The sequence below is a fragment of the Pituophis catenifer genome, unplaced genomic scaffold (genome assembly GCF_029215685.1).
Source record: "Pituophis catenifer annectens isolate HBS135680 unplaced genomic scaffold, rPitCat1.0.hap2 SCAF_2, whole genome shotgun sequence".
Classification (NCBI taxonomy): domain Eukaryota; kingdom Metazoa; phylum Chordata; class Lepidosauria; order Squamata; family Colubridae; genus Pituophis; species Pituophis catenifer.
The window spans coordinates 57,002,655-57,146,833 of NW_027256882.1; the positions used below are offsets into that span (position 1 = coordinate 57,002,655).

A 144,179-nucleotide genomic window follows, 5' to 3' on the forward strand; every position below is an offset into this window, starting at 1 on the left:
TACAACCCATCCTGCCTAATTGACTCTGGCTGGTTTCCAATAAAACATAAAAAATAGTATAGAAATACATACTACGATACCATACTTTCACTATTTCAAAAATCATCATTTATAAACCTCCGTGAATAACTTGGTGCATTGCACAAGCCAATATGAAACAAATTACATTATTGTTTAACAAGTTTTGTAAGCCTAAAGAATGTATTTTGGAGGAGTTTCACCATAATCACATAGCTAAATAGTTCCCTCACATTAAAAGATGACAACCCTACGGGTAGGGGAAAAAAATGATTATATATAAAGAAAATAGTTCTGGGTTTAGCTTCTTCTAATGGGCCTTTTTGTTTTCTGAGTATTTTTTTTTAATCCAGTAGAGTACCTAATCCTAGACCCATAAATTGAATCAGGATAGCCCTTAGAAGCTCTACGCTGTTGTTATTCTGAATATGTACGGGTGCCCTCATGTTATGATCAAAGCCAATTGTCTTGAGTCTCATAGTTTTGCCTTTGTCTGAAAAACATCCAGATGATTTGGTTTCTCAACCATCTATTCTAGTAATCTAGTTTATTCTTATTAAGTTATTCATCATATATTTTGGCAGAGCTCTCGGGCTCTTGCTGGTACCTGATTGCCTCCGATTATATAATCGGTTTTGTTCATCTTATTACATCCGCATACAATTTTCAAGCAACGGGAAATTCCATGGGCTACATGACTAGGTTTAATTTGCTTCCACTGACAGTACACAGGGGACTTATGCTGTTTTATTTATGCATAAGCAAAGCAGGGAGAAATAAATAGTGATGCTTTCTCCCACCTTTGTCTCTGTTTATAATCACTCCTCTCATAAAAATTAAGCTCTTGCCCTCTTCGTTGTCAATTAGTTGACTCTCTTCTTTAGGCTAAAAAAAAGGAACTGCCATTCCCATTCCCATTTAAGTATCTCCTACAGGTGAAACATCTATCAAAAGCTGTAGCCATGAAACAGTTTACAAGTCATAATAGTAATCATCATCATCATCATCATCATCATCATCATCATCATCATCATCAGACTTTCAAATACAGACAGATTGTCATTTGGAACACAACACACCAGATATTACAGTTGTCGAGGGCCGAAGTGTACAATTTATTGATATCGCTGTACCAGGAGATGCCAGTCGAAGAAAAAGAACTGGAAAAAATCATGAAATATCATGACCTGGCCATTGAAACTACACGGTTATGGATGAAACATGTAACAGTGATACCCATTGTCATCGGGACACTTGGTACCATGTCTAAGAATTTTACAAAACACGTCAAAAAATTGCAGCTTCCTGCAATAACACCAGCGGAACTGCAAAAAACTGCACTACTCAGAACATCGTATATTTTAAGAAGATACTTGGTTGATACCTAGGACGCTGGTAGCAACCCGTATCAACCATTAGTACCAATCAGTGGTATTTATGATACATTTTTAAATGTTCAGTTGACTGAGTTTCATGTTTAATGAATAAAAGAGATAGTAATATAAAAGCACCATAGTACTATGTGTCAAACAGAGCATATAGATCTGAACTACTCATAGGTGGATAATGGATAATGTGGATGGACAGGATCAGAGATGTTACTGGATAATGAGATAGGCAGCATATAAATGTGATAAATAAACACATACATATATAAAAATAGATAATATAGGAACTGCTTCATGTCTGTGGAGATTCTCAGTCATCTAGGTCATAGTTGTCCCAAAGGGCTAAGAACTGCTTTGGGATAAGTACTGCTTATTTAGAGGAGCCTGCTATCTACAGTCAATTTATAGAAAATTTGGCGAACAGTATTTTTAAAAATTCATTAAAAAAAAATCCCATAGCAAGAACAAAATAATGAAAATGCTTCTTACAGCCTAGCCTTCCTACACAAATAGCTACAGAACGGAATTCCACAAGAAATAAGAGCTGGATTTAATGAATACATGGGTGGATTTACTTCAACACAACCCATGAACAAAGGAACAACTCAGATATATTATTCTGAATCTTGGATTAATTCTTCTTCACAACTCTATATAACAACTCTAACTTTCCCATGGGAAGGCTTTAAAAGCCTTAAAGCTTAAAAGCCTGGATAGTTCAACAGACAGAAGCACTGTAATTTAACACCAGTTGTCTGCAATTAAAGTAAGATCGAATCTTGCCAGGCTCAAGGTTGACTCAGCCTTCCATCCTTTCTAAGGTAGGTAAATTGAGGACCCGGTTTGTGGGGGCAATAAGCTGACTTTGTATAAATATACAAAAGTATGAAGGCTATTGCTTAACGCACTGTAAGCTGCCCTGAGTCTCCGGAGAAGGGCGGCATATAAATCAAATTAAAAAAAAAAAAAAGCAGCAGGAAATCTTTTTATTAGAAGATGGCAATCATTTTCTTACTCCAAAATTGTCCTCAATGAGAATATGTTCAAATGACTTATCTTCTCTCCCATCCCACTGTCCCCTCATCTACTGACAGTCTACGTTGGAATTAAAGTTTCAAGCAATATGGGTTGCAATACTGAATTTTATTTGGAGCTGACGAAAAATTTGAAATCTTTATGTTAACCTCAAAACATCAAGCTGGATATTGCGGATTTGAAATATATATGCTCTAGCTTGATATCCAATTGTGATTAATTCAATTTCATTCAGGTATACCAGGGATGTCAAACTCAAGTTCCGCAGGCCGGATCCAGCCTGTGGGGTGCTTTGATCTGGCCCTCAGGGTCGCCCTGGAAACAGCGGCCCACGGTGCCTCTGCCAGCAAAAACAGAGCTTTGGAGGGCTGCAGGCTGCTCTCCTGAGCTCCGTTTTTGCTGGCAGAGGGTTGCAGGAGACTGTTGCAGCTGAAAACGGAGGTCAGGAGCCCATTTTTGCTGGCAGAGTGCTCGGGCCACCACAGGTGCCCCCGACATGAGTGACATTGAGCTGGCCATGCCCACCCCGGCCCCCCGTAGTCAAACACAATCCTCATGCAGCCCCCAAAGAATTCAAGTTTGATACCCCTAATGTATACCTAGAAGTATTAGCTAGAATTAAAGAGAGCAATATCAGACACATATGTTCTTGTTTAACTCTGCTCTGCTTTTTAATATAGAGGGTTGTTTCAAATTTTAGTGAAAAATTAAAAATCTACAGTCCAGCTTGAGATTATATGCAGTTATATCAGTGCATGTAGTCAAAATCAATGGGCTTAGTTAGGCTATATAATAAAGCAAATAGTAATTGAAATGTTGTCTTCTAAAATTGGAAGGTCTGAACCTGAAGAACAAAATAAATTTTCAGGGAACTTCCAAAACATGCTTTTATTGTAATTATTGTTGCAGCAGGAGAGTTTCAGGATCGACCTACCCAGTAAAAGTACATGACTAGCTACTTGAGGAAAGTGGGTTGATGAAAAATATTGCAACAAGGAGATGATACAGATACAGATCTAGGTTGTGTTAAGGAGCTATAATATAATTCATTAAACTCTCCTGCCCATATAACATATAAAGTTTCAAATATCTATAAATATTCTTGGCTTGACTAATAGTCATCAGTCATGCTAGCTGGGAACTCTGGAAGTTGTAGTCCAACACATCTACAGAGAAGGCTGCAATAAAAGTGGAACCACTCATAGCACTGTTTCTCTCATCAGCATATCTAAGAATCATATGGTAGGAAGAGACCTTGTAAGTCCAACCCCTGCCCAAGGCAGGAGTCCTCAAACCATCTCATATAAATGGTTGTCCAATCTTTTCTGAGAACCTCCAGCAACAGAGCATCCACAACTCTAGGAGGCAATCTGTTCCACTGCTTAATAGTTCTCATTGTCAGGAAATTTCTCCATATTTCTAGGTTGGACAGGGGACAAGCTTCCTCGTGTTGCTTCTTGTCCTAGCCTCAGCTGCTATGGCACAGCAATTAAATAGACAACCTCTTCTTTCTGGCAAACTTCAAGCATCTCCCTTCAGTCTTCTCTTTCTTAAACTGAGCACAACTGATTTCTTTAGCCTTCAGATCCCATATCATCTTTGAATTGCACTCTTTTTATGGTCGCAGCATTTTTCTTTTTTGGGGGGGGGATTGTGATAACCAGAACTGGATGCAGTATTCCAATTATGGCTTCACCAGTGCGATATAGAGTAGTTCTATTGCTTCTTTTGATATTGATACTATCCATCCATTGATGCAGCCCAGCGCATTGCCTTTTTTGGCAGCTGCAGCACACTGCTCATTCATACTTAAGTGGTGCTTAACTAGGACACTTACTGTACATCCTTCTTATAGGCTGTACTGCCTATTCTGTGCATCTGGTTTTCCCTGCCTACGTATAGGACCTTATTTTGTATCTCACATCCCTTCCATTCTCTCATCTACGTGATTTATGAAGATATAGAAGAGCAGACAGAACCTTAAGAAACCCTACTGCATATTTCCTTCAACATAGCTGTAGATATAGTTCAATCATGAAAGACCATAAGCTAAGTGTGGTTGGTCAGCCAACTGAAAATACATGTGGTGCAGTAGTGGGTTGCTACTGGTTCGCACTGGATCGGGTGAACTGGTAGCGGTGGTGGTGGGAGACTCCGCCCACCTGCCCGGATGCTTCTGCACATGCACAGAAGTGCCGTGCCCGTGCTAGAGCACACACACACATGAGCGAACCGGTAGTGATGGGATTTGGAACCCGCTCCTGATGTGGTAGTGTCACTGTCTATCTCACACTTTTCTATCTTATCAAGAAGGTGGCCTGGTCTATTTTATCAAATGTCTTACTGAATTTTAAGTATGCTATATCCACAGCATTTCCTGGATCCAGGAAATTAGTCATTTTATCAAAGAAATTTGTTTGGGATAACCTGTTCTTAATAAACCCATGCTGGCTTTTATTAATAACTTGTTTATTTCTAGGCACTCACAAACCCACTGCTTGATTACTTTTTCCAGGATTTCCCAGTATTGATGTGTAGCTGATTGGTTTATAGTTTCCTGGATCCATCCTCCTCACCTTTTTAAAAAAAGATCAGAATCACGTGAACTCTTTTCCAGTCCAGTTCTTTGGCAATTTCCCTGTGCTCCAAGACTTCTCAAAGATTTCATTCAGGGGTAACTCACTAATTTGCTGATTGTTTTCAGAACCATCTTTTAGAGGAAACAAACCACACTCTTCATTTACTTAACATACTTCTTTCTTTTTCAGCTTAGTAGTTCTTGAAAAATCCTGTCTTATATTAAGTATTATCCACATATTTTGCTAGGAGAGTTGAATAGTGGAGGCTGTTCCTTGGTTCTCTTGAATCCCAGAAAGTTCAGAATCATTCACAGGCAAAAGATGAAAAAAAAAGAGTTGGTGGTAGTGATGCTGCATAAAAAGTAATCATACAGAGTAGTGCAATCCTGTGTGTCCCAGCTCACAGAAATAAATCCCCTTGAGTTCAGCAGGGCTTGTTCCCAAACAAGGAGATGGAAAATCACAGTCAAAATCGATGGCTCTGCTGAAAAGGTTGGAAAGGAGCAGCTGGCTGTTGACTATGAAATTTCGAGCTGTGGTCCACCCCCAGGGACAATATTTCCCACTATAGCACAACTGTGCATTTTCCTGTTCATACTAGTTGAAAAATTACATGATTTACGGGAGCTTTGCAGGTAACATCAAAGTTACAGTACATGACTGCTGCATTCTTCGTCTTTGCCCTGGAGTTTTACAATCAAATAAAAATGTAGTGAATTTCTTAACAAGAAGTAACATTCTAACTTCAGTGGCTGACAGCCTTTGAAAATAATTCAGAAGGAATGGTTTCAGCCTTCTTCAAAAAAACAAAAAAAAAAAAAAAAAAAACCAACAACCCAGAAACGTCACACTTCTCTAATGTTTGTTAAAGGAGCTGCTTCTTTCATGAAACTGAAGAGGGAAAAATGCAGTTGCTTGAAGTGTTACATCAAGTTTACTATTTTCCTAAATCCATGGCATTTTTATTTAGACTTAAATGAAGAAAAGAAGACTGACAGCTTTAATAAACAATAGATGTCCAAAGTATATTTAAGCATACATTTTCCTACTACCCATTTTCAATGAAACTCTGGAACGTCCATGAGAAGATATGAAGAACAGAATGAAAATAATAAATTATTATAATGAAAAGTACAAACTAATTGCCCCTTTATTGGGTATCACTTCTTCCATGTGGTTTCCTTTAAATTATTGCGGTGTCTTATTTCTTCATATCTGAACCGTTTCTCTCATCCCTTGATATAGATTTTAATTCCACAAACTTGCACCTTTCCCATTTCTAAAATTCAGTCAATCTGACTAATTATGGCTGCTTAATACTTTCTTAACGTTATTGGCTCTGCAACACAGAAATGTATATTACGCAGGGAGTGTCTATGGAGGTTCTCATTCATTCACTCTTCTCATTCATGTGTATTATGCAGGGAATTTCACAGTACTTAAGTGAAATCTGTCAGCATTACATGCTTCAGATACTTCCAAGTCACCAGCTTACTAGAAGGCCAAGAAGCAGTGATGAGAATTTTCTGTTCTAAAGAGCAATGTTGAGCAGACAGTTTTATTAAATCTCAGGAGAACTTCATTTCAAACAGGCAACAGGAATGGCCTTCAAAATCCAAACGGGATGTAGCAATATTTGCCATTTCTAAATCAGTGCTTCCCAAAACTGGGTAAAATACCCCAAACTGGATAAAGTGTTTCCCCCGCACACACTTTGGATAACAACACAGGAATCCATTAATCATTTTGTAGGATAAATGATTGAGCTTTTGTCAAACAGTCAGAGCAAAATGCTACTAGAAGAAAAGACAGACTATTTCAAGTCCTTCTGGTTAACAATTCACAATGAAAATCCTGTGGTATCTGGGAAGCCATGATGTGAGTATTGCCATTTCCAACCATCTATATGCACAAAGTAAGATTTTTCTAGCCTTCACAAAGAGCACAAAATAAAAATGGTTTTGTGGTAACAAAGGAGAAAGTTTTGGAATCACTTTAAAGGAGTCAGGTGCAATAGCTCAATGTTTAAAGATGCTGAATTTGTCAGCTGGAACACCATGTAACTGGGTGAGCTCCCGTTACTTGTCCCAACTCTTGCCTACCTAGCAGTTCAAAAGCATGCAAGTGAGAGTAGATAAATAGGTACCCCTTTGGTGGAAGGCAATGCGTTCCATGCGCTTTGGTCAGTGGTGGGTTTCTACCGGTTTGGACCGGTTCGGGCGAAATGTTAGCATTATCAGCCATGAGCGAACTGGTTCGCTCCAATTTTGAAGTGAGCCTGTTGTACTCACCTATATTTTCGTTTCCGAAGCCCAGCTGATCAGCGCAGCAGAGTGAGTTTTCTCCAAACTGCGCACGCGTGCTTAGTGAACCGGTTGTTAAACCGGTAGGATCCCACCCCTGGCTTTGGTGTATAGTCATGCTGGCCACATGAACATGGAAGTGTCTTCAGACAATGCTGGCTCCCTTGGCTAAGAAATGGAAATGAGCACCTTTCCCTAGAGTCGGATACTACTAGACAGGGGAAAACCTTTATCTTTATCTGCTATAAAGAAAAAGATGCTCCAAGAGACTTGGGATGTTTTTAGGATATAAAATAAGTTCAATTTTATTTCTGGCCACAAAGTATTTAATTTTAATTTACTTTCAGCTCTAGGTGTCATTAGAAATGGGGGATATGATAACAATAATTCACACTTGAACCTGCAGTATTTCCTTAAAATTGCAAATTTATACAGTACATATTATTTTTCAATTCACTTAATGATAAGAAGGTTAGGATTGTCTACTCCTGCTCTTCAGTTTCAGGTGTTTTTCAGTACTGAAATGTTCAGACTCCCTTTTCTTGATATCTTGGTAAAAATGCCTCATAATGTGAAAAAACAACACCAATATGTATTTCTTACTATTTTTCTTTTGTCTCTGCTTATAAGTACAAGACCTTTTTTAAAAAAAGAACAACAATCTGATGAAGTAGATTGGGCCAAGGGATCATTATTGGCTCAATGTTTCCCAGTGAGTTTCTGTGACTGAATGTAGAGTAGAAGAATTTGATCTCCCTAATCCTAGTCCAATACTTTAATCCTGGGCTGTACTACCTCACTAATTTGTGCAGATGCAGTGCAAGAGGGAAAGGAAGCACTCTGTGTTGTCTCCAGTGTAGCAGAGTAATAATTCAAGTAGTTCAAATGGTCTTCAGAGGGATTTCATTTCATCCTAGATCTGATCTATGCTGACAATTCTTCTACTTGTGTTATGGCAAGCCATTTCTCTATTTCTTAGCAAATTAAAGGGTTGCTATAGTCCTATAGGTGTGTTATGGTAAGAGGGTACTTGGAGAGATAATGTCAACCTTGGAAGTTCACTGTGTAGTCAACTGTGCACTAGGGCATTGACAGAACTATTGAAAGATATTGGAGTGATTTCTCAAGCACTTTCAGGAAGACTATCTATCTATCTTGAATCTATCCAGTACTGGATGGGGATTATTTTAATGGTCCTTCGCCTCTGCAGAGGTTTATGCCTACTATCATTCTGAAACCGGGTAAAGAATTACCTTCCTGTTATTCAGGATACTGCTTATGAGTGCTACAGTATGTGCTTAGAACTCAAAGCATTTTTAGAGACCCCACACACCCACTTTACGATCTGTTTCTGTTTCTCCCCTCTGGGAGGAGATTTCGAAGTATGTCTAGCAGGACTATCAGATTCTGCAACAGCTTTGTTCCCAATGCCAGTGGTCACCAACCAGTGGTCCGTGAACCACTGGTGGTCCGCGGAGAAATTTTCGTATTTTTGCATTTTTTATATTGCACTCATCCTCAAGTTATGGTCCCTGGGAAGGATATGGCCCCTGAGAGCAATTAATCCAGCCTGCACGCAGGAACACACGGCTGCACCGCCCACATTACCCCATCCACACACCAGCCCTCACATAAGACCCAGCGCAAACCTCACTTTGAGTAGAGTGGTGCGAGCCACACAAATTGGATCTGGAAGGTAAGAACAAGATCTCGCTACGCTCAGCCAAATGGCTGCCTGCGGGGGGGGGGGGGAGGAGAAGGTTCAGCCGCCTTTCAGGCCTCTCCTTCTGCAAGGCCTCTAGATGGGACTGTAGTAGTCACAGGACTGGCCAGTTGGTCATCCTGAAGCAGCTCCTCCACCCGGATGCACTAGCCTGTCGGGGAGCTGCCTGCCACCTGGGTGGAGGAGCTGCTCTGGGATGACCAACCGGCCAGTCCTGTGAGTGAGACTACTACAGCTCTGGAATATGGGACTGGCCATGGCAGGGCTGGAAATCTCTGCCCTGGGGTGGCATGTGCAATGGGCAACTTTGCAGGTGGTGCAATACAGAAAAAGGAGCGCAGCCCTCGCTGTCCGGAATGAAATAATGGTGCTGTTGTGGCGGGACGGGGCAGTGCAAGTGGGCAGAAGTGGCAGTTGCGATGGCTGGAAGCTGTGGGAGCGAAGCACTACTTTCATTTGCACGGCAACAGCATTCCGCCTCCTTATATTTGCGCCAGCCGGTGGCGCAAGGCAGCCCTCATCTTATCGAGAGCTTGCAGGGGGCCAATCTGGCATCTGCAATGGAGAGCAAAATCTGGCTTCTTCTCTCTGCTGTAGTGTGGCATCAGGATTCCGCCTTGGTATATTTGAGGCGCAAAGCAGCCCTCGTTTCCTGCTGCTTGGGACTCAGAGCGGTAAGCAGCGTCTGTTCCGGGGAGCAGCTGGATTTTGCTCTCCATTGTAGACACCAGATGGGCCCCCTGCAAGCTCTCTTCTCTTGAAGAGCCCAACCAAAGTTTCCTGCACCACTTCAGGGAGCGCTCCTTGAGAGACAAGAGGTTGCAGGGGGCCGATCTGGCGTCCGCAATGGAAAGCAAAATCCGGCTGCTCCAGGACCAGTCACCATTTACTGCTCTGAGTTCCAAGCGGCAGGAGATGAGGGCTGCTTTGCGCCACCAGCTGGCGCAAATATACCAAGGTGAATGCTGATGCTGTGCAAGTTCAAGTAGTGTTTTGCTCCCTCACTTCTTCTTGCCCTTGTTAGTGCTCCGCGCACCTCGGTCTCTCAGGGAGATGATTGACTTCCTCTCAGCCGCAAGACACTGGCTGGCCCATGAGATGAGAGAGAGAGAGAATCAGAGAGAGAATGAGAGAGAATCAGAATGAAAGGGAGAGAGAGACATAGAGAGAAAGAAAGAGATACGAGAGAATCAGAGAGAGAGTGAGAATGAGAAACAGAATGAAAGAGAGAATGAGAGAGAGAGAATCAGAATGAGAGAGAGAGTGGGGAGAGAGAAAAAGAGGGGGAGAAAGAGAAAGAGAGAATGAGAGAGAAAGACTGGGAGAGAGAGGGAAGAGAGAGAGAAAGAGAGAAAGAGGAGGGAGAGTGCCTGAAGGACCCCATCCTGTCACCGGGAGTCCAGGCGCTTCAGCAAGTGGCGCACTGGATTCGTATTAGTGGTCCACAGGATTTAAAATTATGAACTTGGTGGTCCCTGGGGTCTAAAAGGTTGGGGACCCCTGTCCTATGCCATCCATCTGGTAAACTTGCAAGATTCATTTTTCTCGCCATGTACATGTAGACATCCGAACTAGACTGTGTTGTTTCTCTGTGTCATACAATATATGTGGGTATATGCATAATTTTGTATTTATTTATTTATTTATTTATTTATTTATTTATTATTTATTTATTTATTTATTTATTTATTTTTTATTTATTTATTTATTTATTGTCATGTTTATGTAGTGTATATTGGAGGTGGGGATCCTTTGAGAATGAGCGTTGGTACCTACCTGATACGCTCCTTCTCTGGCTGGTGGGCACGGCAGTCAGGATGGGAGGCGACACGGGTGTGAGCTGTTTAGGACCGAGTCTGCAGAGGAAACGAAGCCCTGCCTCCCTGCTCCAGGAGTCAGTTTTGAGACGAGGAATTCCATGCAGACTGGCGTGTCTAGAGGAAACAAATGGAGAAATAGAGGTAAGTGTAACCCACCCCTCCCCAAGTAATTCCCCAGACCGGGGACGGCCGGAAAGGGTGGGGCTGACTGCCGTGCCCACCAGCCAGAGAAGGAGCGTATCAGGTAGGTACCAACGCTCATTCTCCTGTCAGGGTGGTCACGGCAGTCAGGATGGGACATACCCAAGCTCTGTGTCCTGTCAGGAGGGACCTTGCCGTCCCCGGACTTAGGAAGCCTTGCCGTCCCCGGACTTAGGAAGCCTGTTGGAGAACCCTCCTGCCAAACGCTGCATCCTCAGAGGCATAAGAGTCCAGACGATAGTGCCTGATGAAGGAGTTAGCAGAGGCCCATGTGGCCGCTCGACAGATTTCCTCCACCGGAGCCCTAGTCGACCAGGCCGCTGAAGTCGAGGCGCTTCTCGTGGAGTGAGCGGTGATGCCCCAAGGGACCGGTAGAGACAGAGAGACGTAAGCCGCTGAGATGCAGGCCCGAAGCCATCTGCCTAAGGTTGCGGAAGAAATCTTGAGCCCCAAGGACGAGGGAAGAAAGGACACAAAGAAGGCATCCGTTTGTCTAATGGCCGAAGTACGAGCGAGATAAATCTTGACCGCCCGTCGCACATCTAAAGTGTGCCAGTCCTGTTCCAAACGGTGTCGTGGTTGGGGACAGAAGTTCGGTAAAACCACCTCCTGGGATCTGTGGAATAACGAGTTTACCTTCGGGACGAAGGAAGGGTCCAGCCTGAGGACAACTCTGTCCGGAAAAAAGGTGCATAGCTCTTTGCGGACCGATAGTGAGTTCATCTCTGAGATTCTTCGAGCGGAAGAGACCGCTACTAAGAGGGCCACTTTCAGAGAGAGAAACCGGAGAGATACCTCCCTCAAGGGTTCGAACGGAGATTTAGTAAGAGCCGAAAGGACCTTCGGAAGGTCCCAGGTCGGGAAATGATGAACTGGAGGAGGGCGTACGTTAGAGTGAATAGGGAGCTCAGCGCTTTCCGATCAAGAGGGAAGCTTTGCGGTCGCGAAGGCCAAATTCCTTTTGGCGCGCTGAAAGCGGCGTGGAATGGCCGACGTGTATCCCGGCTGCAGGGCAGAGCCCGAGTTGCAGCCTCAGCCTAAAATCGGCGAAATTGCTGTAGCGCGGAAGAGCAGGCTCGTGCGCGCCGAGGGCTCAGCCAGCCGGCTGCCCCCACAGTCTAGCGGTCTTCAGCGGATTCCGATGTAGTTCACGCTGGAATTTCTGCTGATAGAACCGGGTCTAAGAGGATAAAGTTGAAGACACGCCTGTCCTACTCCACCGAGTCGAAAAAACTGACTCCTGGAGCAGGGAGGCGGGGCTTCGTTTCCTCTGCAGACTCGGTCCTAAACAGCTCACACCCGTGTCGCCTCCCATCCTGACTGCCGTGACCACCCTGACAGGAGAACTGTATGCAACAGAATTTCATTTTAATGTATACCGATTAGTGTACATTCAAAGTGACAATAAAGTTATTCTAAGTTATAATTATCTGTCTATATCACAGAGGAGTCCTCCATTTTCAAATCAACAGCTCTACTCATGTAAAAATGATGTCTTGCATATCTGAAGGAATACACAGGTAAGGACATTTTCTTCATAGACATCAGAAGAATATAAAATCCTGAACAATTCATGAATGAGCAATGGATGTGAAATCCTTCAAGACAAGGAACCCAAGACAATCCAACACCAAGCCCAAGATTACCTGCCTTGTCTCAAGAAGCAGAATGGTTATGTAGATTTTACATTTACAGTATCCACCTAAGGCCCTGGTTCCAAATGCAACAGCAAGAATTTAAAAATGGCAGATTTCCAAATGATCAATAAAATAAAATTCCTACAACTAATAATTAATCTCCTGATCTCCAATCCTAGGCTACTGTAACATGAAGGAGATGGGTGAACATGAAGCATGGGGTGGGGTGGGGTGGGGTGGACAATACAGTTATTTTCTGTTGGTCAGGTCAACATTCTCATCCAAGATTCAATCCTAGATAATAGATGTTTTGTCAGCAACCAGACGAACAGTGAACATAACCAGCACCCTGCTGGATCAGATCCTGACCCATCTAGTCCAGTAGTCTACTCTCACAATGGCCATCCCACTTCACAAGGAAGCCCACCAGTCTCCCAGTAGGAGATTTTTCTTTGTCCCTTCTCACAAAGTTCTTCAAAACATAAAACTAGCCTGTTTTGTAAATCTAATGTAGGGGCGTTACCCAGGTTACTCTTTTGGTTTGTTATTTGTATATCCATTTTAATTATTAAGATATTAAGGTTTCATTTGTGTGCCCAGGACAGCATCTTTTCCCTCTTGTAGACTTCTTGTAGCCTGTTGCTTTTAAATCCACTTTTGGATCTGTCCAGTAAAACCTGTTCCTCTTCCATAACATCTTTTAAACACAATTGATCTATAGGGATAAACATTCTTAAAATTAACTTCTGGCTCCATTGTTCAAAAATATTCTCCAATATGTCCAATGTTAAAATATTTTGCACCATTCTGTACTGCTAAGTTAAATTTAAGTGTTTTTTTTCTTTGAAATAAAATATTTACTTCCTTCTTGTTCCCTTTAATGTTCAACCTTCAGTCCTATTATATTTAAAATAAAGCATTTTTCCATGAAAAGGATTCTTATAATTAATTCCAAAACCTTACTTCAAATCCATCTAGACCCTTAGTCTGTTTGTAACTTTCCAAAATCAAAGTTCTAATAACCCTTTTTATGTTTATTCTAAAGAATAAACAAATTAAGTTTTAAGATTGTATTTAAAACTTTCACTAATGGTTGAAGGTGCTGTAATGTTTTACACCTGGTGCTGTAAAACGTATGTATCCAAAGGTTCCTAATAGCTGAAAAGCAGTTAACAAGCGATTTCCAAACGTGATTAGAAAAAAGAAGTATGCAAACCCAGGGCCCTTTTTGAAGGTGCTGCCTAGAATTTGAGAAAAAAGATGGCTATTTTGTAATCTCCCAGAACTCTAAACTCACCAGATACTGCTTTCTGACAGCTTCTTTATGAGAATCAATTACATAGTGCACTTGTGGGCCTTGAGCCTCCTCCTTACCCAAAGAGGAAATATAAAGAGCCAGTCTGTTTGCCAGCTCTTCATTCCACCATCATTCACTCTACTTTTAGTGGATCTGTCTTGTTTGCCATTTGTTTGTTCTAAAAGAAGAAAGAGGGGGAGGAGGAGGGAGAAGGAAGGAGGAGAAGGAGGAAGAGGAAAAGGAAGAAGGGGAAGGAGGAGGAGGAGGAGGAGGAGGAGGAGGAGGAGGAGGAGGAGGAGAAGAAGAAGAAGAAGAAGAAGAAGAAGAAGAAGAAGAAGAAGAAGAAGAAGAAGAAGAAGAAGAAGAAGAAGAAGAAGAAGAAGAAGAAGAAGAAGAAGAAGAAGAAGAAGAAGAAGAAGAAGAAGAAGAAGACTTTATTAGGGGCTTTTCAGAAAACTGTTCCTTTTGAATGGCAAATTAAGATGTTCTTGCAATCATATATTGAGATCCTCTGTCAGGAACTCATAATCAAAGTCCTTATTTTATAAGGGAGAAGGTTTCCATAAGTTTTCCATGAAGGTGACACAGCATACTTCCCCACTTTCTTTTTAGGCCAGCTGATGTTCTTCCTCTCACCTTCCATTCACGGAGTCCATGTTGAATTTCTATATGTATAAGCTACCTGGCTATTGGATTATGCTTATATAGCATAACCCCCAAATGGACTAATTTTCTCATGTAAGGGGGCAATCTGAATGATTCTATCTTGAATTTTCCATACAAAGTGCATAGCTAGGGAGGAGAGGAAAGAAGCTGTAAAGTTTGTATTGTTTGGTTTCAATTTGCAGAATTGCCCTACAAGAATTACCAATGATCTTGGTGGCCAAGAATTCTGGAAGTTGTAGTTTTCACATATCTAGATGGCCCAAATTGATGAAAAATGCTCCAAGCAGTGTAATTCTCTCTGTATAAGTATAATTAAGCAATCAATTCTGCTCAAAGTAAAATTAAATACCAAAAGTTATTAGCAACAAATATTAACTTCATAAAAGAATGTTAATATGTACAAGCCTTGAGATATATAATCATATTTTACACTTTACTTAAGACAGAAATAATATTCTACTTTGATGCTGTATTAAATGCAACTATACTAATATTAATTAAGAAAAATGCAAAATGAAAGAAAAGAAAAAAGCCAAAAATGACTTCCCTTCCCCTTCAGAGAAGGGAAACTTCAGTAACTTAACACCTTCTCTAGTATGAAAGGTAAAAAAAAAAATCCCATCTCATCTCTTTATCAATAAACATATTGTGAAAATTCAACATTCAGTTTTAATCAGCACAAATCCATTATTAGAAGTAGTAGCATATGTTGCAGGATCCAATCTGGGTTGGTCATTGGGGCTAGAGGTTTAGTTTAAAAACCGGTGATCGACCCAGACTGACTCCTGCAACATTATCATGGTACATGTATATTTGCCTTCATTTGTGAGTAACATATACATTTTAATTTTAAATAATTTTGGTATTCAAATTTACCACTTTCTTTGAAAAATAAAGCAAAAGAGCTCTTTCCCCATTTATAAACAAATCTTCAAAACCTCATCATTCAGTCCTGTTTTTTTTTTTTTAAATGTTAATGCCTATCAGAAATCACAACAGTTGAATTTTAACCTTGGTTGAATAAATCGATTTTATATTCCTGCCATTTACTTTTACAAAGCTTAATCTTTAATCTAGTCAAAAAATGCTCCACAAGTTGGTTTCTTAATATTTTCTCTTTGCTTCCTCTAAGGACAGCTTCAGTTGTTTAATACATCCCTTTTGTAAATCCAAGATAAGAAAACTTTCCAAGTCATTCTTGTGATTTATTATTTGTATGTCCTCTTTAGTTATGAATGCATCAGTCGATGTTATAAATCCATTGTGGCATCTTTTTCAATGTCACTTTGGTAGTCTACCATTTTAAAATCCATTTCAAGTCCACGACACCTTTTTTCTTGTCACTCTTGTAGTCTGGCATTTTTTCAAAATCCGTTTTCAAATCCACATGTGCTTCAGTCTCTATTATATCCAGTAAAATCTGTTCTTCTTCTATAGTCTTTGTTAAATACATTTTATGATGTCAGAGATTCTTGAAAGTAATTTCTGAGTACATTGTTCCCAAACAGCCTTAAATTCCACTGCAGCCAATAATATTGCCCCATAATGTTAACAGGTGTCTCCTTCTTTAATTGTAATCCTTGGTTTTCTTTGGTTCCCTCTAGTCAAACTACCTTCTTATCCTATGCTTATTTTTCAATCAATAAAACTTTTCCAAGGGAAAATTTCTTATAATTTCAAAATATTCATATATGCTTTTATAGAATTTTAAACAACCCATAGTAATTATTCTTTCAATTTCACTTGGTCTCTTAGCTTCCCAAAATCAACATTCTATTCTCCTTTTCTAATTTCCAGAGATAAAAACTTTATTAAAGCTTTCATGAAAGTTTTTTCATTCAGGATCGAAGGAAACTATCCAAGTGAGACGATATTTGCTTTTCAGGAGGTTCTCAACATCCAAAGATTCAATAACAAGCAATTCCTAAGTGAAGTGGGTGAACCAGTGTCCAAATAAAGGCCCTGAACCGCCAACTGGGATGAAATTCCTCTGGATCCCAGAGTGTCAAACCAGTTGGGAGTTTTATGATCTCTTCATGAGTAGCCTCTGTATTGAGCAAACTTGTGGGTAATCCTAGTCGTCTCCTTGATCTGGAGAGGAGTTCCAAAGAGTCCATCCATTCACTAGCTCTTTTTTCCACCACAGTTGTCAGCTCTGGGAAAGAGCCATCTTCAGTTTGCTATTGCTTCTCCAGAAGACCGGAGGAAAAAAATAATCTTTTATGATCAGCATTATGAGTTTGCTGCTCTTTTTAATCAAGGATTCTCTTGTTGCCCTGTAAGGAACCAACACATAGCAATAGCATGTAGACTTATATAACTGCTTCGTAGTGCTTTACAGCCCTCTCTAAACAAATTACAGAGTTAGCATATTGCCCCCAATAATCTGGGCCATCATTTTACTGACCTCAAAAAGATGGAAGGCTGAGTTAACCTTGAACCTATGAGACTCAAATTGCCGAACTGTTGGCAGTTGGCAGTCAGCAGAATTAGCCTGCAATACTGCATTCTAACCACTGCGCCACATACTATTCATTAAGGTTAAAACTTATAACACTCGTATGAATTTCATTCATTACTTTACCATCTTTTCTTTACTAGTGGTTGCTCAAGGGAAATGGCTACAGCAGAATATTTATTATATTCAGTGGTCTCTGATAAAATATATTTTGTATCATTTATTAAATGGCACTTTAGATATACACAACTTGTTTTCCTCCCCCATTTCACCTTGATTTTTTCATGCATACTTTTTCGCACTAACTTTAGTGAATAGTGAATATTTTAAAGTTTTTAAAATGTTTGTATTCCTGCTTTTCATTCTTTTCACTTACACTTGAGTTACTTACACTTCAGTCATATTTTTTCTACACTATTTAATTTCAACTTAGCTTTGTTCACTAATTTATCTAAAAAAATAGCTAGTCAATTTGACTTTGTCAGCTTTATTCATATTTTATAATTCATCTGCCAGACATCATTATAAACTTTTAAACTGGACATTTATTTCTTTACTAGATTTGTGTGCCACCCATCTCATCTAAATTATTTGCAAGCTTCCTTTCTCTATAGAATTTATATCTGAGAAAACTAACAATACGGCTAAACAGCCTCCCATTATATATCAAGTTTCTATGCATTAAAAAATATTCATCAGATTTGAAGGTATTGAACTGTGAGCATCCCCAAAATAAAAAAAAAATGCACAACTCTGCTTAATGCGATCATTGAAAATCTGCTGGATTTTGCTTCAGCACATACTGTACCAGATTTCTTGCTTCATAAAATAACACCCATTTATATAGTTGACACTAATATTAATGTAAACTATGGATTGTGAAAGAGCAATCAAGCATTGCATGGTATAAAAATATTGATTTGGAAAATATTGTTCTTGGGAAGGGAGGCTACATAGAAGAGAAAATCTGTAGCTCAGGGTTGGACTGTGGAGTTCTTGGTGCTTTTGGAGCCTGGTTGTTTGCTGGCAGAATTGTGTTACATGACCAGATAACACCTTCAGTGCTACCGGTAGAGAGGAATGGATTTGCTCGTAGTTTATATATGGTGGCTTGCCCTGTCAGTGTTGGTGGTTGAGGTATTGTTTTTTCCTTGGTAGTTCCTTGATTAGGTTGTTGTTTACTACTAGTCTGGTGTAAATTGTGGTATTAAACCCTGCTTACCTGGGTGTTGAATGCTTGAAAGGAGATGTTCTGGTCTTTTTTGTTGCTAGCTTTTTTATTGTTTCTTTTGAATCTATGTGTCTCATGATGGTTGATATGTCTGAGTGCCAAGCTTCCAGGATTTCCCTATCATTTTTTGATTGAGCTTGGTCTAGGATGCTCACATTTCTCAGTTAAAATTATGATTAAATCTGTCCATGTGTTAGGAAGTTAAGGTGAGCATAAATGTACTGCAGTAACTCAAGTAACAGACTGTCTATACAACGTCAACAAAATGAATACTCACACAACTTTATTCCCCCCCCCCAAAAGCCTGACCAGTTAACCACTGTAGCACAATCAACATAAGTTATAAAAAACAACATTAGGAGCCCCGAGGGCAGTGCACACCGTTGGAAGCGGCTGACTCGATAAGATCTCATCCCCATACTGTCCATTGCCTTGGTTCTAGTTTTTATATAGTTTTTAACATTTTAATTGGTTTCCTATTTTATTCTTTTTACTCTTTGTAAGCCACCCAGAGCCACCTTATCAAACAGATGGATAGCATATCAATTTGATAAATAAATAAACAGTTCCATCCATGAAAAACATCTCAGAAACAACCAACAGACAATTACAAGCACACAGCATCATGGTAGCACATAAACCATATATATATATATATATATATAGCATTGCCTCAATAGATAAACCAGCTAAAAACCTCTAAAACATCTTAAATAAATCAAAAGACCAAGGAGAAAAAAAAAACCCCAGGAATCATCTAAAACATACAGTCTAAGGGCTGTAACAGCCACTATGTAGAACAGGCAGACTGCATCCAGAAACACCAACTAACAGTGAGAAGACCCAATGGAAACCTTAATTTTGCAATACATAGACAGACTTAACCATAATTTCAACCAAGGAAACCGTAGACTAAGCAAAATAAAAAAATACTAGGGAATTCCTGAAAGCTTGGAACTGAGACAAATCAGCCATCAATAGGCAAACAGGGATAAACCACCTTTACCCATCATTTAAGAGTCATGCACACACACACACGAGAAACTAACTGCCCCCAAACACCAGATTGCCTCCTCTCCAGTCATCAACACCAAGATAAACAGGGATTAACACCAGATAAACAAGCAGTAAACAATATTGTAATTGAGGAACAACCAACTCAACCAGTAAACAATAGCCTAATCAAGGAACCAAATGAGGAAGCAACACTCCCACCAACAATGTCAGGGCAAGATACTATATATAAGCAGAAAGCAAATCCTACTCCCTTCTGGCACTCAAGATGTCAGGTAACAAAATTTCTGCAAGCAAACAATCAAGCTCAGAATTACATAAATTTCCACAAATTACTTTAATAGCTGAAAACCATTATGCACATTGGAACAGTTCAATAGAAACAAACTTTAGATTCCCAATGATGCTTCTACATGATAAATTCATTGTGTTTAATGATTTATACTTTATAAAATTCTGGCCCTGTAAAAAGAGTAATTCCCTGAGAGTTGAAACTCTGAATTGGCAGCTTTGACAGGATATACAGTAGAAACAGTGGTCAAATCAATTTAGACCAAGGGTGTCAAACTCACAGTGCCATATTGTTGTCACGTGACATATTGCGACGTTTTCCCCTTTGCAGAGCTGGGGTGGGCGTGGCCTGTGCATGACACATCTGGCCTGCGGGCTGCCAGATTAACACTCCTGATCTAGATTGTCTGTAGCTTCGTTCTTATAGTCTACTGTTTGAACTAACTAGATACAATATAGCAAAAAAACAGTGTTTCAGAGAACAAAAATTTAAATTTATCAGTGTTCCTCACATACATTTAAACATTTGAACATGTAAGGGCCTCATGACCTTTTCATTCTAGGTACAGTGTTTCACAAATCTTTTACAGTAGTGATTTTTTTCTATATAACTTGACAAGGATATCCAATAGAAACTTGTGGCTATTAATAATCTGATAGAACATTAGATCCAACAAGGAACATGTTCGGTTAATACATGTCCCCAACATATTAGTATTAGTAAAAGATATTCTTTTGCTGGAAAGAATGAAAAGGTACACATTTCCAAGCTTGGCACTTCATGGATATGATCAAGTGCAAGAAACAAAAGTATTAATATAAATGGCTTATTTAGATCATCAGTACCCTAAAATATGTATACTGTTCATATACAAATGTCATATTAAACATGTAAAATAAAATCAAAAGTTTACCTAGAAAGATATAAGCAAAGCAAATTGACTTGGTCCTTTCCTCAACACCAAAAAATAGAAATTCAGATTTAATTAAATGTTACTATTTTATTTGTGAAAAAACTACAAGCAGAATTCATAAATAGACATTTCTATTTAAAGCAAGAAAATGATAAAGTGGCTTCTAATAACAGTCGTGCACATGCCGGTAACAGGAATATATTAACATCTTTTATTTGCTAGACAAAGAGCAGTGTCCAATATAAATTTCCCAAAAACATTTAAGACCTGTGAATTTTTCTGACCAGTTCACAAAATCACCATTGACACTTTTAGCATGAAGATTAAAAACAAATCTAACAGGACTGTCAGCTCTAAAGACTTTACAGAGCAGAAAACTTCCAAAGCGTTATACAAGCTGTCTTTCTGGGCAAATGAAAAATATAGCTCGTATAATACATTAACATAAAAATTCACAAGATAAAATTATGTTTTGACATACTTAAACAAGCATTCTCTATTTGTCTCCAAACAAACAAAGCTAAAGAAATAATGTAACCATCTTTACACAGTAAATTAAGGTTACAAGTCATACACAAGAACAGAACTGCTTGCGCATTAAAAACTGTTCAGCTCCATTGTCGTATTGTAAATGTTGGCTCTCAAATCATTTTTTTCAGTTACATACAAGCAAAGGTTATATAGTCAGCAAGTAATAACTTCAATAATTTATGGTAACAGTTTTTAAAAAGTAGACTGGAAATGGTACTGGTAAGGCAGATGTATTTCTATGAATATAACCACTGCCCAGTTTTAAAATAGAAACTGATTTTGAAGAAGAAAAATGCTTTCAATTAAAACTGCCCATCTTAAACATTTTTGCTTTTCATTGTTCTCTTTGCATGACATATTTAAAATATTCAAACAGAGGAAGTCAAGCAACCTGTTGTGTGTATGGATGTGTATGGGTGTGCATGTGTGTGTGTAAAAATTTAACTTTGAAAATGTAACACTGTGCTTATTCCTTACCTGCTTTCTGCGCCACTGGCTACAAAGCGTTTCTGGCCCTTCTTATACACTAATATTTTAAAGCATGCTCTCCAACTACTGAATAGTTAAATGAAATGCAGGAAGTTCAGATAATCCAATTTTTAAATCTCATGCTTTTTTTTTTTTTTAAAAAAAAAGGGTGTTTGCTTGGTTACAACATAACAGTAAAAAATGCGGCCCAAGAAAGTTTGAATGCTTAGCTGACAATTTCAGCCAAATGCAGTTTCAATCACTCCGCTTGTGCCAAAGATGGATTTGCATACTTTATTCTAACAAGATAATATAGCACAGAGGTACGCATAGGGGGAAAAAGGAAAAAGAAAACCCAAAGAGGATTTCACTGAATTGGTAAACCAATGAGCAGCTCATTGCGGTTAAAGCTTTTATTCCCTAACCTAAGGGACAGATTTCATAAGGAAGAACCTATCAACCCCTGCTGCTTACCCATTGGAATGACAGCCCACAAGAAGCCACCTTAGAAATGAATGGAGCAGCAATGATTGGAGGGTGGTATCTGCTGTAACTGGTTTTCTTAAACACGCACACTGCTTCCCCCTCCAACCAAGGCCATATTCTAGCAAGCCACAGGAGGAATCACACCACTTGTATATACTGGTGAACTTCCAGCAGACATGCTCAGAGATTGGGTCTTTGCTGGGAAGGAGCTAAATGCATACAGGCCTAATTCATTTAGATGTAAGTTTCTTTTTTAAAAAATCTGTGCAAATCACACACATCTGGGACTAAGTTGAAAACATCTCTAAAAATTATTTTTTTTTCTCCAAAAATAAATTATGGCTGACCAATTTACCCTCCCTGAGATCCTTTAAAGGAATAGTCAAACTTGTAAAAGGAATGTTTACCAATGCTAAAATGTGGATTGATGTGGACTATTAAAAACTACGATAATATTGTATTATCAGAGCTTAAGAAACATCTGTTTTTCCTTTGGTTCTTTTTTATTTTTTAATAAATACTTTAAAAATAAGTTTTCAAAAAAAAAAAAAAGAGAGAGAAAAGAATAGATATAAGAACAACTGAATGAGAAACCCATCAAAATAGATGCAGCTGCAAAGGCACTGCTCTGCTATTTTACCTCCTTGAGCAGAATTACTTTATTCAGTTAAGCATAGGTTAAAATTTTCAGAGTGATATAAAATGAATTTGTGGTTGTGGTTTTAAACTGATAAAATGCAACCATTTCATGCCTCTCTAGAACAGAAATAATTTATATTATTCAAACAAGAAATGAGTACAGTAATTGTCTAGCACCAAGTTCTGCTGAGTGGCCCTTTGAGAAAACCTACATGGAAATCATTCTGATAAAACTAAAAAATGGTTACTGAAATTATAGCAAAGCACTCTGGGTCGCCTAAAAAGCACACAATAAGAGTTTGAAGATTTTTTTTTAAGTGTTCCATCTTCTTTCTAGTGTTTTAAGCAGAAAAACATACGGGCTAGATAAAACTAATAGAATTTGGATCTGCAAGTAAACGTTCTCAGAATAGCTTTCAAAGCAAAAATTGAAGTTATTTGCCATTCTGATGCTCCCTTATTAATATAAAAATGTCTTCACAACTTTTGCTCTCATACCAAGTTATGGTAGAGAGATATGTCTAAGCACTGATAATCCTAAGGAAATGGAATTAAATGAATTAAATTACTAACAAAAAAGCAGAGTCACATATAGAAGATTTGAACTGAAAACAAGTCGTGTGACAATAGATCTCGGTTCATGTTATTATAAGGGGAGCACTTATTATTAGGGCCTTGGACTGCCTTCTATTATAAAAGCTGTCTGACATTTCCCCACTGATATTCAAAAATCTTTTCCCCATCACCAATATAAATCTGGACAATAAGAGAATGAGATTTGTTATTCAAAATAGGCAGTGTTAATGTGCAGTCATCAGGGACATTAATACTAAGCATTTTGAAATTGGTGTTGTTCATTGTTTTTAAAATTTGTACACTGTGGTAGGAAAGGGCTAGAAATTTATTGTTTTCCGATACTCTAACTGGAAATGCAATGACTTGGAGCACCTTTTGGATTTCAAAAAGAACAGAAAATAAGAAAATAGATATCTATTTTTGTCCAGTACTCTTCAGCCAAAGCACAAGAGAAAAACTAGGTCCTGTTTCTGGTAGAACCTCTGGGAACACTTTGTTGATCTAAGACTGGTTCCAGTTGGGTTTCAGCACTCGCCAAACGGCACTTGCTGTCCCAGATCTTAAATTGCTTAGCTTCACAGTGTTTCAAGCACCAGCGTTTCCATGTATTGGTTTCAAATAACCCTATATATACTTTATTTATATATATATTTATATATTTATATATATATAATTTATATCAAAACTGATAGTACACAGTATAACTGGAAGAGGGAGATTTGAACTCAAAAAATATGCTGAAAAAACAAGAGAGAATGAAGTTTGTGAATACAATAAATAAAAACCCTCCTATAAGCCCGCCCTTCCCCTTACATCACATTCCCTCACCCAAAACAAAAATAAAATTGGTGGTAAGATTCATGGAAAAACTGTGCACAGCGTATTTATAAAAAAGTAAGAGTCAGGAGCACATCCAATTATAAATGATTGTTAGGAAAATCATATAAAACAATGGAATACATAAACATCAGAAAGTAATTCTCAGGGTGCGAAATTCCTTGGTAGCCAGATGCCCACAGTCAGACCAAAGCGTCCAGGTGTCATCAATTAAGGGAAGGATATCCAAAAAGCATGTTGGAGCACAAGGAGAAAAGGAAGAGGAAGTGGCACTGGCAGCTTTCTCAGGTTGTCCTGGTGGACAGGTGGAATATTTGAATTTCATACCCTGATTTCATAAGTTTCCCACAACTCCATGTGCAATTCTTAGAAAGATTCATCGTTGACTGCTGACATGTCGCCCTTTGGCGTAGAAGAGCGGGATGAGCCCTTGTCTGTGCTCTCGGAGCCCGAACTACTCTGATTTTGCTGTTCAGATCCAGCACTGGAGGTCACTGTGGATGAAGATGTGGAGGAAGAGCGAGTCTTTTCTTTAAAGTCTGTGATAATTACTGTGACATTCCCTACTGTGACTGCCAGCTGCTGAGCGGTACTTCTGTCCACATTTTTCAGTCTGGGTCTACAATAACAACAGTAAAAGAGTAGTAATAGCAGCAGCAACAATGATAACAACAGCAACAACATAGAATATAAATAATAGATGAACCTTCTGCTAAGACACTTTTATTCAGCTTATACATAAGAATTCTAAAAACTGCAGATGTTCTACATTAAAAAAAAACAAAAGAAACACTGTTTACCCCTCCCAGTCCTTGCAGTATCTGATCTTTTGCTGTCTTTAAATGTTTAGTCTAAAAAGTCTGTAGTAGCAGCATTTTCAATTCCCAGTGGGTAAATGTACTTTGGGAATCAATTTTTGAGCTTTAGAGTCGTAGGAAATTATTCTCTGTTGCATTCAGCCAGAAGTATAGCAATATGCTAAAGATACAAAGGTATCAAGGAAGCTTTTGAGAGTCCCTTTTGGAATACAAAAATTCTGTGCTTGGAATCCTTCAGCCTCTTACGCCCCTGAAAGCTGCAATTTTGTAGGACAAAAAAAGCATCTGCACGTGACAATGTAAAGGGTCAGGATCTAAACTGTTGCAAATGTATGAATGCCAGTAAAATTTGGCATCTTTCCCAATTGCTGGAATGCATAGGAGAAAAACTCCACATAACCTTATAAAAATGGCTTATAAAGTCTTTTCTGAATGCACTGCTGAATACAAGCTACGGAATATAAATATTGCCCAACAGAACTGTACAATTTGTTTAAAAAGGACTTAGAATAATGTAAGTCTTACTATAATCTTAGATTTGTGCCATGATGTTAAGCAATTAAACCATTTATTTATTTATTTATTTATTTATTTATTTATTTATTTATTTATTTATTTAGTCGCATTTCTATGCCGCCCAACTCCCGAGGGACTCACAGAGAATAAAAATTAATAAAGTACTGGCTCACATTCACATAAGGTAAAATTTTCAGTTCACAACTTTAATAGAAATACAAAGTAATATTGTTCATTATTTGGGAAACTAAACAAAATCTCCATTATCATGTCAGAAAGGGAAAAAAAAAACAAGGAAGGTTTTGAACAAACATGAATGGCTCCTTTTAACAGCCAAAATAAGAGACAATAAAGACTTATTTCAGAAACAAAACTTTAAAAATTAAAATGCTCAAAGTATTATTTATTCAGATAGTTGCAAAAGTATTTTTACAGAGTTGACAGAGTGAGATACAACTCATGATCCACTTGAGCTAGCAAAAGGCCAAGCTCAATATTCTTTTGCCAGGAAGCAAGGAATGTGGACATTAGTTCTCATTATCCACATTAATAAAGTAACATGTGAAATAATTTGGTAGGCACTGAAATTGGAGGTGAAAACTAGCACTGTCAACTATCAGATGAATTTTGATATTTCAGCTTCTTTCACTGCTTACTGCTAGTTTATAATATAACAAATTGGATGAATGGAAAACTTAGAAGACAGTCCACCGCATGTTAGCTGCATACGCCAATCACAATGTTTTATTTTTTTTCAGAGAAAATGTTACTGTACTTAGAAAGGTTCGAAGGTTACGGGTTAAACAAGTAAATAAATGTTTAGAAGAAACTGGCAACCAGTTGAACAATTGATTGATATAATTATATAATAAATTGTCAAGTGTATATACTTTATATGCTGCTGTCATCAAATATGTACGGTAACATTTCAAATTGTGATTCAAAAAACTTTGTGCAGGTTCTATTGACTATTAGTCCAATACAGACAAAATTAATGAACCAACAAAGGTAAATCTTGGGAGTACACAGAACCATGAGGCATTTATTTCAGGGATGCTTAACCCAATCCATGGCAAAACATTCACCAATGATTTAATGAAATCTGAGAATTCTCTATGCTGCTGAAAGAGCAAAGCTAATCAAAGAAATCAAAGTCCTACAGAGCCTCTCTTGACAGAAGCAAACAGGTGGTTTCATTGTTAAAAATCAGCCTTCAATCTAGATTGAAAGTGGTTTATATTCCACCAATCGTTCTGTCATATAACCTGGATCTCACCAGAAAGAAAAGTGCTTGAAAACAAAGTGGGATTCAGAGGCCATTGTGAACGAATGCAGTTACATTCTTACAGCCAAAGCAGAGATCCAAACAAAAATTCATAATAATCAATTGCAATATTAATGCACAAGGGGATATTATAATTTAGAAATATTTCTATATAACCGTGATGGCAAACCTATGGCATGCGTGCCACCATATCGGAGGGTACGTGAGCTCAGCTCTGGCACTCATGTGTGCGCCAGCCAGCTGATTTTCAGGCCTTCTGGGCCCACTGGAAGTAGGGAGACAGGCTGTTTCCTGCCTCTGGAAGGCCTGGGGTTGTGATGGGGAAGGCCCGTTTTTCTCTCCCCAGCCTCCAGAGCCCTTCTAGGAGCTTGGGGAGGGTGAAAACGGCCCTTTCCCCGCTCTCCTGGAGGCCCTCCGGAGGCAGGAAACAGTCTGTTTCCCTACTTCCTGTGGGCCCAAAAGGCCTGAAAATCAGCTGGCTGGCGCGCACATGAGTACTGAAGCTGAGCTCACATACCCTCTGATATGGAGGCCTTCCAGAGGTAGGAAATGGCCTGTTTGCCAACTTCTGGTGGGACCGGAAGGCCCATTTTTTGCTTTTCCCAGCCTCCAGACCCCTTCTAGGAGCCTGGTGAGGGTGAAAATGGCCTCCCCCCCCAGAGGCGGGAGGCCGTTTTCGCCTTCCCCAAGCTCCTAGAAAGGCTCTGGAGCTTGGGGAGAGAGAAAAACGGGCCATCGCGTGTCAGAAGCGGGAGGGGGCTCATGCCCCCCAGAATAAGTGCCTATTCCAAACTATTTGAAAAGAACAAGAGCACCTCCAAGGCACTGTGATAAACTGTCCAGGAGGATGAAGCAATAACCTACTAGCATAATTCAGGAAAATTCTGAAACTGGGATAATATTCATAAGTAGAAATAAAACTTACTTAACAGGAATGGGACAAACAAAAAGAGAGTAGGAGTGACATTACATATGTAAGAAATGCACACATGTACCGAGAGCCAGGAATTGGAGCATAAGGTTCCTGACAAAAGCATTTGAGTAAGAACCGAAGGAAGGGAAAATAAAAAGTATTATTGTGATGGTGTGCTACAGATTATCAAGGAGGAACATCACAATTATGCCATCCTGGGAAAGTTACAGAATCTCAAAAGGAGAGACACAATAATAATGTGAAATTTAAACTACCCAATATTCTGTTAGAAAAACAACTGTGCCAAGAAGAGGAACATCTTGAAATTACTCTGTATCTTGCTGACTGTTTCATGTTCCAGAAAGCTAAAGAAGAGACAAGATTTTCCTAATTCTGTTTGGACAATAGGGAAGAGCTGGTTGAAGAGATAAAAGCAGTTTGAGAAGAAGTCACTTTGAGAAGAAGTTGTGGCAACATCTTAAGGTTTAAGATACCATAGAAATAGAAACTGGAAGACAGCTGTTTGTGCACTGTAGATTTCAGACAGCTAATTTCAACAAGCTAGAGAAATATGATTTCTCAGGGAATACATGGACACTGAAAAGGAGATTAAATGTCTAGACAAGATTAATTACATATGAGAGTCATCTCAGAACTCTTTTTTGTGATTTTTGAATAATATGGAGATCAGGCTAAGCACCAGAGAACTGGAGAAGGGCAAATATTGTTACTATCTTCACAAAAGGAAAAAATAAGAATTAGTCAACAACTGTGATATTGGGCAGTACACATAAACTTCAGCTAGAACCATTCATTTAACAATAATTTGAATTATGACCATCTTGAAATAACTGCTTACAACCTTTATTTGCATTATGCCTATCTCATGTAATCGAGCTTGGGTGACTGCCAAGACCCTGGTTGCATTAACTATGGTTGCACTGCTCTGTGCTCATGTGATTGCTATTTGTGATTGTTCATTAGGGAAGTTCAATTTGCTTAATGACCACATGCTTTGCTTAATGGTCGTCATAAAAATGGTCATAAAATCAGATTTAATCATGTGATGACTCAACTTATGACCGCACTGGTTTACAACTGCAATTCCAATATCTTTCCTCCTATTTATCTTACAACAACAATCCAGTGTGGTGGGTTAAACTGAGAGGAAGTGACTGGCTCAAGGTCACCCAGTTGGCTTTCATGCTTAAGGTAGGACTAGAACTCCTGGTTTCTAGGCCAGGACCTTAACCACTACACTGAACTAGCTTTGTTTTGGGTTGATCAAATTAATTTAAATTAAATCAAATCAGCCCAGATCTGCAAAAAGCCACAGAATCATTGGATTAAGAGTCATGGTGGCGCCGACTCTTCTGCCGACTCTTCAATTCTCACTGGCTCAAGATTGAATCAGCTTTCCATCCTTCTGAGGTCCGAAAAATGAGGACCCAGATTGTTGAGGGACATATGTTGACTCTGTAAACTGCTTAGAGAGGGCTGTAAAGCACTGTGAAGAGGTATATAAGTCTAAGTTCTATAAAGTGCTGCTATTAATTGGAGGCAACTGATGATTTGATTCAAAGGGTTAGTCTGTCAAATCCCATCTTGCTCTTCTGAGCAAGTAATCCTAAGTGAATATTATTAGATAGTTCTTCTCAAAATATTCACTTAGCTCTCAAACAAAATATTTTAAATTAACCAAGTCCTTCATATTAAACTGTGACTGAAGAACGTTTCATTTTTAATCATTCTAGCAGTAACACTAGAGCAGACTACAAGTTGACAGGGCAATCTAAAAATATCCCAAGCTTATCTATATATTTGTTGTCATGATCTTTAACTGGGCAAAATGGTACATCATAGGGCAACAATTTTTGAACCAAAGCAGTTCAAATGGGCTAACTTACAAAATGCATCCAAAACATGGGACCAATGACTCCTGAGGAAATTAAATTTGGGAAAGTTATGGCTGTTTCAATGCTACCGGCTCATACTGCACCTGTATATGCACCCTCATACTGATCACGTGATCTTCATTTTCAACATTCTGGAACAGTTTCCCAGCCACCCATGCACTTTCTTGGTCCCTTCCCTAAACAGCAGCAGCCATTTATACCTGTCTGCTGGAAGGGAAGGGAAGGGAAGGGAATGGAATGTACTCCCTATCAGATTCCCACAAGGAAATACAAAGAGAAACCTGGCAGGAAGGCAGAGATCTTTCATGCTTCCACTGCTTTTTTGCTTGCCCGTGGTCATTCTGTTCCTCTATTTAGGTAAGGATGTATCTCTGAAAGAATTACCCAACAAGACCCAGGTTGTCTAGTAACTTTTAAAGGTAACAAAATGGCAGCAAAGAAAACAATTCTGTTTTTATTGTTCTAAACCTTGCTTGCCTTATTTCTCTTATTTCAACTACGATCTCTTGCCAAAACATTTATGGATTTTGTATTCTCAAATCTTCTATCATCCATTTTTGTTTTCAGAGTCGTTACAGCAGAGTTGTGATACTTCAGAAAATCCAAATAGCTGTATCTTATTTGTTCTGATTTTGAGAAATTTAGATCTGATGGAAATGCTGGCTGAAGAAAGTCAGCTTTCATTTTATGGATGAGATAGAATTTCAAGCCAGGGCTTGAATAGTTCAGTATCAGCCTCTAAACTGTCTAGGTAATTTAGCAGCAGTCCTTAAGCCAACAAGGAGAGCTAGAGGAGGGGTGCATTTTCTGCAGGTTTATTATAGCTTAAGTAGATAGAATATCTAAAAAATATGTCACAAAGGCAGAAAAATGACAGAGAAAGAATGCAGAGACTATTCCACCTCTCTTTAAACTGAATAAAGCTTTGCAGTACTTGATGAGTTACAAAGAACTGAATTAAAAGATTAAAAACAAAAGGAACATCCAGTCCTGCATAATGCTAAAATATTTTCATTCTGTGACTGTACAATATTTAGTGCAGGGGTTTCCCATGAAAGGCAAACTGCAATGGCAGTTCTTCCTGAAGAAATTAGGTACTGGAAAATTTAGTTTATCAACTGAAAGAAGCCTTTAAATTAAGCAAGATGTTACCATTTTTGGTGGGCATACTATATACTTTTTTCATAATGTATTTAGATAGTATTTAAATGACACTCATACAAAATCTTTGTAACACGTAGTTCATAGCTTCTCTTCCAAATTAAATTATGATGCAATTGCCTTTATTTTCTTTCTCTATTTTCCATATAAGAACAAGTAAGAAAACGATTGCACTGTTCTTTTTTGTAGTAAGCAAAAGTAATGTTTTATATATATAACGATTTACAATTGAGACCAAACTTTCTGTTGTTAAGTGAGACATTTGTTAAGTGAGTTTTCCTCACCTTTCTTGTCACAGTTGTTAAAAATGAATATTGCAATCGTTAAGTTAGTAACACGGTTAAGTGAATCTGGCTTCCCCACTTTGCTTGTCAGAAACTCACAAAAGGTGATCACATGACCCAGGACAGTGCAACCATCATAAATATGGGTCAGTTGCCAAGTATCTGAATTTTGATCATGTGACCATGGGGATGCTGCAATGGTCGTTAAGTGTGAAAAACAGTCGTAAATCACTTTTTTCAGTGCTATTTTAACTTTGAAAGGTCACTAATGGAACTGTTGTAAATTGAGGACTACCTGTATTACAGTGAATAATGGATTTTGTTTCTTTATCAAAGATGTAATACTAGAATAAGAGTCTTTAGCCACCTCAGCCTACAGTGGATTAGCTCCTCCTCTAAATTACTAAAGAAGGAAAGGAATTAAACAAATATATGAACCTTATTTGCATACCATGTTTATATATAGGCATTCAACCCAAATTTAAAATATAGGGGCTACCCTTTCTCATTATGCTAAGAAACCAATAAATATCCAATAGGATATGTATCAAAGAACTCAACATTTATAGGTTGGCTGATCTTGTAATAGCAAAGTTATTATTAATCTGGCTAGCAATCTCTAAATCCCAGGAAATACAAATTAGGTATTAACTTAGCCTTTGAAGTGGATCAACAATGTAGACTTGGACAGGTTATCCAATTAATGCTCTAAAAGGTAATCTGGTTTATTGCAATTGAAAGTTCAGGTCATCCCTGATGATTATACAATAGTTACAAAATGCTCACTTATGATTAGCACAAGTTAATATTTCACATTTTAATTTATTATATATTCTAAGTGTGAATGAATGAAACAGAATGAAACAGAAACACTGATAAGATTTGAAGTATTATCACAAATTTTAACACAAGCCTCAAAGTGGTAAATTAAAGGACGGGCTGCAGGGGAAAAAAAACTAAAGAAAAGTTCCTATACTTCCATAACCTTATAATCGGACAATTCTTTATAGTAAAAAGTTACCTTGAGGTGTGATTTGAGTCACTGGTCTTTGTTGTATTTCCAGATTGTATACTATTTGCTTCACTAGGAGGATCTTTCACAATATCTGACTTTGGCCTGAAAAAAAAAGAATGCCGGAAGAAAAGTTAACAATACATTATAAATATACTGGTATTCTGGGAATATCATTCCTGAAACTGGGATAATTAGTAACCTAAAGGTAAACCTTCTCTCATACATATACAAACATACATACATACGTTTATGTATATCTATATGTCTCTATATGTATGTGTATATGTATGTGTGTGTATATATATGTATGTATGTATGTATGTACACACACACACACACATATATATACAAGGAAGGACTCACTGGAGAAGACCCTAATGCTGGGAATGATTGAGGGCAAAAGAAGAAGGAGACAGCAGAGAATGAGGTGGCTGGATGGAGTCCCTAAAGCAGTCGTTGTGAGCTTAAATGGTCTCCAGGGGATGGTAGAGGACAGGAAGGCCTGGAAGAACGTTGTCCATGGGGTCATGATGGGTCGGACACGACTTCGCAACTAACAACACACACACACACACACACACACACAGATACATCATTATATAATTAATGCAGGTTTTCTGCACTATTCATCTATGAAATCAATGAGAGTAGCTCAATAAAGTCATGTGGAGAACAAAATAAAATAAATTCATGCTAATGTTTTTAACAAGAATTATATTTCTTTCTATTGTGGGAAAATTTAAAATGGCATGTAATTTATAAAATGAGGACAGCATTCAGGAAAAAGTCATGTAACTTAAATTAAGTGGTAGAGTTGACATAGAGAAGGAGAGAATTACTGTGGGATCACAATTTAGAAATCATTGCCAATTAGGATTAAGAATTCTTCAAAAAATATCAAGCTGTCTGGAATTTCAAGACTGGGGAAAACAGGTATGCACATGCATAAGAGTTACAGATACAATAGTTTGTCCGCATAACTTTTAATGGGTGATACAGAAACATACTTAGTCTTCTTGTTGGTATTCTTCTTTATAACACTTTGACTAACTTCTTTTTCTTTGTCTGTTTTTTTCTCTTCTTGCTTTTCCACCTTTTCTTTCTTCTCCTTTTTAGGAGGTGGTGGGGTAGCATATTGCTGAGCAACTTGTTGTGCTACAAGCTGAGAATTTATCCTAGGTTTCCTATAAGATGGGAGGAAATAGAAAAGGAATACGCATTGTCAGTGACTTTATTAAAATAAATGGGCAACTGGTGAAAAAATATCAATAAAAGAAGTGTTTTATCGAAGTAAGCAATGCTTAATCTTAACAAAAATGTAATGTCTAAAATTTTTAAACACTATGTTCACCAAAATATTGAACATCCCTTATATTTAAAATAGAATTCTAGCCTATGCTTGTTTTGAAGAACACTCATATATTTCTCAAAAATATATGAATGTAATAATTTTGTTTAAAATATGAAGATATGAAGATGTACTCTGTGGGCCACTGCATATTCTGTACACCATGACGTTTTCAAAGTCATTTCATTATTTCATTACATGGACACTGCTATTTTGTTGAACAACTACGAATAGAGTTAGTAATGTCTCATTTAACTATTATCAATCAGAATAAATCCTTCTTCCTTAAATTTAAAAGCTGAGAGTCTGTCAATCAAAGCAAAGTTAAAAACAAACAATACATTCAGAGTGTCATAATTAGAAGTCATGTCTCTACCAGCCTCCAACTGGTACTGATTCTGAACGCTACTTTCTGTAATTTTCTATAATTGTTATAACATACTGACACTTAAAGCTGAGAGCAACTAGAAAACTACAATTTGGAAAGGCTTTTTTAGAATTTCTTCAAACAAAAGACATAACATTGGCCAGTCATCATCACTAAGAAGTAACTGCTATGTGGCAGCTAGTAACCTATAATCCAAGAGTAGGAAAATGAGATTCATAAAGTCTTTGATTCAGGTCATGGTTTCTTTCTTGGCTACATTCTGATCACCAGATTTTTAAGGATATAACAGAACTGGAAAAGTGCAGAAGTGATCTACTAAAATGACCAAAGGCTCAAAAATCTTTCTTTCAGGAAAATACTGTTTGGAACTTTTTAGTTTGGAAAAAGATTTGACAGCAGATATTATTATTATTATTTTTAAAATTTGATTTATATGCCGCCCTTCTCCGGAGACTCAGGGCGGCTTACAATGCGTTAAGCAATAGCCTTCATACTTTTGTATATTTTATACAAAGTCAGTTTATTGCCCCCACAATCTGGGTCCTCATTTTACCTACCTTAGAAAGGATGGAAGGCTGAGTCAACCTTGAGCCTGGTGAAATTTGAACTTGCAGTAATTGCAGGCAGCTGGTGTTAATTACAGTGCTTTAGTCTGCTGCGCCACCAGGGCTCTATCTTACTGAAGTGCATACAATCACACATGACTTCTTGAAGACTTGTAGTGAAGGAGAACTTGCAACTCATGTAACAGCTTTTCCCCTGGTTGGCAGTTTGTATAGACAAGACACTCCTCCTAATATCAACCCAGAAGTTCCTTCCTTTAGTTTTAACCCAATCTATTGCTAACTGGAGCAATAGGGAATAAGTTAATTTCGTCTCCTGTGTGACATCTCTTCAGATAATCATTCCTCAAAGGGTTAGGTTTCAAACCTTTCACTATCTTATTAGTTTTCAGCTCCATTAGATATATCAGACCATGAAATCAACCCCGCAGGATGTCTACAGCAACTTTTATTTGAGATTGGCTATAACAGTCTTGCAAGTTTAATTTTGCTATACTTTCTGTATTTTCTTTTTATAATTCAATGAATTAGAGAAATATATGTCTGAGCTGCTTCCAAACATTATCTGAAAATTCTGGACTAAAAAAAAAATTGTAGTCCCATTGCCTTACCAACAGTCAGCTTATCTTTGCAATGTTATCCTTCTTAGTGTCTACATTAGTACTGCTCTGAATTTGCTCCAATGTTACTGTCCTTTTTGAATGTGGTGACCAGAATTAAACACAGTACTTCAAACAGAATCTAACCAGGACAGGGTAGAATGGAACAATTACTTCCTGTGATCTGGATCTTATGCTCCTGTTGCTATTATCTTGTACCCCAATATAATATTTGCCCTTTAACAACTGCATTAGACTACTGACTTGTTTAATTTGTGTTCTACAAGGGCACCCATATACTTTTCATAAAGGCTTAGGTTCCCCTGTCCAGTTGTGTCTCACTCTAGGGGGCAGTGCTCATCTCCCGTTTCTTAGCCAGGGAAAACAGTGTTGTCTAAAGACATTTCAGTGGTCATGTGGCCAGCATGACTATACACCGAGGCATATAGAACTCATGTTTATTGTCAAACCAGAATACATCTGGTAGAAGAGCTAGTTGATTTCTAACAGAAATCCCGATTAATATTTAAAACAATTCCTTACACGGACAGGTTTTTGTAAAATGAAGCAAAGATTTGTTAACCAACTACAGGTAGTCTTCAAGTTACAACCAGTCATTTAGTAACTGTTTGATGTTCTGACAGCCTGGATGCAAAACTTCCAATGATAGTTCCCTATGACATGATCACACTTGATCATGAGCACTCAGCAACTGGGACGTATTGATGGCCATTTGTAGCACCCCATAGCTATATAACCATGTTTTATGATGGTTTTCCTGAAAATTTGCATTTACTTCCAGTTTTTGGCAAAACTGCATCCATAGCAAACTATTGGTTCACTTAATGAGTCCCACAAAAAGGTCATAAGACTTGGTTAGTCATATGACCAATCCACTTTATGACCATGATGGAGAGACTCCATTACAGTGGGAACTCAAAGGCTACTTATAACTGTACTGACAGATGGGAAATTGAGGTATTTGCAATTATTAATTGGGGGATAAAAATCAATCAATATTCAAAAAGGTTTATTTTCTTCACAAGGTAGATGAGGTTATGCCTCTTCATTTTCTACTTGTTATACAAACTGTACTGCCAACAATCATTTCAAGGATAAATTAAAAGTTCTAAAATTCTAAAGTTAGAAACAGCAGATGCCTGGAGGAACTGTCCCATGGAGGAGATGTCTTTCAAGCGAAAGTACTGTTCCTAAGGGATTGGAACCAATGTGCGGAACAGATACAATGTACTTCAGGAGCCTGATATAAATCACTGAGATATAATCTTTGCTTTTACTTTCAAACTACTTCATATTGATAGCAGTGTCCACAGCAACCTCATTGTTATGAGGTTAACTGCACATTAATTACAATAAAGAACTGTGTATGTGAGAGCAGTAATTCAAAAACTCAGGATTAATCAATGGGTTATTTGTTAACTTCCCACGCACAGCCCAAGTGTTGCCCACTCGACATTGATGTTATGTTGATGGCACCTGACTAAACATAAGGTAAAGGTAAAAGTTCCCCTCTCACATATGTGCTACTCATTCCCGACTCTAGGGAGCGGTGCTCATCTCCATTTGAAAGCCAAAGAGCCAGCGCTGTCCGAAGTTGCCTCAGTGGTCATGTGGCCGGCATGACTAAACGCCAAAGGCACACGGAACACTGTTACCTTCCCACCAAAGGTGGTCCCTATTTTTCTACTTGCATTTTTAGATACTTTCGAACTGCTAGGTTGGCAGAAGCTGGCACAAGTAACGGAAGCTCGCTCCATTACACGGTGCTAGGGATTTGAACCGCCAATCGACAAGCTCAGCATCTTAGCCACTACGTCCCTTAACTAAACATAAATTTAAATAAATATAGTTATAGCTTTAAATTGAATTCCTAATTGAGCAGGATGAAATGGCACTTTTCACTTTTTAAAATTTTTACTTTTTTAAATTCTTACTTTCCCTTAAATTGATAAAAGTATTGTTGAGAAACCACCTAGCCCACTTTTGTTTTCTTCTCCCAATGCTTCATCCTCCAAATACCTTCTTCAATCTATTGCCTATTCCACATTTCATTTAATTTTCTTCAATTAAATGGGCTCTCTATCCCATTACTTTAGAACAATCAGGATCTTTGTCTTGAATTAAATCACATTGGTAGGACAAAGTAACAACTTGGTTTTCCTTCACAAAAGCTGAATTGCAAACTGTTTCATATGCTGAGCAAATAAACATTTTGTGCTTTTATACTACTCATCAATCATTACCAAAGACTTCATACTTCAAGTCAATAAAATACAGATGTCTTCAACAGAACTTCACAGTTTGTGCAATTATAGGCTAAGAATTAGATATATATTTTGCAGTATTATTGTATTTATATCCAAAATATCAGAATCACAATTTTAACTGAAAGAATACAAGAATGCTATCTGAATTAAAAAAAAGAAAATGTACAAGACATAATATCATAAGCTTGAAAGTACAAGAATTTTTAAAACTTTTATTGCTTCAATATACAAAAGAAAAGGTAACAGACATTTTGAAACAGAAAAAAGGAAAAGTCTTTATATTTGTGTTTTTAAAAATATAGAACATTTTTTAATACATAATTAAAACTGGGGACTTTGGTTGTTGCAGTTTCATTGCCCAACTAGGTAACGTTGTCAGTGCTTGAAGGAAGTTTGGGTTTGCTCAGACAAACAATCAAACAGCAAACAACAATTTAATGAAATAACAGGTACAGGTGCATCTAAAGTCAGAGGCATCAAAATGGATTGTGCAACTAGGCAATAAGCCCATCCCTTTTAACACGTAACATACATTGCACGCATATGAAACGGATGGTTTGCTTGGTCATGCATGTTATTCTATAGCTTATGTTTTTCACTGTGGGTTCCCTGAGACAGTGACAAGTGTGTGAGATGGTCTTTAGAAGTTATATCTTACCCATTTTAAATTTCCAACAAAACAAAATTGACTACAAACTTTTTAAATATTCTCTTGCATGCCCAATAAATGTAAAAAAAAAAAATCCCTTCAGCTGAGTAAGTTTCATCTTCATAAAAGTCATTAGGCATCTGCAGAATGTTATATGAATACCTAGAGCTGTGATGGCGAACCTGTGGCAAGCGAGCGTTGTCCTAGCTCAGCTCCAGCATGCATGCGCGCTCTGGCCAGCTGATTTTCGGGTCTTCTGGGCCCACCGGAAGTCGGCAAATGGGCTGTTTCTGGCCTCCGGAGGGCCTCTGGGTGGGTGGGGAATGCTGTTTTCGCCCTTCCCAGGCTCCTAGAAAGCCTCTGGAGCCTGGGGAGGGCGAAAAACAGGCCTACCGGGTTCACTGTGCCAACACATGCTAAAAGCGGAGGGAGCACAGGGGGCCGCACGCGCATGTGCGGGGTGCAGGGCACATAGAATTATGGGTGTGGGCACGCACACTCGCGACCACCCTGCACTCCTCCCGCTTTTCGCACGCGATGGCAAAAAGGTTAGCCATCGCTGACCTAGAGGGATATGCATGCATGTCATAGATAAAAGGGATGGGGGCTTGTATCATGATGATGCTGTTATGTTATTTAATGTGGGATATTGTAATTTTTTAATTCAGGGGTTTTGCAAATAACTAATATCCATCTTAACAAATATAAGTGACTTAAGAGTCAAATCACCTGTAGGCGACATGGGCAACTTTTAAGTTTAGTAAATAAATAATACTCTTTGCTTTATTAAAAATACACTATTGTTGGAATAATTCAAATCTCATTTTAAAACTAAAATAATTTAGGAATTTGGCACCTGGGCCAAACTGTAAAACCAGGATATATTTTAATGAATTCACTGCCATGTTGCAATTATAGGCAATCCAAATTTCTCTTGTAATAACTAAATGCTTGGCAATTAGACTGATCTAATATTTTAATATGTCAATCTGCCTTTGACTATAATCAATCAGAAAGATTTACTGCAATTTTCAAATACGAATTATCCCAAGGTGTAACTCATATGAATAATGACTGAAATTATACTTTCATCCTAATAGCTCCAAATATCATGTGCAGCCTTTCATGAAGTAAATTCAAGAGAACTACTAATAAAAATGAAACCAAGCCCCTGCCATTATGTTTTAAGGAGTAATTCTGTTCCTAGTGATTTATGACTTGGTTTCTTATGTTCCATAGAGAAATTGAAGTCAAAATACATGTTAGTGATAAAATTGAAAGTCAGAAAGTTACCACCCCCACCCCATCATATGATAAACAGAATTTGGAAGAAAAAAACCTAGAGTGTTGTTTTTCACATTTAAAAAAAAATAGCCATCTGCTAAAAATAGCTTACAGATATTAGCATATGAATCCTTTTAAATCAATATATCAATCTGGAAATGATATTCATTTTAATATTTACTTTTCCCCGCAAACCTGATAGGATTTTTAAATATCAGTTTATGTTAATTTTTATCTGAAAAAGTTGATATATTTTCACCCCAAAATAAAGTTTTTGGTGTCATTTTTCCAACTTATTTAGCTTTTAATACTACTATTGCAGTCATGGGACCATCTAAGTGCTTCTGGGATGAAAAGATTGAATGGTGACATCACCATTACCTAGAGGGATGCCCAGTTGAGAGCTCCTTTCATGTCACCATTAAGTTGCCTACTTAAGTTGTACCCATTTATCTACTCGTGGTTGCCCACTTTCAAACTGTTGGGTCAGCAGGAGTTGGAGTGATGGGAACTCACCCCATTCCACCACACCAACCAGGTATCAAACATGAGCCAGTGCAATGTCCTAACCTCATGAGCCACCACACTCCTTTTATTTGAATTGTTCAAAGCAACAGATAAAATCCCATTTTTATGGATTTACATATGATGCTTACTCTAATTAATTGAATAACATTATAAATTAATAAATTGTTGCACAATATTAATTTTGTATGAAATACGTATTATGCAAACAGTTATATTCATATTTAGACAAAACATATTTAAAAAATGACTACTGTACCATATCAAATGCTTTTTTCATATCTGAGATCACTAATACAGATCTTAATTTTTCTGAATGTACATCCAAAATGTCAATTGGTATACTAATATCAGATACCTAGCAGGATAAATAATCAAAAGTAACAATCCTCTATTATCTAAATACAAGAGTTACTATTAATATTTCTACATCAACATTTTATCAAGAAAATCAGATGATAGTCAGCAGCTCTCAAATTTACATGAATATAATCTTAACTGAAGGAGCCTGGGAAAACTATGTAAGATATATCATTATATGTCTCTGATAATATTGTGTTAGCAAAGAAGTCAATATGACTTAGACCACTCAACAGAGAAATAATTCGTTAGGAACTTTTTCTAAATCCTATTACTGGTATCTGTAATTTGAGGGGAGATAAAAATGTATTATCAAGTTAAAAAGGCAGCTTGATAAGTGTAATCTTAGAATTATATTATACAGAAACTGATTAATTTCTTTGTCAGTTAAAGCTAATTAAGTATTATTCTGAGTTACAATCATCATTTTATATAGGATATTCTTAACAGAAGAGGCAATATTACATCGTTGCAACTTTTTCAACTGAGAAGCTGATAAGCACCAAGTCTTTACAAATATTTTGGCTTTATATACAGGTAATTCAATGAATATTCTGTTTCAAGTTAATAAAAAGAATTAAGATCCTATTTAGCCCTTCTAAAAGTTCTACATAATTCTGGTATAGATTATCTTATATGCGTGATTATAAATTTCTTAACATTTTTGTTCCTAAATTATTTTTTCTGAAATTATTTCTGTACATGATGCTTAGAATACTTTCTGGAACTGCTCTGTTTCAAGTTTTAAAAATTCAAGTTAAGATAAGAGTTCTAAGAGCTACAGCATTGTGTATTCATGATCATGATTCAGGCTCTGGAGTTTTGTTTTAAAAAAAACTTTAGTCATTCATGCCAAAGAATTCGCATTTACAAATTAGAATATGGTACCTACAGTTTCTTCAACAGTGTGACCCTGTATTCTAAGAGGCTCTGAAGGACCTAGAGTGGCCAGGAAGAAAGTTTGAAGCAGGAAGGGGTGGGTGGGTTCAGGGATAGTAGCATCTTGTCTTATTTATCATTTCTGTAAATGAACTCCCATGGCTACGGGTTAAGTGGTGAATAGCTGTTTCCAAGCCGTCTGGCTTCTCTCCATGAATTCACAGCTGCTTTAATACATCCAATCTTGCATGTGCACAGTAGGCTCTGACAGCAGCCTGCCAAACTTCTTCCCTCTGCTCCCTCAGCATTCATCACAGTCTTCACAACACAGGCAACCCTGCCCAGACTACCACCGACACAAACACTGGCAGTTCTCTGCAACAGTACAGGAAGTGACTGTTTAAGATCTAGGACAGTATAAGCATAAGAAACAAGAAAGAAAAAAAAGCAGAATATTGTCATCTAGAACAAGACATAATGTGTTATCTTTTAAAGAAGGCACTTCTCTTACTTAATTTTTTGTTCCTCAAATTCATTATTCTGAGGAACGGTACTTTTGAATGTCTTTCTCATAGAAATGATGGAGGAGGTGTCAGGAGTTCAAGTCAGTCGTCTTGACAATTAGCATCTCCCTAGACTAGTACCTGCAGTTTTCTTGGCAAGATTTTCAGTGGTTTGCCACTGCTTTCTTCCTAGAGTGACTGGTCCAAAGTCAACCAGCTTGATTTGCACCTAAGGCAGGAGTTTTCCACTTTTTAGAGCTTGTGCCTTAAATCACTATACCAAACTGACTCTCACTTAATGAAATAATACAAACATAAGAGAACCCTGCACAAGTATCCTTTGAAGGTTTATATTAAGGGATTATGGTTCAATTGGTACATCTTCTTAAATTGAACTGCCATAAAAATGTTTTATTTCATTGTTGCCAAATGTCAGGTGAGCAGGGAAAAGAATGCAGTACCCCATATGGACCACTCTCAGCCTTTATTAGCCTGTTTAAGCAAAAACATAACCTGGACAAAATATTCATGAATCCATATCCTAAACTGCTTTCCTTTTATAACTTATCCCTTTTAAAAACATGTAATTGGATATATATCTGATCATGGCATCTAAACAACTAACTAGTCAGATTCATTCTTCATTTTTGAAAGAAAGATTTAAGGTTCAAAATGACTGCTTTAAGCTTAACGCTATATTCAGAGTCAGTCTTGTCACATATACTTTAAAAGTGCACTGGTTGCCACCCACCTCCAAACATTTCCATGTATACATTTGAAGTTTTTTCACCAGGCTCACATTGCCATTTCTATTCTTGCACACCTGGCATTCCTGCCCATTTTCTCCACCAAGTGCTAGCTGAAAGTATCCAGGAAATGGTTTTTTTCCCCCTGGTTAAGAGAATCTCCTATTTTAGATTGATGGTTTGTCCACACAGGGCAAAGTATGACATCTATTTTATCTTTTAGTAAAGTAGTTTGCTTAATGACCCTAATTTTAGTTTGCTTAGCAACCCTAATTGGCACTGGAATTTCTGTCATTAAGCAATGCAGTTGTTAGGCAAAACCTAACATGACCTGACTGTTTAGGGCAGTTTTGTTAGTCCTGATTGCTGTCCATGCACACCATCCTTAGTCAAGGACCCTATACTTCCTTTGTTCTGTCACACTCACCTCTGTTTTAACGCCTCCGCCTATCTGCCCTATTACATATAAGCTATTTAAATGCCCTTTCAACATCAGCCATGGAGGGCAACTATAAAAGTTCTACACGTTCCTCTTTATGGTCAACTCTTTATAGCTACTTAATCTCTCTCTCTTATATCACTGTTATTAAGAATGATTTTACTGTTCAAAGTTATTTTATTTAAAACGTTTACCCTCTGCTAAAAATCCATCTATCTTATCTCTCTAAATATGGCAAAGTTTTGTTCTACTGTTTGCAAATTATGGCAAGGCCTAACAAATTGATATCCAAATAAATGCTTGTGCTTCAGACACTGAATTCTCTTTTTTACTTTTTTCTGTTATATTACATGTTTTAGTTTTTTAAAATCATAGCCGATGACATAAGCCTATATAAAAGCAAAAACTTTTCATTCTCCGTTGTAGTGCGAACAGCATCCAGGAATTGGTTGTCCTCGTCTGATAGCCAATAGGACTGAGTCTGCCAAAGTTGCGAGGACATGCCAACATCAACGGTCCCCAGCTTTTGACTCAGTCCTTACTAAAGACAGACATGTTTTTTGCTTAGGTTTTCTAATTCCTGGATACTGATCCTAACTTTAACAGTTTTACTACCAATGTGGCAGCTATATCACCAACTGACAGCTGTACCACCAACAATTCCAGCAAGAAGAGCTTTCAGGTCGAGCCCACTGAGGGCTGCACAGTGGCGTGTCAGATCACCTGACGGTGATTCTGTCTGGGCAGCCAGATTGAGCCTTGCTTGCAGTGCTGACCCAAGGGCTTCGTTTGGAGCAGGATCGAGACTCTGGCGCATTCTGGCTTGTCGAGAGGCTTCGTGCTCCACATCTAGCCAAAGGGCGACCAGGCTGTCAGGTAAGCCTGGGACTGTCGCTTAAACAGCTCCTTTAGTGAGTCCCTGCCTGATTGCGGGCACACTCGAGAGCCAATGACAGCCGGCGCCGCCAATCATGTCCCCAATTCCCGAGCCTCTGCCCGATTGCAGGTATACTCGGAAGCAAGAGACTGCCGCCACCACGCATCGCGGCCTGACTCCTGAACCTCTGCCAGAGTGCGGGCTTGCTCCCGAGTAGCCAGCAGCCACCACTTTTGGTGGAAGGGCTCTTGAGTTGGTCTGCGTGCCAGAACCACCACCAGACACATCGCGACCCATAAGCTCGCTGTTTTCTGAGCCGATGGCAGAGGCTGAGGTAGTCCCTTCGCCACAATTATTTCTGGATGTTGTGCAAAGGCAGTGGGCGGCTCCTAGGGTGAGGGCAAATCCCAACACCATGGACAAGAGATTCTATAGTATGGGCCCAGACTTGTCCAAGGCACTCCAAGTGACCATAGTAGATGGGCCAGTGGTGGCATTAACTGCACCATCCGTACTGGCGGACTCACCTGAGGATGCCCTCTGACCTGAGGACAGACGGGCAGAGCAGTCCCTCAGGAAGGGCCACCAAGCAGCAATGTGGGCTGTGAAAGTATCCACAACAGCATCATTTTTTAATAGGGCCTCCTTGATGTGGCTTAGACAATTGCAGGACAGAATCCCTGTGACAAATGTACAGTCTCATCAAGATCTTAAAAAGCTGTCAGCTCCCTTGGAATTCTTTGCGATCGCCACGCTCAACGCGGCACGGTTCGCTTCAAAGGCCATCACCTCTATAATGGCTTCCAGACAACTCCTGTGGCTCTGCCAGTGGCAGGCGGATACCAAACACAAGTGGAGACTGGCCTCCACCCCGTTCTCAGGGGAGTGGCTCTTTGGAGAATCCCTTGATCCGATCCTGGTGGAATCACATGATAAACGTAAGATCCTCCCATCTCTCTCCGGTGGGTAGATTCCCGCCCGCAGCTGTACTTCTGCTGCCAGACCTTCAGGAGGTCAGTCAGTGGTTTTGGGCCCTTGCCCACAACGCCACTTCCAACAGCGGCAGGACCAACAGCAGGATAGGGTGGGGAGGTACAAGCAATTTCCCCCTAGATGGCCCTTTTGAGGGGGAAGAAGCCGTTCTTTCAGACGCCAGAAGTAATAACAGCGCCAGCTGTCTCATTGGGGGATGCCTGGCCAATGGGAGAACATCACTACAGATACATGGGTTCTGGGGACGGTCTGATCGAGCCTCTCCTTAGAATTCCTGTCCACACCCCCGAGGTTTTTCATTCACTGCACTATTTCAGGGAACAGGATCAAGCGGAACCTCATGGAAACCACTATTCAACATCTGTTGGATATTCAAGTGATCCAACCGGTTCCAGAGGACCAGCAGGGGATGCAATTTTATTCCATCCTTCTGTAATTGCAAAACCCTCGGGGGAGGGGTACAGGGCAATTTTGGACCTCAAAAGACTGAACCGCTGCATAATCTACATGCGGTGCATTCACTTCAGTCCATCTTGGACGGCATCAGAGAGGGCGACTTCCTCACTTCTATTAATCTCACTGAGACTTTTCATGTCCCCATTTTTCCGGGACATAGGCAGTTTGTTCGCTTTTATTATGAAGGCTGACACTATCAGTACAGGGCCTTGCCCTTCAGCCTGTCATCAGCGCCCAGGGCATTCACAAAATTGTTGGCTGCCTTGATGGTGGACCTCCGGACTCTTCCTGTGCATGTCCAATTCTACCTGGACGACATCCTGATCCAGTCCACCTCTGAACCCCAGGCATATGAGGATCTCAGAATCACCATCCAGGTGCTTCAGGAGCATGGATTTTCAATAAATACCAACAAGAGCCATTTGACACCAACTAAGCTGTTGCTGCATTTAGGAGCGGAGATAGACACCATTGCGTGCAAGGTACATCTCTCCCAGGAGCAGCAGGCAAGTATAAGGGATTTGGTGGGTCTGATCAGATGGGACTGTTCAGTGCCCCTGGCCACACTTTGGCAATTCCTGGGCAAGATGGTGTCCTGCATTTCGATTGTGCCTTCCCCACGCTTGCACGCCAGGGCTCTCCAGTGGTTCCTCTTTCCTTACCAGAGGAGAGACAGAAGCACTTCCCTGTCCAAGGTTAGGTTGCCACCGGGGGTAATCCGTTTGCAGGGGCCACCAAGTACAGTACAGACTCCCTGGCTCAACACCTGACCGTCCGCAGATTCATTAGGGGGTGCAACAAACCTATGGCCTCCAGTGGTTCACTGATACCCTATTTGGGACCTCACTAAGGTACTGCAGGCGCTGACCGAGGCCCCATTCGAACCCCTGAGATCAGCCACATTGCGCTTCCTAACCTGCAAGGTGGCCTTCCTGGTAGCCATTACATCGGCTAGATGGATATCCGAGTTGGCGGCACTCTCCATCAGGAGTGATCTCTGTGTCTTCCACCCTAACAGAGTGACTCCTCTCCTGCGCGAGCTGCATTGGCTTCCGGTGGACTTCCGGGTGCACTTCAAGGTGTTGGTGATCACCTTTAAAGCGCTCCATGGCTTAGGGCCAGGGTACTTACGGGACCGCCTTCTGCCACCAATAGCCTCCCACCGGCCGGTTCGCTCCCACAGAGAGGGCCTCCTCAGGGTGCTGAGGAGTCATTTTAAAATATGAAATGTATATGAGATAGATGAATAGGTCACAGAAAGACTGGCACTACTGTAGTGAAATAAAGTCACATAGAAATGTCTGCTTTGCTGGATTATATTATTTGAGCCATGAAAAAAACTTAAAGGTACTGTTTACTGAATAAAGCTAAAATTTATTCTGTTAAATTATCCTTTTACTGATTGTATATGCAGGCTCTTCATTATATTGATTTAAAATAGGAGACTTGCAATTACAACTAGGAAGTTGGCCTAACAACCATATAACTTGTTCTAAGTCTACGATTTACAACAGTTCATTTAATGACTGTTCAAAGTTACATCACTGAAAAAAGTGACTTAAGACCATTTTTCACACTTACAACCATTGCAGCATCCCCAGGGTCATATGATCAAAATTCAGACAGTTGGCAACTTATTCACATTTATGATGGTAGCAGTATCTCGGAGTCATATGATTCCCCTTTTGTGACCTTCTGACCAGCAAAATCAATGAAGAAGCCATATTCACTTAATATCCGTGTCACTAAATTAACAGCTGCAGTAATTCCCTTAACAATTGTGGTAAGAAAGGTCATAAAATGGAGCAAAGTTCACTTAACAACTGTCTCACTTAGCAACATTAATTTAGGGCTTAATTGTGGTTGTAAGTCGAGGACTTACAATCACAATTACTGTATTGTAATTACTGTATTAGAAAGATGAGATATGAATTCACATTAAAATGTTATTTTAATTCACATTAAAATAAAAATGACCATTCAGCACAGCATTTTTTTTTTCTGGCAGTGGCCTCAGAAATATTCCTTATAGTTTTTTCTTTTTTTAATAACTGTTGTATTATTACTTTTAATCATTTGAACATTTGAGTATATTTTAAAATCTTCTACTGCAACTTTTATCGTCATAACATTTTATTTATTTTTTATATTTTATCTTTTACCAAATATTCAGAGAAGCAAGAAGCAATAGTTGCACTTTGGTGTTGCATCAGATTCCTGGAAATACAATAGACAGCCAAGAAAACAAACACATGGCTTATCAAACAAACCAATTCAGAGTTTTCATTCTGGGCATGAATGTCCAGATTCAAATTATCCTACTTTGGACACATTATGTAAAGACCTAGGTCTCTGATAAAGCCTCTAATACTGGGAAAAATGGAAGGAAAGAGAAGACGATGACCAGTAGCAATGTGGATGGATTTAGTTGAAAGTCTCACTGAAAGTCCAGGCTACGGATAGATTGTAATAGATAAAATTTGTCTAAGCGATCACTAAGAGCTGAAAACAACTGGCTAGCACATAATCAATCGTTTAAATATAGCTCTACTCCAAGTTTATATTTTAACTACGTCATTATATATAGTAAAATCAAACAATAAAAATGATCAAAGTATCAGACTGATAAAATTGTTTGATTTAATGCTCTGCTAACACTTTGTGCATTTCTTCAGAAGTGCTTTACTCAAAAAAAATGCACTTTTTTTTTCTTATGAAGATGAGCTAGCAGACTTTCATGTTGAATGATTTCTAGTGAAAACCCTCTATTAATATATGTGAGTAACTTGTCCCCATCTATTCAAAAAAGGGCCATTGGTCTTACCTGATACGCTCCTTCTCGGTGTCCTGAGAGAGAATCCAGGAACGGATTAACTCTGTCTCGTAGCTCATTAGACTGAGTCTGTCAAAGTTATGTGGACATGCCTCCGCTGCCTGCGATCCCCAGCTTTGGACAAAGCCAGAGTGACAGACTTGACATGTTTCTCTTCTAATGGTGCCCACTCCTGGAACTCAGGACCAGACGGTCTCCAGGGTGGGGCTGGATTCTCTCTCAGCACACTGAGGAGTGTATCAGGTAAGATCAATCCCCTTCTCCAGTGTACTGACGAGAGAATCCGGGAATGGGATATACCAAAGCTGGCTTGTCCTATGGTTGGGCAACAGTCCGGTCTGGAGTTCCTGGTTCTGTATGCACCCTCTTGAGGACTCGCCTGCCGAAGGTCGCTTTGGCCGAAGCAAAGGCATCCAGTTTGTAGTGCCTTATGGAGGACCATGTTGCTGCTCGACAGACCTCCTTAATAGAGGCCTGTGTTGCCCACGCAGCTGTCGTGGCCACACTTCTGGTGGACTGGGCTCCCAAGGCAATGGAAAAGCCTGGAGTTTGTAAGCCTTGGCGATGCATGACCATATCCACCGGCCCACAGTCGATGTGTGTCCTTGTTGCCCAGTGTAAAGGGCTGGAAGGATACAAACATGGACTCTGTCTTCCTGACAAAGTCCTCTTAATGTGGAGGGCCCTCCTGACGTCCAAGATGTGCCACTACTTCTCCAAGACGTGGGTCAGTCTGGGGCAGTAGTCTGGCAGTATTAGTTCCTGAGCCCTATGTAACCAGGAATTCACCTTGGGAAAAAAGGAGGGGTCCAACTGCGAGACCACCTATTGGGATGAAATATACACAGGTCCTTTCTTACAGAGAGGGTCGCCAGTTCAGAAATTCATCAGGCTGATGTGGTGGTTACAGGGAAGGTGAGGTAGAGCAGGCTGGCCGATCTTAGTGGCTCGAAGGGGTCTTGGTAAGAGATAATAAGACCTTGGGCAGGTCCCATGTAGGGTTCCTCTGCACCACTGGAGGCCTTAAGTTCATTGCGCCCCTAATAAACTGGTGCACAGTAGGGTGCTGGGCGAGAGATCCCAGATCCCTGCATGATAAAACCGAGGACAGGGCTGCCACCTGTCTACGGATGGTATTGGGGGACAGACCTTGTCTAGCCCTTCCTGGAGGAACTCCAGAATCCTGGGCTACTGACATGTGATGTGGGGTTAATGTCTGCCTTGGAACACCAGCTGCAAAAGGCTTTCCAAGTTGCATTGTATATCCTATTGGTAGAAGGCCTCCTAGAGGCCCGTATGGTTCGAATCACTCTGGAGGAAAAATCATCCTGGCTCAGAACTCTCCACTCAAATGCCAGGATGGTCAACTGGAGCTGTTGCGTGTCCAGGTGGACTAAGACCTCCTGGCTGAGAAGGGATCCCCCTTCTGTCCGGAGGGATTCATCATGGCCTGGCTACCGACAGGTTGACTAGGCCGGCAAACCATGGTCTTCCAAGCCAGTTGTGGGGGGGGGAGAGCAGAAGTAGGATCTTGGCTTTCTCCACCAGCACCTTCTGGATTACACCTGGAATGAGCGGGAGAGGCATATAGTAGCCCTTGGGGTCACAGACCGAGGAGTGCATTGACCCCCTCCGCCCCTGGTGTCATAAACCTGGTATAGAACCTGGGTAACTGGCTGTTGGATGGAGTAGCGAACAGGTCCACGACCGGGAGGCCGAAGCATTCAATCAGTTCCTCAAATAGTGTCGGATGCAGGCACCACTCTGAGTGGTCGACTGTGACTCTGCTGAGCCAGTCCGCCTGCACGTTCTTTACCCCGGAAATGTTTTCTGCCCTGAGGGACAGACGATGTCTATTCACCCAGAGACCTAATTGTTCGGCCTCTTGCATGAGGGTTCTAGAATGGTTGATATGGGCCTTGGTGGCTATGTTGTCCATCAAGATGAGGACAAGATTATTTATGTCCTGGTGAGTGCGGGTGTCCCCAGCCGGAACTCTCTTTTGCATCTGCCAGAGCAAGGAGGCCTTGTTAAAAAAGGAGGCAGTCATAGGCACTTTGACAGCCCAGGCAGCCACCTGGTGAGCCTTCCTAAGTGTCAGCTCTGCCCTCTTGTCCTCTGCCCTTAGGGCATCCTCCGGTTCAGTAGGCATGATGGAAGAGGATGCCAAGGCTGCCACAGGCCCATCTACGACTGGCAATTGGAGAGCTGTAGCAAGCTCCAGGGCCACGTTATAGAATTTTCTGTCAGTGTTACTCAGGTTGGGCCCTGCTCCTAATGAGGCCCATTGTTGTTGGATCACATCCAGAAACAACTTGGGTGAAGAAATCTTCAGTTTCTGTGGCCGGCTCTGAGAAAATGGATTCGCTTGGATCAGCTAATTCCAGGGCCAGATCTGGGGCCGCAGAGTTTGTCCTCATATGGGCCGTGTTCTTGGCCTTGAAGAGGAGGCATTTGAATAGGAAAGGGCGAAAGAGCACTGTGAAGGCCAGGTAGTTAGATGCTAGTCCTTTGTCCTCCGAAAGTTCCAGGTCTGTCTGTCCTCCTTGGAGAGCGATGATCGGCTCTGTATGGAGGGAGTGGGAGAATAGGACCCCGGGAGGACAGAAAAATCCTTTGGGATCTGGATTATCTGATGCTGCCCTGGATGCAGGGAGAGCTCAGACACCACAAAGGCTGCTTGCGGGCTTTGCCGCATGCCTGCAATTCCTTGCTTAATAGCTTCTGAAATCAAAAACCTCATGCTAGAGGGGATTTCAGATTCTGTAATATCCCCTGGGCAGAGCCCCACTGCTGTAGGGGTAAATGTGGCTTCTGTGCCAGGCCTCATCCTTCCCAAAGTCTGTTCCCAATTTCCTGCTGTTGGAAGCAGGTTTGATGGGTAATTCAAACAGGCCTCGTTGCTGTAAGGCAATGTGAGGTATTGCTGAGAAGCTTGCTCTCCAGTGCCATCTGGTGACCAGGCCTGGGAGCACAGCTTGTTTATTTGGCTTGCCTCACACTTTGAATCTCCAACGGCTGTGGATAAAACTGGTGGGAAATGGTAAGTTCTCCCCTGGGAGATACTATCTGACTCCGCCATTCAGCGTCTTTTTGCCCTTTAGCGATCTGCCAATCTAGGGCCTTCCAACGACTCTTGGCATCCTTTTCTTCGGCCTTAGAGGCCTTCCCTGAGGCAACAGTCCTTGCTTTAAGCTGTATTTTTGCAGCTGCAAGAAGCTGCAGTCTCCTCCATATTAAAATTGGCCGGTCAATGCAGACTTGTTCCATCTGGAACCCTGCTGCTGGCACGGAAAAATGCCTTGGCGCTGAGGAGTGTGCCTGGGGACTGGGCAGGGACTCAAATTGCCTCAGCCGGTGGTGGGAAGTCAATGAGGCTTCGGGCTGTTGAGCCAGGTGGTCCAGGAGCCAGGCCGCCCGTTCACATCTTTCGTGAAAGCTCGGGTTTGTCTCCTGACAGCTGTGCGTTCCCTCGGCTTTCAGCGGAATCAAGCCATGCTCTTCATGCTAAGCCAGCCAACAAGGAGCAAAAGAGTGCTCCTATCAAATTCACTGAGCCCCTAGTCATTAGCGGCACTGAGCAATGCTGTTTCACGCTAAACCGGCCAATTCGAAAGAGTACCTCCTTTCGGTTAAGCTGAATCCTCGGCCTTCAGCGGGCTTGAGCCAAGGCTCTTCATGCTGGAACAAGGCACGGCAGCTCCACCTGCCAGGCCGGGAGCCAGCCAGTCGGGAGTTGAATACCTCCCAGGAACGTCTCCTGTCTGCTGAGAAGAATCCAGGAATATTATTTGCTTGAGTAAAGGTTAAAAGTTGGATTTGAATTCTGACACGCCTATATGAGCGAACGACTGAGTCAAAAGCTGGGGATCGCAAGCAGCAGAGGTGTATCCACACAACTTTGACAGACACAGTCTGTCTAATGAGCTATGAGACAGAGTTAACCCATTCCTGGATTCTCTCATCAGCACACTGGAGAACATGGGGTATCCTAAACTTTGTATATGCTACAACTCATTTCTAACAAAAGACTTACCGTATTGTATCTTATTAAAGAGAATGTTGAAAGTATAAGAAGTCATTGCTCCTGGCTCCACCTGGAAATTTAATTTTTCAGGACCAATCAACTATTTGGTTTTGCTACAATGTACAACTCTATAGAAAGAACTTAGTTTCTTTGGCACAAATATCCATTATTTCACCTGCATGTTACTATATTGTACTTGGACAGAAATAGGAGAAGGCGCTGATATTCCCCTCTTTCTTCCATCATCCATTTCTTGGTCTGCTTTCACATTTTTAACGGTCACGTTTTCTTTCCTCATCTTTGAAAAGCCAAAGTAAAGCAGACTGAAGCTGAATCTTTGTTTACTTCTTTCTTAAAAAGGGATTTAATAATTAATTATTAAATTATTATGTAGTTATTTTTCAGTAAAATATATTTAACAAACTGATAATTTGGTCAAATTAATAGTTTATAGATTGGAGCTATCATAAAGAAAAAGGATATGTTTCCTATATAAACATAGCTGGATTACAGCCATTCATCTTACTTATGGTTAAAAATAAAGAAGCAACTTCCAGTGTAGTTTACAATTTCTCCCTTGCCATTTTCATCCACTGTACTCTAAACATATTTAGAAATGTGCAATTTAAGCACCTGAGGTAATTTTATGGAACTAAGAATGAAATATTTAAGTAAAAATGTTGAACGCAAAATGTTATTGGCTGGTCAAAAAGACACTTTTCATGCATCGTTGTGCCGACATTCCTCAGTTATGGGAACCTTCACTCCTTTGATTTGTTTTACTGAGTGCTTGTCAAATATTTATCTCCCTCTGCAGTGTGGTTCCGCCCCTTCCTTCTGCGCATGCTCAGTCTTTTTCACTCAGTTGACTCAATAGGTCTAGAGTGCTTTTTGTCCTACAGATAATCTGTCTAATTCATCATTATTATTATAACTTATTAGAGGGCTGCGTTAATGGCTTCTGTCTTGACAGCTTTACAATTGTTTAAAAAAAAAAAAAGTTCGCTATTTAAATTGCGGCGTTAAGGGGCTGCTAGCCGCCTTGCCGTTCAATCAACAATTGTTAAAAAATGAATATAGTGATATACAACAATCCTCTCCCTTCAGCTTTAGAAACATATTGGATTAAATAAAACTTTGAAAGTTCTTTCAAAATTCAATGCATTAACTGTTGCTAGATTTATAGTGATATAATGATAAAATTACTTTTTATTGTTTAAAGCCATTCAACTAAATTTGTATGCCGCCTGACTCCCTATGTACATGTATAGGTTGTGTGTATCAGACTGATTTAAGCATTATACACTACATCCACTACATTCCACTACTGACCAGTAGCAATAGTGTTTTGTTGATTGGTTACAACCCCATGTCATAATATAAGAGATTAACAAAACCACCCACAACAGAATAACTCAAAACAAAAATTCAGCTTATACAGTATATTCTTATTAGCCTTACAATTTACGCTAATTAGATCTATATATGTGGCTCTCAACTGTAATGTTTTATTAAAAAATGAGGCTGTTTTATATGTGATGCTTGAATTTTGACACACATAAAATATGTTCTGAGATGTGGGTCCCAGTGAGAGATTCATCTTCTATATGGTTCAAGATAATGATCTCTTTCTGTGCTCTTATCACTGGCACTTAAATGATACATTAGCTATGTCCGTAATCTCTGGTTCACCACAGATATAAATCTGTTGGTCTACTATTTTTTAATACTACTTAATTGCTGATCACATGAGTAAACACCTCCCCCCAACATCTTGGGAATTTTAGTAATGAAATAGTTTTTAAAAATTTAAAATTAACATTTATAGTAATTCATCCATTTCAGGGTACCTGTCTTGCTGAGAGTACCGGTATCTATTTGAACTTCTATCTCAAGGTTTCTTTGAGCAACAATTTTCATCGAGTACTGCTAAAAAAAAGACACAGAAAGCTTACAACTCCTCTAATGTAATTTGTAGTCACTCTGAGCATATTTACACAAGCTATATTTTTAGAAGACTTAACAGCTTGTAGTGCTTGTCTATCTTTAACAGAGGACAAGCACAGAAATTAGTACTGAGATTGCATTGATTGTGCCTGACAATCTACTGTATGGTAGAGCTGGGATGGATGTAGTACAATTGTCTTAGTTTTTCTTGCTTTCTCGGCAGCTTTTGATTCAATCTGATGATCTTCATAGAGCAACTATAAGGAATAGGGCTTGGGAAATATGCTTCTTCTTTCTCTGCAACTGGTTCCATTCAGTGTCCATGAAGGATAGAGAGCCCCAAAATTTTGGTCTTCACTCTCTTCGAGACTGCTCTTCTTTATTCTCTGTTTCTAATTGGAAAGGCACCTTGAGTCATCCTGAAATTGGACGGTTCAATAATTTGATGAATTAATGAATAAATTGAATGCTGAATAGGGCATCCCGTGTACCAAGATTGTTTCTGAAACCAAATTGTGTGTTACTTAGACACTCCTCAATTTTGTTGTATATTCTTGTGTGAATTATTCTCAGAAAGATTTTCAGGGCATGACTCATTAAATTATTGTTCTGTATTCAGTACACTTTGCATTTATTTTTTGGGGGGATTGTCACAAAGGTTGACTTTAGCCAATCATTTGGTATCTTTCCTGTTTCATATATTCGATTGAAGAGCTACAGTAAAAAATTATTCCCATTGTCTTCCAGCAATTTTAAAATTTCTACTGGGATATCATCAGGTCCTGTGGCTTTTCTTATTTTTTCTATTTTTATTGCATGTTCAAACTCCCCCATAGTGATATTTGGTCCAGTTGTTATTCTTCCCATATCAATATCATCCCTAGTGTCCTCAAAAAGTTCTTCAATATATTCCATCTTTTTAATTTAATATTTATTACCTTATCAAATACCGTGTTTCTCCGAAAATAAGTTGGAAGGTCTCAACTTTTTTTTTACCGTACTCCCTTAGACTTCTTGCCCTGCATGTGCAGCAGAAAATGGAGCTGGAAAGAAGGTTAGTAAAGGGATGTGGCTGCCTTGGAGGGGTGGCGTGTGTGTGAGGGACGTGTGTGTGTGTGTGTGTGTGTGTGTATGAGGGAGGGAGGGAGAGAACATTGCCACCAGCCCTCCAAGGTTGAATTGGATCTCTCTCTCTCTCTCTATCTATCCCTCCCTCCAACCCAGCAGCAATGGCGGAACTTCAGTGCCTGGCCGGTGGGAAGCTTCCCATCCTGCCTGCTGGCTCAACTGCTGCTGGGATGCTTCTTGGATGTGGCAGGCCCCATGCTGCTGGTGTCACGGGTGGAGTCATGCTGCCTGTGCAGCCTCGCTCACTGTAGCCTTTGGGCTGCTGAGTGCCAGCCTGCAGGCCTACTCGGTGCTGCAGGCGCTGGGCTACAGCTACACTGAGCCCGGTGCTCTTTGGGCCTTGGCGGGCGCTGCAACTCTCATTCCTGCTGGGTGTGGAATGGCAGTGGGTGAGATGGCATGGCTCCACCAATGGCCGCTCATGAAGGGGACCTGGCAGGCTGGTGGCGCTCAGATTTTCAGAGGTTTTCGATCGGGTCTTGGTGGTGGGCTGGGCCGGGCAATAGGTGAGGTGGTTACAGAACCACCACAGATGAGGCAGGCGCCAAAGGCAACTAAGGGCACGCCTACCTCAAACAGCCAGTAAGATAGGATCCAAAGATCATCAGCAGAGATGTACAGTAAGCCTGGTTTCTGCAGCACCAAATAGGCGTGCAGGCTGGTGCTCAAAAGCCCAAAGGCGGTGGCAGGCAAGGCGACACAAGCAGCCGCTCCTGAAGGGGCCGTGGCAGGCTGGCGGCGCTCAGGATGTTTTCGGAGGTTTTCAATCTGGGATGATTCAACCCGGCCAGGCAGAAGCAGTCCTGCAGTGCTGCCAAGAGCAGCTCTGCCAGGAGGGCGAAGAGGCCAGCAGCAACATGGGCAGCCACTTGGCCATTTAAAGACTTGTGGATTTCAACTCCCAGAACTTCCCACAGCCCCCCACATCAGCTCCTTCCCCTTTCTGGGTTGGGGTAGCTCATGCCCACCGGGTCCATTGAGGTTGGAAATTTGATCACACCTCACGAAGGAGCCTCCACCCTGGCGGACGGTTGTCTGTGAAAGCTGAGATGGACAGCTGGAGGTGGGGGAGAGAAGGGATGAGAAAGCACGGACCTTTCTCAGCACAAAGCTTCACAGAAAGCAAATCAAACATGACAAGGGGGGGATTTTCCTGTTAGTATGTTCTTAAAAGTTAACATTTCAGAAGTGTTACCTCCGGAGGTCTCCTGGTGCAATGCTCTGCTGCAGCTTTAGAACATAGTTCCCCCTTCCCTGCGGAGGCTGGAGGCTTTGCCTTGCTCCGATCAGCAAGAAAATCCCCCCATTTCCCTGCCGATTGTTCTATCCTTGGGGAGCTCTGCACAGACACAAAAATGTTCCCTTTAAAGCCTTCAGCTTTGCAATCCTGTGCAGGGAAGACAGAGGTTTGCTTCGAAGCTGCGACACAGCATTGCACTGGGAGGCCACCGCAGAGACACAGAATGAGAGGCCGCTTCCAGCCCTTGCTGGTTCAGCTGATACACAGGCCGCAATTAAGGTGCAGAGTTTCCATAAGGTGACCAGGGAAGGGAAGGGCTGTCTCCTGTGCTGGCCACACGCACCCCTTCAATAGGTCTTATTTTCAGGGAGGCGTCTTATTTTAGCGCATGCGCTCAAAAGCCTGATTGGGCTTATTATCCAGGAAGGTCTTATTTTCAGGGAAATGCAGTATAATTAAATCAGACACAAAGGAAAACCTTTTGACAAAAATCACATGGCTGGATTTGGAAAATGTTTATCAAGTTTATGGACTACCAACACTATTTCAACAGAGTAGATCATGAATTTAATTATTTAGTAAATTTATATGGCCAGCCATCTCATATATATGATTCTGGGCTACGAACAATTAAAAACAAAGTCAGAATAAAACAAGAAAAATGTAAAAAAAAAAAAAACCAGTATCAATTAGCATAGAATAGCTGAGAATATTCACAATGTCTCACATACAAATCAACCATGAAACAGGCTGACCCCTACTGACAGAACCAAGGCAGAAGACAAAACTCAGTTTTTAGTACCTCCATACACATATTAGTAGCACCTCCTCTTTAACTGGTGTTAATCAGTATAGATTCCAGAACAAATTCCTCTTTCATAATATCAATGCATTGAGAAATTCACATTTTGAAGAATTCTTCTAGCATAAGCCATCTAGAACATCATAAATCTCTTATCATTTCCTGAAGATTTATTTTCAGATAAGCATCAAACCATATCTGGAACAGCTGTCAGTATATTAGGAAGAGACAGAGAAAGAATGAAATATTTCAGTTTTCCATGAAGTTCTCTCTCTCAAATGCAAGGAACATTGGTCTTACCTGATACGATCTTTCTCGTTGAGTGGTGGCAGCATCCAGAAGTGGGTTGTCTTTGTCTGTTAGCCAATAGGACTGAAACTGTCAAAGTTGCGAGGACCCACCTACACCAACGGTCCCCAGCTTTTGGTGAAGGAATTGCAACAGTCTCAACGTGTGGTGACCAGGAAAACAAAACACAAGCAGTCAAACAAGCAAACCGCCATCCCCTAAAGGACTTAGGCCAGATCCTGACCAGGATGGGGCTGGATGCTGCCACCACTCAACGAGAAGGATCGTATCAGGTAAGACCAACGTTCCTTCTCCATTGTAGTGGTGGCAGCATCCAGAAGTGGGACATACCAAAGCGGTGCTGTCCTTACAGGTGGGCCGCAGCTTGGCCCTAGGCCCCCCCACTGGCATGCACTCATTGGAGGACCCACCTCCTAAAGGCCGCCTCAGCCAAGGCATAGCCATCTAACTTATAGTGACTGATAAATGGGGAAGGTGATGACCAGGTAGCCGCACGGCAAATCTCCTCTAGGGAGGCCTGAGTAGCTCATGCTGCACTTGTGGCTGCACTCCTCGTGGAGTGTGCCGTAATACTCTTGGGCAGTGGAAGAGCCTGCATCTCATAAGATTTGTCGATACACGCCCGAATCCAACGGCCCAGGATTGAAGAGGTGACCTTGGTCCCCAAGGAGGCCGGTTGAAATGAAACAAAGAGAGACTCCATCCTCCAGAAGGAAGAGGTTCGCTTTAAATATATCCGGAGTGCTCTCCGCATGTTTAACGTGTGCCACTTACATTCCAGTGCACGCACTGGGGTGGGACAAAATTTTGGGAGCACCAGCTCCTGTGCCCTGTGAAACCATGAGTTAACTTTTGGTAGGAAAGAAGGGTCCAAACGTAACACCACCCTGTTGTCATGAAATACACACAGGTCCGGGAGAACCGAAAGAGCCGCCAATTCAGAAATCCTCCTGGCCGAGGTTATGGTGACCAGGAAGGCTACTTTGAGTGACAGGAAGCGCAAGGATGCCTCTCGTAGGGGCTCAAAGGGACCCGGCATCAGGGCCTGCAGCACCTTGGTGAGGTCTCACGTCGGAAACCGGTGAATCACCGGAGGCCTAATATTTGCAGCGCCCCTGAGGAACCTGCGAATGTTTGGGTGGTGGGACAGGGAATCCAAACCCCCACAGGAAAAAACGGAGGAGAGAGCCGCCACCTGGCGACGTAGAGTGTTGGGGGAAAGCCCCGTGTGCAGTCCAACGTGCAGAAACTGGAGAATGTGCAGCACTGTCACTAAGGTTGGGTCCAGACCCGACTTACTACACCAGGAACAAAATGCCCTCCAAGTGGCATTATAAATCTGGTTGGTTGAGGCCCTCCTAGAGGCCTGAATGATGTCAATAACTTCGGCGGAATAGTTGCTCTGGCTCAGAGTCTGTCGCTCAAACACCAGGTGGTCAACTGGAACCACTGAGGGTCCGGGTGGACCAGTGCCCCCTGGGTGAGGGAGACTCTGTCCAGCGGCATCTTCCAGGGTCTGGCCACGGAAAGAGCCACCAAGTCAGCAAACCAAGGGCACTGTGGCCAGTGCGGAGCAACCAGGATCACCTCCGTCCACTCTGCAAGTATCTTCCTTACCACCCTCAGAATGAGGGGAAGCGGTGGAAAGGCGTAGAGCAGCGCTGCCGGCCAAGGGCTGCGAAGTGCATCGACTTTCCCCTCTCCCGGAGCCGCAAACCTTGTGAAGAATCTGTCCAGGTGAGCGTTGTCCGGGATGGCAAAGAGGTCCACCTGTCCACCGGATCGGCTGTCCGAAGCGCTCCACCAGCTCCTGAAACAAATCTGGATGCAGGCGCCATTCCGCATGGTCAATTGTGGCCCTGCTGAGCCAATCTGCCTGAATGTTGGCGGTCCCTGCAATGTGCTCCGCCCTCAATGAAATCTGGAGGCTCTCTGCCCAAAGACAAAGCCGTTCCGCCTCTTCGATAAGGCCCCCAGACTGGGTTCCCCCTTGCCTGTTAATGTGAGCCTTAGTGGCCACATTTGTCAGTCAGAATGAGTAAAAGGCCTGCCAAACACTAGGTCTTGGAACTCCCTAAGAGCCAGGTGGACTGCCCTGAGCTCCAGCCAATTAATGTTGTGGGCTAAGTCTCCCTGAGACCACGCCCTGAGCCACCCTATCCTGTAGTTGAGCCCCCCAACCATAGAGACTGGCATCAGTCGTTACTGTCAAGCACTCAGGTTCCTTAAAGACACAACCGTCAGCCAGCGCTGGGGAAACCCACCACTCCAGGGAATGCAATGTCGCGGGAGTAACCTAACCTTGTGAAGAGAAATGCTGGTGCCTGCCCTTTGATAGGCAAGAAAGAACCACTGAACTGACCTGGCGTGCAAGCGTGCCCATGGCACAAATGAAATGCAGGACACCATCTTGCCCAGAAGCCACGAAAGCGTTGCCAGGGACACCGAGTCCCTTTGATGTGATTCACAAGCTCAACCAGGCTGGCCTGGCGTTCCTGGGAAAGGAATACCCTGCATGCAATGGTGTCAATCTCCACTCCCAAATGCAGCAGCCATGTCGTTGGTGTCAAGTGACTCTTCTGCCGATTCAAAGAAAACCCGTGCTCCTGAAGCACCCGCATGGTGACATTGGTGTCCACACACACTTGTTTCCTACAGGTTGATTGGATCAGGATGTCATCCAGATAACACTGGACGCGCACGGGACGAGCCCGAAGGTGAGCCGCGATAACCGCCAATACCTTCGTAAACACCCTAGGCGCTGAAGAGAGGCCAAAGGGCAAGGCTCGATATTGAAAATGCCGGCTGGCATAACAGAAGCGGAGATACTTCCTATGACCCTGACAAATGGGGATATGTAAATAAGCCTCAGTTAAATCTATAGATGTGAGGAAGTCGCCCTCCCTGACGCCTTCCAAAATGGATTTAAGAGAATGCATCTTGAACTGTTTGTAAATAATACAGCGGTTCAGACATTTGAGATCCAGAATTGCCCTATACCCCCGAGGCTTTTGGAATCACAAAGAGGATGGAGTAAAACCCCAGCCCCTGTTTGGCCTCTGGAACTGGTTGAATAGCATGTATATTCAAAAGGTGCTGGATAGCAGTTTCCATGAGGCCTCGTTTGATCGAATTACCTGAAACGGGGCAAGAGATGAAAAACCTCTGGGGAGCAGAAAGGAACTCTAGAGATAGGCCCGAACGGACCGTATCTAAAACCCCTGCATCTGTAGTAATGCCCTCTCATTGCCCGGCATCCCCCAATGGGAGGGTCAGTGAGGCGACTATCACTGGCTTCCTCCCCCTCGAAAGGGCCGCCTGGAAGGGAACTGTTTAAATTTCCCTGCCCTATCCTGATGCTGATCCTACCTAGGCTGGAAGGAGCGCTGAACCTTGACTGAACCAACCCCCCCCCCCCATCCTGTCCCCTGAAAGACTGGCATTTGTAGTAAGGGGAAAGGCGTGGATCCATCCGTCTGGAAAGAGATGGGAGGATCTTACGTTTCTCCTTCGTTTCCATGAGCAGCGGCTCCAGCAACTCTCCAAACAGATGTTTTCCAGAGAACGGGGCAGAGGCAAGTCGCCACTTTTGCTTGGCATCCACCTGCCACTGGCGGAGCCAAAGAAGGCGTCTGGACACCACAGATGAAGCAATGGCTTTGGAGGCGAAAGGGACGTTGTCTTACCAGAACGTCCGTTTTGTCCTCGTTGTTCCGACACTCCACTCATTGGGATTTCCTCTTCACCATTAGACAGACTGAGTGCCAATCAAATTTTCCTCCACAGCTTGGTTCCGCCTCCTCCTTCTGCGCATGGTCAGTCTTTTCGCGAAGTCTCTATTTTTCTGTGACTAACTTCCTGCAACTTCTTTGAACTTCTGAACCATCTTACTTCTGTTTCTTTTACTTCTTAATTTTATTAATTCTCCTTCACTGTAGAGGATATAAACAAAAAATACAAACTCCCCAGCCGGGCAAGATTATGTATTACAGGGAGGGTCGGAGTGTCGGAACAACGAGGACAAAACGGGCGTTCAGGTAAGACAACGTCCCTTTTTCCTCCTCGTTGTTCTGACACTCCACTCATTGGGACATATCCAAGCCTATTTAATTTTGGGAGGGAACTTCTTCCACCTGCTGTGCCCTGCTGGGAATTATTGCCTGTAGAACCCTTCTACCAAAAGCAGCTTCCGCTGATGAAAATGTATCTAACCTATAATGTTGTATAAATGATGATATAGATGACCATGTGGCCGCTCTGCAAATCTCATCTATCGATGCCTGTGTGGCCCAAGCCACTGAAGTAGCCGCACTTCATGTAGAGTGTGGAACTATACCCCCCGGGACTTGTAAATCTTTTAATTTGTAGGCAGATGAAATGCATAATTTTATCCATCTACCAATCGTTACTGATGATACCTTTTGTCCCATTGTTGATGGTAAAAAGGATACTAGTAAAGCTTCAGACTTTCTGAATGATGACGTTCTTTGTATATAACATTTTAGGGTTCGACGTACGTCTAATGTATGCCACTTTCTATCCTTCGGATGTTTCGGATCCGGACAGAAATTTGGTAATATAATTTCTTGAGTACGATGAAATGGTGTATTAATTTTTGGTATAAATACTGGATCCAGTCTCATGACTACTCTATCTGGGAAAAACACACACAAATCTTTTCTAACTGACAAGGCTGTCAATTCTGAAACTCTACGTGCTGATGTAATAGCTATCAAGAACGCCATTTTTACTGTTAGATGACGTAATGAAGATTCCTGTATAGGCTCATAAGGACCTGATGTTAGTGATTGTAAAACAAAATTTGGATCCCAAGTTGGAAATATGTGCACCCTTGGTGGTCTTAAATTTCCAGCACCCAGTAAAAATGATCTGATTCTGCCATCCTGTGATAAAGGATGACCTTCATTTGTAGAAATTACTGTTGCTAATGCTGCCACCTGTCATCTTAGAGTCGCTGTAGGTAGACCCTTATTGAAACCTAATTGTAAGAATTTGAGAATGTCTTGAATGGTTGCAGACGTTGGATCTGTATGTTGACTTATGCACCACTGAGCAAACTTTTTCCAAGTTGCGTTGTAAATACGTATTGTTGCTGGTCGCCTGGCAGCTTGAATAGTATCAATGACATCATTTGGTAATTGATCTTTCATGAGACGTATCCATTCAAGCGCCAGGCGGTCAACTGGAACCATTCTGGATTTGGATGAAATATGGCTCCTTGACTTTAGAGATTTGCTGTTCACTGGCAATTTCCATGGTGTTTCTATTGATCGATCTCTCAGGTCTGCAAACCACTCCCGACGTGGCCAATATGGTGCCACCAAGATTAGATTCGCCTTTTCTACTATCATTTTCCTTATTACGTGTGTAATCATTGGAATTGGGGGAAAGGCGTATAGTAGTCCGCTGGGCCATTTTGCTCTTAGTGGATCTTGATCTTCTCTGCCACTGGCGGAGCCAAAGAAGGAGTCTGGACGCCACAGATGAAGCAATGGCTTTGGAGGCGAATCGCGCTGCTCCCAGTGTCGCATCAGCTGAGAACTCCAGAGCTGCAGATAATTTATTCAGGTGCTGGTGGACTCTAATGTCAGACACAGGGATTTTGTCCTGCAATTGTCTTAGCCACATCAAGGCGGCCTGGTTCAAAAAGGACGCTGCCGTTGAAGCCTTTACGGCCCATGCCGCCGACTGGTGAGCCTTCTTCAGGGATTGCTCATTACGTCTATCCTCTGGCCGAAGGACCTCTTCCAGGGCATCCGTCAGAATGGATGAGGTGACTAAGGAGACCACTGGCCCATCCATCGTTGGTACCTGAAGTGTCTGAGACAATTCTGGGGACATGTTGAAGAATCGTTTGTCCAGGGAGCTAGGATTTGCTCCCGCTCCTGGAGTTGCCCATGGTCTGCCTACCACATCTACAAACAACTGTGGGGAGGAGACCACCTCGGCCTCAGCTTTGGGTTCAGAGAAGAAAGATTCCCCTGCTGGAGACTCAGCAGGTGGGGCTGGCGCAGGCAGATGATCAGCCAAGTGTGCCGTGGTCGTGGCCTTGTATAATAAGGACTTAAACAGGTAAGGACGAAACAGTCCCACAAAGGCCAGCTGGTCAGGGGATAAACCCTCATCCTCTGAAAGCTCCATATCCCTATCCATGTCCTCCTGAGAATCAGAGTGGGAGGACGATTCTGGGGAGTAAGACCTATGAGGACATGACCTTCCTGCAACCTATCCCCTTATGGGTACATCTACTGATCCAGAATATTCTGATCTGAGAGAAGCCTCTCTGTGGCTATGGCTGTGTTGCATCCCAGCTGCAATACCTCTTTCAATAGCCTCAGAAATAATGGCCTCCATATTAGATGGAAATTGGCCTTGTAGCCTGTCCCGATTGATTATCTGGGGCGGTTGGGGCAATTGTGGCCTCTGGGCCCAAACCCCTGGCTCTAATAGGCTGTTGCCATGCAGGAGAGGCAGAAAAAGGATTAGGGAGGGAGAAACTTTCCCTGTTGCCAGGCAGATTGCCTGCTAGAGGCAGCTCAGCAGCGCCATCTGGTGACAGAGAACGGTTAGCTTGGCTGTCAGATTCATGAGGCAAATTAAACTGCCGTTCTGTATAATGGCGGGAAGAATGTGCCCCAGGGGAATGAGCAGGAATTCACTGCTGGCCAGAGCCCAGAGCTTATCAATAGCCTTATGGCGCCTCTCCTCATCCCTCTGCACTGCTTTTGACGGCTTGGGAATCTTCTTTTATCTTCTCTTCAAGATCTTTGCAGCTGCCTTCCTGCTGGCCGACCTCGCTCCCAAGGTCTCGCACACTTACTGTCCAGGGTGCCAGCTTGTGAGGAGGCTGAGGAGGCAGGCAAGGTCCCGCTGGTGCTGGGCGCTGCATCCGCCATTTTCCAAGCGCTGCACAACAGATGAACCGATCAAAGGCTGCATCTGCAACAAACTTCAGCCCTTGGCTGCTTCTGTTCGTGCTCAAAGGAGCAGAGACTTGGGAATCGTGCCCAGGTATGGGCACTGGCCGGTTCCTCACAGAAAAGCCCGTAAAGGGCAAAGCCTTACTGATCCCAGCGGCGGCGGCTGCAGTCACTGACAGCCGGGCCTCCTATTCGCTCCTATTCACTGAGCTAACCGCCAAGCCGGAAAACTTTGGAGCCTTGGCAAGACGCTCTCGGGTCAGCACGGCGAGCTGGGCTCGACTGGCTACCCAGCAGAGTCACTGGCTGGTGACCTGCTTGCCGCAGGGCAGCCTTCGGCAGGCTCGAGCTAAAAGCATTTCACACCAGTATATTGGTAGCACAGCAATACGGTGGTAATATAGCTGCCACAAATCAATAACTAATCAATTAATCTAGCCTTCCAATGTAGGAACATCTAGAAATAGATTGTCAAAAAAACACGTCTGTCCTAGCCCAAGACTGAGACAAAAGTTGGGGACCGTTGGTGTAGGCGGGTCCTCACAATTTTGACAGTCTCAGTCCTATTGGCTAACAGATGAGGACAACCCACTTCTGGATGCTGCCACCACTACAATGGAGAATATTCTTTACATCCCTAGTTTGAATAAACACAGACTGATTACCATATTTTAATCTACTGGAACATTTTAAAAAGAAGCATTTACAAACACGTTTAAATATTAACACATATGAATAGAATTACATTTGAGAAAATCCTTAATTTTATCTCTCCTACATTCATACTCCTACTTCTTTCTTTCCCCATTCTTTCTCATCAGTCTTTTTAATTCCTGTTGAGGATATTCTAGGAGATCAGAAAGGAAGAGCACTGAAGTATAGGGATTAAAAGAATTTGGCAACTGAGCTGACTGAAACAAAAATTTTATTCCCAGAAAATCCATGATAGAACAAATACAAGTCAGAATTTAGTACGGTTAGTATTTGATCACTTGTGGAAAAAGACTGACCAAATTAGGTGGAGCTGAATTTTTTTTGCAGACCTGAAAAGGGGCCCTAGATCATTCTTATTTATTTATTAGTTTTGGAGGTTGCTTGATTTCAAAAAGACTTTGGGCAGTTTATAATTTTAAAAGAATGCATAACATGAAAGAAAAACCACACAAGTCCAGACAAAACAACACAAGAAACAAGTGAAACATTGCAAGGAGTTCCACAAATAGTTTTGATCATTTTAAAAAGCTTAACACTTTATAGAACTTTTATTGAACTTCCCAATAAATATGTCCCAGAACGATCAACTATTAATTCCTAGGCTTTTTAAAATCTAAGAATTTTTTTTCCACAGGACTTAATTTTTGTCATTGTTCTCTGTACATCTTCTTTAAATATCTTTTTAAGCTGTTAAGCAGGTCATCAAGAAAGAAACTCACGTAACTCCAATTTCTGCCAGCCTGCCCAAGGGACTTTACTTGTGGGTAGTCGGCAGGAAAGATTGCAAATTGCGATCACATTTCCATGAGATGCTATGATGATCAGAAATCTAGGACCATTGCCAAGCATCCATATCATTGTCATGTGACTGCAAGAGTCCTGAAATAGCCAGAACTTCCAGCATCAGTCGTAAGTATCACTTGTTTAACACCATCACAAATTTGAATGATCGCTGAAGGAGTACTTGTTAATCAAGGACCACCTATATTCAATTTTAAATCAGTTACTATTTCAAAACGGTAATACTATTGTTGCTGTTAGTCGCGAAGTCGTGTCTGACCAATCGCGACCCCATAGACAACATTCCTCCAGGCCTTCCTACCCTCTACCATCCCCCGGAGTCCATTTAGTCTTACGCTGCTCTCCCTTCTTTTGCCCTCAATTGTTCCCAGCATTAGGCTCTTCTCTAGTGAGTCCTTCCTTCTCATTAGGTGGCCAAAGTATTTGATAAGGTTATGTAATACTATATCCTTATCTTATACCTGTGCATCTGATTTTTGTTTCCTAAATGAAGAATTCAGTTCTTGTCTCTGTTAAATTTCTTATTGCAGGGGTGAAATCCGACTGCTTCGGGCGAACTGGTAGGGACTATTGGCATCAGTTTGCTGAACCTGTAGAAATCACCCCTGGTTGACCCCGCCCACGCCCACCCAGTCGCCGCTCACCTCTTCCGGCTTGCTCGCCGCTTCTGGCTGCTCAGTCCATCCCCGCCCTATATAAGTTCCCTTCACCAAACAGCCCAGCTACTTGCCTCACCAGTTGCCTTGCCTGTTCAGCTCACCAAAGGTAAGCAATGCATGCCACCCGCTCACCCTTTGCCTTGGGTCTGGGGCCAGGGCCCAGGGATATGAGATTTCCCGAAGCCCCAGAACCGCTGTCCGCTTGCTGCCTGCCTCAATCAGGTTGGGGAATATACCATTCCCCAGCTCCGGCCTTGCCCCAGAGCATGTATGGGAATGGCTGGGGGGTGGTGTCATGTGACTGAGTGGACGTGGGTGTGAGTGACGTTGAGTTGACCACGCCCCACCCACAGAACCAATAGGGGATTTTTTTAAATTTCACCACTGTCTTATTGGTAGTACTAACTCATTACTTACATTTACCAGTATCACTTTTATTTCTGTCTTCTTCATCTTTTTTACCTTCTAAAGTACTAGAGCATTTGATTGTATTTTTTTATTGAAAAGTTTTATAAAAAATACAAACAATTTTCTCCCCCCCACCCTTTCCCCCTCCCCACATAATAGAAAATGTACATTTTCTTATACATGATAAATCCTACATATACATGTTTCCCTTAAAGAAAGCATTAAAATAAGACATTTTAATTACATTCGGAGTTGCTCTTCTTCTCTTTCTTCCCTCATTCCACAACAAACCTTCTTCTTCTCCTCCTTTCTTTCCCTTCCCTCCCTCTTCTCTCCTACTTTCTCCTTCCTCCTCTCCTACCTCATCCTACTTCCTTTTCCTTTCCCCCACTTCTCTCTTTCCCCCCACTTCTCACCTTCACTCCTGCTCCTGTCCCCTTCCCTCTCCTCTCCTTTCTTCCATTCCTCTCCCTTCATCTCCTCTTCCTACCCTCTCCTCCTCTCTCCTTTCTAACTTCTTTGCTGTGAAATATTCTCCTCCTTTAGTATCTGAGCAACTCCTGTATTCTAATTGTAGATACTTTCTTCTGTTAAAACATTTCTCTATTCACCAGTTTTTCCCCACCCCAACCCTTATCCCACCCTCCCCACCCTCCCCCTGACTTCCCAGAGCAAAAACAGGGTATAGCATCTAACAAATATATGCTAAAATAAACTAATTATAAAGTTCAAAACTCCCACACGTTCTTTAACTCCCCTTGCTCCAATTCATCAATCTTCCTTTTATAAATTCTCAAGACCAATTAAATTAAATTCATTCTTCCTAGTTATAAAAAAACTTTTTCTTGATGTATAATCCAATACTTTAGCAGTATTACAAGCAGTAAAAATCATGAATAAATTTCATTTCCTTACCCTCGAACATCATTCTTTTTGAACATTACTCCCTAATAAAATTCTGAATTTAATATTAATCCTCTTTCCTTCAAAAAATTGGGCATCTTGAAATCTTACACATTTTATCTATATATCTTTTGAAATAATATAATCTTATGTTAAACATTTTAAAAATCTCTTAATGCCATTAAAACACTTATTTACCAAATATAAATTTCAAAATCTACAGGAGGATATCTTTCAAATTTTCAATTAACCATTTTAATACCTCTAACTTTTTAGAAAGCAGCCCTTTTACTATCCAAAACTAATTATCATTTTGTAATAGAAGTCTAAATTTAACATTAATCCTCTTTGCTTCAAAAAGTTGGGCATCCTGAAAACTTACACAATTTATCTCATATATCTTTTAAAATAATATAATCTTATGTTAAACATTTTGAAAATCTCTTAATACCATTAAAACACATATTTGCCAAATGCAAATTTCAAAATCTACAGGATGATATCTTTCTTAATCTTTCTATATTTTTTCCAATCCTTTTTTTTTATAAATTCTTTCAACATTCCCCCCAATTTTATTTTTGAAAATTTTAAAATGTTGATTTGAGGTTGATGTTTCTGAAATACTCGCTCTCTTCTTGAGGTCACGTTTTCTAATTTGAAATCCCCATTTCGACTCTTCTTGCTTGTATAATCATTCAATCCATTCTTTTGTCCATATAGCCAAAATTTGTTGCCATAAAGATTGTCAGCTTGCAATAAAGAGTCTATTTGTTGCTTTTCTATCAATTGAATGGAAATGTCTGCCAAAACCTTTATTTCAACTGTGCCAGCCTGCCTTTCAATCCTGACATCCTTTTGATCTTCCAAAAGCAAACTCCTGAGTAATTTCCTGCTGCCCCTCCAACAACTGCTTATGATTTTCCAAGCTGTTTTTTGAAAAAGCTCTTTCAATTGTATCCAAAAGAGCAGAATTAAAAGAGTCTAAAAGTTCTTGAAAAACATGAACAGTCACCGCTTGAGAATTTGCTGATTCACCAGCCCTGATGTCAGCCATATTTCAGCCACTTTGTATTCATCCAGGTATCAGGATGACAATTCCAACTATTTTCCACACAGTATAAAAGCAAAATTTTAATTAAAATCAGTACCAAATTCTTTCCTCAGTACCAAATTCTTTTCCTGGACGCTTCCACTTTAAAACCTTCTCTCAAGGTATAATCCAGTAGCTGTATCACTGTTGCAAGCGTTAACAAGCACTTTCCCTAGTAGCTTCCTCCTCCCGCTCTCAGGCGCCATTTTCTGCATTTTAAAACGGAGTTAAAGTGTTACTTGCGATTTTTCCTTTTTTTCTCCTGATTTGCTCTGTCTGCAATCAAAGTAAAGATGTTAAAAGTCCCCCCAGTTGTTTTCAGCAGATTCTGGTCGCGGCTTCTAGCTCCGCTTTAGCGGAGTCGTCCCTGGTCCGGAGCAGCTTGACAGGCTTCTATAGGGAGCCCACACCCTTTGCGCCCCAGGATTTCTCCTAGCACACTTGGGGGGCTCTACCTCCGCCTGTCGGCTCTTCTCTCTCCCCTTTGCCCGGGGAGAGGGTTCCAAGCCTCCAGACAGCTGTTTTTCGGCTGTTCTGGGGCTTTTACGGAACCGGGGATCGGGCGCTCGTAAAAGAGCATCTTCAAGGCTCGCGGAGCCAAGCGGAAGTCCAGCATTTGATTGTATTTTTAAACCACGAGTATGATGAGTTGTTAATCTAATACCAATAATTTTCGAACCCCTCTTTATAGCCGTCATTAATTTGATGAAGAACCTCTGATTACCACTTTTTGGATACAGTTTTCAAATTAGCTAGCTACCTGTCAGTCCTTTGACATTAGATTAGGAAACAGACTCTTCAAGAAGAGCTAAGGTTTATAATATAAACTAAGGTTTATATTAACACAATCTCAGAAATCTGTTTTTTCATTCTTCTTATAACTAACTAGCTGGCTAATAAATATGTCATAAGGTACATGACAAAACATATTCCCACAATTCATTAAGGATAGTTTTTCAAAAATAAAATAATCTAGAAACATTGGGATTTAATGGACCAAACTTACCCTGGTCTGTTCTCCAGAGCTTCTCCACTGGAGTTTTTACTAGATTGTAGCCTAAACTTGAGGGGCATGATGGCTCGGTGGTTAAAGACACTGAGCTTGTCAGCTGGAAAACTAACAGCCCAGGTTTGAGACCTGAAGCCATGCGATGGGGCGACCTCCTGTCCTTGCTCCAGCTCCTGCTCACCTAGCAGTTCAAAAGCATGCAAATGTAAGTGGATAAAAATGTACCACTTCAGTGGGAAGGTGACAGTATTACATGCGCCTTGGCATATATTCATGACCACGGAAGTGTCTTCAAAAACGCTGGCTCCCTCCGCTAAGAAACAGAGATAAGTACCACTCCTAGAGTCAGACACAAATGGAGTGGAAACCTTTACATTTAGCCTACACTTATGATTCTAGTGAGACTTAAATCTGTTGAAGTCCAACTAAATTACAGTTATAGGCTCCACCTGGATATATTGTTAAGGATATAATCAACAGGAAATAGATACTGAATTCTTAGATTCTCTCTATCCCACACTCCAAGTTTACAGCAATTTTATCAGGGAACAAATCTTACAGAATTTTGTGCAGTGGTGTAGTATATATACATATCTGTTGGGACAAAAGATAAAATTTTCAGAGGACAATATTCTTTTGGATTTTATATCTAGTACATGAAATCTGACAACTAGACAATGTAAATAGATTCTCTGTACCCTTACTAAGGCTAAAAAACTTGATATAGCCACATTAGAGCCTTGGTAGTACAGTGGTCTAAGGCACCCTGTTATTAAGCTGGTTATTAAGACCAGCTGCCTGCAATTACTGCAGGTTCGAATCTCACCAAGGCTCAAGGTTGACTCAGCCTTCCATCCTTTCTAAGGTAGGTAAATTGAGGACCCAGTTGTGGGGGCAATAAGCTGACTTTGTATAAATATACAAAAGGATGAAGGCTATTGCTGAGCACATTGTAAGCCGCCCTGAGTCTCCGGAGAAGACTTTTTTTTTTAAAAAAAAGAAAGATAAAGGCATGGCCCCATTCATTCAATGGATTGAAAACCCTATCACATCTGCCGCCTATGAACAGATTGCCTACAGATATAGCTTTTGAATGGACAAGTATAATGAAATATGGCATTTATTTAAATAAAATACAGTAGATAAAAAAGAATTACAGTTTTATAAATATTTTAGAAATTTTATTTTAAGTCCTTTTTAATTCATAGTTTTTTATGTAATTGCATTATAACAATCTTTGTGTGTCTAAAATAAAAATAGAAAAGTTTCAATGGAAGTAAGTCATGCTTACATACAAATCAATTCTATTGATTTTAGTTTTAGTAACAAACAATAGTCTGTTTCAAGACTGTGGAAGAATGACTGCTGGTGGCAGATGGCTTTGTTGTATATGGCTAAAAGAACTTCTATAGAAGAAATCTTTCCTAACTAAAGAGAATTTTATTGAAGAGTATCATGGGTGGACTAGCTGGTGAAATCATCCTTAGAGGGCCAGAAGACCTGAATCTGTAATTTCTGTAGATTTCCTGTCTCTCTTTAACGTTTATTTTGAAATTATTATCACTAATTCTCACATTTAGGATAGCAAGAACTTTGTAGACCCTTGGCTTATTTATTTATTTAGCATATAATACAAAAAGGTTTGCATTCAAAGTGAGTGTACAATTCATATTTTTTTTTCTTGCAACAGGAAGTATCTTTGTAACTTGAAAATAACACATACCCGTATAACAAAGGGGTCTAAGACTCTATAGATAAAGGATAAGTTTTCAAACAACATCACTCCCTTGTTAGAACCACCTTGTTATAAATATATCCAGATAGATTGTAGATGATGATAAAAACATCATTGTACACCCAACACACAAAAGCTTTCTTAAACACCTGATTTAGGGGATATAGCATGTTTTTAAACATATCTTGAGTGTATCTGTACACCACGTATTAATAGGATATTAATATTTAATACATAAGAAAGAGAATGATAGAAATTCTTGCATGGGATCTTGGACAAAGTTGAATTTCAGATGCACTGGAGTCATGCTGGGTATCATGTTCCAGAACGAACGTTGACTTACCTGAACATTCCTTCTCGGCGCGCTGATGGAGAATCCAAATTATGGGGCAGTTCCTCAGCTTGATTGCTAGACTGGGTGAATGTTTCTTTAAGAAATGTCCTTGGCCACTCCTCCCTTGCTTGGCTAAGCTCCAGTTCATTCGCAAGGTCAACAGAAGATGGTGCTGTTATGAAACAAACAATAAGAGACAAAAAAGAAACAGAACAGTCCTGGCTATCAGCAGCCGAAGGGATGGGTTGGATTCTCCATCAGCGTGCCGAGAAGGAACGTTCAGGTAAGTCAACGTTCGTTCTACAGCGCGCTGCTTGGAGAATCCAAATTATGGGATATACCCAAGCTAGTCAGAAGTAGAGTGGGAGGCTGCGTCATCCCGGGACGAAACAGCCAGGACAGACTGTAGCACTCGACGACCAAATGAAGCTTCAGCCGATGCAAAGGAGTCAATTTTGTAATGTCGAAGAAAAGGTGTCAAGGTAGTCCATGTTGCAGTCCTACAAATGTCAAGGATGGATGCCTGAGTAGCCCAAGCCGCTGAAGTGGCTGCGCTACGGGTAGAGTGAGGGAGGATCCTCCCTGGCAGAGGAGTCCTCTTGTTTCGGTACGCTGTGACGATGCATGCTTTGATCCAACGACCAATTGTGGATGATGAAACTTTCATGCCCAATGTAGAAGGATTGAAAGACAGGAATAAGGCTTCGGATTTACGGAAAGAAGCAGTCCGCTTGATGTATCTACGGAGAGCTCTTTTAACATCCAAGGTATGCCATTGTTGTTCAAGATGATAGCTAGGAGCCGGACAAAAGTGAGGTAGAACCAATTCTTGGGTTCAGTGGTACAGAGAATTTACCTTGGGTAGAAAAGAAGGATCCGTACGAAGCACCACTTTATTGGGATGGAAATCACAAAGGTCGGGCCGTACAGACAGAGCAGCCAGCTCAGACACCCGTCTCGCCGAAGTAATCGCCACTAAGAAGGCGACCTTGAGAGTCAGACATCGAAGAGATATAGAAGCCAGTGGCTCAAATGGGGTGACATGAGGGCTGACAGTACTAATGGTAAATCCCAAATTGGGTATCGATGGACAGTAGGAGGATGGAGATTGGATGCTCCCCGTAAGAATGTCCGTATACGGGGATTTTGGGTCAAAGGTCGATCGTCCACAGAAGAGAGAACTGTGCTAAGGGCCGCCACTTGACGCCTCAGGGTATTAGGAGCTAGGCCACGGTCCAAACCTTCCTGCAGGAACATGAGAACCTCAGAGGGGGACGTTGTTGTGGGGTCCTGATGGGACTTGGAACACCAGGTGCAAAAAGAGCGCCAGGTGGCGTCATAAATAGTTTGTTGAGGCACGCCTGGCAGACTGCATAGTGTGGATCACGCTAGCCGGGATGTTGTCTTTCCTCAGGCGAATCCTCTCAAACGCCAGACGGTCAACTGCAACCACTGAGGGTCTGGGTGCAGGATGACCCCCTGGCTGAGAGATATCCGGTCGTTGGGGATGTGCCAAGGACGCTCCACCGAGAGATTCCGGAGGTCCGCGTACCAGGAGCGACGCGGCCAGTTGGGGGCGACCAAGATGAGGTCCGCTTTCTCCTCCAACAACTTGCGAATCACCCGAGGGATGAGCGGCAGAGGGGGAAAGGCATAGAGCAGACCTTGTGGCCACTTGTTTCGAAGTGCGTCACACCCCTCTGCTCCTGGACAGGGAAACCGGGAGAAGAATCGGGGAAAATGGGTGTTCAGATGTGTTGCAAACAGGTCGACCTTTGGGAGGCCGAACCATTTCGATAGATCTCTGAACAAGGCCGGATGTAGTCGCCACTCTGCCTGATCCAGTTGCGTCCGGCTGAGCCAATCTGCCGTGACGTTTTCGACCCCGGATATGTGCTCGGCTGTCAGGGAGAGAACGGACTTCTCCGCCCAAATGAGCATTCTCATCGCCTCGTCCATCAGTTGCCTGGAGCGTGTTCCCCCTTCCCTGTTGATGTGGGCTTTTGTTGTTGTATTGTCCGTTAGGACTAGAACATGATGTCCCTTCACTGATGTTCTGAAATGACGGAGAGCGAGGTGGACCGCTCGTAGTTCCAGCCAATTTATGTCGTGCTGTAGGTCCCGAGTGGACCAGCGGCCTTGGGCAACCGATGACAGCAGATGAGCGCCCCAGCCGAACTGACTTGCGTCCGTCATCAGGATTAACAGACTGGGTTCCAGAAAGAAAGAGCCCCTCCGTATGGATGGGGAGATCCACCATTTCAGAGACAACCGTACTGCCGCAGGGAGGACAACTGTGATGTTTGAACACGCTCGGAAGGATCTCTGATAAGGCAGGAGGAACCATTGAAGAGGACTGTGAAGACGAGCCCACGGGACAATTGAGATGCACGAAATTAGCTTGCCGAGCAGTTGGGACAAGGTGATCAGGGGAACAGATCTGAGAGATAGAACCTTGGTCACCAAGGAGTGGATGTTGTGAACCCTGTCGGGGGACAGGAAGACACGGCAACTGATAGAATTTATGACAGCTCCTAGGTGGAGGATGCGAGTGGTAGGCGAGAGCTGACTTTTGTTGAGGTTCAGAGAGAACCCGTGCTGTTGCAGAAGACGAGAGACGGTCCTCAGATCGACGACCGCCTGATGTCGAGAGGCAGACAGGATGATGATGTCGTCCAGATAGCACATGACCCTGATGGGGACCTGTCGCAGGGAAGCAGCCAGAGTCGCCAGCAGCTTCGTGAAGGTCCGAGAGGCGGACGAGAGGCCAAACGGCATGGCCAATATTGGAAATGCCTGTTGGAATAGGCAAACTGAAGAAAACGTCGATGTGACGGACGGATCGGGACATGCAAGTAAGCCTCTTTGAGATCGATTGACGTCATAAAGTCGCCCCGTCGGATGCCCTGCAGGATCGATTTGAGCGACTGCATTTTGAAATGATGGTATCTGACGAACTTGTTGAGTGCTTTCAGGTCTAAAATCCCTCTCCAGTCCCCGGAAGACTTGGGGACGAGAAACAGGCGCGAGTAGAACCCGGAGCCCCGTTGTTCTATTGGCACGGGTTCTATGGCGCAGATGTCGAGCAGATGTTGTATTTCTGCATCCATTAATGCTCTCTTCTCCGGATTGCTCGGAAGAGGGCACCGAAGGAAGCGGTTCGGAGGGCTGGAGAGGAAGTCCAAAGTAAGGCCGAACCTCACAGTCTGAAGAACCCAAGCATCTGTTGTGGTAACCACCCATTGGGGCAAGAAGTGAAGAAGATGACCTCCAATGGGTAGGTGTGCGGTATAGTCACTTGCCTCTTCTGAAGGGATGGTTGGAGGTCCCATGATACTGGTGTCTGGTATTGGGTTGACCCCTGCTCCTATCACGGTAGGCAGGTTGCTCAGTGGCTCGATCTCCTCCGTGAGAATATTGCCTGGAAAAATAGGACCTGCTGGGTCCTGAATCAGTCCGAAAGGGCTGCCTGTGGTTATAAGGAGCAAATCTCCTATCGTGACGTTTGTAAGAGGAAGGCATAACTTTTCATTTATCCTTATCCTCCACAAGAATAGGGTCTAAGTCTTCTCCAAAAAGAAGGGAACCCTTGTATGGAGCAGATGCCAGCTTCCACTTTGATTTGAGATCGGCACTCCAGTGGCGGAGCCAAAGAAGGCGCCGAGAGGTGACATTGGAGACAAGGGCTCGCGAAGAGAACTTAGCTGCATTCAAGGATGCGTCTGCACAGTACTCGGTGGCGGCCACAATTTTATTAATGTCATGGTGAAGTCTGCTGTCATCCGGCGGAAGCCGCTCCTGTAATTGGCGCAACCAGATGATGGATGCGCGAGCAAAAAATGAAGTAGAAGTAGCTGACCTGATGGCCCAGGCTGCAGCTTGATGAGTCTTGCGGAGAGACAGCTCAGCCTTCCTGTCCTCAGCCTTGAGTCCATCTAGGCCATCATTGGAAATCACAGAGGAAGACGTCAACTGGGCCACAGGGGTGTCCACTGAAGGTAAGTGAATTAAATCTTGCAAGGAAGGATCTGAGCAGTACAACCGCTTATCAAGGCCAGTAGGAGCAGAAATGTAAGCGGGTTGGGATCATGATCTTTGGACCACATCGGTGAATAATTCCGGACATGGAATGAAATCCTCATCCGGTTTTTGCAAATGGAAGAGATCGCCATGAGGATTCAGGTCAGTCTGTTGAAACGGCTAGGAAGATGATAATTCCATGTTAGTGGTAGTCTTGGCCTTGTGGAGCAAGGACTTAAACATGGAGGGGCGGAAAAATCCTGTGAAGGAAGGTCCACATGCTAGGTATCATGTTCCAGAACTGTCTTGTACTCTGTACTGACTGTTAGCAGGGAATGCAGATCTGCTACTACTGTGACCAAGGAAGGCAATTCTATTCAACTCTTTTCCTTCTTTTACTAAAAGCATTAGTGATTTTGGAATCCTTGGTTGACAAAATCTATGAGAATTGGTAAGACTAATATCCATAGGCCCATCTATTTATGACCATATTATATGTCAGAGTATAACTTGGAATATAAGAAGAGTAAGTGGTAAAGATCATGATTATATGTGTTTCTGTGAAACTAATAGAAATGGGAAGGATGTAATGTATCTGAAGGTAGTCTGACGTGATGAAATTGATGAATACATGCATGGCAGATAATGATTTAATTATGCATGAAAATGCTAAATATATGTCAGAAAGTATGAATTTGTGTTATCTAGACTATTGTGTGTACATAGGAAAAGAGAAATTTGTAGGCCTATGACCACTGCACCTTTATGAACTGTGATAATGAAAGAACCAGGGATGAATTTGGGGGGAAATTAAAAATGCATGAGATATCAAGATAAATTATTTTACTACATAATATAAATTATGGGTTTAAATAAGAGAGAATAGAAAAAGTAACTGTCATTTGGAGGTTCACAAATCCATTAAAATGGTGATTGCTGGGGAGTATCAGCAGTGAGTATGTTTCAAACATATCTAGTTTTCCAAAGAAGTTGAGAAAGCTTTAAAAAGTAAGATATATATCTAGATTGCATTATGCAGGAAACAAGACTCCTAAGATGAATAGTAGTACAGTTTTCCTAAAGTTCCTAAGAAATATTTCCTAATAAGATTATAGTTTAACTAGAAGTATTCTTTGTTTAACAACCACAATCGGGACTTAGTAGCTAAGTAATGTGGTCATTAAGTGAAACATCATGTAATAGAGTTACATCCTTACTTCTGTTATGATCCTTAATTCAGCTGAGGTCCTTAAGCAAGGACCGTGATTGAGACCTTCACTGGCTGTGAAGTGTCTCAATCATGTCACAGTGGGAACACTCCAATGGCCTCAAGTGTGAGAGCTGGTTGGAAAGTTACTTTATCATCAATGTTGTAACTTTGAATGGTCAACAAACAGGGTAATTATTATGTGAGAACTACCTGTATCCTAATCCTAAAAGTAAGGCAATGGGAAAAAGTGTAGAACTGAGTAAAAGAAGCAGAACAAAGAGAGTAAAGACAGGGCTAGCTAAGAACCATGGGTGCTGTAAGAGAAAACGGTAAGAGACAGGGAGATGAGGTGAGAGAAAAGGAAGAACATTTGGAAATATCCCCTCCACCCATCCATTCCAACTGCTCATCTGCAAGGGGTGCAGAGAAAGATATTCCTTTTACTAGGAATATCAGAGAAATAGCTGGACATGAAATGGACGTTGTCTTACCTGAACGTCCCTTTTCTGGGCGCTGCGTACACTATCCATGCATGGGTTAATCCTCCAGTGCTTGGCAAACAACTGAGTGAAAACAAAAGGCTTTTGTTCCCCTTTCCGGCTCCCTAGCCACGCCTCTGGTCCCATGATCCCCCAGTCTGAACGAAGGCGCAGCAGACAAGAATCCACACTATGAGTAACTTATGAAACACAACTTTATTAACTCAAATTAGCGTAAAGAAGAATAAACTGGATTTAGTCATAAACGGTGGCAGGCAGCCCTAACGGGTGGGATATGGATAGTGTACGCAGCGCCCAGAAAAGGGACGTTCAGGTAAGACAACGTCCATTTTCCTGTGCGCTGCTCCCACTATCCATGCATGGGATATACCCAAGCTTAAACTCCCTGGGTGGGGAGCTGACTGCCTCCAGAGTCCTCCTCCGTCAGTACTTTTTGCAGAATTCTGCGGCCAAAGGATGCCTCAGCTGAGTTGTACGCATCGATTTTGTAGTGGCGGATGAAGGGTGTGAGGGATGACCACGTCGCCGCTCTGCAGATGTCCACGACCGAGGCTTGGGTGGCCCAGGCCGCCGTGGTAGCCGCGCTGCGAGTCGAGTGCGGAAGGATCTTGCCTGGGGACGGTTTGGCGTCCAAGTCATATGCCAGGGCGATGCAGGCCTTGATCCATCTGCTGACTGTGGCTGCCGATATTTTCTGACCCATGGACTTCGGGTTGAAGGAGACCAGGAGTCCCTCCGTACGGCGGAAAGGAGCGGTCCGTTGGATGTAAGTGCGGATGGCGCGTCGTACGTCTAGGGTGTGCCACCGCTCCTCTCTGGGGTCACGAGGTGATGGGCAGAAGTCCGGGAGAATGAGCTCCTGGGCTCGGTGGAACCACGAGTTGACCTTCGGGATAAAGGCGGGATCCAGGCGTAGGGTCACCGTGGAGTCGTGAAAAATACACAGGTCTTTGCGGACCGACAGAGCTGCTAGCTCCGAGACCCTCCTCGCTGAGGTGATCGCCAGGAGAAAGGTCACCTTAAACGACAGGTACTTAAGCGAGGTCGAGTTTAGGGGCTCGAATGGAGGCCCGGTCAGTGCCCGCAACACAAGAGGTAAATCCCATGAGGGGTAGCGGTGAACTGTGGGTGGTCGCAGGTTGGTGGCCCCATGCAGGAACCCCTTGATGCGTGGGTGGTGCGCAAGGGATTGGTACGGAGAGCATGCAATGACTGTTGACAGCGCCGCTGTCTGTCTCCTTAGGGTTGCGGGAGCCAGGCCCTTGTCTAGGCCAGCTTGTAGGAACCGCAGAATGTCCCGAATAGCAGCTGACGTGGGGTCAATGTGCTGGTGGGCGCTCCAGTGACAGAATGCCTGCCATGATGACTCGTAGATGCGGGTCGTAGCCGGACGTCTGGCTGCTTGGATAGTGGCAACAACCTCGTCTGGCAGGTTGTCCTTCTTCAGGATGACCCGTTCAAATGCCAGACGGCTAATTGCAGCCACTGGGGCTCTGGATGCGTGACTGCTCCTTGGCACAGGACGAGCTGCTGCGGTGGGATCACCCATGGCTGTTCTACGGACAGTGCTACTAGGTCGGCGAACCATGGTCTCCGGGGCCAGTTCGGAGCTACCAGGAGTAAGTCGGCTTTTTCTGCCAGTAGCTTCCGAATGAGGCACGGGAGCAGCGGGACTGGTGGGAATGCGTACAGGAGACCCTCGGGCCACCTGCAACGCAGCGCATCGTGGTCCTCCGCTTGTGGTGTCGGGTAGCGCGATACGAAGCGGGGAAGCTGAGCGTTGGCCGGAGTTGCGAAGAGATCTACAACCGGGTTTCCGAAGCGTGAAGTGAGTTCTTGGAACAGCTGAGGGTGGAGTTGCCATTCCGCTTGATCTATCGTTTCACGGCTGAGCCAGTCCGCCCTCACATTGGTCGCCCCAGAAATGTGGTCTGCTCTGATCGAGAGCAGGTGTCTCTCTGCCCAGCTGAACAGCTCTGCGGCCTCCTTCATCAAGGTACGGGACCTTGTGCCCCCCTCCCTGTTGACGTGTGCCTTGGCCGAGATGTTGTCGGTCAGGATTAAGATGTGCTGTCCCTGCACCGTCGGCTGGAAGTTGCGCAGTGCCAGTCTGATCGTCCGAAGCTCTAGGAGGTTGATGCTGCATTGCTGTTCTTGTTGCGACCACTGTCCTTGCGTGACTAGGTTGCGGAGATGGGCTCCCCACCCCCGAAGGCTGGCGTCGGTGGTGAGTATCAGACGGTCTGGTTCTAGAAAGCTTGACCCTTTGAGGAGCGACTGCGATGTCCACCACCTGAGAGACCTGCGAGCCTGCAGGGTGAGGCGTACTTCCTTCTTGGAGTTGGCCCTTCCCGTTCGCTGGAAGGGGAGGAGGAACCACTGCAGAGGTCTGGAATGTCTGCGTGCCCACGGTACGATGCCGAAGCAGGATACCATCTTCCCGAGGAGGGTTGAGAGGTGGATCAGGGCTACCCTCCTCCTCGTCAGAGTCTGCAGAGTTGAGGTTCTGATGCTTTGGACTCTGTCCGGAGACAGAAATACTTGGCCGCTGGCCGAATCTATCAGTGCCCCCAGGTGAAGAAGCCTGGTGGTGGGCTGGAGCTGACTCTTTGCGAAGTTTATGGTGAAGCCGTGGTCCTGGAAGACCTTGATCACCATCTTCATGTCTCTGTACGCTTGGTCGGGTGTGGACGACAGGACCAGAATGTCGTCCAGATAACATAGCACCCGGATCGGGACGGCCCGGAGCCTGGCCGCCACCACCGCAACCAGCTTGGTAAAGGTGCGGGGAGCCGAGGACAGTCCGAATGGCATTGCGCAATATTGGTAGTGGCTGCCCGCGTATTCGAACCTCAGGTACTGACGGTGATGTGGGTGAATCGGCACGTGCAGATAAGCCTCCCGGAGGTCGACTGATTGAAGGAAGTCGCCCTGTCTCACTCCCGCTAAAATGGACTTGAGGGAGTGCATCTTGAACCTGCGGTATTGTACTGCCAGGTTCAGGCGCTTTAGATTCAGTATGCCCCTCCAGCCCCCGGAATTCTTGGGGACCAAGAAGAGGGTCGAGTAGAATCCTGAGCCCCGCTGGCTGTGCGGGACCGGCTCTATGGCCTCGATCTCCAGAAGGTGGGCAATCACCTGTGACATCAGGTCCTGAAGTTCCGAAGATCGAGGGGCTGGACAGCGGACAAACCTGTGGGGCGGCTGGCCGGTGAATTCGATAGACAGACCAGAAGAGGTCGTACGCCTTACCCAGGAGTCCGAGGTCGACCTGGCCCATTGTTGATGGAAGAGGATGAGCCGTCCCCCTATGGGGCCTATAGGCCTGGAGTCATTTCCCCCTTCTGGCGGGCTTAGGGCCGGCTCCTCGGAAATTGCGTTTAGGCTGCTGGTGTCTGCCTCGGTCTCGGAACTGTTGTCTGTCGTTAAATCTGTCTCCTCCCTGGTAATGGGAGCGGTGTGAGGAGGACCCCCTGGGTCCGGCGCCTGCACGAAAGGGCTGCTGGAGCGGGTAAGGCGTGTACCTGCGCTCCTGGCGCCTGTAGGTTGAGGGGAGGATCTTCCTCTTGTCCTTCCCCTCGATCAGTAGGGGTTCCAGCGAGGATCCAAACAGCTCTGGTGCTTTATATGGGGCAGTTGCCAACTTCCACTTGGCTTTGAAGTTGGCTTTCCATGGACGAAGCCAGAATAGCCTCCTAGCAGTAAGAGTTGAGGCCAGCGCCCTTGAGGCGAACTTGGCTGAGTTCAGGGAGCTGTCAGCAGTGTATTCGGTGGCAGCTATTAACTTATTTATATCTTGATGCAGTCTAGTGTCCTCAGGCGGGAGTCTGTCCTGCAGGTGACGGAGCCAAATGAGCGAGGCTCTATTGAAGAAGGACGAAGCTGTCGCAGATCTGATTGCCCAGCCTGCGGCCTGGTGCGCCTTGCGGAAGGCCCCCTCCATCCTTTTCTCCTCCGTTTTGAGAGTGTCTAGCGGGTCGGTGGAGACCAGGGAGCTGGAAGATAACGCTGCCACTGGCTGATCTACTGAGGGGAGTGCCAGGAGGTCCTCCAGCTCCGGGGCTGAGCAGTAGAGTTTCTTATCCAGGCTGCTGGGTGTTGCCAGGGAGGCCGGTTGCGCCCAAGGGTTCTGGATCACATCCGTAAACAGCTGAGGGCAAGGGATATAGTCCTTCTGCGGCTTTGCCGATTTGAACAGCGCGTCATGAGGACCCGGCGGTTGCGACGTCCCCTGGTATTCCGAGGTTGGTTGTGAGCCGCGCTTTGTGGAGCAGGGACTTGAATAGGGCCGGGCGAAAGAGGCCTGTGAACGCGGGGGTGTCCGGCGCCAGGCCTTCGTCCTCTGACAGTTCCATCTCCTCCGGTCCCTCGTCTGCTTGGTCTGAATCTTCAGACGAAGAATCCTGCCCTCGATCTGGGGGGGGGTGGCCTGGTACTCCTAGGCTGGGCTGTGGGTGGTGTTGGCGTGCCTGGACCGGTGCGGGTTGCACGGTTGTCTGGGATGCCTGTTGTAAAGTTGCAGTGAAGAAGGACGAGAGGGCAGCTGAGAACATAGCCTGGAAGTCCATTGGGGCCCCCAACCCTGGCCCCCTCTGGGCTTGGTGGTCTGCCCCTGAGGGCGTAGAACTTGCCTCCCTAGCACGAAAAGGCTGTGCCGGAGATGGCGTCATTGAAGGCTCCGGAGCAGCCCCTGGACCTATCTCGGGATGGGGCGTAAGGCGGTCCAGCCTGGGGGCATCTGGAGTTCTTGGAGTTGTTGCAATGTCGGCCAGAGATGTAATTCCCAGCTCTGTCTCCCTTGGGATGACCTGCGCTGGTTCCAAGGACCCAGGTTCTCTGGAAGAGGCAGCCGCCTTGTGGGCCCTCTCCCACTGACGCTCCAGCGCATTATGCCTCCTTAAGGCGTCCCTATCCCGGATGGGAAGGCAGCCTTCTGATGCCGCCCTGCTGGCTGAGCTCTCGTGCCTCTTTTTTGATTTCTTTTTCCCCCCTTTTGAGCTTATGCGAGGGGGGGTTAGCTCCAGCTCCATATCTGAAGACCGGGGGGAGCGAGACATGGCTGTAGGCTGTGAGCTGTTCAGGCAGGCCCCTTGCTCTGTACCAGTCAGGTCGAGTGGTAATCCTTCCAAGAGCGCTCGGGCTGCGCTTACCTCTCCCCCGTTAATTGCCCTTCCAGCGGTGGAGAGGTGGAGGGGGGTTGTTCTATAGCCGGCTCCCTGCTGGTGGGGGGGAGACAGAGGCTTAAATCCTTTGCCAAATATGGCGGCCCGAAGGTCCGCCAAAATGGCGCTGGCACGTGGTGCGCTGACCCACTGTGCCAGACTCCAGCAGCGGACTCACAATGGCGGCCCGAGGGTCCGTCCAAACGCCGCGCTTTTCCCCTGCAATGGGGGTTCTGTAGTGCAGGGGGAGGCTGCTGAGGCTCTCTGCTCTCTCTCTCTTCTCCGCGCCCTCGTAGGACGCTCCGATGAGGCGCGGCTCAGGAATGAGCGTTCCGGGTCGGCGCCACGTGGTCTGAGCCTCCCGACCCGCCGGCCAGCTGATGGGCGCGCAAGCCGCTTGGTTCCGGGATGCGAGCGGCGCGCCTTGGATGAGGGGGCGAGGGAGCTCTGAATGGCGAGCCTGCGGCCAGCTGGAAAGCGTGACCCTGGCGGCAGCAGTAACGGTGAGGAGAAGGCAGCCGTTTGAAATTCCGCCCCCCCCCTGAGCAGCGTGGGCAGCTGAGCTCCGCTCCCCCCCCTCTCCTTGTAACGTTGCGAAAAAATAAAGGAGCCTCGGAAAAAACACTAATCAAAATTAACTAAAAAACCTAGACGCCCTAAGGAAAGGGAAAGCCTGATAAACTGAAGAAAGAGGAAAGGGAGAAAGTCCCCACAGATGTACAATACCTTCAAAACTGTGGAGCTCCCAAAATCACTACAGTGTTTGCCAGCAACTGAGTGAAGACTGGGGGATCATGGGACCAGAGGCGTGGCTAGGGAGCCGGAAAGGGGAACAAAAGCCTTTTGTTTTCACTCAGTTGTTTGCCAAGCACTGGAGGATTAACCCATGCATGGATAGTGGGAGCAGCGCACAGGAAAAAGGTAGAAGTTCATCTGTGAAGAGGAATTGAGAAGCATTTTAGAAGTGACTCAAAAAGAAAAAGATGCTAAGACAGAAAGAAAGGAGAAAGCAGGATTGAAGTTCTGCAGCAGATAAGCAGCTATAGGAGATTTTGGTAAGCAAAGGTCTATTTGTGTGTACAGATGGAAAATAAATTGTAAAGCATGATTGAATTTTTATAAAACAAAGTTCTAAGACAACTAGTGAGGGATACAAGGGTGATGAAATGATGAAATGTTCTAAGTATGAATTTGACCATTTTTTCACAATGTCAACAGTAGAGATTAAGGGAAAATAAATATGATAGAAAAAGAAAGAAGTGAAAGAAATAAAATATAAAGATTACAGAAAGAAAAACTACTACTCATATAGAAAAAGATATTGGAAGTTCTATCAATCCAGTGTTTCTCAATCTTTGCAACTTGAATATGTATGGACTTCAACTCCCAGAATTCACCAGGCAACATGTTTCTCATCATTTCATCACCCTTACATCTTTCACTAATTCTCTCAGAAATTTGTTATAAGAATTAAAAATTTGACAGAAAAAATCAATTTTTCTTATTTCAGGTGACTAAACAATTTGCTTTAGCGGTATTTTTAAGAAAAATATTAACAATTAACATATAAAAAGCAATTCTTGTTATAAAAAAATCTTGATCCCCACCAGATTTTGAGGGACTTCTGGAAAATCAACAGATACAGAACCAGGCTTTCTTTGGGATGAGGTGCAGGAGAATGGGTGCATAATATGGGTGCCATGCCAGAAAAGGTACCCAAAGCCCACCGAATGTATGTTCCCTGCATGACAGGTCCTGTAGTATGCCTTTTTTTCTGGATCTGGTGGGATGGCAGATATAATCTGGGACAGGTAGTCCCACAAATAATCTAGACCTGTACCATGTAGACTTTAAAGGTTGAATACTCTGGCTGAGTAGCAGATTAACTCCATGAAAACACTGTTATGCTGCTGTTGTTTCCCAATAAGAATAAATGAAAATGAAAAATGGCATCATACTGTAGTGCTGGGAAAAGAGATTCAAAACAATGTAAGAGAGCTAGAACACTCTCCTAAAACAAAAATGATGTTTAGGACACCTAAAGCGGAAAAGGCGATTTATACAAGTGTAAAAATTAGGCAAAAATGTTGATAGTTTTATGTTTCATAGTATTAGATCCCAGAATTATCAAATGAAACTAAATAGTAGCATATTCAAGAAAGTATGAAAGACAACAATTATTCACATTACACAAACTTCAATTGTTGAATTAACTATCACATGTAGTGATAGTTTACTATATAGCAGTGGTGAAATGTAAAATTTGTTACTACTGGGTCTGTGGGCATGGCTTGGTGGGAGGGGAATGTGACTGGGTGGGTGTGGCCAACTTTTTTTTTTTTAAACCATTTTTTCTACCACCTCTTCAGCTGAAGAGGTTGTAAACAAAATGCTTTTAAAAGCCTCTGATGATCCCAGCTGAGTTGCCTGATCATCAGAGCCTTTTTTTCTTTTAAAAACATTTTTTCTACATCCTCTTTGGCCGAAAAGGTTGTAAAAAAAATGCTTTTAAAAGCCTCTGACAATCCCAGCTGAGCTGCGTGATCATCAGAGGCTTTTTTTTTATTTTTAAAAGCATTTTTTTGGCCGATGAGGTTGTAGAAAAATAAAATAAAAAAGCTTCTGATGATTGCGCGGCTCAGCTGGGCATGTGGGAGGGCAGGGGTTTTTGCTACCGATTCTCTGAACCACCCACCGCCATCGCTACTGGATCGGGCTAGCCGGTCTGAACCGGGAGCATTTCACCCCTGCTACATAGGCACCTTTAAAAAGGAGTGAGACAAATTCATTAAAGATAAGACTAGTAATGGCTACTACTATAATCACAATTATATATTACCTTAAATAACTGAGGTGGTTATCTTTTTATATCAATTGGTGGTAAATATTAATATCATCATGTCTCATTGGCATCTAATTGAGAATTGTGGACATGGTGATTCAGCATAGCTTATTAGAATTAAGTCTTTTTCATTTCACTCTGCTTTAGAAGGATGAAGTAGCAATTTATTTTAGGGTTGGTAATGTACAACAAAACAGTATTGTCAAAATAATATGTGCTACAAATTATTTACATATTTTTCTTTGTTGCTCCCAATGGGAGTTAACATGGCTCAGTAATAATAAAAGTACAAGAAAGCTAATATACCAGATTAGCATTTCCAGAGGAAAGCTTTTCCCTTTTCTGTTAGTGATGTGCTCTGAGTATTCCATCAAGGCAAATGAATGTGTTGATAGACTCCAAACACAAAGTTACTGTCTGTCAAAGTATTGCCTATTCTACTGGAACCTCTGGAAGGAGAAACTACTCACATGGAACTCAGTTTTTGAAAAGTGTTACATTGCACTTTAGTCAAGTTATATAAGCAACCAAAATAACCAGAGAATATACATGCCTTTGGTAGCTATGTGCAGAAGTCACACACATTCTGTTAAGAACAAAATCTTTCCCTTGGGAATTTACTTTTTTTTTTTTTTAGAAACATTACAACAGAACTTAATTTGTACAGCAATATGTTTACATTTAACAATAAAACTTATATAATTAGTTCCTGCCACTTTGGGAATAATTGACAAAAAGGTAGTTGCTCTCTTGGCATTTCTAAAAAGCAACACTTTCTGTACATGTTCCAATTGGTAATTAATCTGCAAATCCTACATATATTTACTTCAGTTATACCTTACTCAAGGGAACTGATAGGATTCTTTTTTTTAAAGACAATTTCACTCTAATTGTACAATATGCATTTTTGTATCCAATTAAATGAGATGCCCATTGCCAAAGAATCAATCTAGATGTTCATTCCAGATATTGGAATAAGATCAAACAAGGAACAAGCATAACTCAGAAAGAAGACAATCAAAAAACACATTTGAATTGGGTATAATCATACAAGCAGCAGCAACAACAGTAAGAAATCACAAAATAAATGACTGAAACATGGCATTTGGTGCCAGAGCCTTGATGGCGCAGCAGTTAAAGTACTGTTAAGTAACACCAGCTGCCTGCAATTACTGCAAGTTCAAATCTCACCAGACTCAAGGTTGACTCAGCCTTCCATCCTTTCGAGGTAGGTAAAATGAGGACCCAGTTTGCGGGGGCAATAAGCTGACTTTGTATAAAAAAAGAACACCGCTGGGGGGGGGGGAACCAAAGCCCTACTAAGCAGGTATATACAAAAGTATGAAGGCTATTGCTTAACACATTGTAAGCCACTCTGAGTCTCCGGAGAAGGGCAGCATATAAATCGAACCAATAAATAAATAAATAAATTTGTAATGCTGAAGCAGCCACCTAGATCTTTATATTCATACAAGACTGCAACCTACTTTGGACATTTCTATCTAACAAGAGTCAAATCCCTATTCTAAAGACATAGCCATGAAAATTAAAATCTCACTACATCCAAACGTATTTCCAAATAAGGCCTGAAGACAATACTTCCATCAGTATTGGGTTCCCTATTTACACAACATTCAAGAGACATTAATCAGTTTACATAATGCTACATGTTAAATTAAGCACTGTGATGTATCATATATATGCCCTTCAAAATAAACAATAGATTCTTTTAATAAAATCATCAAGCGTGATAGCCTCAGAACACAATTATGTTAAAAATTGCTTTGGGCACACCAAATCTTGTATTTACCTATTCAGGAAAGTGACTTTTAAGATATGGAACATGATCATGTCTAGCCTGAAGCTTTCTTGCTGTGCCATTTATTCATTTAAAATTATACATGACATCTACCTTTATCACTCTGAATGACTTACAAATATTGATACAAGTAATAAACTATTAAAGCCCAATTAAGAGATTCCAAATACTTAAAAAAAAAATTCTAAGTAGCTAGAGTAAGAATAACAGTTTAACTTTCCTTAAACTATTATTTGAGACATTCAACTCCCAAAGGCAAACTGTTCTAGGTCTAGTCCTTGACAGAAAGAACAGAAATGGCTTTCTTGCCCAACAAAATGCTAAGATTACAAATAAAATAGGCAAAATTCTTGTATACTATAGTAAAGTAGTGGCCCCCAACCTTTTGGCCACTGGTTCCATAGAGAGAGGTTTTTCCACAGACCGGTGGGGGCATAGTCTCGCTTGCTGCCTGCATCCCGCGGATAGGGCTTTGCTTGTTTGCACAGCCCAGTTGCATGGACTGGGAGTTGTGGACCCCTGTGGTAAAGCATTGATTAATAGTAGAACCAATTAATAGCAGAAAAGTTCTAGTCTACCTTCAACACTACAATGGTTTCTCTCTCTCTCTCTCTCTCTCTCTCTCTCTCTCTCTCTCTCTCTCTCTCTCTCTCAACTCAAACTATCTTATACATTTGTGTCAGCGAAAAAATAGGAGATGAGAACTGTAGATGCTTCTTTGAACTCCTGAATAAAAGGGAGGACATAAATCAACAACTTCTGATGATACAACTCTCCTCTCAGAAACCAAGGAAGGCCTAGAAAATCAAGAAAATCAAAGAAGAGAGAATTTTGATCCCTTTCTGAACATTAAAAAGACTAAACTCATGACCACGGCAAGGAATGGAAACATCAAAATAGAAATTGACAGTGAATAGAATGTGTGAGGGAAAATGACTTTCCTAGGACTGCAGATCCCTCAAAGCAGTGAATGCAGCTCAGAAATAAAATGTCAGATTGTACTGGGTCGCGCAGCAATGATAAACATGAGCCAAATATAGAAAAGCAAGGACATCAGCCTGGCAACCAGATGTAGGTTAGTCCAGTCTTAGTGTTCCCCATAGCTCCTATGGTTGTGAATGTTGGCTCTTAAAAAAGCAAGACAGGGGAAAAAATCAATTCATTTGAGCTGTGGTGCTACAGAAGGCTCCTGCGTATTCCTTCGATGTGAAAGTGACTAACAAGCAAGTACGGGAGCACATAACACCAGACATGTCACTAGAAGGCAAAATCATGGAACTGAGTCTCACTTACTTTGGCCATATCATGCAGGGAAATTCACTGGAGAAAGCAATTATGCATGGAAGAGTTAGTGATAAAAGGAAACCAGGCCGCCAAAGAACACAGTGGCTTGACACTATCAAAGCTGACACCAGCCAGAGCACAGGACAACTCAAAGAAGCAGTGTAAGATCGGAAGATGTGGAGAAACCTGGCCCATAGAATTGCCAAGTCGGGCATGACTGAATGGATAACAACACTGTCAAATCAACAACCAAAAAAGTTTGTATACATGCTGTATATTCACACTGAATTAAACTCAGAAAGTGGCCAGTAACCAGTGCAATTATTACAACAAAGGCTAATGCGGTATCTCCTAGAAACACCACTCAGTATTTCAGGACTTTCTATTACCAATTTGTCTTCAAGAGCTACCCCACATGAATAATAATTGCAGTAGTCCATCTTTAGTATTTCAAGTAGAAACTTTACAAACACTAAGTCTCTGCCCCAAGAAAATGAGGACCATCTGATTTATCAATCAAAGCTAATAAAAGACTCTTCCTGTTATTAATGTAATGGTGCCCGACGTCAATGCTCAAACCAGCACCAAAAAGCCTGGAATCTATTGCTCAGAGAGAAGCACAGCTCAATCCTGATAATGTATGTATCCTAGATTTAAGTGTAGCCCTTGGAATATACAATAACTTTTTTTCTTTTCTTTTTTTTTACAAGTCAGCTTGTTGTCCTACATTGTGGCTTTCTCTGTTCAGTGATCCCAGTTTAATCCTTATTCACTGAGAACTTTGGGAGGTGGCAAAAGTAATGCCAGGATCACTACTAGAGGAACACTTGAAGTAAGCATGCACTAGCATGTATATAAACTTATGTTTCAGCCTACATCGTGGCAGTAAGAAAAGTGAAGTGCTCTTACATTTTCCCCCTTATTGCACGAGAAAGCTGTTGGTTAGCTTGTTTAGAGTTATAATCTGCTTATGTGGGGCAGGGTTATTGTTAGATTTCCTCCCTGGCAGCTCCAACCATTTTGCACAGAACTTTGATGAAAGTCACTGAGATTCATTAGTGTCCAGCTCTTCATGGGTAGGGTGTCTTGATGGAAATTGGGGCAATATTTTGTCATGTCATATGCAGTTCCTTCTGGCCAGGAGACTCATGAAGCAATAGGGTGCTTGCTACTCTGTCTTCCAGCACTTGTGAACAATATCTATGCTCCTCTCACTTGTGGAAAACTGTGTGTGGTATAGTCAGCGGGACTGAGGAAATAATCAATGTGTTATTGTGAGTGGTGGTACTACTCTGAAAGAGGTTGTATTATGTCTGCTCCTTAAAAGACATTCTTGAACCCTGCTGTGTTAGACAAATATTACCCTGTCAACAACCTTCCCTTTTTAAGGAATACAAATAGTCCTTGACTTACAATCACAGTTGGGACCCAAATTTTGGTCATGAGTGGAATAGTCATTGGCAAGACATCATGTGATTGCAATCCTGGAACTCCCAGTTGTGCTTGGTAAGTGATCTCACAGGTTGTTAAGCAGATGAAATCCCAGGTAAAGAGTATGGGGTGCCTTAGTGGGGTAGGGAAAACCCTGGGAGGCCCAGCACAAGCCACACAATAGCACCTTTCTCCTCAGGAGCCAAAAATCTTCCCTGCCATAATCCAAGCAGATTTTCAATCACTGAACAGAGTGATACTCACATGCTGCCTGCAAAGGCATCCCATATCCTTTGCCTTACTATGCTGCCTCTCCACTCAGGAGCTGAAAATCCTTCCTGACAAAATCCAGAGGGAATCCCCTCTGGTCTCTGAAGGCTGGATGAAAGAGCTCCCTGCCAAAGATTCCAATTCTGTGCTATTAGGCATGAAGGATTTCAGTTCCATGCAAACAGGAACAGAGCTAAAATCCTTTGGCAGGGAACTGTATCAGTCAACCCCCAGAGGAGTCCCCTCAGCAGGTGGAAGCACCCTGCAACCTTGAAGGGCACTTGGCAACTGGTCATAAGTATGAACAAGCACCCCGATCACACGACAGTTAGGGATGTGTGTGCAACATTCTGCAATGGTCAGAAGTGCTTTAGAAACAGATAAGCACCCTTTCTTTCAAACCATTGTTAAATGAGTGATTGTAAGTCAAGGATACCTGTACTGATGACAGAAGACAACTAAAAAGTATCCTAGAGAAGATGGTTATCTGGATACTTTTTAATCTGGGTTCAGGTTTGTGCATGAAACACAAGATGCAGCATCATGATAATAGATTGTGTTTGTTAAGACATGGAGGGGAGAAATATGCCCCTTTTATTCTTTTCAGAAACCTTGATAACCTTTGTTATTATCAAACATGTAATTCTTCTATGCCACTTACAGAGGTTGGGGATTGGGGCACTGGGCTTCAGAGGTTTCACTCTTCCTTCAGTTGTTGGTTCCAGAAAATAGTTACAGGACAGGAAAAGTAGTACAATGGCCTCCAATATGTTTCTCTATTGTTCAATTCTCTTCCCTCTATGTTAAAACATCTCCATATAGCCTCTGGGATAGGACATCTGTAGATTCAGGGTACAGCATCATCAAAATGCTGCATTATGACCCCAGGACACAAGAAATACAGTCAAAACCTTGTACCAAATGTGAAGACTTTTAGTGTCTGGTTGCAAAGAAACAGGCTGAAACTGAACCCAAGCAAGATCAAGTTGTTATTTGTACACTGAGATCTCATTGGTTCTTGAAGGGGTAGCTAGCATTTTTCCTGAGGCAGCAAATATCTTCCTGGACTCTTGGCTATTGCTGGATAGGCAGGTGAGGGCCATGGCTGGAGAGTCTTTGCCTACCCTTATCTTTATTGGTTTATTTGCATAGATTTAAAGAATGTTTAACTCCAGACAACTCTGGGTGCTTTATATAAGAAAAATATTTGCACTAATGAACTGTTTTGTAATATTCAAAAGAATGCTTTCTGAACAACTTTCTAGGAGGGCAACTTTGTTGATTCGTAGCAGAATTTTTGTTTTTATTCTAAGAAACTTGCTTTGAAATATCACTCATTATATATGAATGTATTTTCTAAATAAGTTTGAGATAATATAGCAAGCACACAATCATATAATCAAGTTTCTATATTACAATCTCATAGCCACATCAATTTTTTCTCAGCTATTCTGATAAACATTAAAATGATATTTTTATTATTCAGAAAAATTCAGACCAATTGTTTTCTAAAATATACCTTCTTTTAAAAATGAAATGGTTTTTATTTGTTGTATATTGCAAAACTGTTACCTAGTGTAGGTGAGTGGAACCTGCATACCTAACCTATGACATTCTACCATAGGTCAAAAGCTCCTTGTTATGGAAGAAATATACGCTTTTCCAAATGACCTATATTTTTCAAGAGACCCAGTGACATATAGAACCACTATATAAGCTCATGAAGTAGATTATTGAGGTTCATCATTTGTAAGCTGGAAAAAAAAAAGACCTACAACAACTAAGCCTAAATAAAAACAAATAGTTTTCCAATCAAATGACCCAGATTAAAACTACTGCTTTCAGGTCACTTGGCTGGTTTCTTCTTTCTATAAAGAAAAAGAGACATACAACAACTAAGCCTAAATAAAAACAAATAGTTTTCCAATCAAATGACCCAGTCTAAGACTACTGCTTTCAAGTCACCTGGCTGGTTTCTTCTTCCTATTAAGAAATCACCTGAAATTCTATTTAGATTCTCCAAAGATACAGTAATATACAGATAAACAACATTTATATATCAAAAACATGGGGGGGGAGTGGATTGAGAAAGAAGGGGAAGATTGAAAAAGGTATGGAGAAAGAGAGAGAGGGGGGGAAGTAGTTTCAAGAATAAAAGACAACAACTGGGTAGACAACAAATGTGGTGGAAGCAAGGATGAAAAGATATTGGGAAGTATAAACACAATTTAACTTTATTCCCTTTTCTATTATTTTCTGCCTTTAATCTGCTTTTTCTCATTAGTTTCACTCTTCTCCATTTTATATAATACTACTTATTCCAAAAAGGAATGGCGTAATAGATATGTACCTATGCATAAATTCAAAGTAAATGTAAGCATAGAAGAGAACAACTCCTAGTAACATTTTGAAATACTTTTAACATTATCTGAACGGGACATTTTCAAAACAACACTTTATACTATTAAGAGCATTGTGTAGGTTTTAATACATCTAGCCTATTCATCTTTAGGGTACAGTGGTGCAGTTCTTTTAGATGTTATAAAAATCTGGGGGAAATATGCTTACACTTTAGATTAGTTGTTTTTTAAAAAATAAAAAAAATTAAATCTACAAAGAATGTAACATAAATACTTAATTTGTAGAAGAGCAGGCAGAGCTGGGGGAGGAATTAAGCACACCATCAGCTTAGAATTATGTTACCGCAAATGGTCCAAGTTCAACCTCTTGAATTCTGTTGGCCCTTACCTGAAGCCAATTTAGTACTGAACTTTGCTTGACTAGATTGTGTATAGGCTTAAGCAATAAATCTTTTGAACTGCAACTTGACTTGTATAATCCTTTGTGCCTGACAAATTCTTGACTAAAGTTTACTTCTTAAAAAATGCAAAGACTTTATATTGTAATTCACATATTTCTCCGTTATGCTAATCTTAATTCCACTGAACTTTTATTTTCATGATTGCTACACTAAATATAGATACTTAGTTAACTATAACTAAATCCAAAAGTGATGTCCGCTTAAATAAAAGAGCATGAAAGTTTCTTTGGAGTCAAGGACTACTTGTTTTTGTATGACAAATTGAAGACCCCAATCAAAAAACTGAATGGTGCCAATATGGAAAAACTCCTATTTATATACTATTACATTATTTCTTCCATCTTTCCCAAACTTTTATTTTTTACCTATAACCAATACTACTTAATTTATCCTCCACCTGTAAAATAAACTTGCCTTAAAATAAATTGTTCTCGATAATAAATTTTAGATAATTATACAGCAATTCTGTGACACATACTGAGTTGATGTTTCAATTTTGAACAATGCCATCAGGTGCTGCTTTCTGAGTTATCAGCGGAGATTAGCTGAATGGTTTCATGTGGATAGTTTCTTAACTCCTGAAGTTAAAGCATCTGTTGGGAAGCACTCTGCCTTCAAGATTCAGAGAACAAGGAGGAGATATGTGACTAACAAATAGCCATTCAGTGTCTCCTTTTGTTTCTAGCCTGATCTCAATTAATGAATTTGTCCTCTAAGGTTCTGGAGAAGTGTTCCCATTGTTTCTTACACTATATGATGAAACTATCTAAATGAGGAGAATTATTAATTTTATCTTGTACTTTGAAAACAGCATATGGGACTTGTCAAAATACTATGCAACAGTCAATTAAAAATATACACTTTACACACATATCTCTAGGTATACTATAATCAGTGCTAATAATGATCTTAATTCCCTCACTATATTATACTGCTTATATTCAAGGTTACCATTTTCAAAGCATAATACAAGTATAAAAATACTGCTTTAAATCAATTTATTCAAAACAAACTGCTATTAAGTTGTGTTTGTATGTGTATATAAACAAATACATAAGTACAAAGAAAAACATTTCCTAGTTGTAGCAGCATAATAGAAAAATATTATTTACAAACAATAACTAAATCCAACCAACATAAATGTTGGTTATATTGTTATATATTGGTTATATTGTTAATTCAATGTTAATTTTCAAGGGGAAATGTCTAGCGGTACAATATGTTTCACCAGATGGAAGGGGAATCCAGAAAGTATGATATGAAGTCATAGGGGAAATGTATAAAAAGTTTGTTTTCCCCCTCCCTATTTTTCCCAGCTGACCGGTCACTTATTGTTAGTCAGCTCTCCTCATCCCCCAAGCACTCTTATCTCTCTAGACATAGTTGAAATTAGTTAAGAACACTGAAAGATACAAACTGTTGAGATAAACAAAAGACCAGTTTTGATAATAAAAATGTTACTATTATCCACTCATGTGCCAAACAATATTAACAGCAGAAATACTATTTATCTAAAAGTCAAAAGCTGTTCCTTGCACATACCACATTCTTTGCTCCTATCATTCAAACATATGAACTTAGATTACATAGTATTTTTTAAAAATAGAAAGAGCTTTAAAAATTGTTGGAAGTTTGAAAATCCAATGTAGTTCCTAACTTATATACATGGCAAACTTCTGAAACTTCAGAAATTTCAAGTATTTTTACAATACTATATTTTCAAGCTCCAAAAAACAAGGTGAAAGTCTAAAACAATAAGCACCATAATGTCTCCAATGCTTTTCAATTCTTGTATTTCCATTACTTCCTCCAATTTCTAACTTGCTCTCATTTTCTTTATATTCTTGATTGTGAAACCTAATACACTACAATATAAGGACTTTGCACTGTACTGCTGGAGTTTCCCAGGATACTGCTTTATACTGGACTGTTGGGGCAGCTAGGGCTTCGTGCCATGTAGCTGGGGTGGGCTAGAGTAGCTGAGGCTTCCAGGAGTGTGTGTGGCTTTGCTGAGGCACAAGACAGAGCGTAGGATGGCCAAACAGACAGAGATGGGGAGTTGATAGGTGGGTAGGGGGAGTTGAAGAGGAGGCAGCCCCTTACTTATCAAGGCTTGGGACTGGGGGGGACAGAGTTCAAAATGGCGTATATTGATATGGGCCCTCAACTAACAACTGACAGAATTTGCTTAATAACAACAACAGGGAGTCTGGGATTGCCATCACTAAGCAATGCAGTCATGTGACATTGTACTTTATGACTGCATCACTTAATGATAGAAATTCCATTCACAATTATTCTCATAAAGACAATCGCTATCATTTTCATATATCACTGTTGTTGTACTGCATATTTTAAAAATACAATGAAAATGTAAAATTTATATTTGATTTTAGATTAATAACGTTTACATATTTGAATGGAAGTATTTAAATACGTTTCTGATATTTAAAACACATAAGATGATCAGAAACTTTTAGAGTTGTAACTTATGATTATATTCTCTTTTCGTATCAATAGAAATCCTTATTTTATATTTATTAGAACACTGCAGAATTTCCTAAATTAAAAAAAAAAAGAACAAGCAATGGTTTCACTTTTAGTCATAAATACCAACACATCAACATATCAAAAATGTATTAGAGAAAGTTAAAGTTAGAGTATCAATATACAACTCTCATAATTCAGTTCAAAATCTATAAACATACAAAACTATATAAAACTATAATAAACCAATACTTAGCTGATCTGGTCTACAATATGTGGCCTGCATTATTGTTTATATATGTGGCCCTTATTGTTAAAGGAGTATGAAAAACACAACAAAATATTACATAGGGTAAGAAGTATTCATACATCCTGCTGCTGCTACTACCCGATACAAAGAGTAACTCTAACTTCAATTCAGATTTAGGTACAAGCCATTTGTCCACCCCTTATTCACAACATATCACTGTACCCTTCTTCCACTAAATGATACACATGGATTACACAATGCTATAAGACATCTTCTCTAAATAGCTCAATTAATGGACAATATCACTACTCAATCTTCACGGATTTTTAAAATTCCAGCATAATCAACAAGTGGGGGGGGGGGAGGGGAGGCACAGGTGCAAGAATGGAATTCTATGCATACTATTTGAGGCACCTGTAAGAAAGGCAAATACATAAAGTCACATTAACTTCTCTGTATAATTTTGGAGGAAAGGGATAGAAAAGTCTGTCTGCATCAATCCAATTTCACAGTTCTAAATTTCCCCTCACAGTAATATCACTCAATTTGTTAAAGATTGCTATTAATACAAAGAGGCTGAATTAGATTTTAAATTATCTTAACAGGCAACTTTTCTGTATGAAAACATGCAAACCAACTGTTGAGTTAGATGTAAATATTCTGAGTAATAGTCAATTAGTGTGGCATTTTTGTACTTCACGTATCTATTAAAAAAATTTAAAAATTCCCCTGGAAAACAACTTGCGTCATATACAGTAACTCATAATTCCAAGCCACAACCAAAAACTCATATCTAAAGTTCAGATACATACTGTTATTTAAACTGTCTGCCATATTCAGTTTCACTCTATGATAGTTAAAATTATATAAATCATCATTATAAATAATTATGTTAATTATGAAATTGTTTTATTTCAAAAAAACATATTAAATGCATTATACTAAGACAGACACAGAGGTCTTGGAATTTAGTTATACAGATGTGGTGATCAGCTTCTGCATCTCACAAAGAAACATTTTGTCAGCTGTAATATGGGAGGGTTTGAAGTTTGTTTTACTTCATAAATGCAATTGCTCATGGGAATGAAATCTCCATAATAAAGTCTGCCCAGCCCTATAGAAAGGGCTTACAAGTATATCTAATATACAGAAAAATTGCAATTGATTACCAACATAAAATAAATTAAACACAAGACAGTACTTATAACATTCCCAAAAAAGGGGGAAAAAAACTATGGAGAAAGTTTAGACAGTAGTCCTATGTGCAAAGCACACTGAAATAGATAATGGAATGAGGGATATGAACTCATATGAATTCTCTAACCTGCACAAATGACTCATTTAACTAACTCAAAGGATGTTAGATATTGCCCCTAACAGGCACAATCTTATTATGGACTATATTTATCTGAGTTATATTTATCTAGGTTACCTGAGGAACTAAATCTCCACAATTATATCTGCCTGTGCCGCAAGGTTTAGCAGAAGGGGCATGCTTTGTGTCCCATCTGCTAGGGACTTACATTTGGTGGTCCCAGGAGGTGGGTCCTCTCTGTTGTAGGGTCTGCCTCTGAAATCTTCTCTCCCCCCACTCCCCCAAGCGAGGTTAGTTTCATCCTGCTAATGTTCCATAAGTCCCTCAAGACCTGCCTTTGTCATTAGGCTGGAGGTCCTAGGGGACTGGGGATATTTTTAGATGGCTCTTTTATTCATTTATAATCTTTCCTATATGATGGTTTGCATTTTCAAGAATGATTTTTAAGAATCATATTTTAATAATGATTGTTTTTATATATAGTTTTCTTTTATTGTTGTATTGTTATTTTGTTTATTGTTGTATGTCATCCAGAATCCTCTGTTGTAAGATGGGCAACTATATACAATAGATTTATTTTAAAAAATACATATTCATTCCCTAGTCAATTATTCTGTGTATCAAAAAGCAACCCCTAATTACTGGGGAATTAGTTGATCTTATTCCTGAGACAAACCCAACCAGACAGAACTTATGAAAACTCCTGTCCATCTCCTCAGTGGGCTCTTTCACAGCCCAGCAAGGAATGTATGAAAGAGGCAGAAAGAGGTGAGGGGTGGATAAGAATCTACCATAAAGAACCAAGTAATATCATACAATTGAAACAATACTCCAAAGCAGGGTGAGAGTAGAGAATAAGAAAATAATTGTATTTGGAAGTAATAGCCTTCCAGCCTCCTTTGTAGCAGCTAAAGCTAAAAGATAGATCCACACAACATGTGACATGTGGTACCAGCATACAAAGGTGATTTTCTTGATTGGAAGAGAGGTCTCAATCATGCACAGTGTAAACACAAACACAGACTGTATCTATCCAAAAACTGGTTGTCTATCCCCAATAAATGCAGACTAAAATGCTAATCTTAAAAATATTTTAATAAAGGAACAAATGAATATCAACAGGTTTGAAAACAAGAGCTACAGGTGGCTTCAGATAAGTATTGTCTCTTTACAATACTTACTTTCACAACATAAAATTAGTTGTTTACAAAAGTATAATACTTGCAAAGATAAAGGCATTATCTACAGGAATGTATTCAGAAGACACACAAAAAAAGGCTTCATGTCACATAAAGTTTTCACTTCTGTAGAAGGATTTTGTTTGATTAAAAAAATATCCAAATATTGTGAACACATTCTAAACTGTTCCAAGTCACTTAACTCCCCAAATAATTTAAACTTCACACAAATAACTATTTCTATAGAAATAATTAACATAAAAAGTCTGCAACAACATATGGCAATACTTTAATTATAAAAAAATCCTGTGAGGATACAGAATAGGTAACTTCTAAACTTAACCACCTGAAAGAAATATCAGTAACAGCTTTAGTCTTTTGAAAGAATTTCCAGCAATCTGGATAACAATCAGAATAAGAGCACGGATACCCCAACTTCTCATAAATCTATTATTTTTACAGCACTGCTACACACACAAATCTGAATGTTTATACTCTTCTTACTGTACCATACAATTCCACATCCAAATATATTGATAAATTGAAGATTGTTAATGCCCCTTTCTCTTATCATCTCTTATTTTATTTAGCAGCATTCCTGAAACCAAAATGGCAGAAAAACCCAAGCTTCCAATTATATCTAAATGTCCCAAGAAATATTCAGTAACTTTTGACTTATAAACAGGCCATATTATTAACAATATCAAATATTATACCTATACAAATATTCAATTTTATTGAAAGGTCACAACACAAAATACCAAGTTTAAACACCTTTCTCTTCCAGTTATTTCATGCTGCTACCACTATGGTAAATCAACAAGTCAACTTTATTATAATTAAGAATGGAGATATTTCAATATGACTATGTACCTTGTAGAGGTGCCTTTCCTGACATCACATATGCTGCATTTGAAGGCTTCAGCGCTGTTTCTAAAGGTGCAGACACTACAATCCCAAAAACCTTCATCAGCTACAGGTTTAGCTTGCCTTTTGGGTCTTGAGAAGTGCATATATGAAGAAGGGTAAAGAAGGAGAGAAGAAATAAAACATGTTAGAAACAAGATAATAAAACAAGGCCATTTCATGTTACATTCTGCTTGTCTGCTTTTTTCTTTTCCTCTAGCTAAAAAAGTAATCATATTTTTTGGAAAGAGGTAAAAGGGAGGGGGAGCAGGAAGAGGTGCAAAACATTTATAAACCTGAACCACACTGTGCTTTACTCTCACCAGATACATATTCTGCTTTCCCCCATTACTATATCCCTGAGTGAGAGAGGAAAGGATAACATTTCCTCTCAATCTTCAATCCCAAGACAATCGATTTTCACTCAACACTGAGTACCAGTGAATCTAGAAGGGAAGGGAAAAGGATGGTGAAAGGCATCTGAGAGGGCTTGAAACCCTCCCTCTTTTTTTGGTGGGGAGGGGGAGCTTAATTGTACTTTAAAGGATTGTAGGCGTGTCCCTCCATGCGCCCCCTCTGTCTGTCTGTCTGTCTGTCTCTCTCTTTTACCTTGTTAAATCTCCCTTTGTCTGGAAGAAGTCAGTGTGAGGAGATGTATGTGTGTGAAAAGAGAGTGAGGAGCCGCCATAGCTGCTCTAACACCAGATTAGCCCTGGCACCGACACACATACATACAGAGAGAGAGAGAGAGAGAGAGAGAGAGAGGAACACAAACATTTGCTCTCCGCTTTGCTTTTACACACTCCCTCCATCTTAAGAGCCACCCTGGGCACCGAATGCAGCCTCTCCCCCCACCTTACGTCTTACCACACAAGGAGCTTCCAGCTTTTCCTCCTCTCCACCCAACACCATTGAAAAAAAAAAAGGAGTTTTCCGTACCTGGTTGGGAGGGAGGCAGGCAGGCAGGCAAACAAATAAGGCTCTCTTCCTTACCCACTTCCTCCATCTTAAAAGCCCCCTCCTCTACCACCACCACCACTACTACTACTACCACCACCACTACTACCACTCTGTGGCCTAGTCCCCACACGCAGCGCCTCCCCAGAGCATAAGGCGGAGGTGGGTGCTCTTAAGCTGGCACCCGCGCATACTCTTTTCTATTCCCTTTCCACAGTCCCTCCATCTTAGGAGAAGCTCTCTCTCTCTCTCTCTCTCTTTTAAAGCCCGCTTCGCCAAAGCGCCCCGACTTCTTTACCCTCTTCCTTACCTGGTCGGGCTCTTCTTGTCGCCCATGGTCATGGATCGGTGGAGACGGGGCCCCCTCTCCTCGCCTCGCGCACCCGAAGCGGAAGGCAACGGGGCTGACTCCTCCGACCAGCAGGCTCCGGCGGCTCCTCAGCAGCCGCCGCCGCCGCCGCTCCTGCCGCTGCCAGGCTCCCGCTCCAGACTAGGCAGCGCAGGGAGCGCAGCCCCGCTCTTCTTCCCCTCCCTCTCTCTCTCTCTCTCTCTCTCTCTCTCTTTCCAAGCCAGGCAAGCACGGCTACAGCGGGCGGAGCTCGCGGCCCTCCCCGGCCAATCCGGGCAGCTCGGCCTTGGGCTACCGCTGGCGCGAGGGAAGGGGAACGTGCAACCTCCCCCCCCCCCGCTCCACCTCACACACGCGCACCCCCTTCAAGCCCGTCAGTCGCGGCGGCGGCGGCGGGCAAACGGCTCCCTCGGCGACGAACGGAGGTCGCCCCGATTTCGTGCGAGAACCGAGAGGAGCGTGTCGCCGTCGTCGTCGTCGTTTGGGCGGCGCCTGGCCACCCACAAGGCCAGCATGTGACCCCGCCTCGGTTCAACCGCCTGCCGCTGGGAGCCGAGAGGGTGGCCGGTGTGTGCGGGTCGGATCCGTCCCCCCCCCCTCCGGCGAAAGTGTGGCGGGGAGGGGGAGTGAGTTAGTGGGTGGGTGGTGAGGGAAGAGGCGTGCGCTTCGCCCTCTCCTGTGTTGGTGTGTCTGCGCCTCAAAAGGGGATGTGGGATGGGGGGGGGAGAGAAACAAGTGTGAGGAATCGGTCGGAAGAGGACGCGGAGGAGCCCGCCGCGTCTCTGAAGTTGCTGGCCCCCCTCGCGTGAAGGTGTTTTCAAACTGCCGCCCGCCTGTCAACGCCCGCGTGGTCTACCCCGGATTTATCCCGTTAAAGCGTGTCACCTGGCTCGCGCGGTGGCTGTTGCCCTCTCTGACGCCCGCGTGTGCCAAGCAAGGGGGGGGGGGGAGTCGGTCCGGCCGACGGTTAACGTTAAAAAAGGAGGAAGCGAGCCCACCTTCCCCCCCCCACTTTAGCCCCGCTGGAACATGAATTGGAGAGAAGACATGCCCACCACACACCTTGATCCTTCGGACTGTGTGATTACTCGGCCTCCTCTGGAAACTACACCCCCCCCCAAAAAAAAAGTAGGGGTGGTGCGTTGCCAACGCTCACATACACTTCGTTTAGCCACCGGTACCAACAGCCTTCAGAGTCTTCCTTTCAGTCACGTTTTCTGGGAATTGAGAAATGTGTCAACATTTGCTCTTCCTATGTCATTTACCTGCGAAGCTGCATTATTCAAGGTTACTCTGCAAGCAGTCCTTGATACGCTGGGTGCACGCCGCCCCGCCATGGAATTGCATCATGCATGTAGATGAATTTCAAGTTAACAATCTGGGAAACCAATTCGGGTGGTTAAAATGCAGCCAATTTTTAAATTTCTGTCGTCTCAGGATTAAATTGTCAGTGATCTATTAAGAGGTCATAACAGGAGAGTCATGTCAGCCTAGTGGAAAAAAAGCCCAGTGGGGGAAAAATGTTATCACCTTTTCTAACTTACAGGGATTATTAAAATGCAAACCCTTCTGATTTATGGCAGATACATTTATCCCATGTACATATGTTTACTTGTGAATATTTTCATCTGTTGCAGAAACTAGTTCAAAATTAGATGTACTATTAGAGACATGAAGTCAGAAAACTTTGTCAAGACCATGAAGACAGTTTGAATCCACAAATCACAGAGGAGAAAGAATATGCCACCAAACTAGCACCTCAAAGAGCTTCTCTGTTTCCCTCAGAAATTGAATCTCTTGCATATATTTCTTTATTGCCAACTAAGCTATACATACATACATACATACATTTATTGTTCATTGCCTATCAATCTGATATCTAAAGATGAGAAGCTTTATCCATTAATATTTTTTCCTCTCAATGTAAGGTTTTGTAACATGTAATTTTGGAGTGTAACTTCCAGAAAATCCCTAAAATTAAATATTTCAATATCACATAACAGGACAATTATTAAAGCTAATAATTTTCTTGTTTTTTGATATCTTAAAATGTATAATTGTATAATTTATAATGTATAATTTAAATTTCTCTTTATTCTTGCTTTTCCTTTATGAAATAAAGAGCATAAAACAGTATTTTTTGCTGCTAGAGATTTCTTTGTGTGAGACATGATTCTGATTTTAGAAGCAGAAATCAGTCATTGTTTTGCCTAGATTTCCATCTTCAAAAATTTTTTGAAGAAAAAGTATGAAATCCTGTGATGCTCTTCTGAGTTCAACAGTATCTTTGGACTGTTTTCATTCTTAAATATCAATCTTAGCTTTATTAATCCTGTCTAGAAGAAGAAAAGTATTCTGGAAATAAAATAGGTAGTATATATTCTCTCTGAATATTCAGTCACAAACCCAAAGACCAAGCATGAGACAAAATCCTTGATTTAAAAAAAAAAAAGGAAAAATTAATTAAAACTTGGCCATATGCACATTTACAAAATCTAGTTACACCAGCAAGTTTACCAAAAATTGACAGATTCTAATGTGTTTCAGAGGTTTAGGAGATTTGCCAATATAACCACTGCTAAATACTCCTGTGCCAGTATAATTATGTTACCTCATGGTGCCAAATAGAAGTGACTTTTATGCATCCACTTGTGGCGTATATTATAAAAAGTAGACAACAAGAAGAGCCTTTTAATTTTAGTGCTTAATGCAGACTTCAGTCTGCCTTTTCTATGGTTAGAAGCACAACTAAACAAACTTCAAGTGGAATTTAGTTGCAGGTCTATGCAACTGATACGTAATTCTCCTTCACATGTTTGTGTAAACCAAATGTTTACTACTTACCAAAAAGAATATTATTTTCATAAATTTATATGCCTAATGAAGCATGCAAAAATAAAATAGAAATATACAGATACAGATATCTACATGTATCTCAGTTCTATACATAACTAAAATGGGGCTTAATCTCAAATAGGTGCTTATAGGTTGGAATCTAAGGGTTTTGTGAAGATCCTTAATTAGCATGAAGTGATGTCTCGGTGACTTTTTTGAAAAATAATCTTTCCATGACCCATTGGAACCTCTTGTAATAATATGATCCATCAAAAGGAAGACCCAAGAGCCTTAAGACTTGAGTCCCGATGTAGACGTTTTAAACTGGAGGTGGTTGGTGTAGGTGCAGCACCCCCGTCCCACTTGAACATGTGTTTTTAACCTATATTTAATACTTTGTCATTTTAATTGTTCTCATATTTATAATTGGTTTCTATATTGCTATTTCTATTACTTATAAATCAGTCTGTACAGTGAGATGGATAGCATATAAATTTAATAATATCAACAGCAATAACAACTGGATCACTGCTTGAATGCCATTGGAATTGACAAATTCGCCATCAGTCAATTGCAAAAGGCGGCTTTACTCAGAACTGCTTCCATCCTGCGACGATATCTGTAACACCATCAAACATCCACATCTACCTACCCCTGGTCCTTGGTAAGAACTCGATAGATAGATGAAAATGCCAAATCCAGTCTGAGCATCTGGCTGATTGTGTGATGATGATGATTAATAATAATAATAATAATAATAATAATAATAATAATACACATCCAGAAAAGTGAAGAACCAATGATTAAGGAAGTAAATAAAGGAGGCCTTTTAAAGACAACTAAAACAAAAGAATATAAGAAAGAAGTAATTGAGCAGCGAGCTGAAAATTGGAAAAGCAAAGCTCTGCATGGCCAATACTTGAAAAGTATTGAAGGCAAAACTGACCAGAAACTAACTTGGAACTGGTTAAGATCAGGAGTACTGAAAAAAGAAACAGAAAGCTTTATTTTGGCAGCTCAAGAACAAGCCCTAGCCACAAACTGCATGAAGGCAAAAATTCAACATGTTACCACCAACAGCAAATGCCACTTCTGTAATGAGAAAGATCAGACAGTTGACCACCTGATCAGTGGGTGCAGCAAAATTTCACAAACTGACTACCTACAACACCATGACCGTGTTGCTAAGATCATTCACTGGAAATTGTGCCAGAAGTTTGGATGAGAACATCAGGTTGAGAAAGTTTTAGAGAATGAGAAACTCAAGATCTTGTGGGACTTTAGGATTTAGACTGACAGGCACTTGGTCCACAACACACCTGACATAACAATAGTTGAAAAGAAAAAAGTATGGTTCATTGACATTGCAGTACCTGGTGATGCACGGATTGAAGATAAGCAGCAAGAAAAAAATCACAAAATACCGGGACTTGCAAATTGAAGTTGAGCGACTGTGGAAAAAGAAATCGTGTGTTGTCCCAATTGAAATTGGAGCCCTTGGAGCAATACCCAAAGGGCTATCCCGCTGTTTAGAAATTCTAAATTTGCCGAACTTGAACATTTTGACTCTACAAAAAACCACCTTACTCGGAACAGCTTACATCCTCCGACGATACCTTAACAGTTCCTAGGTCCTTGGTTAGGACTTGAGCTGCTGAGCTATTAACCAGCCTCAAAGGCTGTGAATCTCACTAAAGATTAAATAATAATAATAATAATAATAATAATAATAATAATAATAATAATAATACCTGTTGGTTTCTGTGAAAATACGATTCAAGTATTAATTAAACAAATATGGACAATAGCTGACAAATACTAATTTTATTTTGAGAGCAAGTTCTGGATGCTGCTTGTCCTGATTCAGCTGTTCTGTGTGATTACCTTCTCCATAACAGGCAGACAGGCAGCAAAGAAGAGGCGGACAGGTAGCCAAAAAGTGAAAATAAAGAGCACCAGTGCCTGCTGCCTTGCTTACAGATGCATCTGTCCGAAGGAAAAAGAAATGCTCTACAATCATATTGAGCCTAAGTATATAAGAGACATGTAGGTAGATAAAAGTCTTGCAAGCTGCATAACCAACTAGACTATATACTACATGCAAACCATGTTGAATATAACAGAAAAAGGCAATTTGAGAAGGAAAAGAGATTGAAGACCAGGTGAATGGAAGACAAGAGCAAAACTAAAGCAGAAACGGCTTTATTTTTTATTAACTAAACCTGGTTATCAGGTCTCAGAACCCCAGGGGACTGGTGAGTTAGTGAGGTGGCTCTGTTTGTTTTTATAGTTTTTAAAATATTTTTAACAACAATAATACTAATTACTTGAGATCTTTATTATCTAATTGTTTTGAGCTTTGTTATATGATGTCCAGAGGTACTTGTTTTATGATATGGGTGGCTATATGAATTCAACAAATAAATAAAAACTCAAAACTTTTTTTTAAAATGAAGGAATAGAGAAAAAAGAGAAGTAGCATAGATAAGCTGAACTTTGATAAAGTTATCACATTTGTACTTTCCATGAAAGATAAAATGAAAGACTATCTAAGTACCAGTAATAGTTATCTGGAAGAGAAAAAACAGGAACTCATGGCAATTTCGGCAATTGTAGGAAATAAATAGTGAAGATCCACATGTTCTAAAATCAGATAAATTCAAGGACGGCAGAGTTGTATGAAAGATTCAGTCTGCGTTCAGAAGAGGAATGCTTTCATGTACTTTTGGCAAATGGCAAGTTCCTCAGTTGTCCAGCTGGTGATTCTTTCAGAGCTGTTTGGGTGGTCAAACAGTCACTATAAGAAACTGACCTTGGACTCTACATTTAGAGCTTATTTTGCTCTTCTTTGCAGATAGCATCTTGTAAAACTGTAAATAAAAAGATTTCACAAAGAAACTAGAACTCTGGATAATACTGATAAGATTATTTGTTTTCCCCATGATACAAACCCTCTGAAGAAGAAATACTATAGTAATGAGAAATTGTGTCCCGGAAGAGATTTGGACAAGGCCATTCAAATAACAAAAAAAATTCAATTCATACCCTCCTTTATGTTAAACATCATTCCATACAAATGCAGAATAACTGTGAGATAAACTAGAATGCTTGGGCAGACTACAAGAACAATAATTTATTCTTTGAAAAGTTGTGCGTTTGTTTTCATTACAACATTGAGCTTTCATAGCATAAGATTAATTATGTAGTTCTTCAGTCTTCTTTGTTTCTTAGCAAATATTATAACATTAGACACTGAAAGCCTGCCAGCCCTTCTTACCAGAGTGTAATTTCACATGATTTATAACATATGTGACACAAGGTAATTATGCTGTTCATGAAATACACTCTTAATATGTAATTTTTAGACCCAGTTTTGGGTGTTGTGTTTTTATCTAAGAACTTGATTGTGCAACTTTAAGTCCGTCAAGAGATTTCAGTTTTGATTCCAGAGATCAGAGAACAATTCTTAGATTAATATAAAGTAGGGATGACTGTGATCTCATGTGGCTATTATCAAAGGTCACACTTCTGCATCAATGACTTTCATAGGATAGTATAAAGTGCTGCCATTCCTGTTGATTTATGCTGACATTTTAAATCCATCTCTCAATTCTGCCAAAGTTCATGCAAGTGCTTTTTCTTACCTGCTGAGGGGTAATCTTGTTTGCAAAAGGAGAAAGATGATTACGGTCACCATAGTTGTTTTGGTTTTGTTTAGCGCATTTGTATTCCCAGCCAATTATGTTTTATTCAATAAACTGTTTTATACAATACATTGTGTGGGCTAATGTAATGTGTATAGTAACTCATTTTTCATGTAGCGCTATGGTGGAGTGACAGTGGGACTATGATATCTGAGTTGCAAAATTCCAGGTGTTCATTAGACTTTTTTGGTTGGTTTTTCTTTTCCTGCTGTCTAATATTTGTCTGAATTTTTGCAATCCGTCTATGAGAGCTTTAAATGAAGCGTCTACGGACTAACTAGTACTTGTAAGTATTCTATACCTGTAAAACCCTTGTTCTCTTTCAGTGAGAGATGGGTGCTGGGATTCAGAGCATTTCATTGTCTTCAATCAATATCAAGTATAGATTCTTAAATCAGCAAAGGATTTTTGAAGCAGATTTTCTCTATTGGATCTGGAATTCAAACCCTCTGCCCAAACCCCTGGAGAATCTGGCAAGCTAAAATTAGTAAATATGTGTGGATAGAAACATCTGAGTTCTTTTATCTTTTTTCAGTGGTGCTTTGCTTAGCTGGTAGCCTTATCATTATTTCCCTTCTCTGTCTCTCCCTCTTTGTTTTGCTTGCTGGATTGTCAGTTAATGATTGCTTACTTTGGTAGGCAGATCTAAGTCTAATGGCTGATAATCTATTTTTCAAATTCTTATTTCTTGCCTTTGTTAAAAGAAATAAATAAAGCACTGAGTTTGTATCAGCAGCCCCTGCTTGGCCTTGGTAACCCCTACTTAAAAAATAAAACTGGAACAATTTATTATGTCTAGTCCCGTGGATTTCCTATTCTGCCTCATCCAGATTCCATAGGAAGGACACCTCTGTATTTAAGAACAGATGGTGGCAGCTTAACTATCAGCCCAGAAGGGAAAATTTTATCTGGAGAGAACAGCAACACCTATACCTTGGGAACTTTAAGTGTTTTATTTATTTCTTTTAGTATATGCCAGTTATGCCACCAGAGTCACATTCATGTGATTGGGCAGCTATATAAATTTGATAAATTCAAAGGGATTGATTGGAAATAAGGCATGTTTAAGTGTGTATTGATGATAACTGGGGTGTATTTTTGTACGAGTATAATCTAATGCCATAGTCACATATAAAACAGTGCCCAAGGCATACATTACCAGTCTCTGCCTTACAAGATGACCCTCCAAATCTTTTGATGACAAAAGGAACAGGAATTGATAAAAATGTTTCTCCCCAGTTGTAAATTTTGAATCCTGAATGGACATGCTTTCCATTTTTCTTCATTTATTAAGTGTAGCTGATGTACCGTATTTTCTTTTGCTTTTGCTAAGTAGATGTGTCATGTCTACCTTATACAAATACAAATTCAGCTAGCAGGGGGCTTTCCCTTGCTTTCAAAGTATGCAACCCTTAAAGCAACCGCTAACCTGATCATTTCTGTTGTGTCTGGATTCTCACCAGCATAGAGCTGATGAGATCCCAAGTTTATTTACCAGCACTGCCAGCATAAAGCTTTTTAAACTGCTATGAAATGTTACAAATCTATGTAAGCATTTTTGTATAAAATTAATGCTAACTATAAATTGTTAACTCATTACATCACTAATCAAAGTATTTAATCTACTTAGTCCGGCCTTGAAGTTTGCTTTTAATTGGTTTGGGTTCTTAGAAATGCCATCTATCTGTTGAAAAGTGATTTGGTGAGTGAATATTCTCAAAAATAAATGAAATTTGAGGATATAACAAGGAACAAGCTTTTCTTTATTATTGAAGAGCCACCGTAGAGTAGTTCAATGATCAGCCTAGCAAGACTTGATTCAATTAAATCTAAATTCAGATCTATGGAACTCCTTGGTACCATTGACTGGTCACTGAAAACGCACTTGAGTAAAAAAATGCACCACAAACTAGCCAACAAAATTTTTGCAGGTACATAGCAAATGTACCTACAAATATCAGAATTGTGCAAGCAATGATCTTCCTTGTGACACTATATGGAAGGAAAAATTGGACTTTGAAGAAGCAGAAGAGGAAGAGTATTGATGCTTTTGGTGTAGAAGAAGACTCCTGAGTATACCAGAGAGAGCCAAGAATAGAAACAAATGGATCATCAAATAAACCAATTCAGAGTTCTCACTCACAGCACAAATGACCAGGCCCAAATTATCCTACTGTGACCACATTATACAAAGACCTAGCACTCTGTTGAAAGCTCTGAGTCTGGGAAAGAAGATGACCACAAGCAAGCAGCTATAGTAGCAATGGGTGCAATATTGGACCTGAAAGGCCTGGTCAGGAACAGATTATCATGGGGAAAAAAGCTACCATGTTTTCCCGAAAATAAGACCCTGTCTTCAGGTGTGGGTTCTACTTACCTTTACTATCGGTTCGCATCGCGCCCGCTTCTGTGCATGCACAGATCACCGATGATGACATCCATGTCAGTGGGTGGAACCTCCCACCGGTTTTACTACTGGTTCTTGCGAACCGGTCCGAACCGGGGGCAACCCCCCACTGCCTGTCTTATATTTTTTTGAACCCTGAAATAAGTGCTTGGCCTTACTGCCATGCGCTCAAAAGCCCAATTGGGCTTATTATCAGGGGATGTCTTATTTTGGGGGAAACAGGGTATGTATGTATATGTTTGCTACAAGTAGGTACCAACTTGATGGCATATAATCAATCAATCAATCATCCTCTGTAAATGTTAGTGTATGGTTCATTGAGTTGTTCAAATGCGGAAAATGGCACTGAAGAAACCATGATTGTTAATTATGGATATGTATTAACACACTTGTCTCTCAATGTTGTCTATCATACAGAGTTTTGTAAGGATAAATTGAGAGATAGAATGTTTTCTGTTAACTGAGCTCCTCGAAGGAAAGATAATGAACTTGATTGCTTTAAAAACCACCATAGAAAACACTCTGAAGGTGTCTCTAGGGTCCTCCTTCCTTATTTCAAATACTTCTTTATCTGAAATATGGAGGACTAAACAGCTTTCAGGCTATGCAATACATTACTTCTGGAACAGAATTATGTCCCTCCCCTTTTCTTTAATTTAAACAGATGGTAGGTAGCATCTGGCTGACCTTCTCTGAGCTTAGCAGCTAACTAGGGACTAACTAATACCTGAATTGCAATCAATCAAGAAAGCTCACACATTAACCTATGGCTACCATAGGTTGGCTGCAAAATCCAGGCATCCACTAGTTAGCAGCAAATAGTAAATTTCTTTTTGCTGCCATCTAGTGACTTCCTGGATTTTTGCAAGCTAAATGTTGTAGCCCTTCTGTAGGCTAGATTGGGAAAAGTTTTTTTTAAAAAACCCATCCTAAAAGAAGACAGTAGCGAACCCTCATCATTCTGTTGCCAAGAAAATGGCATAGCTTTGTCCATATAGTGTCTAGGAATCAAAAGCACCTTTACCCTCTTCCTTAAAGAAGAGAGCCATTTTGTTGTGAACAGTCTTGATGCCTTGTCTGAATAGAAAAAGATAGACATCTGATTAATTAAATCAGTGGTTCTCAACCTGTGGGTCGGGACCCCTTTGGGGGTCAAACGACCCTTTCACAGGGGTCACCTAAGACCATCCAAAAACACATATTTTCAATGGTTTTAGGAATAATTTTATGGTTGGGGGTCACCACAACATGAGGAACTGTATTAAAGGGTTGCGGCATTAGGAAGGTTGAGACCCACTGAATTAAATGCTATTAACTGTGGTCCCTTTGGTACTGACTTAGTAGGACATATGAACCTAGCCATTTTGGTTTGTAAATGATGATTAAGATCTGATGGATTGTTTAATAATTTTGGTTTAAAACAAATTGTGGATGAGTGTGAGATATCAGCCCACTCAACAGAAATTGATTGAAAGTAATAATAAAATCCAGTCATGCATGTTTATCAATACATTCAAAGGGATTTATATCTGAGAAAACATTGTTAAGATCAGATCTATTAATAGAATTGGAATTTAAGGTTGAATCATATGGATATCTATTTGAGAATAAATGTGAGTAAAATACAATGGGAATTACTTTTGTGTAAACTTCACCAGTTGTACCACATATTGTGCACCCCTTTATAAAGCAATAGGACCTACTTTCTCCTAAAAGTGAAATAAAGCACGCATACCACCTTGCTTTGTCCTGCTTTGATCTCCTCTACAACCTCTTCCAGAGTATCCTCTGGTACTTCAAACAACTGGAAGAGGCAACACATTTCATCAAAGTGAATCAAAGTGACCTCTCTCAGATCTAGGGCATGATTACTGTACAGGTTGTACAGTACTATAGATTGTATAAACCCAAGCAGTTGCAATAATTCAATAAATTATGAGTAAACATCTTGAAAACATAGTCTTTTCATGATATCTCTTATTTTCAGAGATATCTATGAATTCTATGGCTCTTCAGGTTGCACCTTTTATTTCTGGAAATCACTGTCCCTCAAAAAAGAGAGTTTTTCAGAAATTAAATCAAACCTTTCAAAGGGTATGTTTTTGTTTATTCATTCATTCATACAGCGTTTATAGCACATCTCAATGCTAATGGATTCTGGGCTGGGTACTACAAAACCCCCTGCCTCATGCACTAAAAGCTCATATAAATAATCTAAGGGTCAAAAGCCCACCTTCACCTATTGTAAAAAATAGTTGTAAAGCTGAGGCCATCTTTTCTCTGGGAGGAGAGTGTTCCATTAAGTAGCATTACCACTGTGAAGGCCTGTTGCTTGCCTTCAACTCAGGAACCTCATGAGGAGAAAACCCATAATAGGTTCTCTCCAAAGGGCTAGGCTGAATGGGCAAATCTGAGTTTGACAAGACTTCACCTGATATATACTGGTGCTGTACTATAAAGGGCTTTAAAAGTGATAATGAGCATTTTGAATTGGGTCCAGTAGCTTAATGGCAACCAATGCAGCAACTTTAAAAAAAAATGTTACCCTCTCAGACAAGATTAACTCATCAAGAGTCAATGTCAGCCCTCAGAGTTAGGCCAGGAAAGAAAACTGACAGCGCAAAGATTTCTGGAATGCTACTTTACTGATGTATGTCAAATGGAAATAAGGCAGAATAATTCTGAACTTATTTCTCATGTCTTCCTCTTTCTCAGGGCTGAGCTTTCCTTTATTTTCTCTTTATAGTTCTTATTGTTGATGTTGGTTATTACTGTTATCTTCTTATTTCTCAACAAGCTTTACATTAGGGTGATGGTCACAATCTGAGTTACTGTTGTTAGGAGCTCTTGGTCCATGGTGAGTCATTAGTGGTATACTAGCTGAAGTTGAACAAAGGATTCCCTGTCCATACTCCCACTTGTTGTTTAAACAGGAGCTACAAATCCAGAACTCCCAATTTTAAGTGAATTTGATGGGAATTGTACACCACCCAGAATAACTACCACAGCAGATGTTACAACATTGCCATGATATCTAATGAAGACAAATACCGTAGTTCTATCTCAGCAGGATTTAATCTGAATTTGTTTTGTCTCATCCTTTTGTTCTTACAGTCTCCAAACACTAGTTCAGACTTTAATGGCACCAATGGCTCATCTTGGAGTGGCAAGGTATAATTACATAGATGTCATCAATATGTAATGAATCTCATCCTGTACCAACAAATGACATTCCCAGCAGTTTTATGTAAATGTTAAATAATAAAGGGGAATGCCTAAAAATCCTGAGGAACCCACACTGGGTGATGTTCTGAAGGGTTTGAACACTACTGTGTCACATCTAATTCCAACCGGACACAGGTGAGGTCTTATATCAAGACCTACCTAGTGGCGATAAAAGCGGCAAAATCTAACAATTTTTCCGCTCTTATCGCATCTGCAGAGAACTGCTCAGCCGCCCTGTTCAGGGTGACCCACTCCCTTCTTCGGGGGGGAGTGCGGGAAGATCCCTTGCAGAGTCGTGCTGAGGATTTTGTGCAATTCCTGCATGATAAAGTTGCTTGGATTCGGGATGGCTTGGACTCCGATTGGATGAGTCCAGGGGAGGAGACGAGGGTAGGTCTTGAGAATGTTATCTGGGAGGAGTTTGATCCTGTGGCTCCCGAGGATGTGGACAGGGTACTGGGTAAGATTAGTGCCGCCACATGTTTATTGGACCCATGTCCCTCCTGGTTGGTACTGGCCTCCCGGGAGGTTACACGAGGCTGGCTCCAGGGAATTATAAGTGCGTCTCTGAGTGAGGGTGCCTTTCCTGCTGCCTTGAAAGAGGCGGTAGTGAGGCCCCTCCTCAAGAAGCTCTGCCTGGACACGGCTGAATTAGCCAACTACCGTCCGGTCTCCAACCTTCGTTTTGTGGCGAAGGTTGTTGAGAGTGTGGTGGCACGACAGCTTCCCTGGCACCTGGATGAAGCTATCTATCTGGACACGTACCAGTTGGGCTTCAGGCAGGGGTACAGCACAGAAACAGCATTGGTCGCGTTGGTGTATGATCTCTGGAGGGCTCGGGACAGGGGTTGCTCCTCTGTCCTAGTCCTATTAGATCTCTCAGTGGTTTTTTTTTTTTTTTTTTTTTTATTGCAAAAGTTTTACAATTACATTTTCACCCCTTTTTTCACCCCCCCACCACCCTCCCCAAACTTCCCATCCTCCCTAACCCTCCCTAACCCTCCCCCCCCAGACTTCCCTATTACATACTCATAACTAATAACACTAATAAATAAACCTGAACCCATCCCTCCCCCTATATAATTTTTCCTCTTTATCTCTTTACATTAAAATATTTCTAATACATTATTTTCAAATAAAAGCTATTTGATACTTTCTAGTTTGGTATTTGTTCTGAACATATTCTATCCACCTTTTCCATTCCCATTCATAAGTCTCTTGTGAACAATCTTTTAAATACGCTGAAATCTTCGCCATCTCTGCAAAACTGGCCATCTTCAAAGTCCATTCCTCGATAGTAGGCAAAGCTTCATTCTTCCAGTATTTACCTATCAACAATCTTGCTGCTGTTATCATATACAATATTAGTTTTATTTCACCCCGTGTAAAACCCTTAACTATACCCAATAAAAACAATTGTGGAGAAAATTGAATTTTTTTCTTCAAAACATTCTGCATGACCCACCAAATTTTTATCCAAAAAGCCTTAACTTTCCTACAGGTCCACCATACATGATAATACGTAGCATCCAAACATTCGCATCTCCAACATTTTGGCTGAACATTAGGGTACATACATGACAACTTTTTAGGATCTAAATGCCATCTATAAAACATTTTATAAAAATTTTCTCTCAGGTTTTGCGACTGTGTAAATTTAACATTCTGAACCCAAATTTTTTCCCAAGTTTCCAGCATCACTGGTTCTTCAAAATTCTGTGCCCACTTAATCATACAATCTTTAACTAATTCCGTTTCTGAATCTCTTTCTAACAAAACATTATAAAGCCTTTTAATATGCATTGGACCTTTCTCTCTTATATGTCTAACCAATTCTTCCTCATGCAACATAATACCAGTTTTTTGGTCCTCTTTCCATCTCATTTGTAATTGATTATATTGTAACCAGGTTAAATTAATCCCTTCGTCCAACAGTGTCTGCAATGTCTTCAGCTGCCATCTGCCCGCATCTGTAAAAAGAACCTCTTTATATAAAAACCCCCCGAGTGACATTATATTTGTATTCCACAAGGTATGACCAAGATCCAGCCATAGCGGTATTTTATAATCCCATTTGAGTCGGTGCTTCTTCCAAACTTTCATCAGGGAGTCTCTAAGTATATGACTTTTAAATACTTTATCCACTTTATTTTCATAGAATAAGTAAGCATGCCATCCAAATTCAAGATCAAAACTTTCTGCATTCAATATTCCAGCCTTTTTATTTCCAAACCAGTCACTTGTTAAAGTTAAAGCTGCTGCATCATAATATAACTGTAGGTTTGGGAGTTTAAGGCCTCCTCTTTCTGGAACATCTTGCATAATTTTCAATTTCACTCTCGGCTTTTTCTCGTTCCAGACAAACTTATTCACACCAGACTGCCAGACTTTCAGTTGTTTATCACTTTTAAGCACCGGAATCATTTGGAACAAAAACAGAAATCTTGGCAAAATATTCATCTTAACTGCTGCTATTCTTCCAAGTAAAGACAGTTGCAGCTTTTTCCAAGTCTCCATGTCTTTCTGAACCTCTCGCCACAACACCTCATAATTATTTTGAAACAATTTCATATTTGATTCTGCAACCTGAATTCCAAGATATTTTACCTTAGGTACAATTTCAAAACCTGCCCTCCTTTCAAGCTCGTGTTTACGATCTTGTGTCATATTCTTAACTATCATTTTAGTCTTTTTTGAGTTCAGTTTAAAACCTGAAACTCTACCATAGTCTTGTATAATGTCGTTCATCAGGATTATTGATTCCATTGGTTGTGATAGGGTAACAACCAGATCATCTGCAAATGCCTTTATTCTATAATCCTCTTGCCTTATCACTATACCTTTCAAAATTTTTGAGTCCCGTATTGTATTTAGCAAGACTTCCAATGTTAATATAAATAAAAGTGGGGACAACGGACATCCCTGTCTTGTTCCTTTTTCAATTTTAAACTCTGTCGTCAAACTTCCATTAATAATAATCTGTGCTTTTTGCTCTTGATAAATTGCTGAAATCGACTGTATAAATTGGTCCCCAAAGCCCATCTTTTTTAAAGTCTTTAGTAGAAAGTTCCAATCCACTCTATCAAAGGCTTTCTCCGCATCCAAAAAAACCAGCACTGCAGAAATCTGTTTATTCTTATCAAGATATTCCAATAAGTCTATTACTTGCCTTACATTATCCTTCATATATCTGCCCTCAATAAATCCCGCTTGGTCCTCATGAATTACTTTTTGGATTACTGGCATCAACCTGTTGGCTAATACCTTCGCATAAATTTTATAGTCTGTGTTCAAAAGAGATATTGGTCTGTAATTCTCTGGTTTTTTAGGACCAACTTGTTCCTTTGGTATCAGAGATATATAAGCAGTTGTCCAAGATGGGGGTATTTTACCCCCTTGTTGAATATTGCAAAATAAATCTCTAAGTTGTTCCACCATTTCAGCTTGTAAAGTTTTGTAATACACTGCAGTCAAACCATCCGTGCCAGGAGCTTTGGCTGTTTTTAGCTGCTTAATTGCTGCTATTATCTCCTCCTCTGTTATAGGATAATTCATTCTTTCCTTTTGTTGATCAGTAATTTTTGTAACTCTCTTATCCTTTAAATATTTTTCTATAAGTCCATTCTGCACCTCTTCTTTGGCATATAATTTAGTATAATAATCCACAAAAGCTTCTTTAATTAATTTTTGTTGAAAAATTTCTTTCCCTCCAATGTTAATACTATCAATAGTCCGTATACTTTGTTTTTTCCTCAGTGTGTAAGCCAACCATCTGCCCGGTTTATTGGCATTGCAAAATGTATTATGCTTCGCGTATTGTAAACTTGTTGCAACTTGTTCCGCCATAAGCATTTGAAATTGGTCTTTCAAAAGTTTTATAGCACTTCGTATTCTTTCATCTGTTGGGTTTTTAATAAGTAATTGTTCCTTATTCTTTATTTCCATTTCCAACTCAGATCTTTTCTTTTGTCGGAACAGTCTATGTTTAGAATTCATGTAGATAAGTACCCCTCTCATATAAGCTTTACTAGCGTCCCAAACAATTTCAATTGGGGTACCTTTATTCAAATTTATCTCAAAAAATTCTTTCAAATGCTTTTTAAGTTCTATTGTATTTTTTTCATATCTAAACAAATTCTCATTTAATCTCCAAGAACGTCTCTCAACCTTATCCATCTCAATTTCTATCCATACAGGGCTATGGTCAGTCAAAGTTCTTGGAAAAATCTTTGTTCTTTTTGTCTTAATAAGTAGATCATTTGACAACAGGATAAAATCAATCCTCGAAAAGGATCTATGTCTATCGGAAAAGAAAGTATAATCCAATTCATTTGGATTATGTATTCTCCAAACATCTTTTAGTTCCATATCTTCTTTCAAATCAAAAAAGGTCTGCGGTAGTCTAATTCTAGACTTTGCCAAGCTCTTTTTGTCTAATTTAGAATCAATTACTCCATTCCAATCTCCCATAAATAAAATAGATCTATAGTCCCATTGCACTATTTTAGTATGTAACATCTTGTAAAAACAATCCTGTTGTTGGTTGGGAGCATAAATTCCAATCAAAAGAATTTGACCATTTGCTGTAAGCAATTCAATTGCTACAAACCTACCATCTTGATCTACTTCTATAACTTTTGCTGTTAATTTTTTATTTACATAAATAACCACACCATTCTTTTTCTGCGAAGTTGAAGATATATAATGTACTCCTAATTTTGAATTTATCAGATATTTCTGATCTTGAGTTGTAATATGCGTTTCTTGTAAACATATTATATCATTATTAAATTGTTTCAAATATGTAAATAGTTTCTTCCTTTTCTGTGCTGAATTCAACCCATTAACATTCCAAGATAAACACTTAAGGGTCATCGGCCTGTTTCTGGAGCGCAGAGCAAAATATTTGAAGTTCATCCAAGAGCTTCGATCTTGCTCCTCCCATAGCTCCACTCTCTTGTGGGGTACTCTTTGCTGCCTTCTTGTCTTGTCTTTCCTGTTGTTGTTGTTGTTTTTGTTTAAGTAATTTGGATTGAGCTCTAGTTATACGTTGATCTTTAACTTCAGTCAACTGAATCAAATCCAAAATTGGAGAAGAATCCAGCAAGGGCTCACTCAGAAAACCTCCTTCTGCACCTTGCACATTTTCTAATTCCTGCTTAGGCTGTTCTTCCAATTGCCTCTCTTCACTCTCCTTAATCTCCAAAACTGTAGATGTACGTGGAGATGGTGTTCTTTCCTTAAGAATAGTACTATAAAAATGTTGTGCCTTCTCCACAGTATTCAATCGATATCCTTCTCCCTTATATCTAAAAATTATCCCAGCTGGCGCATCCCACCGGAAGGGTATCTGTAAGTCTTTCAATTCCTTAACAAGAAAACCAAATTCTTTTCTAGCTTTCAGCATTTTAGGAGGTAATTCTTTAAAAATTACAAGTCGTGAGCCCCCCACTTGTACAGAGGTGTGAAAAGATTTTTGGAGGATTTCATTTCTAATTTCTCTCTCAGTAAAATATATGACCACATCTCTAGGCAGTTGTCTTTGTCTGGCCACCCAAGAGTTCACTCTGTAAATTTTATCTATTTTGTGAAATACCAGATCAGGGTTAACTTGTAAGATCTTAGCCAGGGCTTCAGAGCAAACTTGTCTCAAGTCCTGTCTCTCCTCCTCTCGAATTCCCCGAAGCCGTATGGCAAATTCCATCGCCCGGAATTGTATCATGACAATCTCATCTTCAATTCTCTGCATTTTATTATCAGCTTCTTCAATTTTATAATCATTATCTTTCATCCTAACATTAACTTCTAATTTGAGTTCTTCAACTTTAAAATCAACTTTCCCAATAAAATTTGCCAGGCCAGACGCCACTTCTGATATTTTTTTGGTCACCATATTTTGATTCTGCTTCACCATATCTTTAACTTCATTAATTTCCTGCAGAAATTCCTCATGTGATTTTTGAAGTTTATGATCTATTTCCTGTTGAGATTCTTGAAATTTTTCATCCAAAGTTTTAGAAATAAAGTCTTTTAAATCTCCCACATCAATTTCTTTTTTCTGAGTTTGTAACTGTTGAGCAGGGGGAAGTTGCGTTTGGTGTTTATGTGTGGGGGATCCCCCCCCTGATGCCTTCCCTTCCTGCTTCTTTGAAGCCATTGTGCCACGTAAGCTAATTTTTCTAAAGAGGGAAGTTCTCTTTCCTTTCCCTCTTCCACAAAAGCTTCTAAAAAAGTCCCCCAGATTTAATCAAGTGAAGCTGAAGTAAAACAAAGTCAAATTTTAGAAAAAGAAATTTTTTCTTTAGATAGAGCAACTTTGTAGCAGCTTTATAACTTTGTAACAAAGCAGGAAGGCTTCACAAATCCACTTTCATTAGCTCGTTAACTCAAATGCTGGGCGCCATTTTTTTTCAAATCACTTTCACTCACTCACTTTCTCTTTTAAATTAGAAAGTCAACAAAGCACTGATACTTGCAGTTTTCAAGTTTCTGGATTCAAGTTGATATTTCCGTTGTTTGTTAAAATTAGTTCCTTTCGCTTTAAGAGTTTGCTGCTGCCGGCTTGTTCTGCTAATTAGCAGAAACGTCCCACGCCGCCCGGAGTTTCAGCAGGTTGGAAGGGAGCCACGCCTGTTTCCTCCCCAGAAACAGTTCCCTGGGGGGTTACAGGGGCTCAACCTGTACCCTGCTATCTCTTCTCCTTCAATCTTCAAGATTTTGGAGTTTTCGAGCCGCTCCTCGATCGCGGGGCGGCTCTACAGGCGGCGGGGCTGGCGGTCTTTGAAGAAACACCGCCGTCGCCGAGGCTCGCAAACCGGAAGTCCTCAGATCTCTCAGTGGTTTTTGATACCATCATGCTGCAGCGGTTGAGGAGGTTAGGAATAGGGGGCACCATTCTGCGGTGGTTCTCCTCCTTCCTCTTTGACCGCTCGCAGTTTGTGTTGGCAGGGGGCAGAGGTCGACCTCGAGGCGCCTCACATGGGGAGTGCCACAAGGGTCGGTCCTCTCGCCCCTTCTGTTCAACATTTATGTGAAGCCACTGGGTGAGATCATCCGTGGTTTTGGGGTGAAGTGTCATCTGTACGCTGATGATACTCAGCTATACATCTCCACCCCAGACCACCCCAACAATGCCCTTGATGTGATGTCTCGCTGCCTGGAGGCCGTGCGGGTCTGGATGGGGAGGAACAGGCTCAGACTCAACCCTTCCAAGACCGAGTGGCTGTGGCTTCCGGCATCCCGATATAGTCAGAAGGTGCCATCACTGACTATTGGGGGTGAATTTTGCCCCAGACAGAGAGGGCTCGCAATCTGGGTGTCCTCCTGGACGCACGGCTGTCTTTTGAAGAGCATATGACGGCCGTGGCCAGGGGGGCCTTTTATCAGGTTTGCCTGATTTGCCAGTTGCAGCCCTTTCTGGACCGGGACACCTTGTGCACGGTCACTCACGCCCTTGTCACCTCCCGGCTGGACTCTTGTAATGCTCTCTACATGGGGCTCCCCTTGAAGAGCAATCGGAGGCTCCAACTGGTCCAGAATGCGGCCGCGCGGGTGGTTATGGGCACAACTCATTGTGCCCACGTGACATCCCTCCTGCGCGAGCTGCACTGGCTCCCAGTGGTCTTTCGGGTGCGATTCAAGGTGTTGGTCACCATCTTTAAAGCGCTCCATGGCATAGGACCCGGGTACCTTCGAGACCGACTTCTGCCACCAATAGCCTCCCACCGGCCAGTTAGCTGCCACAGAGAGGGTCTCCTCAGGGTGCCATCGACCAAGTTATGTTGGCTGGCGACACCTAGGGGGAGGGCCTTCTCTGTGGGAGCCACAGCCCTGTGGAATGAACTGCCCCCGGAAGTGCGTAAGACCTCCAACCTCCGGGTATTTCGCTGTGCACTCAAGATCCTGTTGTTCCGCCAGGCCGGGCTATCAACATAATAATTTTAAATTGGGTGTTTTAAATTTCTGGGGTTTTAAATTGAGCCGAATTATTTAATAATTTTAAATTATTTTAATTGATGTTTGTCTTGTGCTTTTAATAGGCTGTATACCGCCCTGAGTCCTTTGGGAGAAGGGCGGTATAGAAATAAAATTATTCTTATTCTTCTTATTCTTACTCATCATGACCACTGACTAGAAGTGCTCATAGACGCAGTAGCAGAACCACCACAAAATGATATCCCCAACTGCACTCATTTCAGAGGACTACCATGGTTGTTGGTACTGAAGACTGCTGAGAGATATAACAGGATACCCTCCCTCATCCACCCCCAGGAAGAGCTAATACAATCCTCATACATCCCAGGAATAGCCAACACATTCCAGAAGATAGGTTTAAGACACAGAAGAATCTTGACAGACCTGAACGCTGGGCCCTATCTAACAAAAATAATGATGAGAATTCAATAATGAGAAAAGTAAGGTTCTATAGTTAGGCAAGAAAAGCCAAATGCACAGGTATAGACTAGGAGGTACCTAGCTCAATAGTAGTAACTGTGAGAGGAATCTTGGAGTCTTAGTGGGCAATCATTTAAATGTGAGCCAGCAGTGTGCTGCAGCTGCCAAAAAAGCCAACACAGTCATAGGCTGTATTAATAGAAGGATAAAATCATGATCACATGAAGTGTTAATATCACTTTCATAATGCCTTGGTAAGACCACACTTGGAATATTGCATCCAGTTTTGGTCACCACAATATTAAAAAAGATGTTGAGATTCTAGATAGAGTGCAGAAAAAAGTAACAGATGATTAGGAGACTAGAGGCTAAAACATACAAACAGACGTTTCAGGAATTAGGTATGTCCAGTTTAATGAAAAGAAGGACTAGAGGTGACATGATAGCAGTCTTCCAACTTCTAAGGGGCTGCCACAAAAAAGATGGGGTCACCCTATTCTCCAAAGCACCTGAAGGCAGGACAAGAAGCAACAGATGGAAGCTAATCAAGGAGAGAACCAGCTTAGAAATAAGGAGAAATTGACTGACCATTATTGCACAAATAATAAGCTTGCTTGTTTTCTTGCAAATGTTTCATTACCCTAACTAGGTAACATCATCAGTGCTAGTCATTATAGGACTAGGATTGATGATGTTACCTAGTTAGGGTAATGAAACATTTGCAAGAAAACAAGCAAGCTCAGAGAGCACCAAGGAACCCTCATTTCAACCCTGAGCTACAAATATTCTCCTTTATTAGTAAGAAATATAAGCTATTATTTGTGGAATTGCAGAACAGTTCATGACTTCCTTATTGCTTGTGTGTTCCTCTTTTATACAATCTCGTAGCCCAGTAATATGTACCTCGACATCTATTTACATATCACTCAACCGTCTATTTAGAGGGACATTTTGTTGAATGTAAAACATTTTCTAACTACCTAGAATATTTTTTTTTTAAAAAAATCCAAGGCTTTGTTCTTATCTTCAAAAATGGAAACTATTATAAATAATAACAACTGAGTTATAAAAGATTTTAAAACATGTCAATATCTCATGTCATGTTATATGACACTCATATAAATTTTTAACGTAACTTGAAATCATTTTTTCCATAAACTACATTGTCTTTTTAATGTGTTATTGCTCTGGTTTGGTAGAACTAAATCATTACAAGTGTATTTGTGAGTGTGTCGACATCCATCCATATTCATTAATTTAGTTTTACCAACAGAGTAATATTATATCCTTTAAATACGAAACTTTACCAATGCTTCACCAACAGTCTTATTTAACCTAAAAACAGTTATGGATACATATTACAGTCTGTATTTAAGTGAATAAAATGTTGCTACTAAAAGTGTGTGACACTCAATATTAATACCCTGTTTTCCCCCAAAATAAGACATCCCCTGATAACAAGCCCAAGCGGGCTTTTGAGCGCATGGCAATAAGGCCAAGTGCTTATTTCAGGGTTCAAAAAAATATAAGACAGGGTCTTATTTTTGGGGAAACACGGGTATTTGTCAGACTTTCCCAATAAGAGATAATGGTACTACAACCAGCAGCCTCCCAGGGTACATACTGACTACTGCTACTCAGAAAGCACCAGGATGGGGAAAGCTCACTTAAGCATCTTCTCCATTGTTAAACCAGTTCTACACACTGACCCAACCCAAATATCCATCTGGCAGTTTTATGCAGTTGTTAAATACCATGGGAACAATAACCCATTCACACATAGAAGGTTAGATTATGTTACAAGCTCATGGAGAAAGGCAGTGGTGGGTTTCAAAATTTTTTACTACCGGTTCTGTGGGTGTGGCTTGGTGGGCGTGGCATGGCTTGGTGGGCGTGGCTTGGGCGTGGCAGGGAAAGGATACTGTAAAATCTCCATTCCCACCCCACTTCAGGGGAAGGATACTGTAAAATCTCATTCCCTCCCCACTCCAGGGGTAGGTTACTGCAAAATCCCCATTTCTTTCCGATCAGCTGGGACTTGGGAGGCAGAGACTAGATGGGGGCGGGGCCAGTCAGAATTTTTACTACCGGTTTTCCGAACTACTCAAAATTTCTGCTATCGGTTCTCCAGAACTGGTCAGAACCTGCTGAAACCTACCTCTGGAGAAAGAATATTTCAAGGGTTATTAGCCAGAATAATTTTGTGTCCAAATATAGGATGCCTTATTGTCAAATTATCTGGTTTGCCAAACTTTGGACAACTGCTAGATAGCAGCAAGAATTATTATCTATGTCTTTGCTTTTCTCTACAGCTGTCCTGATTTTAGCAACTTGGATCCTGTAGCCTTAAGACAGGATGAAAACCATCCCTGCCATTTCAGCTTTTGCATGCACAGAGGCTACCATACTTCAATACAAATTATTGGGCTAGATGGGTGTTGGCTTAATTCAGGGAACTAATTACTCTCTTTTAATACAATAAATAAGTAGATAATAATTAGACATGGTTCAACCAGTATTTCCATTGTAAGGATTTATAGTATTAAATTATGGACCGCACAAGCCAGAGCTAGACCCACTATTTAGACTGAATGAGTGTGCAGATGGTAAAGGCACTCTAATGCAAATCTGTGATCTCTTTCCTATTGAGTTTGCAATATGGCAGCCTGGATGTCGCCAGTATTTGAATGAGCACCTTGAGACTGCTCTAGGGAGCATAGGTCAAAGTTTAGTGATGTATGTAGTTGTCTCATTAATGGGCCTTATTGATTATAATCCATAGAAACAACAAAGAGCTCTGACTCCTCCCCCAGCCATTGTGATGCTAGCAACCAAGGAAAACTACAGTGGCCTTTGAGCCCTGAACAATTTGTAGGACAGTCGGTCTCTCAGTGTGAATCGACACCAAGACAGCTTATAGATTGCTGCAACAGGATAATGGAAAATGATAAATGGGTCTGAGAAGGACCTCTGAGGCAATGATAAATAGAAGTAAAAAATGCAAATGGAAATAAACACGGATTAAAATACGATTTTAAGTGCCAAGGAATCCAGTGGAAGGGGAATCCAGAGCAAAAGTCCACTAAGCCAGCTGAGCCAAGCATACAGAAACATGTGAGTAATGCTCGTGGTGAAAAGAAAACAAGCAGAAGGCTTTTCTGTTCTAACTGTTCTAAACATTGGCTTTATTTGCAATATAAAATATTCCAAGCATCAAGTGAAAGTTGTGGGGATAGGATTGACTGTTCAGCTTCAGCATTTCTGCGAGGGCCATAACTCATCCAGGCAGAAATTGTACAGACAGTCTTTCCTGGGAGAACCAAGGGATGCTAATATTTTGAGGTCGAGTTATTGGTAGTCAAAGACCTTTTTAATACTATAGCTTGTGCTAAACCATAAATTGTTTTAAACCTAGTTGGTTGAATAAGCCATAGTTGGCTGGAATCACACAACAAGTTTGTCAAGCAAGCCCTATCAAAATTTAACACAAGATGCGAAAGTAATCAATCTCCTTACCTTGTCCTATAATCAGTGGTGGGTTGCCCCCGGTTCGGATCGGTTCACAAGAACCGGTAGTAAAACCGGCGGGAGGCTCTGCCCACCACCCCAGATGTTGTCATAGGTGATCTGTGCATGCACAGAAGCTTCTGCACATGCGCAGAAGCTCAGCGCACGCACAATCCCCTTGCGAACCAGTAGTAAAGGTAAGTAGAACCCACCCCTGCCTATAATCTGTATCCACCACGGTCACCGTGTATTAAACTGATTTGTTGCTCATGTGGTGTTTACCCTGTAAAACAAAGATCTTAATAAAGCCTAATTTTAATATTAAAATAAATGCACACAGGAAAAAGAATTGCTTGTTTGCTTTTTTTCCTCCTTCCCTGTGTACCTTGTTTTAATGATAAATAAATTGCTCTGTTCTTGTAGGCCTGGCATTTTTTGCATCCTTTAGCCTTTCCGCATGACGTGTAACTAAAATGGGGAAGAGATAGTATTTTGGATGAACATAAAAAGTAAGTCAGTGGACCCAGCCATCAACCTTTAATAAACTAGATTTCATTTAAATAGCTGAGGTATGTTTAGAGTTAATGTCACCACCTCGGACAGTTGAAACAATATCCTAGAAGGGACAAAATAAAGACTCTCTAGGCATTCAGTGGCTCTCTATGTTTCCATCCCTTCATAGTTTCTCAGGGAGATGTAAAGGAATAGAAATGGGTAGGACCTCCCAGAAGTAAACAAGGTGGCACTGATCATAATTGTGCCATCACGGGTTTCTGTTTTGCTCCAGTGGAAAAGAACAATAATGAGAAGGAAAAGACTTAGGTTCTTCACTTCCTTTTACAAGGCTGTAAAAACTGCTAGCATAGCTATTGGATGACTGAGTAGTTCCAGATCATGTATTACCAGTGCATTGAATTAAAATAAAAAGCAAGGGGATGCCATAAACAACCTTGCAGTCTGAACATGTCCTTTTATAAGTGAGCTAGTTTTTAGAACTGACACATGTTATGGAGAAAAGTCCTAACGTGAGGAAATGTGGAGGTAGTATAGTGGAAAACCATAATAATCAATAGTCAATTATACAAATAAATAAACAAATATTTGATTTTAGCTTGTGGCTATTAGCAAGATTTTTTGGAAGAATATAGCTGTCTGGTTTTTCAGTTTTGTCTTTTCTCAACTTTTCTGACAGCCAGATTTCTTCCATCTGCATTTTATCCCTTCTTTGATAATTGCAGCTGCAGTGGGCTCCAAGTATAACAAACAATATGTGGTCGGTATATAATAAATATCAGAAATAGGTTTGTATTGGAAACGCATATGATTCTAAAGTTCTTTCAAAAGCAAAAAAAAAAAAAAAAAAATCACATTCCAAAGCATTTAAGGATTAACAGTAAATGTAAGACAAAAGTTTTCAACTTTTGGAAAACGGTGGGTGTAGTTGGAATTTTGAAATCTTACCATACCATAAGCTTTTAATAGAAGAATATATCTGTAGCTCGGGTTCAACTGTGGAGTTAGTATGCTTGCACTGTTGATGTTACTTAGTTGAATAACAAAAGGTCTAAAAGCAAAGAGCCAAATTAAGAAAACACCAAGGACCTCACCGTATAGATTTTTGCATAACTTTCATAAAATGGCTGCCCTGCTAGGCATAACCAATCACATTTCTTACCAAGAAGACATACTGATACATTTTCTAGTGACTCCTCTGCTTTGCATTCACTTTTCTGAGCCGCCATCGCCCACCATTTTATGTTCCAGGAATGATCAAGAGGCATTCTTCAAAGCAGAGATTATGCTTAAAGCTAGAGATTTGCTTCATAGGAAGTTTGTTTTCCATTTATTTATTTAAATTATATTTAAATTTAAATTTATTTAAATGATCAGAAACACATAAGATATATATATATATATGGTGTTGAGTTGGACAGGACCTAACTCTGAAGCACATTAAATTATGAAACGTATTTTCTTTAATTTTTAAGGATTAGGGGATTTTTTTTTTGGAGGGTTGTTATTTAGTCTTTTTGTTTTTTTAAACTTCTTTTGTGTTATTTGGAAAATAAAACGTTTGGAATGCCACCTTCAGTTTACATTCTTTATTGTTGGCATACCATACTTCTTGCAATAAACTTAGCTTGTCATAGACAAACCACAGCTGTTCCTGACGCTGTGTGCTTCAATTAGAATCCAATTAAAAAGCTCCTATCCAATATTTATAAAATAAAAATTTAAAATTAGCAGATGGAGTTCATATACTCTGCATCACCATCTCAACCCAAGTCCAGTGGAATATCTCATTTTACATTGTTTTGTAAGTAAATCTCTGAAAATTCTATTAGGGTGAAAGCTGTATCGTACTTTTATAAATTTGTATTCCTATAGAGCTACTTGGTGTAATGATCAAGGCATCTGGCTAGAAATGTGGGAGACTATGAATTCCAGTCCTGACTTAGATCTAAAGCCTGCTGGGTGACCTTGGGCCAGTCACTTTTTTTCAGTCCTGAGAAGGAAGTAAGGGCAAACCACTTCTGGAAATCTTGCCAAGAAAACTGCAGGAAGTTTTGTCCAAGCAGTCTCTAGGAGTCAAAAGCTAACTTGAAGGGGGAAAAAAAAAGAGCAAAACCCTGCACTTTGGTTAAAATATACTGATCTAGATTTGCGTATTGCAGTAAAAGCCATGGTTTATAAAATAACCCAACATTGAGTAGATTTGCATAAACTGCTTACAATCACGGTGACAATATTCACATTAAGACAAAACCAAATAAACAATTTTATTCCTTAATGTGTCACACGACACATATTGTTTAGAACACAAAATTATGTACGACTTGTTTCAAATTTTAATTTATGAAATTATCATCTTTCTTTTTCGATGTGATTTTTTGCTATTCCTGATTGGATTAATAGTCACCTATCTCTGTTGCTGATTCAAAAAACTGTAGCATAGAAAAACTATAGGAGGTGGGGGGGAGGAAGAGGGAGAGAGAGAGAGATTGTAGCACAATTTATTTTGCCCTAGAACAACAGAATTACTACAGTTTTCATTCTGGAGATGGATAAGCCCAGTTATCTTCCATTTTCAAAGAATGACCTAGTAATCAAGACAGCAGTGAGGTTATATATACTATAAGCAAAGCTACATACTTAAAATTTGCAGAACATGCTGTGCTTGGAAAACAAGGAACAGCACGTTAGAGTAAGCAAAACAAAATTTTCTGGCACAGTTAAGTCACAGGTCTACTTTAGACATTCCTGTGAGAAAAACTAGGTTGTCATAACCATGCATGTAAAAGAGATACTTCATCAAACAGAAATTGTGTGCAGCACGTAACCTTCAACAAACCTTTTTCAGAAAAATATTTTAAAATATAAAGGGCTATAATTCCACAGTTTAGTTTAGTTTAGTTTAGTTTATTATATTTATATACCGCCCTTCTCCTGAGGGACTCAGGGCGGTGAACAGCCATGGTAAAAACAACAAAAATTAAAAGCTTATTAAAATAATTCAATCATTTGGCCAAATTTAAAACATCCAACTAAAATCATTTTAAAACCCCTATCAAAACCCAATTTAAAAAGCCTTTATCCTGTCAGACCAGCTTGCTGGAATAATAGGGTCTTCAGAGTGCGACGGAAGGCACGGAGGTCGGGGATCCTTCATATGTCCGGGGCAATTCATTCCATAGGGTCGGTGCCCCTACAGAGAAGGCTCTCCCCCTGGGGGTTGCCAGCCTACACTGTTTGGCTGACGGCACCCTGAGGAGGCCCTCTCTGTGGGAGCGTATTGATCGGTGGGAGGCAATCGGTGGCAGAATGCAATCCTGTAGGTAACCAGGTCCTAAGCCATGGAGCGCTTTAAAGGTGGTAACCAACACCTTGAAGCGCACCCGGAAGACCACCGGGAGCCAGTGCAGCTTGCGCAAGATGGGTGTTACATGGGAGCAACGAGTCGCCCCCCATTCTTACTGGCGCAGCTGCATTCTGGACCAGCTGGAGCCTCCGGGTGCTCCTCAAAGGGAGCCCCATGTAGAGAACATTATGATAGTCCAGCCGGAAAGTGACGAGGGCGTGAGTGACTGTGCGCAGAAAGGGACGCAACTGGGAGATCAGGCGAACCTGATAAAAAGCCCCCCTGGCCATGGTCGTCATATGATCCTCCAAGGACAGCTGTGAATCCAGGAGGACACCCAAGTTGCAAGCCCTCTCTGAGGGGGGTAAGATCTCATCCCCAATAGCCAGCGATGGTGTCAGCTGGCTATATCGGGCCGTCGGGAGCCACAGCCACTCAGTCTTGGAGGGGTTGAGTCTGAGCCTGTTCCTCCCCATCCAGATCCGCACAGCCTCCAGGCAGCGGGACATCATGTCAAGGGCATCATTGGGGTGGCCTGGGGTTGAAATGTACAACTGCGTGTCAACGGCATACAGTTGACACTTCACCCCAAAGCCACAGATGATCTCACCCAGCGGCTTCACATAAATGTTGAACAGAAGGGGCGAGAGGACCGACCCATGTGGCACCCCACAAGTGAGGAACCTCGAGGTCGACCTCTGCCCCCCATCAACACAAACTGCGTACGGTCAGAGAGGAAGGAGAACCACCGTAGCATGGTGCTCCCCACTCCCACCCCCTCTAGCCGACGCAGCATGATACCATGATCGATGGTATCAAAAGCCACTGAGAGATCTAGGAGGACCAGGACAGAGGAGCAACCCCTGTCCCGGGCCCTCCAAAGATCATCAACCAATGCGATCAATGCCGTTTCCGTGCTGTAACCCGCCCTGAAGCCCGACTGGCACGGATATAGGTAGACGATGTCAGCGTTCCAAATTAGGCTTTCTTCCAGCGCTGACATAACAAGTTGAAGCAGAAAGAGCGGAAGCTTGATTTATTGCTGAGATGAACTTTTACCTAGTTTTGTATATACAGATAGGGTTTCCTGGGAGACGAGGGTGGGGGCTGCATTCCTGTGAAAAGAACGTGCCGGGATGTAGAGATGGATCTGTATGATGGCCAATGGGACGTTGGGGCTGGAGAGCGGAAGAGGAGGGGGTTGGAAGGAGGGGCCAGTTTGGCTGCAATTTGAGTCAGAAATGTCGGATTCTGCTATGCTTAAAAATAAAATGTTTCATTAGACAGCTTGCGCTTGAGAATGAAGTTTATTCAAGATAGCACCGAAACCTGACAGACAGCCAAACTCTCCTCCAAATCCAGGCTGGCTGAGTTTAAATCATCCCGTTCCCTCCCAGACATCTGGTCGGACGGACTATGGCTGAAGCCAAGCTCTCGGAGGAAAGCCTGCTTCAAGAAACGGGAGGAGCAGAAGCGGCCGTGATTCCAGCCAACTTGGAAAATACAAAGGTAAAAGATAAAGAAAAACCCCTAAGTGAATTGGGAAGGGCGAGCTGGGGATGGGAATGGCAGTGAAGCCCAGACAAGGCAGCACCTCCCCACCCCAGGATGAGAGACGAGGCAGAGGACTACCAACACCAAGACTGGCCCTCCAGAGCTCAGCACAGAGAGGAGAGGGCAGAGAGGGAGGAACCACCCCAGTTCAGAGAGAAATTCGATGGTGACCCAGACAACCTCGCCCAATTCCTCGATTCAGCTGAGATATACATAGAGCGGTTCGGACACCTCTACCCTTTCCCCAGAGCCCTAGTGAATGCTATCTCGGAAGGGCTGGAGGGAGAAGCAAAGAGGTGGTCAGCATCACTCTACAAATACAGGGCCCCCCAGCTACAAAATGCGGATGGGTTCTTGCAACTATTGAGAGCCCGTTATGAGGAGGAGGAGGAGGACCCCTATGTGGAAGACGAGCTCAGAAACCTAATGCAGAGGGGGAAGCCTATCAGAGAGCATATCCGTGAATTCAGGAGAGTCATTGGGACACTGCCTCCCCTACCAGAGCGATTGCTGGTGTATTTTTTTAGAACAAGCCTAGATAAAAGAATTTCCCAAGTGACTGCCTATCGTGACATCCCAAACCGACTCGCTGAATGGTTCCGAGTAGCGATAAAAGTTGACAGAGGGCTGCGGGCGAGTGACACGTCAAAACCACCAGAGGAAAAGGAGAGAGGCCGACCAGACCAGGGGCCACTCAACAGACGAGAAACCCCAACATCACAGCCCTCCTACAGACCAACTGCCCCACGGAGCCCACTGAAATGCTACAGATGTGGAGGAAGCGGCCACATAGCAGCAAGATGTGGAACGCCTAGACCGGGACCAGCTCCACCGCCCAAAGCACGACCGGAACGAGGGCCCAAGCGCGTCACCCACGTACCACGGGAAGCTCCCCAAATCCCTGAGTTTTTCGCTCATCTGACCGAAACCAGAGGAATCCCAGTGGAGGGAGATCAGTCCCCCGAACCCTATGACACGGAAGACGAAGGCGAGGATGACCCGATGGTGAGTGGACCCGTCCATCCTTTTCTTTTCCCCATATGCCTAACAGCCCCCAAAACAGGGGCCCAAGAGACTTTCCAAGCCCTAATAGACTCGGGTAGCACACGGTGCCTAATCAACCTACCCACAGTTCTAAAATTGGGAATCCGAGCTAAACAGCTCAAACAACCAATTCACTTCGAGCAAGTTGATGGGTCCCTAGTGGGAGGAACGTACGCCACACACTTGACTGAACCCGTGAGACTAGAACTCGCAGATCACTGGGAGACAATCCGCTTCATAATAGCCCCCAAGATGACAGAACCAGTCATATTGGGACTCTCATGGCTCGACAAATGGGGCCCAATCATTTGGTGGCAAGAGGGAACCCGCAGGCTGAGAATAGCAAAGGGGCCCCAACCCCTGCCGCCCCGACCAGAAGAATTCCCTCCCACGCTGAAACCCCAAAGCAGCCCTCCACTACAGAATAAAACACCACCAACACAAGGGTCCCTCCCAGAAGGTGCAGCAAAGCAATTGGCAGCCGCACCCACCACCGCTTGTAACGCAAACCAGATCCCAAGGGAGTACCAAGACCTTGCGGGGGTATTCAGCGAAGCCGAGTGTGACATTCTGCCCCCCCACCGTGAGACCGATTGTGCCATCGAGATTATCCCAGGAGCAAAACTACCCAAACCTAAAATGTATGTCATGACGCCCCGAGAAATGCAGGAAATGCGGGACTACATAGACAAAAACTTACAAAGGGGATTTATTGAGCCAGTGAAACCAAGGGTAGCGGCGCCGGTCATGTTTAAAGAGAAAAAGGACGGCTCCATGAGACTGGTAGTCGACTTTCGAAGTATCAACGCTGTTTGCGTACACAACTTGTACCCCCTCCCCCTCATGAAAGACATGTTAGCCCACCTAGCTAAAGGGAAGGTTTTCACCAAACTAGACCTTCGAGAAGCTTATTACCGAGTACGCATAAAGGCAGGAGATGAATGGAAAACAGCATTCAACTGCCCCCTGGGTAGTTTCCAGTTTAAAGTAATGCCTTTTGGATTGCAAGGAGCCCCAGCAGTATTCATGCAGTTAATAAACGAAGTCTTACATGAACACCTTTACAAAGGGGTCCTCGTCTACCTGGACAATATTCTTATCTACACGGAGACCATAGACGAACATATACCCCTCGTCCGCCAAGTGCTGAAAAAACTGCTACGGGCAAACCTATATGTCAAACTGCCAAAATGCGATTTCCACCAATCACGGCTAGACTACCTGGGCTACCGAGTATCAAATGAGGGGATAGAGATGGACCCAGCCAAGGTCCAATCAGTTCTACAATGGCAGCCCCCTCGCACCCGCAGACAACTGCAAAGTTTTCTAGGCTTTGCGAATTTCTACAGACAATTCATCCCCTCGTTCGCGAAGATTGCCAAACCTTTGACAGATCTCCTAAAGACAGGAAGCCCAGCGATGAAACCTCGCCCGGGACAACCCCTACAGTGGGACCTGACCTGCCAACAGGCATTTGAGACGCTAAAAGGACTGTTCGCGAAAGAACCTGTCTTAAGACACCCGGATCCAGAACAGCCTTTTGTCATCCCAGCAGATGCAAGTGATGTGGCAGTAGGAGCCGTGTTACTCCAAAAGAACAACCAAGGTGATCTACAACCCTGCGCCTACACCTCCCGCAAACTCACCGATACGGAGAGGCGATGGGCGGCGTGGGAGAAGGAAGCGTTTGCAGTAAGGTGGGCCTTGTTGACCTGGCGGCACCTTCTAGAGGGAGGCCAGAAACCATTTGAAGTCTGGACTGATCATAAAAACCTAGAGGCCCTAAAAACCCCACGAAAACTGTCGCCCAGGCAAGTGCGGTGGGCGCAATACTTCAATCGTTTCAATTTCGAGCTTAAGCACATCCCAGGTGGGAGAAATTTCCTGGCTGATGCCCTCTCCCGGATGCCCCAATACAACAGTGAGCGGGAGCAGGTAGTGAATGCCATCATCCCCTCCACCCAAGCTGCGGCCCAAGTGGTAACCAGACGGCAACGACGTGACCAGCAAGGCCAACTTGCAAGTGACTTAACTGCGAAATTAAAAAATGAAATGCTGACAGACCCCTGGTATCGGGACAATCAACATCTCTTGACAAAAAGAGATGAACTAGCATGGAGGGGGACAAAGCTCTATGTCCCACAGAGTTTACGCATCCTGATTCTCAAGAGGAGCCACGATGTTAAACCAGCAGGACACTTCGGGTTCCTAAAGACTCTGCACCTAGTACGAAGGCAGTTCTGGTGGCCACATATGAGAAAGGACGTAGACAGTTATGTAAAAAGCTGCACCATTTGTGCCACGATGAAGACAAGGCCAGGGTGCCCGCCTGGATTGTTGCAACCAGTAGCTGAGCCAACAAGACCATGGGAGGAGATTGCAATGGACTTTATAGTAGACCTACCGAGGAGCAGTGGAAATACAGTGATCTGGACTGTAATAGACTTATTCTCCAAACAGGCACACTTCATTCCTTGTAGTGGACTGCCTTCAGCCCGTCAGTTATCCAAACTGTTCCTGAAACACATTTACCGCCTACATGGAGTCCCCAGGAGAATCATTTCCGACAGAGGGGTCCAGTTCACAGCAAAGTTCTGGAGGGAGTTTCTACGGTCTATAGGTTCATCCCAAGGGCTCAGCTCAGCATTTCACCCGAGCACCAATGGGGGGGCAGAAAGACTGAACGCTATGATAGAACAGTATTTAAGATGCTACGTCGACTACCAGCAGTCCAATTGGGCAGACCTCCTATCTTTTGCGGAGGTTGCATATAATAATGCTGTCCACAGCAGCACGGGGCTAACCCCGTTCAAAATAGTGAGTGGCATGGATTTTGTTCCCATGCCAGAATACCCGAGGGAGCCCCCTTCCTCAGTCAGTTTGACCGACTGGATGGCAATGTTGAGACAAACGTGGGAAAATGTTAAGAGGGCGCTGGCAAAGGCGGCTCAATCTTATAAGGACCAAGCAGACAAGCACCGAACTCCCCAAAGACCATTTCAGCTAGGAGAGAAAGTTTACCTCTCCACCAAGTACTTGAGACTTAGACTCCCGAGCAGGAAATTGGGCCCAAAATTTATAGGACCATTTCCTATAATAAAAATAATCAACCCCGTTACAGTGCAATTGCAGTTGCCACGGCTTTTGGGGAAAATTCACCCCGTTTTTCACAGTAGCCTTTTAAAACCTGTAGTGGGGTCTACTTTAAGGCCAACGCCACGTGAACCCCCTGGGCCCCTGGTTGTTGGGGGTCAAACGCACTACGAAGTGCAGCGGATTCTTGATTCAAGATGGCACAAGGGGCACCTTCAGTACTTAATTAAATGGAAGGGTTACCCATTGTCAGAGGCTTCCTGGGTGAAGAGCGCAAACATCCAAGCTGATCGCCTTATAGCAAAATTCCATGCAGACCACCCGGGAAAGCCGGGAGGGGGGGGTGCACAGCCAGGGAGGGGCTGATGAGACTAATCTTGTTGTGTTTTCCCTATGGGATAGGTGATGTCGCAGAAGTGAAGGGAGAGGGGCCGGATGTCAGCGTTCCAAATTAGGCTTTCTTCCAGTGCTGACATAACAAGTTGAAGCAGAAAGAGCGGAAGCTTGATTTATTGCTGAGATGAACTTTTACCTAGTTTTGTATATACAGATAGGGTTTCCTGGGAGACGAGGGTGGGGGCTGCATTCCTGTGAAAAGAACGTGCCGGGATGTAGAGATGGATCTGTATGATGGCCAATGGGACGTTGGGGCTGGAGAGCGGAAGAGGAGGGGGTTGGAAGGAGGGGCCAGTTTGGCTGCAATTTGAGTCAGAAATGTCGGATTCTGCTATGCTTAAAAATAAAATGTTTCATTAGACAGCTTGCGCTTGAGAATGAAGTTTATTCAAGATAGCACCGAAACCTGACAGACAGCTTCATCCAGGAATCGAGGAAGTTGTCCCGCCACAACACTCTCAACAACCTTCACCGCGATCTGAACTTTGGAGACAGGATGATAGTTAGCTAATACAGCCGGTCCAGGGAAGGCTTCTTGAGGAGGGGCCTCACTACCGCCTCTTTCAGGGCAGATGGGAAGACACCTTCACTCAATGAAGCATTGGTAATCTCCTGAAACCAGTCTTGTGTAACCTCCCGGGAGGCCAGCCCCAACCAGGAGGGACATGGGTCCAGTAAACATGTGGTAGCGTTAAGCCTCCCCAAAATCCTGTCCACGTCCTCAGGAGTCACATGGTCAAACTCTTCCCAGGTGACACTCTCAAGATTTACCTCCATCATCCCGTCCAAGGCTATCCAATCAGAGTCCAGGCCGGTCCGAATTTGAGCGATTTTAGGAATTGTCCAAAATCCTCAGCTCTACCCTGCAAGGGATCCTCCCTCGCTCCCACCCGTAGGAGAGAGCGGGTCACCCTAAACAGGGCGGCTGGGCGGTTCTCTGCAGATGCAATAAGAATGGAAAAATAGTTGGATTTCGCCACTCTTATTGCCACTAGGTAGGTCTTGATATAAGATCTCACCAGTGTCTGGTCAGATTCGGTGCGGCTGGACCTCCAGTCGCTCTCTAGGCATCTTTTCCGGCGCTTCATCTCCCTCAGCTCCTCGGAGAACCAAGGAGCTGGTTGAGATTGGCACTGAGTCAGAGGCCACAAAGGCGCGACACGGTCCAAGGCTCCAGCTGCTGCCCTATCCCAGGCGGCCACCAGTTCCTCAGCCGAGTTGCGAGTCAGAGTCTCTGGGAATGGCCCAAGTTCTGTCAGGAACCTCTCAGGGTCCATCAGGTGCCTGGGACGGAACCACCTGGTTGGTTCCGTCTCCCTGCGACGAGGGGAAGCGGTTCGAAAGTCTAGCTGAAGGAGCGAATGATCTGTCCATGACAAGGGCTTAATAACTAGGTCCCCTATTGTAAGATCATTCAACCACTGACCAGAGACAAAAATCAAGTCCAGCGTGTGTCCCCCGATGTGGGTGGGGTCATGAACTAACTGGGTCAGGTCCATGGCCGTCATGGAAACCATGAACTCCTGAGCTGCTTCTGACATTTCACCAATGGATGGCAGGTTGAAATGACCATGACCAGAAGCCTGGGGGTATCCAGCACCACCCCGGCTATTATGTCGAGCAGCTCAGGCAGGGCTGCTGTCACGTGGCAGGGAGCCAGGTACGCAGTCAACAAACCCATCTGCACCCCATGACCCCACTTCACAAAGAGGGATTCACAGCTGGCTATCTGAGGAACAGTGGCCTCCCTCGGACTAAGACTTTCTTTAATAATCACCGCTACCCCCCCCCACCCCTCCCCTGGGCCCTCGGCTGATGAAATGCATGGAAGCCTGGTGGGCACATCTCCATGAGGGGAACCCCCCCCCCCCCCGTGGCCCAACCAGGTCTCCGTAATCCCTGCCAGGTCTGCACCCCCTCCTGAACTAAATCATGAATGAGGGGGGCTTTATTAGTCGCCGACCTGACATTACACAACAGCAGCCAAAGGTTCGGGCCCTGAGATTCTGCACAACCTGGAATACAAGAGGTGTTTTGAGGGCCGGAGCATGCCACCGCTCATAAGCAGCAAGTGCGTACTCCCCGAACATGATATGGCCCCCTGCGCCCACCATATCTGCCCCTGCCACCCACTATTTTGATGGAATAGCCCTTCACCTCGACCCCCGGTTCCCTATCTAAACCCCCTCCCTCTCTCCTCCTGCCTTGACCCTTAGACCCACTCAGCCGCTCTGAGGTTCTGTGGACCCCCCCAGGTCCTTCCCACCCCTTCCCAAAACCCCTTAAAAACTTTACACAAGCTTTTGTTAAAAAATCCCTCACTCTCTTTTTTGCTGCATGCCACCTCTTGGGGTTCCAAGACCCCTCATCGAGGTAGGCCCTCGATAGGGTAGAGGGCCAAACCTGCGAGAGAGGGGAGTCTCACAGCCCAAGGAGCTCAGCTGTTGAATACATCTAATATCGGGAGTAAATGGTGGCTTATAGCCAGGGGGTTGGCTATGATGATTTAGAAGTCCAACAAAGAGAAAACATAAGTCTTAGGTATTTGTACTTTGGAAACTCCACTGCTCTTTCATGGCAGTGGGAGGAGTCTCAAGATAGTCCAAGGTGTCAATGGTGTTGATGTTAAAATAACTGCCAGGAGCCGACTCTCTCAATACTCATATCCCAAGATATGATTCTCTGTCAGGTTAGGAAGAGAAGATAGAGCAACGCCTGTCCATGTGGCCAGGAAACAGAAGTCAGTCCACGAAGTCAGTGCAGTGGCCATATTGGGAGATGATAAAGTGGGGAGTGAATGGAAAGATGGTAATTTCCAGCAGACTGGACACGGGCCGAACTGATGATTTTTAGAATTGCATTGGGATTGCAATTCCCATAATTTTCTGATGTTTGGGTTTTGTGTAGGAAATTGGGCCGGGACATGAAGTAGGAGGGAGTCCAGTTTTCTCCTTAGGGTTCTGACTTACTTATCAGGAGAAAGCATCAACTTCTCATTTTCAGTGGGGCAATCAAAACTGGTGTATGGAGTTGTGAGTTATGGAGGGTTCCATCTATTTCCTGGGGATAGTGGTTAGCAACCTGGCAATACCTTGAATGGCCACTTTTTCAAATTTCCCACCCCAGTTCTCAATGCTGCAGAGAAGAACCTGCCTGAATTCAAGCCTTATTTCCCCAATAAGGGGGAGATTAAGTGTCTATATATATATTTATATGAATGCTTATATATTTGCAAATACATAAATCTAATTTAAAGCTGATCTCAACTCTTCACTTTTAAAAATACTATCCTCTATGATAAGAAAATGACTGATGAATCAGAATGCTCAGATTTCATAGTTTGGTCTAGTGGTTAGGACATCCAGCTAAAATTTGGAGACTGAGTTCTATTATTGCCTTAGGCATGAAAACCGGCTGGGTGACTTTGGGCCTGTTATTTTCTCTCAGATGAACCCACTTCACTGTTGTTGTGGGAAAAATAGGAGGGGGAAGGAGTATTAAATATGTTTGCCAGCTTGAATTATTTATAAAAATAATAAAGGCATATAAATAAAATATAAAAAATATGTCGGAAGAAATGTCCATCCGAGTTCAGTTTCAAGTGGGGTGAAAGACATTGGAAACATGGAGGCTATTTGGAAAGATGGTTTAATGATGGATAGGATCAAATGGTGTTTTTTGGGTCCTGGGCAAAATGAGCACATGGGAGAGAGAGAGAGAGAGAGAGAGAGAGAGAGAGAGAGAGAGAGAGAGAGAGAGAGGGAGAGGGAGAGGGAGAGGGAGGGAGAGGGAGAGAGAGAGATTTATACCTCTCTTGGGCCCCGCCTTAGAGCTTCCTGTTCCTGTGTAAGGGCATCCTGATTGGTTGTCAGACTCCCATGGGCCATGCAGATGGACAACTTTGTAGGTTGTCTTGAGTCACAGACTTGGTTGAATCTTGCTGGGTGATGATGTAATGAAGAGGGTTTGGGGCAATTCCTATTATGGCTGAGGGCTAATCCTATCTTTGTTGGATCTTGGGTGAGGGTATTTGCTTATGAATAGACCTAGCCATCTCTTTATCTTTTAAGTGCTGACATCTGCTGTGGGCTATTGAGGAGGGTGGGGGCTATTAAGAGTGAGTCTGCTTCCTGCCTAAAAGAACATGTTTCTCCATTTCTCATCCAGGAAAATATAACATTCTGCCTTTTTAATATTTCCTAGAATATTTCATTTTTCTAGGAGAAGGGTGGGTGCTAACTTTCTACAAATAGTTTCTACCCTGAATTAAGAGATTACAAGATTGTAAAAAGAGAGTGCTATTCTATTTTTTAAATTAGATTTCATTAAAAGGAAACTTAAAAACTAACAGACTAAAACAAAATAGAACAAAGGAAAAGTCCAGTGAGAAACATTTCCAATTTCAGCAAATATAAGTATGGTTACAAAATTATCTCTTGCTCTATTTTTTAAAAAACCCTCACATTTTTCCTATTATCAATATTTGTTTCTAATCATCAAAACATAAATCATGAATGCATTTTTTCCATTTCATAAAAAATGTCTATAAGGGATTGCCAGTGAAGTAAAAATGTAGATATTGCCTTTTTGCTGATTAAGAAAGTTAATTTAGCCATCTCTGCCAGTTCCATCATTTCACCAACTATTCTTGGTGATATCAAATTTTTCCACATTTGAGCATATAGTAGCCTCACTGTAGTTGTCATATATAAAAACAAAGTGCCATGCCTTTTTTCCTAGTTATTTGTCTATTAGTCCCAAAAGAAAAGTTTCTGGTTTCAGTAGTATTTTAATCTTCGCAGTCTTCTGAATTAAAGTGTGTATTTGTATTCAAACTGTTTTGAGGTTTTTTTATGTCAACCAAACATAATAAAATGTCCCTTCATGTTTACATTTCCAATAAAGATACAAAGCACTTTTATACAATTTAGACAATTTCTCTGGTGACAAATAATAGCAACGTAGCATGTTATAAAAATTATCTTTGAAGTTAGAACATAATGTAAATTTAAATTCTTTCACTTATATATTTTCCCATTGTTCCATTTATATATTGTAACTAAAAATTTAGCTCATTTTATCATACATTCTTTCAGTTGTTCTTATTTCAACAGAAGTTTTTATGTTCTAGCAACAACATATTTATCTTTAGTACATAATTCTGTTTCAAATTCAGTCTTGCATTGTTCAATACCATTTTATGTACTGTTGGAAGAAATGTCCATCTGGGTTCAGTTCCAAGTGGACCAAGAAAGTCACCAAGAAAGACACTGGAAACATGGGGGCCAATTGGAAAGATGGTTTAATGGTGAACAGGACCCCCTCCCTCATTTACAATCTGGTTCAAGAGGGGGGTGCTGACTTGGCGGGTATTATGGAGACCTGGTTGGGCTGGGAGGGGGGTTCCCCTCGTTGAAATGTGCCCACCAGGCTTCCGTGCATTCCATCAGCCGAGGGCTCAGGGTAGGGGCGGTGGGGTGGCGGCTATTATAAAGGAAAGTCTTTATCCAAGGGAGACCACTGTACTTCAGATAGCCGGATGTGAGTCCCTCCTTGTGAAGTGGGGTCGTGGGTTACAGATGGGCTTGCTGATTGCGTACCTGGCTCCCTGCCATGTAGCAGCGGCCCTGCCCGAGCTGCTCAATGTAATAGCCAGGGTGGCGGTGGATACCCCCAGACTTATGATCATGGGGGATTTCAACCTGCCATCTGTTGGTGAAATGTCAGAGGCAGTCCGGGGGTTCATGGCTTCCATGACGGCCATGGACCTGACCCAGTTAGTTCAAGGCCCTACTCACATGGGGGAACACACTCTGGACCTGATTTTTGTCTCTGGTCAGTGGTTGAATGATCTAGAAATAGGGGATATAGTCATCAAGCCCTTGTCCTGGTCAGATCATTCACTCCTTTGACTAGACTTTTGAGCCGCTACCCTCCATCACAGGGAGACGGAACCCACTAGGTGGTTCCGTCCCAGGTGCCTGATGGATCCGGATAGGTTCCTGATGGAGCTTGGGCCATTTCCTGAGGCTCTGGCTCAAGACTCGACTGAAGAACTGGCGGCCGCCTGGGATAGGGCAGCTGCTGGAGCTTTGGACCACGTCATGTCTTTGCAGCCTCTAACCTGGTGCCGATCTCAATTGGCTCCTTGGTTTTCTGAGGAGCTGAGGGAAATGAAGCGCCAGAAAAGACACCTGGAGAGCGATTGGAGGGCCAGCCACTCCGAATCTGACCGAACACTGGTGAAGTCTCACATTAAGATCTACCTAGTGGCGATAAGAGCGGCAAAATCTAATTATTTTTCTGTTCTTGTTGCATCTGCAGAGAATCGCGCAGCCACCCTAGGGTTTAGGGTGACCCGCTCCCTACTTCATTTGGGAGCGTGGGAAGACCCCTTGCAGGGTAGGGCTGAGGATTTTGTGCAATACCTGCATGACAAAATCGCTCAGATTTGGGAAGGCTTGGACTCCGACTGGGTAGGTTCAGATGGGGTGACGGAGGTGAGTCTTGAGAGTGTTATCTGGGAGGGGTTTGACCTTGTGACTCCCGAGGACGTGGACAGGATTCTGGGTAAGCCTAGTGTTGCCACATGTTTATTGGACCCGTGTCCCTCCTGGTTGGTGCTGGCCTCCGGGCGGTCACACGAGGCTGGCTCCAGGTGATTATTAATGCTTCTCTGAGTGAGGGTTTCTTCCCTTCTGCCCTGAAAGAGGCGGTGGTGAGGCCCCTCCTCAAGAAGCCTTCCCTGGACCCGGCTGTATTAGCGAATTATCGTCCAGTCTCCAACCTTTGCTTTGTGGCAAAGGTTGTGGAGAGTGTGGTGGTGCGACAACTTCCCCAGGACCTGGATGAAGTGGTCTATCTGGATCCGTAGCAGTCGGGTTTCAGGCCGGGGTACAGCATGGAAACGGCATTGGTCGCATTGGTTGATGATCTCTGTAGGGCTCGGGACAGGGATTGTTCCTCTGTCCTGGCCTATTAGACCTCTCAGCGACTTTCGATACCATCGACCATGGTATCATGCTGCGCCGGTTGGAGGGGTTAGGAATGGGGGGCACCATGTTGCGGTGGTTCTCCTCCTTCCTCTCTGATCGTATGCAGTCTGTGTTGGCAGGGGGACAAAGGTCAACCTCGAGGCGCCTTGTTTGTGGGGTGCCGCAAAGGTCGGTCCTCTTGCCCTTCCTGTTCAACATTTATGTGAAGCCGCTGGGTGAGATAATCCGTGGTTTTGGGGTGAAGTTCCATCAGTACGCTGATGATACTCAGCTGTACATCTCCACCCCGGACCACCCCAATGATGCCCTTGACGTGATGTCCCGGTGCCTGGAGGCCATGCGGATCTGGATGGGGAGAAACAAGCTCAGACTCAACCCCTCCAAGACTGAGTGGCTGTGGTTTCTGGCGTCCCGGTATATCCAGCTGGCTCCATCGCTGACTATTGGGGGTGAGATCTTGGCCCCCTTAGAGAGAGCTCGCAACTTGGGTGTCCTCCTGGATGCATGGCTGTCTTTAGAAGATCATATGATGGCTGTGGCCAGGAGGGCTTTTTATCAGGTTCGTCTGATTTACCAGTTGCGTCCCTTTCTGGACTGGGACACCTTGTGCATGATCACTCATGCCCTCATCACTTCCCATCTGGACTACTGTAATGCTCTCTACGTGGGGCTCTCCTTGAAGAGCACTTGGAGACTCCAACTGGTCCAGAATGTGGCCGCGCAGGTGATTATGGGAGCGACACGGCACACCCATGTAACACCTCTCCTGCGCGAGCTGCAATGGCTCCCGGTGGTCTTCCGGGTGCGCTTCAAGGTGCTGGTTACCATCTTTAAAGCGCTCCATGGCTTAGGACCTGGGTACTTACGAGATCGCCTTCTGCCACCGATAGCCTCCCACCAGCCAATATGCTCCCACAAAGAGGGACTCCTCAGGGTGCCATCGGTCAAACAATGTCGACTGGCGACCCCCAGGGGGAGAGCCTTCTCTGTGGGGAATCTGCCCTCTGGAATGAATTGCCCCCGGAGATACGTATGATCCCCGACCTACGTACCTTTCGCTTGCCCTTAAGACTTTACTGTTCCAACAGTCTGGGCTGGTTTAAATAACAAATTTTAATGGGTGTTTTAGTTTTTTAGTTTTTTAATATAAGGGCCAAATTATTTAATATGTTTTAAACTGTTTTTAAATTTTATGGATATATGTTGTTTTATTGTGGCTGTGCACCGCCCTGAGTCCCTCGGGAGAAGGGCGGTATAAAAATTTAAATAATAAATAAATAAATAAATAAATAAATAAATAAATAAATAAATAAATAAATGGAGCACATGGGGGAAAGAGAGGTATAGGGAGGGAGGGAGGGAGGGTGATTTATACCCTCTCTTGGGCTTTGAACTTGCTTCTCGTTCCTGTGAAAGAAATGTATTCTGATTGGTTGTCATACTCCGATGTGCCCATGCAGGGGTAACTTTGTGGGTTGTCTTGAGTCCCAGACTTGATTGAATCTTGCTGGGTGATGTAATGAAGGGGCTTTGGGCAATTCCTATTATGGCTTAATGGCTTTGTCCTGGTTTGGATTTGAGTGAGGGCTAATCCTATCATATCCTGAGGGTGAAGGTCTTTTGTTTTGTAGATAAGTTGGCCCAGCCTTTTGTCTTATAGATAGGTTGGCACCAGTCTTTTTGAGGCTATTAACAAAGATGGGGCTGCTTTCCAAGAGCATGTTTCTCCTTTTCTCATCCAGGGAGGTATAATATTCTACCTTTTTAATATTTCCTAGAATATTTCATTCTTCTAGGAGAGGGGTGGGTGCTAACTTCCTACACTACTTTAAATCTTTCTGATAATTGTACATAAGAAAACCATTGATGGGGATATCTTTCTATATCAAATCTTCTCTTGATTTTATTTTATAATCTCCCTGAGAAAAATCTAATACACCGTGGTAAGTTAGCCATTGATCATTTCTCATTTAAAAAATGCTTATTGTGCTGAAATCCATAAATATGTTTAATAAATATAAATATAAGTTTATATTTATTCCATTCACTAAGAACAGCCCACCTGACATGATTATTTTTTAAATCTACTTTACACATAGCTTTGGCCAGCCATAACTATCCATGCCACCCAAATCTCAGTTCATGTCCTTTTAATTCCAATAACCGTCTATTTCTCAACAATACCCAACAATACCCAATACCCATCAAATATAATTTCAAATCTGGTAGACCCAATCCTCCTCTTTCCTTTTCATCTTATGGTACCTTATATTTAACTCATATTTTTTTCCTCTGCCATACAAATTTAGATATACCCTTCTGCCATTGTTTAAATGATACATCAGTTGTCAAAACAGGCATTGTCTGAAACAAAAATAAAATTCCAGGTAAAACATTCATCTTAATCACAGAAATTCTACCCAATAGTGACAATTGCAATTTGTCCCATCTTGACATACCTTTTTTAAAAAATTTCATTCCATGTTTTAAAATAGTTATTTTGAAATAACCTATAATTTGTATTTGTCATAGTTATACCCAAGTATTTTACTTCCTTTTTGATCTTAA

At 41.8% G+C, this 144,179-nt stretch overlaps 1 protein-coding gene across 1 annotated transcript; it reads right to left on the reverse strand.

Moving 5' to 3' along the window:
• Positions 1-24,104: 24,104 nt before the first annotated feature.
• RYBP (RING1 and YY1 binding protein) lies at positions 24,105-100,770 on the reverse strand. The gene is made up of 5 exons (XM_070933559.1): positions 100,560-100,770; positions 99,260-99,385; positions 33,028-33,204; positions 32,027-32,122; positions 24,105-24,731 (listed from the first exon to the last, which is right to left on the reverse strand). The coding sequence occupies exons 1-5, from the start codon at positions 100,589-100,591 to the stop codon at positions 24,479-24,481; spliced, it is 684 nt and encodes a 227-aa protein (XP_070789660.1). The 5' UTR covers positions 100,592-100,770; the 3' UTR covers positions 24,105-24,478.
• Between the last annotated feature and the right edge of the window lie 43,409 nt (positions 100,771-144,179).

Bases quoted from the DNA above. Each gene is read 5' to 3' on its own strand.
- RYBP (XM_070933559.1), bottom strand. From the start codon at position 100,591: ATGACCATGGGCGACAAGAAGAGCCCGACCAG. The intron at 99,386-100,559 runs GTAAGGAAGAGG...GCACTTCTCAAG, and splicing joins GACAAGAAGAGCCCGACCAG to ACCCAAAAGGCAAGCTAAAC. The intron at 33,205-99,259 runs GTACATAGTCAT...CCCATCTTATAG, and splicing joins AGGAAAGGCACCTCTACAAG to GAAACCTAGGATAAATTCTC.